The 144,179-nt window shown below is 45.7% G+C and overlaps 1 protein-coding gene across 1 annotated transcript; it reads left to right on the plus strand.

Moving 5' to 3' along the window:
* Positions 1-35,941: 35,941 nt before the first annotated feature.
* CYYR1 (cysteine and tyrosine rich 1) lies at positions 35,942-121,011 on the plus strand. Its single transcript, XM_066599087.1, has 4 exons — positions 35,942-36,348; positions 78,724-78,826; positions 118,615-118,772; positions 119,932-121,011. Exons 1-4 carry the CDS (start codon positions 36,279-36,281, stop codon positions 120,063-120,065), a joined length of 465 nt encoding a protein of 154 aa, XP_066455184.1. The 5' UTR covers positions 35,942-36,278; the 3' UTR covers positions 120,066-121,011.
* The last annotated feature ends 23,168 nt before the right edge of the window (positions 121,012-144,179 follow it).

Here is a 144,179-nt window from a genome sequence, read left to right on the forward strand (position 1 = left end):
CTCTATGTGTATATACTGAAGAGAATCCACCTTACCTCTGTGTGTATATACTGAGGAGAATCTACCTCCCCTCTATGTGTATATACTGAGGAACTTCTACCTCCCACTACGTGTATATACTAAGGAGAATCTACCTCACCTCTATGTGTATATACTCAGGAGAATCTACCACACCTCTATGTGTATATACTGAGGAGAATCTACCTCCCCTCTATGTGTATATACTGAGGAGCTTCTACCTCCCCCTACGTGTATATACTGAGGAGAATCTACCTCACCTCTATGTGTATATACTCAGGAGAATCTACCACACCTCTATGTGTATATACTGAGGAGAATCTACTTCCACTCTATGTGTATATACTGAGGAGAATCTACCTCCACTCTATGTGTATATACTGAGGAGAATCTACCTCACCTCTATGTGTATATACTGAGGAGAATCTACCTCATCTCTATGTGTATATACTGAGGAGAATCTACCTCAACTCTACAAGTATATACTGAGGAGAAGCTACCTCACCTCTATGTGTATATACCGAGGAGAATCTACCTCCCCTCTATGTGTATATACTGAAGAGAATCCACCTTACCTCTGTGTGTATATACTGAGGAGAATCTACCTCCCCTCTATGTGTATATACTGAGGAGCTTCTACCTCCCACTACGTGTATATACTAACGAGAATCTACCTCACCTCTATGTGTATATACTCAGGAGAATCTACCACACCTCTATGTGTATATACTGAGGAGAATCTACTTCCACTCTATGAGTATATACTGAGGAGAATCTACCTCACCTCTATGTGTATATACTGAGGAGAATCTACCTCATCTCTATGTGTATATACAGAGGAGAATCTACCTCACCTCTACGTGTATATACTGAGGAGAATCTACCTCACCTCTATGTGTATATACTGAGGAGAATCTACCTCACCTCTATGTGTATATACTGAGGAGAATCTACCTTACCTCTATGTGTATATACTGAGAGGAATCTACCTCACCTCTATGTGTATATACTGAGGAGAATTTACCTCACCTCTATGTGTATATACTGAGGAGAATCTACCACACCTCTATGTGTATATACTGAGGAGACTCTACCTCCCCTCTATGTGTATATACCGAGGAGAATCTACCTCACCTCTATGTGTATATACTAAAAAGAATCCACCTCACCTCTGTGTGTATATACTGAGGAGCATCTACCTCCCCTCTATGTGTATATACTGAGGAGCATCTACATCAACTCTATGTGTATATACTGAGGAGCATCTACATCAACTCTATGTGTATATACTGAGGAGCATCTACATCAACTCTATGTGTATATACTGAGGAGAATCTACCTCCCCCTACGTGTATATACTGAGGAGAATCTACTTCACCTCTGTGTGTATATACTGAGGAGAATCTACCTCACCTCTATGTGTTTATACTGAGGAGCATCTACCACAACTCTATGTGTATATACCGAGAAGAATCTACCTCACTTCTATGTGTATATTCTGAGGAGAATCTACCTCACCTCTCTGTGTATATACTGAGGAGAATCTACCTTACTTCTATGTATATATACTGAGGAGAATCTACCTCACTTCTATGTGTAAATACCGAGGAGAATCTACCTCACCTCTCTGTGTATATACTGACAAGAATCTATCTCACCTCTATGTGTATATACTGAGGAGAATCTACCTCACCTCCGTCTGTGTATATACTGAGAATCTACCTCACCTCTCTGTGTATATACTGAGGAGAATCTACCTCACTTCTATGTGTATATACTGAGGAGAATCTACCTCACCTCTATGTGTATATACTGAGGAGAATCTACCTCACCTCTATGTGTATATACTGAGGAGAATCTACCTCACCTCTATGTGTTTACTATGGAGAATCTACCTCACCTCTATGTGTATATACTGAGGAGAATCTACCTCACCTCTCTGTGTATATACTGAGGAGAATCTACTTTACTTCTATTTATATATACTGAGGAGAATCTTCCTCACTTCTATGTGTATATACTGAGGAGAATCTTCCTCACTTCTATGTGTATATACTGAGGAGAATCTACCTCACCTCTATGTGTATATACTGAGGAGAATCTACCTTACCTCTATGTGTATATACTGAGGAGAATCTACCTCACCTCTATGTGTATATACTGAGGAGAATCTACCTCACCTCTATGTGTATATACTGAGGAGAATCTACCTTACCTCTATGTGTATATACTGAGGAGAATCTACCTTACCTCTATGTGTATATACTGAAGAGAATCCACCTCACCTCTAGGTGTATATACTGAGGAGAATCTACCTCACCTCTATGTGTTTACTATGGAGAATCTACCTCACCTCTATGTGTATATACTGAGGAGAATCTACCTCCCCTCTATGTGTATATACTGAGGAAAATCTACCTCTCCTCTATGTGTATATACTGAGGAGCTTCTACCTCCCCCTACGTGTATATACTGAGGAGAATCTACCTCACCTCTATGTGTATATACTGAGGAGAATCTACCTCACCTCTATGTCTATATACTGAGGAGAATCTACCTCACCTCTATGTGTATATACTGAGGAGAATCTACCTCAACTCTATGTGTATACACTGAGAAGAATCTACCTCACCTCTCTGTGTGTATATACTGAGGAGAATTTACCTCACCTCTATGTGTATATACTGAGGAGAATCTACCTCACCTCTATGTGTATATACCGAGGAGAATCTACCTCCCCTCTATGTGTATATACTGAAGAGAATCCACCTTACCTCTGTGTGTATATACTGAGGAGAATCTACCTCCCCTCTATGTGTATATACTGAGGAGCTTCTACCTCCCCCTACGTGTATATACTGAGGAGAATCTACCTCACCTCTATGTGTATATACTCAGGAGAATCTACCACACCTCTATGTGTATATACTGAGGAGAATCTACTTCCACTCTATGTTTATATACTGAGGAGAATCTACCTCCACTCTATGTGTATATACTGAGGAGAATCTACCTCACCTCTATGTGTATATACTGAGGAGAATCTACCTCATCTCTATGTGTATATACTGAGGAGAATCTACCTCAACTCTACAAGTATATACTGAGGAGAAGCTACCTCACCTCTATGTGTATATACTGAGGAGAATCTACCTCACCTCTATGTGTATATACTGAGGAGAATCTACCTTACCTCTATGTGTATATACTGAGAGGAATCTACCTCACCTCTATGTGTATATACTGAGGATAATTTACCTCACCTCTATGTGTATATACTGAGGATAATCTACCACACCTCTATGTGTATATACTGAGGAGACTCCACCTTCCCTCTATGTGTATATACCGAGGAGAATCTACCTCACCTCTATGTGTATATACTGAAGAGAATCCACCTCACCTCTGTGTGTATATACTGAGGAGCATCTACCTCCCCTCTATGTGTATATACTGAGGAGCATCTACATCAACTCTATGTGTATATACTGAGGAGCATCTACATCAACTCTATGTGTATATACTGAGGAGCATCTACATCAACTCTATGTGTATATACTGAGGAGCATCTACATCAACTCTATGTGTATATACTGAGGAGAATCTACCTCCCCCTACGTGTATATACTGAGGATAATCTACTTCACCTCTGTGTGTATATACTGAGGAGAATCTACCTCACCTCTATGTGTTTATACTGAGGAGCATCTACCACAACTCTATGTGTATATACTGAGGAGCTTCTACCTCCCCCTACGTGTATATACTGAGGAGAATCTACCTCACCTCTATGTGTATATACTCAGGAGAATCTACCACACCTCTATGTGTATATACTGAGGAGAATCTACTTCCACTCTATGTTTATATACTGAGGAGAATCTACCTCCACTCTATGTGTATATACTGAGGAGAATCTACCTCACCTCTATGTGTATATACTGAGGAGAATCTACCTCATCTCTATGTGTATATACTGAGGAGAATCTACCTCAACTCTACAAGTATATACTGAGGAGAAGCTACCTCACCTCTATGTGTATATACTGAGGAGAATCTACCTCACCTCTATGTGTATATACTGAGGAGAATCTACCTTACCTCTATGTGTATATACTGAGAGGAATCTACCTCACCTCTATGTGTATATACTGAGGATAATTTACCTCACCTCTATGTGTATATACTGAGGAGAATCTACCACACCTCTATGTGTATATACTGAGGAGACTCCACCTCCCCTCTATGTGTATATACCGAGGAGAATCTACCTCACCTCTATGTGTATATACTGAAGAGAATCCACCTCACCTCTGTGTGTATATACTGAGGAGCATCTACCTCCCCTCTATGTGTATATACTGAGGAGCATCTACATATATATACTGAGGAGCATCTACATCAACTCCGAGAAGAATCTACCTCACTTCTATGTGTATATTCTGAGGAGAATCTACCTCACCTCTCTGTGTAGATACTGAGGAGAATCTACCTTACTTCTATGTATATATACTGAGGAGAATCTATCTCACTTCTATGTGTATATACCGAGGAGAATCTACCTCACCTCTCTGTGTATATACTGACAAGAATCTATCTCACCTCTATGTGTATATACTGAGGAGAATCTACCTCACCTCCGTCTGTTTATATACTGAGAATCTACCTCACCTCTCTGTGTATATACTGAGGAGAATCTACCTCACTTCTATGTGTATATACTGAGGAGAATCTACCTCACCTCTATGTGTATATACTGAGGAGAATCTACCTCACCTCTAGGTGTATATACTGAGGAGAATCTACCTCACCTCTATGTGTTTACTATGGAGAATCTACCTCACCTCTATGTGTATATACTGAGGAGAATCTACCTCACCTCTCTGTGTATATACTGAGGAGAATCTACTTTACTTCTATTTATATATACTGAGGAGAATCTTCCTCACTTCTATGTGTATATACTGAGGAGAATCTTCCTCACTTCTATGTGTATATACTCAGGAGAATCTACCTCACCTCTATGTGTATATACTGAGGAGAATCTACCTTACCTCTATGTGTATATACTGAGGAGAATCTACCTCACCTCTATGTGTATATACTGAGGAGAATCTACCTCACCTCTATGTGTATATACTGAGGAGAATCTACCTCACCTCTATGTGTATATACTGAGGAGAATCTACCTTACCTCTCTGTGTATATACTGAGGAGAATCTACCTTACTTTTATGTATATATACTGAGGAGAATCTTCCTCACTTCTATGTGTATATACTGAGGAGAATCTTCCTCACTTCTATGTGTATATACTGAGGAGAATCTACCTTACCTCTATGTGTATATACTGAAGAGAATCCACCTCACCTCTGTGTGTATATACTGAGGAGCATCTACCTCCCCTCTATGTGTATATACTGAGGAGCATCTACATCAACTCTATGTGTATATACTGAGGAGCATCTACATCAACTCTATGTGTATATACTGAGGAGCATCTACATCAAACCTATGTGTATATACTGAGGAGCATCTACCTCCCCCTACGTGTATATACTGAGGAGAATCTACTTCATCTCTGTGTGTATATACTGAGGAGAATCTACCTCACCTCTATGTGTTTATACTGAGGAGCATCTACCACAACTCTATGTGTATATACCGAGAAGAATCTACCTCACTTCTATGTGTATATTCTGAGGAGAATCTACCTCACCTCTCTGTGTATATACTGAGGAGAATCTACCTTACATCTATGTATATATACTGAGGAGAATCTACCTCACTTCTATGTGTATATACCGAGGAGAATCTACCTCACCTCTCTGTGTATATACTGACAAGAATCTATCTCACCTCTATGTGTATATACTGAGGAGAATCTAGCTCACCTCCGTCTGTGTATATACTGAGAATCTACCTCACCTCTCTGTGTATATACTGAGGAGAATCTACCTCACTTCTATGTGTATATACTGAGGAGAATCTACCTCACCTCTATGTGTATATACTGAGGAGAATCTACCTCACCTCTATGTGTATATACTGAGGAGAATCTACCTCACCTCTATGTGTTTACTATGGAGAATCTACCTCCACTCTATGTGGTATATACTGAGGAGAATCTACCTCATCTCTCTGTGTATATACTGAGGAGAATCTACCTAACCTCTATGTGTATATACTGAGGAGAATCTACCTCACCTCTATGTGTATATACTGAGGAGAATCTACCTCACCTCCGTCTTTGTATATACTGAGAATCTACCTCACCGCTGTGTGTATATACTGAGGAGAATCTACCTCACCTCTATGTGTATATACTGAGGAGAATCTACCTCACTTCTAAATTTTCCATGCGAACAACAGGTAAACACCTGCACCAAATTAACTCAGGTGAAGCCGGGTGTATTAGCTGGTTAATTAATATAAGGTCACATTCACACATAGTGGAAATGGTGGACATTTTCTACTGCAGAAAATCCTCACCAAAATCCTTGTTAAATTCCGCATTGCACTATTGGTACAGTTTTTGGCGCAGATTTGGTTGTGTATCTGCAGCGCCCTTCCCCGCTTCATTCGAAAGGCTGAAACAGCTGTGCATTCACATCAAAATCTGCACCAAATACCCCCTTAATATACTGGCCTTAAAGAAGTTATCCTACTGAAGACATTTATTACCTATCCACAGGATCAGTGATTAATGTATGATCGCTGGGGGTCCAACTATTGGAGCCCCAAGAAAACGGAAAGAAGGGGCACCCCAACTTACCTCGGTTAATGGAATGGCAGTGTGTATGCAAGACTGATGTACTCGACTATCTCCCATGGAAGTGAATGAAAGGGTGATCACGCTGTTGCTCAGTTCACCTGGGGGACTCGGGGGGCACCATTCTCACGTTCCCTGAGAGTCGCAGCAACTGGACCTTTTGCAGTCAGACATCTAATCCCCTATGCCACTGGTAGAGGGGAAACATTTTTGGTTCGATAACCCTTTAAAGCGAGTGACGGATCTAATGATGGAATTACATTCGTCAGGGATGCGCTGAACATCCTGCCATCTACATAGCTGTGCCAATCAATACCATGGAGCGGCGGACTGGACTATTATAAAGCTCCATGTCCGCTGGGGGTCATCTGTATAAACTGATATAAAGGAGGCCGAGTGCCAGAATGTATGAACTACACTTCTCTGTGCACTTTGGTAAATGACCCCTTGTGTCTGCTGACTTCCAGCTTGGCAGCGCTCTGCAGATTATCGCGGCTATAAAGAACTGTCCGTTATCCTAGATTGATGTTCTAAACAAGCCCGTTTGGTGCCATTATCCGTCCCCTGGCACTTGTAGGAGTTGTGGTTAGATAGTTACCTTGTTTTATTAATGCGGAATGGAAATGGTGTCAGTTTTATAGGAGGTTCTTGAATGAATCATGTTTTATATGGGCCGGCGGTCCTCGGAGCATTGTGCTCTTATCATAATTAAATGGATATTGTGTTGAAATAATAAACTAAAATTGTAGGCGGATGATACATCGATGCCGCTGGCAGGTTCTCCTCGTAATTCTGCCTCTTTTCACTAATGTAACTGCCTTCTTCTGGCGGAAATCGTCCGCAGAAAAGTGTATAATATAGTAACTGTCATGGCCGGTCGTACATGGCGCCATATACTGTAGCGCCTAATTATAAGCATCTTACAAGATGATGCACAAATAACAGCGCCAAACACTGTTGAAATAACGCTGCTATCTACTGTACAATTGTCAACCAAAACCATACAGAACACAGGGCTGCTTCCACTATGCAATGCCGCCACCATGCACCTTATAGTGAAGCTACCACTATACAATATACAGTGCCACTACCACCATACACCATACAGTACGGATACCACCATATACTATACAGTGCCACCACAACCATTTACTATACAGTGTCACTATACACCTTACAGTATAGCAACCACTACACATTTTACAGTGCTGCCACCATACAGTGTTGCCACCTCCATATGTCTCATCACCATGCACCATACAGTGCCGCCATAACCATACACTGCATAGTGCTGCTACTGCTATACAGATATACTACTACTATACAGTATATAGTATGCCACAACAACCAGACATTATATAGTGCCACCACCCCCATACACTTCACAGGGCTGCTACCACTATACACTGCTGCCATCACTATGCAGTCACGTCCGAACCGTACACTACATAGTGCCACTATCACTATACAGTGCTGCCACAAGCATACACTACACATTACAACCACCACTACACACTATATAGTGCCACCACCTCATACACTACACAGTGCCACTACCACTACATACTATACAGTGCACCACCCAAAACCATACACTGGGCAGTGCCACTACCACTATACACCACCATACACTACTCAGTGTTGCCACCACCATACTGAGCTATTTTTATTCATGTTATCACCCCCCACATCACTCAAAGACTATATTTACTCCCTGATTGTCACACATGGGGTTTTAAACAGAAAAGGAGTAAATGATGAGAACTTGCTCATCTAATCACTCCTTTACATCATTTAGTACTGCAGATCCTGCAGTCATTGATGACCATGGCATCTAAATGGTTTTACAGAAAAAAAAAGTTTTTCCTCTTACACAAAACTTTAAGCATTGAAAAAAAAAGATAAAAAGAACAAAAAAACTGCACATAACTAGTATTGCCACATCCATAACAACCCGTACTATAAAACATTAAATCATTTCAAAACCGTATATACCTTGTAATGGTACCAAAAAAAACCTGGAATGTGGCGCCACACAAATTTTTATATAAATACAGTATATTATTATATATACTTTTATTATATATATATATATATATATATATATATATATATATATATATATATATATAGTGCAAAAAGGGTTAAACCCAATAGAACCTCTATACATTTGGTGTTGTCATACCGACCCGTAGAATAAAGGTAATATTTATACCGTACTGTGAAATCCGTAAAAATACATTTTAAAAAAAACAACCGTGAAATTGCTTTTTTTGCACTGCACCCCCGCAAAAAAACAAAAACAAAAGTTATTTAATACATTGTATGTACCCAAAATTGGTTCCTATAAAAACCAGAACTCGTCCCATAAAATACAAGATGTCATACAGCCGCACTGAGGACAACATTAGAGAGTTATGACCGCTGGAACACAAAAGGGGAAACTATTTACTGGCTCTCAAGACTACAATTAGTTCTGTCAGTAAGGGGTTAAAAATACACTTAAGGCGACTGAGTTCTGCGCAGAATATATTTACACGAAACATAAATCCAAAATCTACAATAAAAGAAGGGACATTTTCAGGAAGGTTTTTCCAATTTTAACGTGACTGTTGGGGCAAAATAAGCGGTAAAGTATAATAAAGAGAGAACTAAGAGTTTCCCTTTTCCGGACCGACGATTCCCTTTTCTTATTAGACGCTGAACCTTCTATCCATCTGCTCAAATGAAATGAGTCCTTTTCAGCTGGCAAATAACACGAAAACCAATTCCGCGGTGGGAATCCTGCTGGATCATGTGACCCGCCTCCGTTACATGATGATCAATATTCATGCTGCTGGACGGATCCTCCACTCAGTATCGATCCCACTTTGCTGGAGCTCCCAAATTTTGTGTTGTAGATGTTGCCAACTTTCAAACTTCTGACTCTAGATTCATTGACATGCACGGACCACGCCGAATGAAATCACGTGGGACCCCCAGAGCTAAACGCCGTGTACAACCCTGCTGCTCCTTCTTTAACTGTAGAAATAGAGGATAGCAGAGATAAATCAGGGTAACCGCACTGCCATACAGTGCCAACTACCTCTACCGTTAAGTAGTGCCCTAAACGCCTGCTGTACATTGCCCAAGTAACATACCTCTCAGCTTTTGAGCAGTGAAAGGAGGGACAAACGTATTGGCGGGCATTGCTCATCACAGCAAATTTGTATGTCAGGCCACGCCCCTTTTACTCTAAGCCGCGTCCCCTCCGTATCCCATAACACTGCCTTTCAGTGACCGTCTTGCACACCGCACAGAGGATTTCAAGCACAACTCGCTATTGGCCATGTCACTATGGCCTTAGTGGCTCAAATAGTAATAGTGTCCCCCGTTAGCGGCCCCGGTAGTAATAGTGCTCCTGTTACCGGCTACAGTAGTAATAGTGATCCCAGTAGTATTAGTGCTCCTGCCAAGGGCGAAAGTAGTAATAGTGACCCCAGTAGTAATAGTGTTGCTGTTAGTGACTAAAGTTGTAAAAGTGACCTCAGTGGTAATAGTGCTCCTGTTAGCGACCCCAGTAGTAATAGTGCCCCTGTTAGTGGCCCCAGTAGTAATAGTGCTGCTATTAGTGACTAAAGTTGTAAAAGTGACCCCAGCAGTAATAGTGCTCCTGTTAGTGGCCCCAGTAGTAATAGTGCCCCAGTTAGTGGCCCCAGTAGTAATAGTGCTGCTATTAGTGACTAAAGTTGTAAAAGTGACCCCAGCAGTAATAGTGCTCCTGTTAGTGGCCCCAGTAGTAATAGTGCTGCTATTAGTGACTAAAGTTGTAAAAGTGACCCCAGCAGTAATAGTGCTCCTGTTAGTGGCCCCAGTAGTAATAGTGCCCCTGTTAGTGGCCCCAGTAGTAATAGTGCTGCTATTAGTGACTAAAGTTGTAAAAGTGACCCCAGCAGTAATAGTGCCCCTGTTAGCGACCCCAGTAGTAATAGTGCTGCTATTAGTGACTAAAGTTGTAAAAGTGACCCCAGCAGTAATAGTGCTCCTGTTAGTGGCCCCAGTAGTAATAGTGACCCTCATTACCAGTCCCAGTAGTAATAGTGCCCCTAGTAATGATAGTGACCTCCATTAGCAGCCCCAGTAGTAATAAAGCCCCTGTTTGTGGCCCCAATAGTAATAGTGACTGTTAATATTGATCCGTTAGTGGCCCAATAGTATTAGTGACCCCCGTTATTGGCCCAAGTAATAATATTGACCTCTGTTAGCGGCCTCAGTGGTAATAGTAACGCACATTAGAAGCCCCAGTCACCTCACCTTCTCCGTTGCCTCCCCACTTGCTGCCCCTCCAGATTCTGCTAATCTCTCCTGTTCTCAGTCCCGACAGCCGCTCACATGCTTGATGGCACATGACTGCTGGAGCCAATCACTAGCCTCAATCATCTAATGCAGAGGCCAGTGATTGCAGTAGTGCCCTGCAGCATCTGAGGAGCGAACCCACAGCGAGGAGATGTCGTGGACAGAGTTGTCACGGTGGCTCTACCATCCCCTCCCCTGAAGGTGGCATGGGACCCGTCAAAGTTACTGCTAAGGGGAGCTCGAAGGGAAAACCGTGGAACAGTTGTCACTTATTGTTCTTTGTCACGCCACCGTTCTATCCTTTGTGGTGATACTCCATCAAGGTGAATAAAATAGTCCACACACAGGACAGAACCAGGAATGGTGGGTAAAGCCTATTTACTGGAGAATAACTTGTAACAGCCCAGCACAAGTTTACATCCACCAGGAATCAGATATTGCAACCCAAGATGTGGTGTGACAGGGAGGCAAGGAAAACCACAGTCCCGTTATCTGTGGGGTCCCGGCGACATCCAACACTCCGACTCTCTGCCGCTACACACTCACGATATCCGTTGCATTCTGTTCCATCCAATCTCACTCCTTAGAAATGGTGTTGGTGCAACCTAGGCCAAGCTGAGGTGTATCGCTCCGCTTCCTCCATATTCCACGCACAGACCGATCATTGTCTGTGGGGGTCCCATTGTACTCCTCTCTCAGACTTCACCCAGGCTTAATGGGTCTGTACGGCCCTGACACACGCATTTATACACTTCTGTATGGTCATTACAAAGCACTTTGTGATATGCTGTGTGCATTGTAAATGAGCCATAGGCCGCCTGCACACGGGCAGAAATCCCGCGGCAGTATTTCCCGCGGGATTTCCGCCACTGAAAGCCTGCATAGGAGTACATTACAATACGCACTCCTATGCAGATGGCCGCGGTTTGGCCGCATAAAATCTCGCGCGGCAAACAAACGTCACTCACCCGGCCGCCGGCTCATGAAAGAGCCGGGGGCGCCAGGCGCGGGTGAGTATGCGCTCTTCCCTGCAGGCTCTCGGGCCGGGTCCCGCGGCGAGAATTCTCACCGCTGGATCCGACCCGCTCGTCTGCAGGCGGCCATAGAGAAGATATGTACTTACCTGAACCCCCTCAGGTTTTATGAATCTGTCATCCTTGGATACGACAGATCCAGCCGGCTCCATTCTTCTTTTGTCGTGCAGGCGCATAAGCTCTTGTCAGCTTCTCTGGAACGCGCGTCTCCTCCTTTGCACATGAGCAGTCCAGTCACTTCCTCGTTGCAGCTTCATCGTTGTCTGCCTGCTCCCGCTGACAGCCCTGAGCTGATCCACAGCTGCATGCACCGGCCGACTGTCCTCAGCTAAAGTGTAAGTGGGGTTGAGGTGGGTGGTGTGGGGTCTCACTATTACTACTGGGGCAACTATTAGGGGTCACTCTTACTGCTGGAGCAACTATTGAGAGTCACTATTGTAATATACAGACTGTGTCCCAGCCTTATGGCAATAGGAGTGCTGCTTCTGTGCATATACTTGTCCTAATATACAGCCCAATGATGGGCCAAGTTCCATTTGTTTAAACTGTGTTAAAGTTGAGTGTATATGTGTTTCTGTGATTCTGGTCAGCAGCCCCTGCACTGGGAATGTGATGCTGGAGGGACACACCCCTATGAGGTCAGCCTGCCTGTCTGCAGACCCAGTATGAGAAGGAAGCAGGATGTGACGACACACAGAGAGCAGCAGCCATCTTTGCAGAGAGAGAACCAAGTGTCTGTGCTGCATGGAGAGTGTGTGGAGATCTTAGAGGACTTTCCTGTGCAGCTAGCCTGTGTGTAATTCAGTCCAGAGGCAGACGGAGTATAAAGAGACAGTATGTTCAGTGCAGCCATGCTGAAAGGATTGTGCCCAGTGGCTAACCTGTAATACTGACATTGTGGCTGTGGACATTGCCACCAAAGCTAAAGACTGGCAGTGCTGTTGAGTACCGGACGGTAACTGCACAACCCTGGCTTATATCACACCGGGGTGTATGGATTCTGCAGGACTGTCAGGGTGCTGAGCTACTTGCTGTTGGATTTCATTGCCTCCATTTTGTTTTCCTGCCTGCTGAGAAGAATCTTATTGCCTCGGATGTTGTGATAACCGTGAGGAGAGGACGCTTCGCTATACAAGAAAGGGACGACATTGGGCCCCTACGTGCGCTTCTACAAACTGTAAGCAGTCCACCCGGACCACTGGTAAGAGGGGTGCGCACCCAAATGTGAAGTTAGGGTCAGTTAGGGATAGTTTTGGGACTATTGTTCTTTCAGTGTCCGTGCTGTGGAGGTGGACATAGTAAACGTGGAATATATTGTGAAATCCTACTTGAATTGTTCCAACTATACTGTGTATTGTGCTTGTCCTTATTCCTGTTCTTTTACCATTAACTTGCCTTTATTAACCTGTAGTAAATACATTTTTCTTAACTTGACCACCCCGTGTGCGTCCTTTCTGGTTGTGGAGACCAAACCACCTGCCTTGCTCTCGGTTCACACTATTACTATTGAGGCAACTGTTGGGTGTCACCATTACTACTGGGGCAACTGTTGGGGGTCACTATTACTACTGGGGCAGCTATTGGGGTTACTATTACTACTCGGGTGACTATTGGGGGTCACTATTATTACTAGGGGAACTGTTGGGGGTCTGTATTACTACTGGGGCAACTGTTAGGGGTCACTCTTACTGCTGGGGCAACTATTGGGAGTACTGGGGCAACTGTTGGGTGTCACCATTACGACTGGGGCAGCTGTTGAGGGTCACTATTACTACTGGGGCAACTATTTGGGGTTACCAATCCTTTTGGAACGACTATTTGGGGTCACTGTTACTACTGGGGCAACTGTTGGGGGCCACTATTACTGCTTGGGCAACTATTGGGGGTCACTATTACTGTTACTGGATGTTATAATGCTTTTACTTTACAGGTCATTAGTGGGGGAAAAATCACTCTGGGTGGCCGGATAACTCCTTTATCTTACTTGCAGACACATTTAAAAAGCATGGTCATGTGACCACAAACTCACAACACAATACGATACATTTCCAGACAGGGCGGGACATATCAGACAGTAACCCTTTCAATCCTGCAGAGATGCAACACACATAGTTTTGCAGATGCACACCTCATTCAAAGACAGTATACAGGACACGTTGTGCTCCTGGGACCTGTAGTTCGATGGGTTTCCAGGAGCACATTGCAGCCTGTGTGGTTGATTTGGCTGGCTGATGGTGTGGTGTTCTCCAGCCAGCCAATCACCATGCATCTGTATATATAAGCACCAGTCCCTATTACTAGAGGGTGCCGGTCATTATACCAAACGAAAAAAAGGTTTGGTACCGTGTTAGCCAGTAGAGCAATGTGTGATTGTTCTCAGTGAGAGAAACCAAGTAATCTTGTAGATATGATAGCTTTTAATGGCTAACAAAAATACATGATGTTACAGCAAGCTTTCGGGGACATCTCGCCCCCTTCGTCAGGCTAATGAATGAAACTAGTTTGGATGGCACATAATTATATCATACAGATGCAGACGGGAGGAGAACACATTCCTCTTGAGCTAAATAAATGTTCACACACAGAAATTTGAGACTGTTTTGCACTCAAAACCTAAAACAACAGACAAACAGAGCTGAGACATACATCATCAATCAGTCCACTGAGCTCAGGACAGTTTTATGATGTGTCTTATCTCTGCTTAAACCTGCACATGGAAGGAGATGCAGCACCACCTATTGGGTGCCCACATTATTACAAGTCAAGTTCTGAATTTTTATGAAGTTTTAAAGTTTACAACTCCGGATGTTAGGATGCATGCTGTGTAGATCTTTGTTCCATTTGTGTCTTGTTCTGTCCGTCTGGTTTGTGGTCAGCATGCATGCAGTTTTCTTTCATTTTTGCCGGATGTCCCGTGTCTGAACTACGTCCCATGTTTGATCCGTTTGGTAGTCAGATGCCCGGTCTGTGTTTGTTTGTCCTCCCCGTCCATTGATGGATGGATACCGGAGCCTTGTCCTGTTTATTCGCCTTCGTCCATTGGTGGCAGACATGCCTAGTCTTATCTGTCTGTTGATTTGCAGATGTCTTTTGTTTTGTGATCTTGGTTCCCAATCATGTGTGTTTACCTTCTCTTCCAGCCCTAATTAGATTACATATGTGTAGTCTGTTCTCATGAATGTAACATGGAGAAAGGGAGCATAATATGTTTTTTTTACATGTTGGACCTGAGGGTTTGGATATGCTTCCTGCTGCCCTGGACTTCGAGACAACGTCTCAAATTCGAGTCTGTCCAACCTCTAATATAAATAAGCCTCCATGCTTCTCCTTGCCCCGCACTTTGTCCCCTTTGCTGTAACTTTGGTGCATGATGTTGGTGTCATTAGATGACACATTCTCACCGCTGCAGTAAAATCATCAAATGTGAGCTTAAAACATTCAGGGACTGTCAGGCGGGTTGAAAGTTACAATGTTAAATCTATGGGTGGCGCTGCTGTGCTTCAGGCATGCGCTGGAATGAGTGAAGCATTGCTAAGCAACACAGCATGCACTGCTGAGCTGCACCATACACTGCCCAACCAAGAGCGATAGAGACACAGCGATAGAGAGACAGACAGAAAGAGAGAGCAATATAGAGACAGAGAGCAATAGAGACAAAGAGAGCGATAGAGAGACAGAGAGAGAGTGATAGAGAGAGAGACAGTGAGCGAAAGCAATAGACAGAGACAACAATAGAGAGACAGAGTGATAGAGACAGAGAGAGAGACAGTGAGAGAAAGAGTGATAGAAACACAGAGCGAAAGCGATAGAGAGACAGAGCAATAGACAGAAAGAGAGATAGTGAGACAGACAGAGAGAGCAATAGAAAGACAAACAGTGATAGAGAGACAGACAGATAGAGAGAGCAATAGGGAGACAGACAGATAGAGAGAGCAATAGAGAGACAGACAGAAAGAGAGCAATAGAGACAGACAGAAAGAGAGAATGATAGAGTGACAGATATAGCAATAGAGAGACAGAGAAACAGACAGAGAAAGAGCAATAGACAGACAGAGAGAGCGATAGACAGACAGAGAGAGCGATAGACAGACAGAGAGAGAGATAGACAGACAGAGAGAGCAGTAGAAAGACAGAGAGCAATAGAGAGATCCAGAGAAAGCGATAGAGAGACAAAGAGAGAGAGCATTAGAGACAGAAAGAGAGAGCGATAGAGAAAGAGAGCGAGAGACAGACAGAGAGGGACAGACAGAAACAGAAAGAGAATTAAAGAGACAGAGAGACAAAGCAATACTGAGTCAGAAAGAGAGAGAGACAATGAAAGTGACAGAGAGGCAGACAGAGAGAGACAAACAGACAGACAATGAGAGAGAGAGACAAACAGAGAGAGACCTGTAGGCTTTTATATATTAGATATCTGCTCCAAATACAAAGTGACCCTCTAAATAATCACCTAACCAAGCTGATTTAGAAGTTCACAACAACCACTTTTGAAACATTTTATGTTCGCGTAGCGAACATTGGGTCAATCTAGTAATACAAGTAATACCACCATACTGTACCATATACCAGTGTCATATACAGTACCTTACTAATACTACACTACGCAAAAAAATTAAGTGAACACTTAAATCAAACATCAGATCTCAATGAACAAAATATTCAAGTTGACTTCCCCATCTGTCACATGTGCTCAGTGTGAACCTGCTCTTATCTATGAATGGAACAGGGTGCCAAGACCGAACCGGCCAATTTTGGTATTCTCTGGCAAATGCCAATTGAGCTGCCCGATGCTGGGCTGTGATCACTGGTCCCACTACGGCAGGTGTGCACAACTCGAGTCCTAAAGGGAGCCCAATAAGTCATGTTTTCTGGATTCCCTCAGTACTGTACAGGTGATGTAATTATTGTCGGCCCTCAGACATTGCCATAGGTGTTCTTACTATAGGATATCCTGAAAACATGACCTGTTGTGGCCCTTGAGGACTGGAGTTGGAAAACATTGCACTACAGGACGTTGAGTCCTCATGTTGCCCTCCTGGATGAAAATGGATCCTCCTGTCATGTAGTCCCGGATCCACCTTTGACCCACAGACGTATCGTAGTGAGTGACTACCCCATGGTGCCTCAAGTTTTTATGCTGTTTTTCCATGTAGTAATGTAGGTTGTGTTGAGCTTGAGCCTCCGACTTCTCTCTTTCCTGCCAGTGTGTAGGGCCATGAAACTCGGTGACTTTGGGGAGAACAGGGTGACTTGACATCTCTGCATTTGTTGGACGATTTTCCACACATTTATATAGGTGGTGTAGGGGTGCGCTACAGTAAAGCTGTAGGGGGTAACAGACAATCAGTCTGATGCCTGAAGCAAGAGGGAAAACACCCACAGGTGTGGGCAGTGCTATAAAAAAGGGTTGTTCCTACTGCAGTAAGAGAGAGAGAGTCTGGCTGAGAAGGCCAGGGAGACAGCTTAGTGGAGCTGTAGGGCTGCCAGGCCCAGTGTGTGGATAAGAAGGCCAGATGTGGACAGGGATACGCCCCTCACCTCAACACCTAGGAGAAGTGTGTGTGCCTGGAAGATTCAGGCTGCAAGTACTCTGTGACTTCCAGTGTGAGCAGAGAGGTGCTGTGGATGAGGCGCTACATGGTTCCAGCAGGACCCCTGGGGTACGCCTGCCCTTGGACTAGAGCCTGAAGAGATTGAAGGCATAAGAACCAGCTGTGCTCTGGACATCCACAGGTCTGTGCAACCCTATGGACTTGTTCTGTATCCTCAGCTGAGGATTTACCTGCTTACCCTACGGACTGTGGAGGGTTAAACTTGAACAGAGACTTTGGTTGTTGCAATCATTTATTATTTATCTGGAGATCCAGTCGTCTATGTTTCTGTTAAAGACTGTATAAATAAACCAAACAAGAAGAAAAGTGACCGTTTGGCGTGATATGTAACCCCCATGTTGTCACAGTGGATTATCGAGGAGACGAATGTTTGTGCCCAATAATTGGCTTGTGTAAAGGCTAAGAAGTGGAAGAATGGAAGAAGCAGATCTGGCACATGCCAGACCCAAATGGCGCTGGACAGGTCCCAACGACTAAGTGCAGTCCATCCAGCACCCCAGCATTTTCCTGGATGAAATAGTGCAGCATATTGTGCTACTTTGTCAGGGATTTCATACCGGAGCTGTGCCGTAAGCGCCAAACAAGCCCTTCAGAATGATTTTGAGCCATCTACAGGAAGCTGATCTCACTTTCCTCTTACATCATTGAATGGTGTCTCTTTACATATATAACAGTCCTTTCGTATGAGATGCAATAAATTAGTCATCTGTATGTAGAGTACATTTCGGAAGCGCTGGCGCGGTCTCCAATAATCTCCGGGTTGCTCCTGGACGCCCTCGTTAAATTAGGTCATAAATGGATTGAACTCTATTTAATTAAAGCAGCATGAAGGATATGCTGTCATTCCTCAGCAGCGTCGGATCCTATCGACGCCGCTCTATTTATTGCTTTCAGTGCTGTTGTGAAGCTAATATCCCACTCGATAGCTGCGAGATGAATAGTGGGTAATCATATTTACAATGACTTTCATTCTCGTTCTCAAGTGTATTATCCTCATTTTTAATGCAGACTCAAACAATTTACACTTGATCAAATTTTGCAGAGTTCACAATATTTTCTGACCGGAGCACCTCGCATGTGTGTGAAGCGATGATATGTAATAAGCCGCAAATCAGCATATTTGTATAGAGATGGGGGTTTGTACATTGACTGTGAGAATGTGCATTGTGTAGAGAATGGAATACAAAGTAGGACCCTCCTCCGATCAACAGCTCTATCCAATGCCCACACAATAGGCTAAAAAATAATGTCACCCAATACTTAAATAATACCGTTATACAGTGTTCACACATAGGGCTGGCTCCAGGCCCACGTGGACCCTTCATAAATAATGTCTTTTAGGTCCCATTTAATCCAACAAGTTGGTACTGGCCCTTTAAATTGTGCTGTTCTTCCCTCCTCCTTCATTGCTTGTGTCAGTTTGCTCCTTGTGTATGTTTTCCTAAGATATCATTGGTCAGGGGTAGACGTGTCAAGTCACCTAGATTTCCCAGGAGACACCTGGGTCTAAGGCCCCCTCTACCAATCACCCAGTCCGCTACCACTGTCACCTGGTTTCCTACCTACTCTCCGGCTAGTTGCCAACAGCATAAAAAGATACTCATGTTCCTCTTATGCCACCTGCTTCAGTCGTTGTCCTTCTAGTCCTCTGATCACTTCCTGGTACTGCAGTCACATGATCTGACTATGCAACTGCTGCAGATTGACGGTAGTGGTCACATGGTCAAATCATGTGACTGGCTGCCAGGAGGAGAGCAGAGACTGGCAGGACAGTGACAACCGGGATGGGGAGCCAAGAAGTGAGTATATTAATATTTTGTTTTATTGCACTGCGGCCACAGAAGAAGGTACATTTATTACTGAGGGGGCAATATAAAGGGAACTAGTTAGTGTAAAAGCCACAAATGGGCATTATTATTTTGTGAAGGGCGCAATGTGGAAACTGTTACTGTTGAAGGAAGCAGCAGCATGGGGAATGTGAGTAGACATGAGTTGTGGCTAGAAGAAGTCGTCATGATGGTCTGGGCCTGGATAGAGAAGAAAGGAAGATCATTTATTTCTGGGATACAGTGTATAATATTTTATGTCTGGGGGTTCTATGATGTATGAGATACAGTGCAATATAATGAGTATAATTTATGTCAGGAGGTGCAATGTTGTATAATTTATGTCAGGGGCACTGAGTGTAGTAGAATTTATTGCTGGGTGAACACTGTAAATTATTTTTATTGGGGTCACAGTGTCTATTATATTTAATATTAGGGCACAGTGTATTATAATTTTTTTCTAAGGTCACAGTGTATTATTTCTGGGGCACAGTGTATTATTTCTGGGGCACAGTGTAGCATAATTTGTTTCTGAAGGCACAATGTAGATTATTATTTATTTCCGGCAGCGCAGTGTATTATAATGTATTCTTGGGGCACAGTGAGTAGCGCTATTTTTACGTGATAGTGTATGGTATTATTGTTTTCAGAAAAGCCGCAGTTGTCTGGACTACAAACTTCACGGAGACAAGAATTAGCTGGAGAGGTGGTCCTAGAGGTCTGGAGCAGACGGAGAAGGAAAGGAAGGAGTCCAGAGGCTGTCACCTATAAGTCATTCCATGTCATTATGTGTTCTGTCTTTGACTGTGTCACATCAGTGTTTGCATTCACATTTAAGGAGACTCAAAAACATCTAAAAATGTAAAAAAGTTCACAAATAGAGATGAGCGAGCACACTCGCTAAGGCAAACTACTCTAGCGAGTAGTGCCTTATTCAAGTACCTGCCCGCTCGTCTCTAAAGATTCAACAGGAATCAGAGGGGAGATCTTTTTTTTCTTAAAGCATTTTTTTTCTTAACAGGGCCTTTTAATTTTCTTTAAAGTAGTAAAGCATAAAACGTCTGTAACTGTAGAGCCCGGAGTTGGTGCTGCCGCACCTCTGTGGTGTTTGTAAGGTTCAAAGTGTATTTAATATTATGTATGTTAAATATGTCGTTTCATTTTATTTACTGTGTTTTTCCATGTTTCCATGCACCACTGGTTTACTGGCAATGTTATCCAGCCCTTAGGCCTAATTCCCACGGACGGATTTCTGCACATACGGCTTCCATTGTAGTCAATGGAAGCTGTCCATCACGCTATACTTCCGCTGTGAGCACAGCGGAAGTATCGCGTGATTACGCGTCACCGTCCTCCGCTGGCGCGTCACTTGCTGTACTGCACATGTGTGCCGGCTCGCTGGACGGGACTTTCGCAGCGGATCCGGAGGGGTGTGTATAGGGTCTTTGGGGGCGCCGCCTTAGACTCCGCTGCGATATTCCACTGGCGGACTCTGTCACGGCCGTGGGCAGGAGGCCTTCGTGAGTTCTGCCATCTAGCAACAGCCAGGGGAGTGATTAGCCAGGTTCAATTATGAAAGTAAGCCTGTGATTGGTAGATATAGATTCCTGTGAGGAGCAGGGCAGTGAGTTAGAGGAGTTGGAGAGTAGCAGCTGAAGGGAGAGGACACAAGACCAGAGCAGGAGAGGGAGACATACAGTGCTGTGGGAAGGAGAAGGTGTAGTGAGTAACAGGAAAGATTGTAATGAAAAGATATAGAAAGACAGCATAACGAAGAAGGATATAGAAAGCTGGATTGTATTAAGAGAAGAAAGTTATAAAGACAAGGATTATAATTATATTCGGAAGGCTAGAGACTGAAGATTACAAGCAGAAGGAAAGAGAAAGATAAATTAATAAATAAAGAAAGAGACAACAGTAAAATGAGATCTACATAAACCAAGGGAAGAAATATAGATGTAAAGTAGGGAGGACAGATGAGTTGCCTGTTCCTGCCTATAACATGAGAGAAATACAGAAGTCGTGCGTGGAGGAATACCAGAGTACTGAACTGCCTAAAATATAACTAAATGTTGGCATCTCCCAGAAAATAAATTAGTGCCATTGGTTTTACCGTTTACCTGACTCCTGGAGTTCCCTTCTCACCAACCAACATCTGCACTGAAGTACTACACCACCCTCCTGGGGAAGGGACTACATCGCTCATTTTATTTTATGTTTTCCTTTTTTCATTTATTTTTGCCTGTATCACGTTTCAGCCTGACTATAAGCTGGCGTCACGAACAACGTAATTATTTTTACCACCCTACCCTTCCGACTGGCGGGTAGCCGACGCTGTTACACACCATACAAAGACTGTGCAAGATTGTATTCTGCTGGTTGCTGTTGTTGGAGCCACCGCCACTGCCATCATTAACATTGATGCCTCACATCCGGGTGCGCACCGCATAACTACAGGACCGCCATAATGGTACTGATCTGCGGAATGAAGTTATCATGTCATTTTTACCGCATCATGAACGTGACAAAAGCAAAGCTCCTCGTACCGAAAAGTGATGCATTTGTTTTATTTTTTTCCATTTAACACTTTTTGAACAAATGTTTTCCGATACAGTATATAGTGCAGGGGTGTAATTATAGGGGATGCGGTTGCACCCGGGCCCAGGAGCCTTGGGGGGCCCATAATGCCTCTCTTCTCCATATAGGGAGCCCAGTACTAAGAATAAAGCATTGTAGTTGGGGGCCCTGTTACAGGTTTTGCATCGGGGCCCAAAAGCTTCAAGTTACGCCTCTGATATAGTGCATTAAATTGTAGCATTATACGGCTACACTGATGAGAGAATAAAAAAGTTAGAGCTCTTGGGAATGAAAAAAAATTAAAATCAAAACCTGAAAAATGTCTGGCAGTAAAAGGGTTAAGTGACAATTTCTAAAGCTGCTTTTTGTATTTTTAAGACACTGGAGCAATTAATTTTTTTTTTCAAATTGGTTGTGAAAGTTCACACGTTTGTAGTCTGTAACCATGGAGATGCCCAAACCATAAAAGGCTATTTTTAGTCAAGATTATATGAAAATCTGCTTCAAATTTCATTTCAGATGCATTGCCTCAGTTCAAAAAAATGGTTGCAAAAGTATACACACCCTTTAGTTGCTGTGAGTGCTGGCTGACCCTGAGACACAGGACCTCAGGGGGGCGACAAGTTGCCACCCGGCTGCTAGTTAGTGTTTACTGGCCAGTAATGGCTAGTGGAAAATAATTCACTGCTGCAAGCTAGTTGGGCAGCAACCCAACAGGCATTTCATTCACCCAACCTGCAGCTCCACTCCGGCGGCAGTAGTCGCTGCCGAGTCTGTGGCCATTGACCTCTTTCCCTGATGTAATACCCCAGAGTTGGCTACTCCAGCACTTTCTATGATGGTCACAGTGTTAAATCAGGTTTAATATGATGTATGATATGTGTACAATGTAATGATGTTATGGTGTGCATATTCCTCACTGATGTATGTATACTGGTAATATCCTCCAGCCCCAAGTGAGTACTAGTCACCTAGCAACAGTCAGGGGAGTGTTTAGCCAGGTTCAGAGGGCCTGTGATTAGTAGATACACTTAATAGGCTGGGTTGGAATGACAGTATAAGAATAGAGAGTTGGTGGAGTTAAGAGAGTCTTCTAAGTCTAGAGCTAAGCTTGAGCTTGGGAGAGGCCGAGGAGGAACAAGGAGAAAGACAGGGAGGTGGGAAGGAGAACATCTAAAGTGTGAGTACTCAAGAGCTGTACAGTAGAAGAAGAAAGAGAGAAAAGAAGAGGAGTATGAGATGTAAGTTAGCCATTAGAGATGAGCGAACGTGCTCGTCCGAGCTTGATACTCGTTCGAGTATTAGCGTGTTTGGGATGCTCGTTACTCGTAACGAGTACCACGCGATGTTCGGGTTACTATCACTTTCATCTCTGAGACGTTAGCGCGCTTTTCTGGCCAATTGAAAGAAAGGGAAGTCATTACAACTTCCCCCTGCGACGTTCAAGCCCTATACCACCCCCCTGCAGTGAGTGGCTGGCGAGATCAGGTGTCACCCGAGTATAAAAATCGGCCCCTCCCGCGGCTCGCCACAGATGCGTTCTGACATAGCTGAGGGAAAGTGGTATCGTGTTGGAGCTGCTATAGGGAGAGTGTTAGGAGTTATTGTAGGCTTCAAGAACCCCAACGGTCCTTCTTAGGGCCACATCTAACCGTGTGCAGTAGTGTGGAGGCTTCTTTTTGCAGTGTTGCACTTTTTTTTTTTTGGTATATCGGCCGTGCAGAGCATTGCGCCCTGCAGTAATACTCCAGGGACAGAAGTGTGGAGGCAGGGACAGAAGACATATATTATTGATTGAATCTAGGCAGTGGGCCTTTTCTAAAAAATATTGGGCAAAAAATCTATTTGGCCTGCCTGTCACTGTGCTCAGTGTTCTGGGTCTGTGTGTGCTGGGTGTAGTAGTTCTACAAAATCATACGCAGCCAGCTAAGTGTTACAGCAGGCTTGCGCAAAATTATTTCCTGGCGTTCCGTAAGCGAAGTCAGCCTCCAACCACAGGCCAATAAGCGGCACATTTAATTACAGCGTTCTGTTTCTGCATTACTGGTAATACAGCATGCTGAGGGGTAGGGGTAGGCCTAGAGGACGTGGATGCGGCCGAGGACGCGGAGGCCCAAGTCAGGGTGTGGGCACAGGCCGAGCCAGTGCGGTGGCCAGGGGTAGAGGCAGGGCCAGACCGAATAATCCACCAACTGTTTCCCAAAGCGCCCCCTCACGCCATGCCACCCTGCAGAGGTCAAGGTGGTCTACAGTGTGGCAGTTTTTCACAGAGACGCCTGAAGACCGACGAACAGTGGTGTGCAACCTTTGTCGCGCCAAGATCAGCTGGGGAGGCACCACCACCAGCATGCGCAGGCATATGATGGCCAAGCACCCCACAAGGTGGGACGATGCCCGTTCACCGCCTCCGGTTTGCACCACTGCCTCTCCCCCTGTGCCCCAACCTGCCACTGACATCCAACCCCCTCTCAGGGCACAGGCACTACCGTCTCCTGGCCTGCACCCATACCCTCACCTCCGCTGTCCTCGGCCCCATCCAGCAATGTCTCTCAGTGCAGCGTCCAGACGTCGCTACCGCCACTGTTTGAGTGCGAGCGCAAGTACGCCGCCACGCACCCGCGCGCTCAAGCGTTAAACGTGCACATTGCCAAATTGATCAGCCTGGAGATGCTGCCGTATAGGCTTGTGGAAATGGAGGCTTTCAAAAGCATGATGGCGGCGGCGGCCCCGCGCTACTCAGTTCCCAGTCGCCACTACTTTTCCCAATGTGCCGTCCCAGGCCTGCACGACCACGTCTCCCGAAACATTGTACGCGCCCTCACCAACGCGGTTACTGCCAAGGTCCACTTAACAACAGACACGTGGACAAGCACAGGCGGGCAGGGCCACTATATCTCCCTGACGGCACATTGGGTGAATTTAGTGGAGGCTGGGACAGAGTCAGAGCCTGGGACCGCTCACGTCCTACCCACCCCCCAAATTGCGTGCCCCAGCTCGGTGCTGGTATCTGCGGCGGTGTATGCTTCCTCCACTAAACCACCCTCCTCCTCCTTCTCCTCCTCCTACGCAACCTCTGTCTCGCAATCAAGATGTGTCAACAGCAGCACGTCGCCAGCAGTCGGTGTCACGCGGCGTGGCAGCATAGCGGTGGGCAAGCGTCAGCAGGCCGTGCTGAAACTACTCAGCTTAGGAGAGAAGAGTCAGACGGCCCACGAACTGCTGCAGGGTCTGACAGAGCAGACCGACCGCTGGCTTGCGCCGCTGAGCCTCCAACCGGGCATGGTCGTGTGTGACAACGGCCGTAACCTAGTGGCGGCTCTGCAGCTCGGCAGCCTCACGCACGTGCCATGCCTGGCCCATGTCTTTAATTTGGTGGTTCAGCGCTTTCTGAAAAGCTACCCACACTTGTCATACCTGCTTGGAAAGGTGCGCCAGCTCTGCGCACATTTCCGCAAGTCCCACACGCACGCTGCCACCCTGCGGACACTGCAACATCGGTTTCATCTGCCAGTGCACCGACTGCTGTGCGACGTGCCCACACAGTGGAACTCTACGCTCCACATGTTGGCCAGGCTCTATGAGCAGCGTAGAGCTATAGTGGAATACCAACTCCAACATGGGTGGCGCAGTGGGAGTCAGCCTCCTCAATTATTTACAGAAGAGTGGGCCTGGTTGGCAGCCATCTGCCAGGTCCTTGGAAACTTTGAGGAGTCTACCCAGATGGTGAGCGGCGATGCTGCAATCATTAGCGTCACCATTCCTCTGCTATGCCTCTTGAGAAGTTCCCTGCAAAGCATAAAGGCAGACGCTTTGGAATCGGAAACGGAGGCGGGGGAAGACAGTATGTCGCTGGATAGTCAGAGCACCCTCATGTCTATATCTCAGCGCGTTGAGGAGGAGGGGGAGGAGCATGAGGAGGAGGGGGAAGAGACAGCTTGGCCCACTGCTGAGGGGACAGATGCTGCTTGCCTGTCATCCTTTCAGCGTCTATGGCCAGAGGAGGAGGAGGGGGAGGAGCATGAGGAGGAGGGGGAAGAGACAGCTTGGCCCACTGCTGAGGGTACAGATGCAGCTTGCCTATCATCCTTTCAGCGTGTATGGCCAGAGGAGGAGGAGGAGGAGGATCCTGAAAGTGATCTTCCGAGTGAGGACAGCCATGTGTTGCGTACAGGTACCCTGGCACACATGGCTGACTTTATGTTAGGATGCCTTTCTCGTGACCCTCGCGTTACACGCATTCTGGCCACTACGGTTTACTGGGTGTACACACTGCTCGACCCACGGTATAAGGAGAGCCTTTCCACTCTCATTCCCGAAGAGGAAAGGGGTTCGAGAATGATGCTATACCACAGCGCGCTGGGGGACAAACTGATGGTAAACTTCCCATCCGACAGCGCTAGTGGCCGAAGGCGCATTTCCGCGGCCCAGGTAGCAGGGGAGGCGCAGAGATCAGGCAGCATGTACAGCGCAGGCAGGGGAACACTCTCTAAGGCCTTTGACAGCTTTCTGGCTCCCCAGCAAGACTGTGTCACCGCTCCCCAGTCAAGGCTGAGTCGGCGGGAGCACTGTAAAAGGATGGTGAGGGAGTACGTAGCCGATCGCACGACCGTCCTCCGTGACGCCTCTGCTCCCTACAACTACTGGGTGTCGGAGCTGGACACGTGGCCTGAACTCGCGCTGTATGCCCTGGAGGTGCTTGCTTGTCCTGCGGCTAGCGTCTTGTCAGAGAGGGTGTTTAGTGCGGCTGGGGGAATCATCACAGATAAGCGTACACGCCTGTCAACCGACAGTGCCGACAGGCTTACACTCATCAAGATGAACAAAGCCTGGATTTCCCCAGACTTCTCTTCTCCACCAGCGGACAGCAGCGGTACCTAAACAATACGTAGGCTGCACCCGCGGATGGAAGCATCGTTCTCTATCACCATCCAAAACGGGGACCTTTTCGCTTCATCAATCTGTGTATAATATTCCTCCTCCTCCTGCTCCTCCTCCTGAAACCTCACGTAATCACGCCGAACGGGCAATTTTTCTTAGGGCCACAAGGCTCACTCATATAATTTTTGTAAACAATTTTTATACGTTTCAATGCTCATTAAAGCGTTGAAACTTTCACCTCAACCAACTTTTATTTTTACTGGGCTGCCTCCAGGCCTAGTTACCAATTAAGCCACATTAACCAAAGCGATTAATGGGTTTCACCTGCCCTCTTGGTTGGGCATGGGCAATTTTTCTCAGGTACATTAGTACTGTTGGTACACCAATTTTTGGGGGCCCTTGCCTACAGTGTAATCCAATTAATTTTTTGCCCACCTGCATTACAGCTGACATAACATCAGCTGTGATGGGCACTGCAATGGGATATATTTATGTACCGCCGGTGGCTTCCTGGCACCCACCCATGCTGTCGGTCCACAGGGAGTTGTAACTACATGTGTCCACTTCTAAAGAACCCCAGTCTGACTGGGGCATGCAGTGTGGGCCGAAGCCCACCTGCATTAAACATGAATTTATTACCTCAGCTGTGATGGGCAATGCAATGGGATATATTTATGTACAGCCGGTGGGTTCCAGGGAGCCACCCATGCTGTGGGTGCACACGGAATTCCCATTGCGGAGTTGTACCTGCCTGTGACTATTTATAAAAAAAACGCGGTCTGACTGGGGCATGCAGACACCTTGACACAATGAATAGTGTGTGGCACATAGGTTCCCCATTGCTAAGCCCACGTGTGCAGCTCCAGATGGAGGTGGCACAGGATTGGATTTCTCATTGCTTATGTACAGCATTGTGGACTATCGCCCCGCCACTTTTAAAGAGGGTCGCTGCCTAGCCGTGCCAACCCTCTGCAGTGTGTGCCTGCAGTTCCGCCTCATGGCAGACGCACTTATAAATAGACATGAGTGTGGCATGGCATGAGGGCAGCTGAAGGCTGGGCAGGGACAGTTTGGTGTGCGCTGTGGACACTGGGTCGTGGGGGGGGGGGGGGGGGGTTGGTCAGCATGTAACCCAGGAGAAGTGGCAGCGGAGTGTCATGCAGGCAGTGATTGTGCTTTGTTGGAGGTAGTGTGGTGCTTAGCTAAGGTATGCATTGCTAATGAGGGCTTTTCAGAAGTAAAAGTTGTTGGGAGGGGAGGCACTCTTGCCGCTATTGTGGCTTAATAGTGGGACCTGGGAACTTGAGATGCAGCCCAACATGTAGCCCCACGCCTGCCCTATCCGTTTGTGTCGTTCCCATCACTTTCTTGAATTGCCCAGATTTTCACACATGAAAACCTTAGCGAGCATCGGCGAAATACAAAAATGCTCGGGTCGCCCATTGACTTCAATGGGGTTCGTTACTCGAAACGAACCCTCGAGCATCGCGAAAAGTTCGTCTCGAGTAACGAGCACCCGAGCATTTTGGTGATCGCTCATCTCTATTAGCCATACATAGGCACAGCAAGAAAGGAAACCAAGTCGGCCAGACATAGGCACAGCCAGGGAGCAAAGCTAGGAGAAAAGCACAGTTCCTTTTGTCAAGTCTCTGAGCAACTGCAGAAGTAATGAATTCTTTTCTTCTAAAGTCATCTAATGTGATCTGTCTGCAACAAGTCAAGTTTCTTCCTTTGCTGCTCTTGAAGAATAGGGCCCAATGAGGCGGATTTGAATTGGGGAATCCACCCGGAACACCGTGTGGGCGATACGCAATTCAAGACGCTCATAGGGAAACATGGGCGTCCGCAGCTGAATTAAAGCATGCAGATTTAATTTGCAGATCTTTGGATGCAGAAGTCAAATCGCAGCATGCTCCATTTCAGTGTGGTTCCATTGAAGCCAAAAGAAAGGCGTCTGATCCACAGCCCGGGCCACGGATTTCGCTAGAAAGCAGGAGTTTGAAAACAAAAACTCTACTGCGCATGTGCACCGGTGTGCTGGCCGGCGCTTTTGCACACATCCACAGTAAAGAAGTCCCGGACAGGTACTCACTGTCCTCGACCACAGGCAGGGTTGGATTCTGCTGTGGGATCCCGCATGCGGAATCCGGCCTGCCCGTGGACAGGAGGACTCCCACTGTTTTTGGTTTACTTCCGACTCCTAGGGTCCCTTTCCACCATCTATTTTATCTATAATATCTGCACTGAGGTACCATACTAAGCACGCCAGTGAGGACAGAGTTTTTACCCCCATTTTTGTTTAGTTCTCCACCTTTGGTATTTTATTGTTTTGCTTGGAACGGGTCCCTACTTGTACACGAGTTGGGGTCACGACAGACCAACAACTTCCACTACCCGACTCCGCGGGTAGCGCCCCACTGTGGTATTAGCATCTTACCCTGCCTGATGCTGGCTATAACAACTGCCAATTTACCACTGTGTGCAACCGCACTAGACCGTGATCTACTTTCCAGGAGGATCAGCAGGGCCACCGTGACTACCATCTCATCTCCCTGCTGCTACCCCCCTCCTAGGTCTGCGCTTAGTTGCTGCACTGACGTCTGCATGTGACATCCTGTATGCAGTGCAGACACTGTAGGGAGAGGTCAGCGCTCACAGGCTGAGCAGCACTGCCACCACCAAATTGCACCTGTAGGATGAATGATTGAAATGCCTGTTGGGTTGCTGCCAATTGGGGTCACTATTACTACTGGGGCCACAATGAGGGTCACTATTGCTATTGGAGCCACCATGGGGGACACTATTACTACTAGGGTCACTATAGGAGTCACTATTACAACTGGGTCACTATTACTACTGAGACCGCTATGGGGGTCACCATTACTATTGGAGCTGCTATGGTGGTCACTATTTCTATTGAAGCTGCTATGGGGGACACTATTACTAATAGGCCCATTATAGGGTCACTATTACAACTATGGGGCCACTATACGGGTTACTGTTACTATTGGCACCCCTAGGGGAGTCACTATTGCTACTTGGGCCACTAACGGGGTCATTATAACTACGGGGACCATTAACCCCTTAATGTCCCTAGATGAACGTTTACATTCTGGCAGGGTGGTAGTTAACGCAACAGCACATAAACATGTCCTGTGGATTTCATGGGCTCAGAAGCCTGCACCATCCTGAAACGGGAGCTGGCTGTGACTGACAGCAGGACTCCAGCTGCAACAGCAGGGATCGGTGAGAACACAGATCCCCACTGTTAACCCCTTACATGACACAATTAATGTCACGGCATATAAAAGGTTCACTGCGACATCATAGGCCCTCCGCTATGTAACTGCTGGTGTCCGGGCCTGTCACGGCCTGTTATCCCTATTGTGAGCAATAATGCATCGCTGTGCAGGGGAACTGCAGTACATTGTCATAGCAAACAGAGCTTTTGTGGTTCAAGTCCCTTACAGGGACATAAAAAATGCAAAACAAATGCAGTGTACAAAAAAAAAAAAAAAATTAAAAAACCTTCCCCTTTTTACATTAACCCTTTAAGGGCTCATTCAGACGAGCGTGCTTATGTGCGTACAAGCATTGGTTCCCTATGGTGTGTTCACATGTCTGTGTTTTACAAGCATGCAAACGCGCGCACCTGCAAAACATAGGACATGCGTGCACCATAGGTCCATGGTGTGTGTCAATATTCCCCGCGGAGAGTCCGTTTGTCACTGACTAAAATAGGCTGTGTCACTAAGGGGTTAAAGGGACTACTATGGGGGACGGACAATCTGTCACTTCAGTGAAAATGGTTCAAATATGGGTGCATTTATTTCTTTTTTGGGGGGGGGGGGGGGCTATTTCCCACTTGGCTTCAGGCAGCATGGAGGCGCGGGGCAGGGCTGACCTCAGCATTATATCTCAGGCTGATGGATACAAGGATACAATTATGGCCATAAACAGCCATCATTTCTTCTCTCGCCGCCATCTGTGCTCCGCATGTTAACGCGCTCCGGCATTGTAGCGGCGCTGCGAGCAATCACTTGTTGAGAAATGATGATGGTAACGCGCGGCCATATCTCAGCCTGAGCGGCGCATTCATTTTCATACTAAAACCGCTTTGGGAAATCTAAACTAATTTTTATTCCTGTTCCCAACCTGGGAGCCGCTGCAAGTCATAAAGCCCCAAACACATTTGTGGCTGACACGGCGCCTGCCAAATCCACGGTGATTGAAATTTCCTCTGTTGTGAAGGAAAGAGCGCCGTAGATCAGCTACGCCCAGAGGCGTCCCCCTAACCCGGTCCGTGCGGGGTGATAGATGGGACCTCTCAGGTACAGGCAGATTTACACTACAGCTACTAGTAGGACGAAAGGAAAGCCGTAGCGGAATGGATCCAGGGGCTGCGAAAACTGAGAAATGGTTTGTTTTCAAAAATTGGATAGCCACGAGTTGCAGACATTTACAGTAGAACAGGGGTGGCCAAACTTTAGGGCATCTCCGGGTCACGTTGGAAGAAGAACAGTTTTCTTGGGCGACACATTAAACACTAATGATGCAGGGCATCATCCTTCAAAGTCCTCCACACAACCCCCATCGTCCTGCGGAGGCCTTCAAGTAAAACCCATCATCCTCAGGTCGGTTTCACACGGGCAAGAAAATCGCGCAATTTTAGCACCATGCGAGAGCGAGTGAAAAGGCAGAATTATGAAAATAATCATTTTCAATGGTTTCCTTTACATTTGCGATGTTTTTGCTCATGCGATGTTGTGAGAGCAAAAAATCACGGCATCTTCTATGTTTTTGCGGAATTGCCCATTGAGAGCAACGAGATAACTCCGTGATCCTTTGCCGCGGCTGTGAAAGACACAGCATGGAAATCCCTTCAGCAGTGACCAGTGAAATCCCTTCAGCAGCGGCTGTGAAATCCCTTCAGCAGCGGCTGGGGGAATCCTTTGAACGGCGGCTGGGGGAATCCCTTCATCCTCGTGGGGATGAAGGGATTCCCCATAGTGATGAGAGGCTGTTTTCACATGAAAATGCCTCGCATCCATGGGGCTCTCACATGGTGGAAAGTGCGATATCAAGCCGTGAATCACAGCCCGATATTGCCCTCACCCCTGTATGAAACTAGCCTTAAAATAAACCCTACCACCAGGCCACATGGACTCCATGGGCCCATTTCTGACACCAGGGGAGGCACACACAGCCTCAGCTGACTAACATCTCTCATTCTCACCTCCATACTGGATGGGAGCAATCAGGACTCTGGAGAACAGGAAGGAGAATCACCGCCGCCTGGACCCAAAATGATTGAGTTAGTCAGATAGTCACAGAGCAGCAAGTGCCGCTGCAGGGGCCCAGAGGGTACTACAGGGTAGTCAAATAGTCAGAAAGTCCTTGATACCTGGCAATGAGCTCCTGCAGAGACATAGAGGGTATCTTGCAGGAGAGAGACCCTGTCTTTCCTCTGAAGCATGGGCTAAAGCTAGTCTGCTCGGCAACGGCGCACTTCGGATTGGCTGTTCGCTAATAAATTTCTGAGTGGTAGGAGGGGGAGTAGTTAAGGCAAGCCCGGGATAAGCAGAGCGAGGCAGGTTGGGAGTTAGGGAAAAAGAGAAAAGTGCGGGAAAGACTACAGGAAATGAAGGAGGAGTCAGAGAGTTGGTGGTATGGAGGTGATCGGGAGAAGAGGTAGTCTGCAGAGCTGCAGCAGACTCTTACCTTAATAGGGGTTAAAAGCAGGAGGAGAACCCCAGGAGCAAGCCACAGTGAGCAGGAGAAAGGGCTGAACAAAGTCTTCACAACTGTGAGTGCAACTTACCTCTGTAAATTGTCAAGAAACAGAGGAAGTTCAGTTGAGTTGGCCTACTTTAGTCACCCCCATACTTCTGCGGATAACTCTTTGAAGGAAAACCCCCAAATAACTGAGACTGACGGCTTATCCTTACTAACAGTGAGAGAGAGTAAGGATGGCTGCACACGGCCGTGACGGGCTCCGCCGCGGAATTCAGCGTCACGGCGCTCCCCAGAGACCCCATACTTACCTGCGGATCCGGGGTCCTAGGTCTGGCATGACGCTTTGGCGTGACGCGCGCAGCGTCATGTGACACGCCGGCCACATCACATGACACGCCTACAGCGTCACATGGCCGACCGTGTCATATGATGCGCCGGCAGCTACAGCGGACGATAGCATGACAGACAGCTTCCATTGACTGCAATGGAAGCCGTTCACGCGTACACCCACGGCAAATAGAGCATGCCGCGGGTGAGGACGGGTGAATTCACGGTGCGGAATTCCGCGGTGGAATTCCACACCGTGAGCACTGAGCTATTAGGTTCAATAGAATTCCGTCCGTGGGAAAAAGCCCTAAGAGGAAGTTTTTGTGATATTCTTACCCTCAGGATTACTGTGGAAGATAATACTTGACTAAAATCTGCCGTGTGAACTGTGTATTGTACTACCCTTACCAGCGTTGAGTAAACTGTGTACCTTCGGTTTACCACAAAAGCTATGTGGACTCGTCTCATTATTTCATCCTCAGACAACACAAGTTCCCCCTCAAAGGTACTGATGTCACGTGACACTACACCCGCATACCCCAATACCGCTATCTTTTATTACCACTCTACGACCATTGCAGTAGGACAGGCTACAGAGCCACCATTGACAATACCATGTTACCCTCCAAGGCCTTCACTTGCAATGGCTAGGCATGGCTCGGCCGCCGCACTGCCCAGCGCCTCATCATCAGTATGAGCCTGTCTGTGAGCAGAAGCTCCCAGCCTGCCACGGCCAGTTACCGCCTGCGGCCTCACCTCCTCCAGATTTAGCTTGCGCAGAATTCCCACCCCTGTGAGCAACATTCATAGCTATCATATGCTGCGGGTTGGTTACCCCTATGTTAAATGCTATATCATTGTGTATTGGAGGGGGACATAGTTACTGTGGTTATACAACAAACAGACACTTCATTAGAAACTAGTATGGAGTGAGCTTTTGAAAAGTTCAGTTCAAAGCAAACTGGAACTTTGCCAATAACCCTAACAGAAGGTGGTGTAGATGTTGCCTTGCAGCACTGGGGTTCTAGGTCCAAATCTGACCGAGTACAACATCTGCATGGAGTTTGTATGTTCTCGCTGTGTTTGTTTGGGTTTTTTCTTCATAATAATCACCTTTATAATGCATATGTTTATTGAGGAGTAGGAAGATGAAGCATGGTGGCTCAGTGGTAAGCAGGTTAGCACTGTTGTCTTGTAGCACTGAAGTCCTAGGTTCAAATCTGGTCAAGGACAACATTTGCATGTTCTCGCCGTGTTTCATGATCACTTTTATTTATATAATACACAGCACTTTACATCACTTGAGTCCCATTGGAACTCACAATCTATAATCACCTATTAGTGCACTTGCAGCTCTGTGACTGTCTGACTCACTTAGTCATTCTGAGTCCAGGCGGGTGGCGTTGATTCTCCTTCCAGTTCTCCACAGTCCTGATGGCTCCTATGTGGTACCAAAGTGAGGATGAGGGACGTTGGAGAGCGATAGAAGTTGTGTGTATGGCTGGAAGACAATGAGGGACTGTTTGGAGGACTGTGAATGACAATGCAGGCTGTGTGGATGAATGGAGGATGATGGAAGTTTTATGGATGATTGGAGGACGATGGAGGATTGTTTAGATGACTGTGGATGATGATGGAGGTTGTGTGGATGAGTGGAGGACAATGGGGGATTGTTTAGAGGACTGTGGATGATGATTGAGGTTGTGTAGATGAATGGATGGCGATCGGAGTTGTGTGGATGACTAGAATATGATGAAAGTTGTGTGGATGAATGGAGGATGATTGAAGTTGTGTGGATGACTGGAGGATTATTTAGAGGACTGTGGATGATGATGAAGGTTGGCTGGATGACTGGAATACATTGGAAATTGTGTGGATGACTGGGGGACGATCGAAGTTGTGTGGATGACTGAAGGATGATGGGGGATTGTTTAGAGGACTGTGGATGATGATGAAGGTTGGCTGGATGACTGGAATACATTGGAAATTGTGTGGATGACTGGGGGACGATCGAAGTTGTGTGGATGACTGAAGGATAATGGGGGATTGTTTAGAGGACTGTGGATGATGATGGAGGTTGGGTAGATGACTGGAATATGATGGAAGTTGTGTGAATGACTGGAGGACGATCGAAGTTGCGTGGATGACTGGATGATGATGGAAGTTGTGTGCATGAATGGAGGACGATGGAAATTGTGTGCATGAATGGAGGACGATGGAAATTGTGTGGATGACTGGAGGATGATGGAAGTTGTGTGGATGAATGGAGGACGATGGAAATTGTGTGCATGAATGGAGGACGATGGAAATTGTGTGCATGAATGGGGGATGATGGAGTATTGTTTTGTAAACTGTGGAGGACAATGGGGTAATGTGGAGGACAGTGGATGATTATGGAAGTTGTGTGGATGAATGGAGGATGATGAGGTATTGTTTGGAGGACTGTGGAGGACAATACAGGTAGTGTGGAGGACGATGGGGGTTGTTGGGAGGATGATGAAGGTTGTATGGATGACTGTGGAGGACAATGACCTGCATCATTACTGTTTGTGCATTTATTATGTAGCCCAGGAAAACTCTTCCAATGTGGCCCTGAGATGTCAAAAGATTAAAACATTTTTTTCCAAAATGTAAATATTTAATTTAAAAAAAACAAAAAAAAAAAATGCTGTCAATAATTTCAAAAACTTTATATATAAAACATTTAAAAATCAGTTCTCTATTTTTTCCCCCCCCTTCGGTTAAAGATCAGATAAAGTTGAATCAGTGATGCAATCTATTGATCGGTGTGCAATCTATTTCCAGGGGATGCGGACATGTTGGTAGGTGGAGGCGCTGCAGGATATCACACACAGAGCTGTATCTTTAAAGGGAAAAGCCCCCCTTTGCCACCCACCAAGCAGAAATGTGAAATCTGAGAATGGAGGCATCAGGAAAAGCTATTGGAATAGAAGAGGAAGGAGCAGGAATTCTCAGACACACAAAGAGAACCTGCGGGGGACACAGCGCTGCACAGCTCAGGGTCCAGGGGCGGCCGGTGACCAGGACACAATCCCATCCAGCCAACACATATAGGTGACTGGCCATTATATGACGCTGACCCCCGACCGCATTCGCCCGCCGCGTCCCCATCCCCAAAGAAACTCGCTGCCTCGAAAGTTTGAATGGACATAACTAGGGCATCCAGCCACACGAGCCTGCGGACGGTGCTGCTGCTCTCTGCTATCAGTACAGGTAAGTCCTTACTTTACTTATTAACTTTGTTAGTGTCCTTACAGGCGTAGCAGAGCTGAATTTGTCATCGCAGCCGCTGTGCATTGGGATAAGTCTCCTATAATGTACTGGGTTTATATAACACAAATCAGATATTGTCGGAATGGAAGAACGTAGCACTTTGGTCTTGGACAAACTCAGCTCAGCTACATCTGTGGTTTACGCTTTCGCAATCCAGCGGCCTCATGGAGTTTGATTAACTTTGCATGTTGACTAAACATCTGCTAACAATGTGGAGAGTTTGTTCCTTAGTAGACTTTGAAGTCCGCAGCAGATGAGGGCAGGCGTGGGGATGGAGATAGAAGTTTGTCATTTGGCACGAGTCTCCGCGGTTTTACATACAGTAGCAGTGAAAGTAAAGCAGCTCCATTATATCAACTTACGGAACGCAAAACAGAGTAAGTCTCTGACTATTCAGCGACAGCTGCTGTACGACCAAAACCGCTATCTGGCGCAGCGATTTCGCACTGCCATTGAATCCAGTGAAGTCGCAGGTTACTGCAAGCGTGACATCGGCGTTGCAAAAACTCCAGACTGGATGCTGTGGCCATTGCAACCTGCGACTCGCATCGCAGCGTCAGTGGCAGCGCGATATTCCTGGGCTACCCAGTCGTTTTGGTCCCACGACACACGCCGTCCTAGCGTAAAACCCATAGAGTTCAATGACAAATTCAGCTCTGCTATATCTGTATGTGAAGTAGTACATTGGAGCCATTGGACACTGTGGCAATTTGGTGTAGTTGTGGGTCACTGCGCATGTTCCTATAGGATATGCATTGGGTTTAGATAACACTTGGGGTTTGGAGAGTTAAAGGCGTCACAACCCAGCAGTAAAGTCTGGCAAAGTTACATCTGTATAAGCGCCATAAAGTGTCATATGTTGGCCAGATAAGCCTTCCAAAGCGTATTTAAATAACAATGCTATAGTGTGCCGCCACCACTGCAAAAATAATATACTGTACTGTGCTTAAGTAGTAGCGCTGGGAAATGTCTAATACCATCATACTGTTCTCATATAATACCACCATACCTTTCTCATATAATACCAGCATACAGTGCTCATATAATACCACCATACTGCGCTTATATAATACCATCATACTGCGCTTATATACCATCATACTGTTCTCATATAATACCACCATACTGTGCTTATATAATACCACCATACAGTGCTCATATACCATCATACTGTTCTCATATAATACCACCATACAGTGCTCATATACCATCATACTGTTCTCATATAATACCACCATACTGTGCTTACATAATACCACCATACAGTGCTCATATACCATCATACTGTTCTCATATAATACCACCATACAGTGCTCATATAATACCACCATACTGCGCTTATATACCATCATACTGTTCTCATATAATACCACCATACTGTGCTTACATAATACCACCATACAGTGCTCATATACCATCATACTGTTCTCATATAATACCACCATACTGTGCTTATATAATACCACCATACAGTGCTCATATACCATCATACTGTTCTCATATAATACCACCATACTGTGCTTACATAATACCACCATACAGTGCTCATATACCATCATACTGTTCTCATATAATACCACCATACTGTGCTTATATAATACCACCATACAGTGCTCATATACCATCATACTGTTCTCATATAATACCACCATACTGTGCTTACATAATACCACCATACAGTGCTCATATACCATCATACTGTTCTCATATAATACCACCATACGGTGCCTATATAACACCACCATACAGTGCTCATATACCATCATACTGTTCTCATATAATACCACCATACAGTGCTCATATACCATCATACTGTTCTCATATAATACCACCATACAGTGCTCATATACTTGCATAATACAGTACAGATAATATTACCCATCGGTACTCATAAAATACCATCATGCAATGCTCATAGACTGTAATACTGTCATACGGTGCTTATGTAATACCACCACACAGTGCACAGTGTGGGGTAATACTATCATATTAATGATCATATAATGCCACCATACAGTTCTCAACCAATACTATCGTTCATGTAGTGCCATCATATAGTCCTCATATAATACCATCATGCAGTGCTTATATAATGCTCATATTCCAGCTTTTTTTATAATAGTCCGGCTATCCTCTTGTTTGTGAAATTTACATTCTGCTATTATAGAGCAATAATTATAGTTTAGAAAACTGGAGAACGCGATTAAAAATTTGCTACAATTTCACAAAAACGCAGCATTCAAAACAACCTGGTAGTCGGACTATTATAAAAAGGGGGAGCAATACTATCATACAGTGCTCATATAATGCTACCATATCGTGCTCAGGTAACGCTATCATGTAGTGATCATATAATACCATCATATAGTTCTGATACAGTATTATCATATAATACCGCACTATTATAAAAAGGGGTAGTAATACTATTATATAGTTTTTAATTTAATACCATCATACCGTTCTTATACTATCATACAATGCTTATACAAACCCCCCAGAGTTCTCATTTAATACCACCATACAGTTCTCATATACCATACAGGAGACATATAATACCATCATGAAGTGCTCATATATCATCATACAGCTCTCATATAATACTATCATACAGTGCTCATATAATACCACCATACAGTGCTCATATATAACCATACAGCACACATATTATACCATCATACGATGACCATATATCATCATACAGTTCTCATATAATACCACCATGCAGTGCTCATATATAACCATACAGCACACATATTATACCATCATATAGTGACCATATATCATCATATAGTTCTCATATAATAACACCATACAGTGCTCATAAATCATCATACAGCTGTCATATATTTCCATCATACAGTGACCATATATCATCATACAGTTCTCATATAATACCACCATATACTCCTCATATATCATAAAGTACACATATACAGCACACATATAATACCATTGTACATACAGTTCTTATATAATACCATCATACAGTCCTCATATATCATCATACAGTGCCCAAATATCATCATACAGCACACATATAATAACACTATACAGTGTTCATATATCCTCATACAGTTCTCATATAATACCGCCATATAGTCCTCATATATCATCAGACAGCACACATATAATACCACCATACAGTTCTCATATAATACCATCATACAGTGTTCATATATCCCCATACAATTCTAATATAATACCGCCATATAGTCCTCATATATCATCATACAGCACACATATTATACCATCATAAAATGATGGTTTCTATAAAGTCATCTAATAGCAGCGCTACACAATGGCTACATACTGGTACTGTATGGTAGCTGTGTGTTGGTATGTGAGAACATGAGAGTATTTGGTGACCTGGATCACGCAGTCTCCTCTACAGCAGAACAGCTGATGGACCCGACATGTTCTCATCAGATCCTCAGTAGTGCTGTCTCATTACTGCAGCCCCAGTAGTGTAGCCTCGGTAGTGCAGCCTCAGTAGTGCAGTCTCAGTAGTACAGTCTTGGTAGTGCAGTCTCAGTAGTGCAGTCTTTGTAGTGAAGCCACAGTAGTGCAGCTTCGGTAGTGCAGTCTCGTTACTGCAGCCTCAGTAGTGCAGTCTCAGTAGTACAGTATCGGTAGTGCAGTCTCAGTAGTGCAGCCTCAGTAGTACAGTCTCGTTACTGCAGTCTCAGTAGTGCAGTCTCAGTAGTACAGTCTCGTTACTGCAGCCTCAGTAGTGCAGTCTCAGTAGTACAGTCTCGGTAGTGCAGTCTCAGTAGTGCAGCCTCAGTAGTACAGTCTCGTTACTGCAGTATCAGTAGTGCAGTCTCAGTAGTACAGTCTCGTTACTGCAGCCTCAGTAGTGCAGTCTCGGTAGTGCAGCCTCGGTAGTGCAGCCTCAGTAGTGCAGTCTCAGGATTTGAACCTACAATTTAAAGCAATGAAATCTAGAGCTGTTTGCTTTTGGCAGCGGACGTTGTGAACAGTGGAGGGGCGGGGCTTCTGAGGGGCGCACCTTCGACTTTTCTAATAACACTTCATCTATAATAAAGTCCAAGAGAACCCCATTAAAAAGAAAACCCAGGTGTGAACGGCGCCAGAGATGTACGCAGCCGCTGCAAACTGTACACTGGCGCGTAACACAAGAAACGACTTTGGAAAAGTCAAGTTACAGTTTGCTGCGTCCGTGTGCGCACCTCGTTAAACGTCAAGTCTGTTTCCTCCGTCCATAAATGTGTTTTCATGTTAAATGCTTCTACTCATACTTCTACCGCACAAGGCCGCATAACGAGGCGGAACGACACGGGGGCACAGGGAGGCCGCGGTGGCATCACACTACTCTGATCTACTTGCCCGGCATACGGAGAAAAATAAAACAAGGACTGAATATGGATACCACACAGAGCCGCGCACGTAGGAAAAACATCCGTGTAAACCTGGCCTTACCGGGGTAAATCTACTCTAGTAAACGGGCACCGATCACTGAGACTGGCACTCGCCTGCAAGACCTTTGGGACGCTCTTACACTCGCGTGTGCCCACACCTGCCAGGCGCGTATCTCCCGCGTGGCGAACACGCAGAAGTGCGCAGTACACTGCATACAGCTGCACACTGACAGATCCACATATACTATCTCGGCACGTAATTTGCGCCAAGTGGTGTGAAAGGCACCATTGCGGTAATGTTAGTTAGTGTGAGTGCGGCCGTACACCGGCCGGTTCAGGCTGCATCAGGGATGAGCAGTTCTTAAAGGGGTGATCCCAAAACTGACTTTTGTCAGCTGTCCATAGGATAGGTGATATACCTCTAACCAGTTGGGGTCTCCCTGCTGAGATTCAGAGAACAGGGGTCACATCCCCCCTCTACTCCTTGCTGCAGGCTCATTAATCCCCCGCAGTGAGGAGGGGGTTGGATGTGTGACGCCTCTCCATTCATCTTCAGTGGGGCTGCCGGAGATAGCCGGGCGCTTGTACTCAGCTATTTCTATCAGCCCCATTGATATGAATGTGTATGACCGCCACTCACTTCAATCTCCTCCTCGCTGCTGAGTCTGTAGCGGAGGGGGGACATGAGACCCCCATTCTCAGGATTGCTGGTGAGACCCGGCTGATCAGACTTTTATCATCTTCCCTATGGACAGATGACAAAAGCCAATTTTAGGAATACCCCTTTAATGCAATCATCTGTCCCCATGAAGCTGCACATCTTCCCGCTTCCATGAAGAAGTATACAGGGCGGCCGACCAGCAAACATCTTATGCTCACATAAACGAGACGGTCAGCCAGCAAACGAGTGCTTGCTCATTAGTCAGCGGATCTTTGCACGTTCACAAGACCCAATGAGAAGGCCAAAGAATGTTAAGGTGAACGTTCTTGGCCGATTGTCAGGTGGTGTACAAGGCCTGTAGGAGCGTGTCTGCAGCCCTTGGACATTTTGTTACATTGTTTCCACTGTGTCTTTAAATGCTGTTCTTTTAGCAATATTTATTTTAAGACTGTACCCCCTGGGCGCTGGGATGGGCAACCAGGCGCAACGTGACAAAGATCACCGTCACTCTGATAGCAACAATATGGTATGAATTGTTAGGTGGCGCCCGCCCCCTGGCAGAGAGAGAGTTAGTCAGGTCAGAGGTGGAGAGAGTCTACAGAGAGTGTCTCCATGTGCGCCAAGCCTAAGGCCATGCAGTTAGTAAACAGAGACGATCAACTGATTGTGCCAACCCAGCGCCCAGAGAGAAACTAACCAGACCGTAATAAATTCAGTTAAGTTGGCTACGGATGGGGGCTTCGTTGCTTCTCACGGTGATGAGACCAAGCCAGGTAACCGGAAGGAGTACCATTTGTGAGCTGGGTGGATGATTTAGACATCAGGTTCCCCTTGGAGGAGTCTACAATCCAGCCTACCAGTAGGCCTCTAGCCCCCCAGAGACTACAACACCAGCCGATGCCAATCCTGGGAAGGAGGACTCTGCCCCTGGGCCACCATTTCAGGCCGCATAGATGTTTAAACATCGCACCTACACTGCAGTGAGGAGCAACATTTCGAGGCCATTTCCATGGTTTTTACTTTGTGTTTCCAATGAGAATTTGGCAGATGGTAGAAGTGAAATTTTCCTCTGCAACAAGTTATTATTTCATGAGGTTGGAGGAAGCCGGCGCTGATGGATGGACACAGTATTTCCTGGATTATGAGCCGTGCTTCCCATGGAAAATCAATCCGACTCCGGGAAGTATTGAGTGTTGGTGTGAAATATTTGCATTTTCAAGGCTGATAAAACAGCAAAGACAGCGATTGTGACATTTATGGCCTTTGACCGAGGACATGTGTGAATGATAGGTCTTGTATTATCTGGGCGCTATAAGGTTCACCATAGGGGGGCATCAACAGAAGGTACTATACAGGCCACAATCCAACGTGTCAGTGAATGGATGGACTGGGGTGAAGAACAAAGTGTTTCACGTTTACTGGGCCGTTGGGCAAATCTTAAGTCTATGGATTTCCCGTTTGCTGGGGTTATTCGCTAATAAGTCTCTTTCTCACTAGCCATTCTTTGGGTCGGTATGGGTCAGCTAAGGTACATATCTGATAGGCTTGATGAATTGAGTAGAGCAGTAAAACGGGTCATGGTTGTATGTTCCTCTGTGCCTCCTGCTGTGATCACTGATGGCTTAGGTTTCTCATCCAGGACCTCTATGCCCGTAGGGCCGCAGTCATCCACATGGGACTGCTCTGGGGAGTATCCCCTGCTCCAGGACCAGCAGCATTGCTGCGCTCCCTCCTCCTTGCTCCCACACACTCTGCCTCACTTCCTGTTCCTTCCTGTTCTTAAAGTAACAGACACTAATATATCAGTCTGACTGTCAAATTTAAAAAAATCAAGAAACAATTGGCAACGGCAGTACAGCAGTACCCTGCTTACATCAAAACCAGTCGTTTTTTAGTACCATAGACAGAACAATTGTCATTAAAGGGGTTGTCTCGGATAGTTAACATTTTGGTAAGCGTATAGAGATCCTACACTAATAAAGAAGATACCAAAATGCGTGATGTGACAACGGCCAGCATTGCTCTTCCTTAATTTATTTACAAAAATGTAATTTTCAAAATGTCATGAAATCACATAACTTCAAACTCAAAAATTAAAGTGATCCACCGCTTTCAGGACAAAATGTTGTCCTGGGACCAGAGGAGGAGTATATTGTTCTCTGACGTCCCTTCAGTCCTGTTTTCAGGCCTCCAAGATGGCCCATATAATCTTCAGATTACCTAATCCCCACAGTCCATTGGTAGCGTTAGACTACCACTGCAGTATACCTGATCTCTGATTGGCCACAGCCGATCATGTGATCCTTGCTTGGTGTGTTTCTTTGAGTGGAGAAGGAAGTAATGGGAACACATCACACAAGAATCTCCGCTACGGCTCTGCCCTCCTCCAGGACTCACTGAAGAAGCGTCAGATCCCTCAAATAAGTTTGGAATGCCTTACAGAAAAGTTGGGTTCTATGTTGTGATGGCCCCTTTAACATGTCAGGCAAGATGCGCCAAATCCACAGCGTGCGCTGCTGTCATAACTTTGGGGCATGTCCTGCCTGCCTGGTCCAGTTTTAGGATGTCTAAGTGAGTAACGGGACGAATCCACGTGCGGATTTTCCGGTACAGATTATGCATGATTTCCAAGCAGAATACGCTCAAGCATTGGTCTGTCGATTGCGACGCAGATTGAAAATCCTTGCGCAAAAATATCCTTGCCGTAAGAACTGCACTTCCTGTTGAACTTAATGGGATAGTAAAAGATGCGGATTCCAAAGCAGGTGTCAACTGGAATGCATGGGGAAGAAAAACTCAGTGTGAACGGGGTCAAACGTTTGCCCCGGTAGGTCATGAGGTTTGCAGTATGTAGTCACATTGCAGTCGCAGTTAGAGAAGAAACTATCCTAATGGTGGCAGTCAGCGGTGTGGCGGATCACATTAGTCCCTGCAGCGCTGTCCTTTGCCGCTGCCTCTAGAGCGCTGTGTATACAGAGATGAGAAGCCAGAAAAGACTTCTCTACTGCACCGTCTCTACTGTCAAAGACCGCCGGAAACCCGACCGTAGGCTGCGTGTTTCGTGCATTGAGATGCGATAAAATGGAGGCTCCATAGGGAAACATGGGCGATAAAAAAAATCGCACATCGCAGAAAGATAGGGCATGCCGCTAATGTGAAGGAATCCATTGCAAATCATTGGTTTCATAATTCTGCTTATTTACTCACTTTGCATCGCGTGACAATCGCGTTATTTTTCGACCCGGGTGAAACCGGCTTTAAGTGCATTTTTACCCCCTTGATGACAGAACTAATTTTAGCCTTAAGATCCAGTAAGTTGTTTCCACTTTTGTGTTCCAGCTGCCATAACATGTTTTCGTCCGTGTAGCTGTATGACATCTCGTATGTTGTGGGACGAGTTCTAGTTTTTACAGAAACCAATTTCGGTTACATATAATGTATTTAAAAAAACTTTTAGAAATTTGTTTGCAGTGGAAAAAAAGCTATTTTACAAAAAAAGCAGAAAAAAGCTATTTTACAAAAAAAAACGGAAAAAAGCTATTTTACAATAATTTTCTTCAATGTGTTTTATGGTGTTCACAATGCGCTTTAAATGTTATGTTACCTTTATTCCACGGGTCGGTACAATTATGGCAACAGCAAATTTATAGAGGGTTTATCCTGTTTCATGACTTTTGCACAATATAAATACTTTTTTTAGCACAATGGCTATTAATGGTATAATGTTTTATAGTACGGGTTGTTGAGGATGTCGCGATACCAATTATGTGCAGCTTGTTTACTCTTTATATTTTTTCAATATTTAAAGCCTCGTGTAAGGGAAAAAAAGTTTCTGTAAAAACGTTAGGCTGTCAGGGTCAGCAATGACTGCAGCATCTGTGAGCTTAAACAGTGTAGATAAGTCATCATCATTTCACTCCTTTTCTGTGAAAAAACCCATATGAGACAATCAGAGAACAAATATGCTCTCTGATTGATGGGGGATGATAACATGAACAAAAATTCATCCCCTGGGACAGGGAGATATACAGGAGAATCACAGATTTTTTTCTGCTGCTGGTCCTCCCTCTTCCTCCCTCTCTTTTCTGTAGACAGACTGACAGCTGTCTGTATTCAGTATTCCCGACCCCACTTCAAACAGCTGTAGCTCCGTTTCTGTAAGGACTATCGATAATCTTAGCTTTTAAATGACATTCACAGCGTGTTAATAGCCCTTACAAAACCACAGATACAGCTGTTTGAAGTAGGAGGAGCCCTGTTCATTCTAAACTGTAATGTCCTTTTCCTTCAGAATCCTTCAGAACGAACAGAGGTCGACCTAAACTGCTGTGGGGGGGGGGGGGGGGGGGGGGAGATAATGGTCACCGTCAAAAGATGAACGAATGGACATTAAGGGGTTAGCAATGCATACATCTCATGTGCACACAGGGAGACATGACACTAACATTAAAACACCCAAGCTTTTCTTCTTACCAGGACATATACGGTCCACTTTCCATAATGCTGAGCTGTCCCTATAGCCTGAGATGGGGAATGTCTTCCATCTGGTTATTAGGATTATTAGGGGATTACTTTCATAGATCTTACACAGGAAACAGCCTGGAAGGTCATTACTCGCGGTCACATCTGTTGTGGATGGCAAGGTCAAGGGTCATTTCCTATGAAAAGTCAGTATCCGCTCAACATATTGATACGCATCTAAACTCTTATTTCCTCCAGTTCCTGCCAGGTGAGTTTAGGTTTACAGTTAGTCAAAAAGGGCAATTGCCTGGAGGCCTCCACCAACGAGGGGCTTCAGACACACATTAGAGTGTTGGTTGATCCATTCGACATCTTCGGAATCTGCTTATGTTTATGTTTATGTCCATTGTAAGCAGCCACGCTCTACAAGACACTGATACAAGGGAGGGGGCCCCCAAAAACTTTACTCCCAGGAGCCTATACCCAGTCAGGCTCAAAAAGTAATGCAAAAGAAAAGTGTTGTTATGGGCTAGTTGGGTTTTCTACTTTTTATGATAACAGTCAACAACCTGCTGTTCTCCTGCTATTGCAAAACTGCAACTTCCAGCAAGTCCTAAGCGCTGCGGAATATGTTGGCGCTATACAAATAAAGATTATTATTATTATTATTATTATTAAGTCCTGGAAGAGCATGCTGGGAATTATAGTTTTTCCTCAGCTGCAGAGTCTCAAGGTGGGGACCATTGGTGTATCGGCATCTTAGGCCATGTACAGATCTTTCCTGGATCCTCTGTTCCAAGTCTCCGGCACCAAATCCCTGCTGTGTTATTTTATCCGGGAAAATCTCAGGCAGCATACCAGAAGCCGTTATAGTCAGCAATGGGGTTGGTCTGGTGCCATTGTGGACTGGCGTGTGCCATTATTACTGAGAGGGACATGTAGTGGCATTATTACTGAGGAGGGTATGCAAGGTCATTATTACTGGAGGGGAGGCTAGGAGAGGGGTGAAGCAAACCCAATTGTATCAGAGGCTTCTCTCATTGTCCCCAGCTCCACCACTTGTACCACCAGCACTTTTGGGACCTCTATCCCTGCAGTCTCAGAAATGATGTCAAACCCAACTTGATTGAAGAAGGAGTTCACCCCGAAATGCGTATCTTATACTGGTTTTAATATTTCTAATGAAAGATAAGTTGGATATTACATCCTACCGTCCACGATCCTTTCCTTTAGATTATTAATAAAAAGGCATGAAGAGCCATTATTAATGAGGAAGAAACAAGCGATACCACAATGCGAAATTAAACTGAAGCAATAGAAAATTGGTACCTGGGGCCACATAAAAATGGCAATTCAGCAGGGTCCTTCTAACAGCGAGCTACCCGATAGCTGGGCGATCCTCCGGTAAGAACAGCAGAAGAGAAACCACGGGTGTTTGGTGCACTCCGACAGAATTAAGAGACCGGGAGAGTCAGCGGCAACGCGTTTCAGCACCGGACCAGCTCCTTCATATGGTCTTTACCTTTAAAATCTTGGAGTCCAGAATATTATCAACTTCATATTCTTAGAAGATCTGCGATATGGAGCACTCAGAATGAGTGGAGAAGTGCAGCAGGAGGAGCCCAGTGCCGCCGACTCTACCGGTCTCTTAATTGTGTCCGAGCGCACACGGACAACCGCCACTTCTCATCTCTTCTGCTTATAGGAGGGCTTTATTACTGAGGAGGGCAGGGAGGGGAGTTATTACTGAAGGGGGAATGAGGGGGCATCATTACTGAGCAGGAGTAATAATACTATAGGATGGCATGCGGAGGCACTATTACTGAAGGAGGGCATTACTATTGAACAGAGGCACTATGAATGTGAGGGGGTCACTGAGGAGAACTATTACTGTGAGCAGACACAGAGTGTGGCTTATTGTAAAAGGGGCAAGGTCTGATGTAATTCATTTACCTCAGTGCCCTATGTGTGCCACAGAATTTGTCCCTCCTTTTGTTGCTTAAAAGTTGTGATGTATGTCTTTAAGGAAGTAGTACTAGAAATACAAGTTGTGCCCTATTCACAGGATATCCACACAATGGGGGATAACTAGCTGATCGGTGAGGTCTGCTGAGTCCCCCACCGATCTCAGAATTGGGACTCCCGTATCCTGCTCTGACTATCACTATGGGGGTCACTTCTCCCCCCGCAGTGATGTCACTATGGATGGAGCATTGGCAGAGCATGTGTGGTCAGGTCTTCATTCATTTTAATGGGGCTGACATAAATACCTGAGAGGGGCCGCTTGGGACATCTTTGGTGTCCCATTAAAAGTGAATGGGGAGCTATTGCTCTTGTGCAACTTGTGCTCCATTTAATCTCCTCCTTACTGTGTGGGGTGTAGTAACCCCACTCTGAGGAGAACGGGGGACATTGGAACACCGTTCTCGGGATCAGTAGTGAGATCCTCACTAGAGATGAGCGAACACCAAAATGTTCGGGTGTTCGTTATTCGGAACGAACTTCCCGCGATGTTCGAGGGTTCGTTTCGAACAACGAACCCCATTGAAGTCAATGGGCGACCAGAGCATTTTTGTATTTCGCCGATGCTCGCTAAGGTTTTCATGTGTGAAAATCTGGGCAATTCAAGAAAGTGATGGGAATGACACAGAAACAGATAGGGCAGGCGAGGGGCTACATGTTGGGCTGCATCTCAAGTTCACAGGTCCCACTATTAAGCCACAATACCGGCAAGAGTGCCCCCCCCCTCCCAACAACTTTTACTTCTGAAAAGCCCTCATTAGCATGGCATACCTTTGCTAAGCACCACACTAGCTACAACAAAGCACAATCACTGCCTGGATGACACTCCGCTGCCACTTCTCCTGGGTTACATGCTGACCAACCGCCCCCCCCTCCCCCCCACAGCGCACACCAAAGTGTCCCTGCGCAGCCTTCAGCTGCCCTCATGCCACGCCACACTCATGTCTATTTAGAAGTGCATCTGCCATGAGGAGGAACCGCAGGCACACACTGCAGAGGGTTGGCATGGCTAGGCAGCGGCCCTCTTTAAAAGGGGCGGGGCGATAGCCCACAATGCTGTACAGAAGCAATGAGAAATAGAATCCTGTGCCACCGCCATCAGGAGCTGCACACGTAGGCATAGCAATGGGGAGCCTATGTGCCACACACTATTCATTCTGTCAAGGTGTCTGCATGCCCCAGTTAGACCGGGCTTTTTAATTCATAGACACAGGCAGGTACAACTCCCTATTGTGAAGTCCCTGTCGACCCACAGCATGGGTGGGTGCCAGGAAGCCACCGGCGGTACATAGAAATATCCCATTGCATTGCCCAACACAGCTGAGGTAGTAATGTCGTGCGTAATACAGGTGGGCTTCGGCCCACACTGCATGCCCCAGTCTGACCGGGGTTCTTTACAAGTGGACACATGTAGGTTACACTCCGTGTGCACCTACAGCATGGGTGGCTCCCTGGAACCCACCGGCGGTACATAAAAATATCCCATTGCATTGCCCAACACAGCTGAGGTAGTAATGTCGTGCTTAATGCAGGTGGGCTTCGGCCCACACTGCATGCCCCAGTCAGACTGGGGTTCTTTAGAAGTGGACACATGTAGGTTAAACTCCCTGTGGACCCACTGCCTGGGTGGGTGCCAGGAAGCCACCGGCGGTACATAGAAATATCCCATTGCATTGCCCAACACAGCTGAGGTAGTAATGTCGTGCGTAATACAGGTGGGCTTCGGCCCACACTGCATGCCCCAGTCTGACTGGGGTTCTTTAGAAGTGTACAGATGTATTAAAAACTCCGTGTGCACCTACAGCATGGGTGGCTCCCTGGAACCCACCGGCGGTACACAAAAATATCCCATTGCATTGCCCAACACAGCTGAGGTAGTAATGTCGTGCGTAATACAGGTGGGCTTCGGCCCACACTGCATGCCCCAGTCTGACCGGGGTTCTTTACAAGTGGACACATGTAGGTTACACTCCGTGTGCACCTACAGCATGGGTGGCTCCCTGGAACCCACCGGCGGTACACAAAAATATCCCATTGCATTGCCCAACACAGCTGAGGTAACGTCAGCTGTAATGCAGGTGGGCTAAAAATTTATTTGATTACACTGTAGGCGAGGGCCCACAAAAATTGCTGTATCAACAGTACTAATGTACATCCCAAAAATTGGCCATGGCCAGCCAAGAGGGCAGGTGAAACCCATTAATCGCTTTGGTTAATGTGGCTTAAGTGGTAACTAGGCCTGGAGGCAGCCCAGTGTAACGAAAAATTGGTTCAAGTTAAAGTTCCAACGCTTTTAAGCGCATTGAAACTTATAAAAATTGTTCAGAAAAATTATTTGAGTGAGCCTTGTGGCCCTAAGAAAAATTGCCCGTTCAGCGTGATTACGTGAGGTTTCAGGAGGAGTAGCAGGAGGAGGAGGAGGAGGAGGAATATTAGACACAGATTGATGAAGCAGAAATGTCCCCGTTTTGGATGGTGAGAGAGAACGTAGCTTCCATCCGCGGGTGCAGCCTACGTATTGCTTACGTATCGCTGCTGTCCGCTGGTGGAGAAGAGAAGTCTGGGGAAATCCAGCCTTTGTTCATCTTGATGAGTGTTAGCCTGTCGGCACTGTCGGTTGACAAGCGGCTACGCTTATCTGTGATGATTCCCCCAGCCGCACTAAACACCCTCTCCGACAAGACGCTAGCCGCAGGACAAGCAAGCACCTCCAGGGCATACAGCGCTAGTTCAGGCCACATGTCCAGCTTCGACACCCAGTAGTTGTAGGGGGCAGAGGCGTCACCAAGGATGGTCGTGCGATCCGCTACGTACTCCCTCACCATCCTTTTACAGTGCTCCCGCCGACTCAGCCGTGACTGGGGAGCGGTGACACAGTCTTGGTGGGGAGCCATAAAGCTGGCCAGGCCCTTAAAGACTGTTGCACTGCCTGGGATGTACATGCTGCTCGATCTACGCACATCCCCTGCTACCTTGCCCTCGGTACTGCGCCTTCTGCCACTAGCGCTGTCGGCTGGGAATTTTACCATCAGCTTGTCCGCAAGGGTCCTGTGGTATAGCAACACTCTCGAACCCCTTTCCTCTTCGGGAATCAGAGTGGGCAGGTTCTCCTTATACCGTGGATCGAGCAGTGTGTACACCCAGTAATCCGTCGTGGCCAGAATGCGTGCAACGCGAGGGTCACGAGAAAGGCATCCTAACATGAAGTCAGCCATGTGTGCCAGGGTACCTGTACGCAACACATGGCTGTCTTCACTAGGAAGATCACTTTCAGGATCCTCCTCCTCCTCCTCCTCCTCCTCAGGCCATACACGCTGAAAGGATGACAGGCAATCAGCCGGTGTACCGTCAGCAGCGGCCCAAGCTGTCTCTTCCCCCTCCTCCTCATCCTCCTCATCCTCCTCCTCCTCCTGAGCGCGCTGAGATATAGACAGGAGGGTGCTCTGACTATCCAGCGGCATACTGTCTTCCCCCGCCCCCGTTTCCGAGCGCAAAGCAGCTGCCTTTATGGTTTGCAGGGAATTTCTCAAGATGCATAGCAGAGGAATGGTGACGCTAATGATTGTAGCATCGTCGCTCACCACCTGGGTAGACTCCTCAAAATTACCAAGGACATGGCAGATGTCTGCCAACCAGGCCCACTCTTCTGAAAGGAATTGAGGAGGCTGACTCCCACTGCGCCGCCCATGTTGGAGTTGGTATTCGACTATAGCTCTACGTTGTTCATAGAGCCTGGCCAACATGTGGAGCGTAGAGTTCCACCGTGTGGGCACGTCGCACAGCAGTCGGTGCACTGGCAGCTTAAAGTGATGTTGCAGGGTGCGCAGGGTGGCAGCGTCCGTGTGGGACTTGCGAAAATGTGCGCAGAGCCGGCGCGCCTTTACGAGCAGGTCTGACAAGCGTGGGTAGCTTTTCAGAAAGCGCTGAACCACCAAATTAAAGACGTGGGCCAGGCATGGCACGTGCGTGAGGCTGCCGAGCTGCAGAGCCGCCACCAGGAAACGGCCGTTGCCACACACGACCATGCCCGGTTGGAGGCTCAGCGGCGCAAGCCAGCGGTCGGTCTGCTGTGTCAGACCCTGCAGCAGTTCGTGGGCCGTTGCCTCTTATCGCCTAAGCTGAGTAGTTTCAGCACGGCCTGCTGACGCTTGCCCACCGCTGTGCTGCCACACCGCGCGACACCGACTGCTGGCGACATGCTGCTGCTCACACATCTTGATTGCGAGACAGAGGAGGAGGAGGAGGAGGAGGGTGCTTTAGTGGAGGAAGCATACACCTCCGCAGATACCACCACCGAGCTGGGGCCCGCAATTCTGGGGGTGGGTAGGACATGAGCGGTCCCAGGCTCTGACTCTGTCCCAGCCTCCACTAAATTCACCCAATGTGCCGTCAGGGAGATGTAGTGGCCCTGCCCGCCTGTGCTTGTCCACGTGTCCGTAGTTAAGTGGACCGTGGCAGTAACCGCGTTGGTGAGGGCGCGTACAATGTTGCGGGAGACGTGGTCGTGCAGGGCTGGGACGGCACATCGGGAAAAGTAGTGGCGACTGGGAACTGAGTAGCGCGGGGCCGCCGCCTCCATGATACTTTTGAAGGACTCTGTTTCCACAACCCTATACGGCAGCATCTCAAGGCTGATGAATTTTGCTATGCGGACGGTTAACGTTTGAGCGTGCGGGTGCGTGGCGGCGTACTTGCGCTTGCGCTCCAACAGTTGCGCAAGCGACGGCTGGACGGTGCGCTGAACTACACTGCTGGATGGGGCCGAGGACAGCGGAGGTGAGGGTGTGGGTGCAGGCCAGGAGACGGTAGTGCCTGTGTCCTGAGAGGGGGGTTGCATCTCAGTGGCAGGTTGGGGCACAGGGGGAGAGGCAGGGGTGCAAACCGGAGGCGCTGAACGGCCTTCGTCCCACCTTGCGGGGTGCTTGGCCATCATATGTCTGCGCATGGTGGTGGTGGTGAGGCTGTTGGTGTTGGCTCCCCGGCTGAGCTTTGCGCGACAAAGGTTGCACACCGCTGTTCGTCGGTCGTCAGGCGTCTCTGTGAAAAACTGCCAGACCTTAGAGCACCTCGGCCTCTGCAGGGTGGCATGGCGCGAGGGGGCGCTTTGGGAAACACTTGGTTGATTATTCGGTCTGGCCCTGCCTCTACCCCTGGCCACCGCACTGCCTCTTGCAACCTGCCCTGCTGATGCCCTTGACTCCCCCTCTGAAGACCTGTCCTCCTGAGTAAGCGTTGCACACCAGGTGGGGTCAGTCACCTCATCGTCCTGCTGCTCTTCCTCCGAATCCTCTGTGCGCTGCTCCCTCGGACTTACTGCCCTTACTACTACCTCACTGCAAGACAACTGTGTCTGATCGTCATCGTCCTCCTCACCCACAGAAAGTTGTTGAGACAGTTGGCGGAAGTCCCCAGCCTCTTCCCCCGGACCCCGGGAACTTTCGAATGGTTGGGCATCAGTGACGATAAACTCCTCTGGTGGGAGAGGAACCACTGTTGCCCAATCTGAGCAGGGGCCCGAGAACAGTTCCTGGGAGTGTTCCCGCTCCTGAGCAGGTGTTATTGTAGTGGAGTGAGGAGGCTGGGAGGAAGGAGGAGCAGCAGACAGAGGATTCGGATTGGCAGCAGTGGACGGCGCAGAACTGCGGGTAGACGATAGGTTGCTCGAAGCACTTTCTGCCATCCAGGACAGGACCTGCTCACACTGCTCATTTTCTAATAACCGTCTCCCGCGTGGACCCATTAATTGGGCGATGAATGTGGGGACGCCAGAAACGTGCCTCTCTCCTAATCGCGCAGCAGTCGGCTGCGACACACCTGAATCAGGAGCTCGGCCTGTGCCCACACCCTGACTTGGCCCTCCGCGTCCTCGTCCGCATCCACGTCCTCTAGGCCTACCCCTACCCCTCAGCATGCTGTATTACCAGTGATTTGATTTCACAGGCAGCTAATAAATTGGCGCAAGACTGCAGGCCAAATATAATTTTTTCCCTTTTTTGAAAACGAAAGGCCCCACTGCCTCTAGTGAATGTATAATCTAAGTTTAATAACTGTGCTGTGTCCCTGCTAATGTGTCACAGAACGTGAGGGTAGCAGAGTTATTAACTGTGGCAGAGCAGGTATTTTTTTTCCCAATTAAGGAAAGCAAATGGCGAAGCCAGGAGTAAAACGTAGCTGGGTGCGTCTGATTTTTACAGGTTGCACACGCAGCCGACACGTGTCCACCGCCCTTAGGACGGACAGAGGCAGGACAAATAGAATTATTTTCCGTTTTTTTGCACCAAAAGGCAGCACTGCGTATATTCTATGAACATGAGAAGTTTAATAACTGTGCTGTTTTCCTGCTAATGTGTCACAGAACGTGAGGGTAGCAGAGTTAATAACTGTGGCAGAGCAGGTATTTTTTTTCCCAATTAAAGAAAGCAAATGGCGAAGCCAGGAGTAAAACGTAGCTGGGTGCGTCTGATTTTTACAGGTTGCACACGCAGCCGACACGTGTCCACCGCCCTTAGGACGGACAGAGGCAGGACAAATAGAATTATTTTCCGTTTTTTTGCACCAAAAGGCAGCACTGCGTATATTCTATGAACATGAGAAGTTTAATAACTGTGCTGTTTTCCTGCTAATGTGTCACAGAACGTGAGGGTAGCAGAGTTATTAACTGTGGCAGAGCAGGTATTTTTTTTCCCAATTAAGGAAAGCAAATGGCGAAGCCAGGAGTAAAACGTAGCTGGGTGCGTCTGATTTTTACAGGTTGCACACGCAGCCGACACGTGTCCACCGCCCTTAGGACGGACAGAGGCAGGACAAATAGAATTATTTTCACTTGTTTTACAAGCAAAAGGCAGCACTGCGTATATTCAATGAATAATAACTGTGTTGTGGCCCTGCCTACACAATTCTTTCCCTGCAGTATCAATGGAGGGTGCAATGCTCTGCAGAGGCGATTTTGAGAAGCAAAAAAAAATGCAGCACAGCTAACAGCAGCCTGGACAGTACTGCACACGGATAAATATGGCCCTAGAAAGGACCGTTGAGGTTCTTGAAGGCTACACTCACTCCTAACACTCTCCCTGCCTATGCAGCACTTCTGTCCCTAATGCCGGGTGCAACGCTCTGCAGAGCCGATTTTGAGAGGAAAAAAAATTGCCACTGCTAACAGCAGCCAACACACAGCTATCAGTGGCCCTAATAAGGACCTTTGGGGGGTCTTGAAGCCTACACTAACTACCAATTCTTTCCCTACAGCAGCTCCGGTACAAACAGCACTGTCCCTCATCTAACTCACACGGCATCTGAGCCGAACCGCGGGAGGGGCCGACTTTTATGTTCGGGTGACACCTGATCTTCCCAGCCACTCACTGCAGGGGGGTGGTATAGGGCTTGAACGTCACAGGGGGAAGTTGTAATGCCTTCCCTGTCTTTCAATTGGCCAGAAAAGCGCGCTAACGTCTCAGGGAAGGAAGTGAAAGTAACCAGAACACCGCATGGTGTTCGTTACGTATAACGAACATCCCGAACACCCTAATATTCGCACGAATATCAAGCTCGGAAGAACACGTTCGCTCATCTCTAATCCTCACTGATCAGCAGGTCATCCCCGATGCTGTGGCTATCCTGTGGATAGGGGAAAACTTGAAATTCTGGTACAAGAAAACCCCTTTAACTCTGATTCTCATCTGCTTTCCTTACTTTCTTGGGTCTGACGATATACGGCGTCCCGAACAGTAAATCCAAGGTCCCGTAGAAGACCTTTCGAGATCACATCAATGAGTTTGGTCTTAGTAACTTGTAGTCTTCGGCTATTCATATTATCCATGTAATCGCATCTCACAAGTCCCACCAGCCTTTGTGGTCACTCATTTACACTTGACAGAACATTTTGTATCACATTTAGCAAACTAATTGGCTCTCTTAATATGTAAATGTACAGAGAGTAATGGAAATGCAAATGGAGAGCGGCTTTGTTTCCTTATAAATCAAGTGCAAATTAAGGTCAGTGGGATTGAGGGGGTGCGGGTCGGGACATCTCTATTTGTCACGCAATCTTTCATCAACTCCAAGTATAACATTTTCGTTCTTTATTACGCAGGGCTTTGAGCTATTTTAATAGCAAAGGCATTTTTTCCTTTTTTTTTTAAAGTTTCTTCAATGTAAAAAATAGCCGGTCTCCGTCTCCAATTACTACCGATTTCTTCCTTCAGCCTTGTTGATGTCTGTAGTTTCTGACCATAATTAAATGGACATCCTGGTAATTAAGAGGAGGGTCTGGTAAAAAGGTAAATGTTCTTAATTATTCATGGGGTGGTCCTCCACCAGTTCTAGAGACGTCATGGCTCAAATACATTGAGGCCATTGTCTAAAAATCTAATCTTAAAGGGGTTGTACCAAGATTACATGTTATCCCCTATCCATAGGATATCCACAAGATAGGAGATAACTTGCTGATTGCCGGGGGTCTCACCACTGAGACCTTGCCAATCTTTACTGCACCCTCTGAAGTGAGGTGGAGACTGAATGGAGTGATGGCTGAGCATGCAGAGTCGGTGCTCCATTCACTTTATTAGGGGCTGATGGGAAAATCCAAGAGCTTGCCACTCGGGTATCTCCACAGTCCCATTGAAAGTGAATGGAGCATCAGTGTGCTTGCAAGACCAGCGTTCCATTCAGTCTCGTCCTCACTGCAGGGCATGCAGTAAACCCCTATTGAGGAGGTTGGATGACATGGGATTGGTTTAAGATTGGCAGCGATCTCAGCAGTGAGACCACCACCAATCAGCAAGTTATCCCCTATCCTCTGGATTTCTGATGCACCACAGATGGAGCCGTGCAGAGACTGTGTTAATGAGAGGACAAGCTGCTGCTGGAGTGGAAAAGGCAGCAGGACCCTGAGTTCATGTATGTGAGAGGGGCTGTTCAAGTTGCTGCTGCTGTATGGCCTTAGTGAATGGCAGAGTTCAGGGAGAAGAGGCGTCTGAAGGACAGAGACAATGCAGGACTGTGCTGCAGAGCAAAGGGAAAAAGGACATCAAGGAGTTTGTTGTCATCAGCTTGTAAGTGAGGCTGGCCTCAGTAAAAAAAAAAAAAGCTAGGTGTTCACACAGTAAGGCTGCATACAGTTAAACAACAGGCCTGTTGTATAAGACTTGGACTATGCTAGTGCTTGCAGGTATGAACTGAGATAGTGTCACAAGGATGTGAGCCTACTGGATAGAGACATATGAGTGGATGTTTGAACGCTATGTCTTAGGAGGACTGTATTGCTAGTAGCAAAGTGTTAACCCCTTAAAGTATGGACCATGTAGTTTATGTTTCTATTTAACAGGACTGATCTCTTTACAGCCTTCTTAATACTGTCCTCCGCATCACTGTTATTCCGCATTGTGCATACAATATAATTGATCCTAAAATTTAGTTAGCCGTAGTTAGCGTCAGGTAAATCTAATGTACAAGTTAATCTGCCTACTTGCTATTACAACATTTTATTTCCTTTGTTCTTGTGTAAATATTGCATATATTTGTAACTCCTTCTGCTGCATCATATCCTGAATCTGCATCGTGATACTCCCCACGACCAGGGCATCAGTCTGAGTTGGCCATAGACACGCATAATACTTTGCTGTATCCGTGTGCATGCATATGCAAGACATTCTTGGAATATCATATAAAACTCTCCAGATTGTGAAGGTGTTTCATTCTAAAAGATATTTAAACCTTTCTGCATCCCTGAACTCTGTGAGGTTTACTCATCACTGGTATCTCCCTTTTGTACTTCCTCCTTAACTCCTCTAAAAGTAAAGATAGATCTAAGGAGTTCTCCTGGCAACAGAGTCAGTATTTCCAGCTTCGAGTTTTATTCTGGAAGAGGTGACAAGTACTCAGACTTAACACCTTGGATGTGCAATTGACACATATGACAGAAAACAACACGTTCTGAGTATTTTACTACAATAATGTACATGGAGGTATTATACAAAGAATCTAATGCTTATCTCCTGCAAGAACAAAGCCAACACACCCAGTCCTTATCATCTATTGGCAGGAAGAGTTGGTGGACCCCATTGATATTATCAGATCCTGCTGAAATTGGTGGTCTCTACTAACATTTATCTAATGTCTTGGACCAGTGAGGAACTGCTGGGGATGGCAGGAATGGGGTTCTGAAGGTTCAAGATAGGCACAGGTGGGGCAACCACAGACGCGGTGAGGCTGTTACCCACATCTGGTCAGTTGGGCACTGGAGCTACCTCAGCTACTGCTCTTCCATAGTTCTAGTACTGACTGGACCCTCGTTGAGTGAAGTTGGTCTTGTCATAACATGGCATGGTCTTCATTAAGAGAAATCACCCTGCCTTTGCACGGCAGCAAGCTTTAATCACAGAAAGGTCTTCTCAGGCCGTAGGTGGCCAGTTTGGACTCTCACTCTCACAATTAGAGATCAGATCCAGACTAGCTAGAGGAGTTGCCACTTGGTGTAGATATTTGCGTGCTATTCATTTTAATAATTTGTAACATTGGAAGCGGTCAGGAGACTCTTTCTCTAGGTTAAGACCTATTTTCTACGCTTCTTCCCTCACAGCACCGGTCTGTAAGTGTCAATGGCATATACAACTGCTCTCAGGGTAGGCGCTATTTATTACGTCATAATCAGGGTACATTTCATCATGTATCCTAGAGTACTTTCGTGGGCAAAGTGAGCCTTGTAGACCCCCAATACACCAGATTCAGTCAAGAAGGGACTGTAGCCGTTGGGCAATAGAGTCAGAAGCAAGATTTGTAGATATGGAAAAGCATCTACAAAAACACAATGTTTAAGAGCCCACATGGTAATCTTGGACTAGTCAGGCTCTGTGAATAGGCTCTCTTATCTTCCTGTACTCACTGTCACAGCTGACTCTCCTCTGTTTCTCTCTTTTTCTCTGTTTCTCTCCCTGTTTCTCCTATTCTCCTCCTGTTTCCCCCTTTCTTCACTTTTTTCCTCGGCTTCTCACTCACTTCTCCCTCCTGCGCTCGTTGTGTCTGGTTATTTATCGCCTCTGTCACCTGACCAGTCTGTATGCAACCAATCACAACCTATTTGGTTGCTAGGCTACCTGCATCATCTGAGTCTCAAGGCATTTTTTTCTTTCCAGTGCTGGTTGTTAGGTTACCTGCATCCCTTGTGCAAAATGACTCAGATTGAACCCCTAGGGTCGGTTATTATATTCCGGGTCCTCACATCTAAACAGCGCTATGTAGGGCCCTTTTTCAGGTACTATATCAACACCCCAGCAGTGAATTCACAGCGGCTCCTGTGATGGTGCTTGGAGCGTCGTTCTTAGACTGTAAATGAGTGGGAGCCAGTGTTGTGGACAGCTGGATCACATTACACCAGATTCCGATCGGATGGTCACACTTGGGTGTGGTGGTTGCCTGGAGAGCAGTTTCTACATGACTGCATCATCCCAACAGTGAAGTCTGGAGGAGCCTCTGTTATGGTGTGGAAGGGTTTCTGCTGGGAAGGACTAGGGCCATTGGTTATAGTGAAGTCCACCCTCACGCCAACAGGTACAGAGACATCCTGGACAATGTGGGATCGCCTCCCCTGTGGTAATACTTTGGTATAGCTCCGTGTCTCTATCAACATGACCGAGCACCATGTTATACGGCACACAGTGTTGAGGAGCGGAACATCTGCCAACTTCATTGGCCAGCGCAAAGTTCGGATCTCAATCCTATTGAGCATCTTTGGGATGAACTAGAAGACCGTATCCATGCATACAAAAGACGCTCAACATCCCCCACATCACTATCTGAAGCTTACCTCAGGGATTGGAGTCAAATACCTCTATACAAATATTGGAATTTGGTAGAAAGTACCCGCAGAGGGTTACTGCAGTTATTGAGGCCAAAGGCATCCCAACAGCCTATTGACAAATGTGAATAAAATCGAATTTCATCACCGTCTACATGTGTCCTAATACTGTCAACATGGTGTATCTGGCCGCCCATTTTCGGCCCTACCTATTCCCCCTCCCCACCCCGTGAAGTCACGCTACTGCCTCCAGAAATATGGCCACTGACTTAAAGAAAACACCCAACATGCTAATTAAAGCCATTGGGTATATATTCACCCCTGTTATATTAATGGCCAGCCTTAGCCATGATTCTTACGTCTCCTGTCTTTTAAGCTGAGCCAGGGTGAGCTGCGCAGAAAGATAACGGCGTGATATATAATGCATAAGAGAAAATCACACAAATTAAAAGTTAGATCCATTAAAGAAAACCGATCTGCTGCTCCCAGCCTCCCGAAGCGCCATCTTCCATCTCATGATACGGACATTTCAATTAACCTTTTTTGCTTCGTGTAACTAAATGGTGAAATAATTAACAAGCTTTCCGCATTCGAACACAATGGAAAGAAAGTTGAAACTCTCTGCCGTTTTTTGCACGGGCCACCGGAGAAGTCGGCGTCCGCGTTCCGTCATCCTCTGCTTCAAGGGCAGTTATGAGGATTGGCTTTTCACTCAGCGGTTCTGAGACATTAACCCACTTTATGGACGATTTGATTATCCACCTGATTTAATGAATCCGTTTTTACCTTGTAATTGGTTAACATCTAGTGTTCTACAAAGCAAGACCCGCTATTTCCTACCCGCAACCGCACGCAATTAGCTACAGAAGATTAGGCTTCATTATTAGACATTTTAATTGAAGTTAGTAACTACTAATGAAAGTTGATCTTTGTCTCTTGGCCCAGAGCTGGACTGTGAGTGCAATAATCTCATCTTGTCTCTGGCATGGCAGCTTTCTATAGGGAATGGGCCTTTAAAAAAAAAAGTACAAAACTGGGAAATGGCTCTAAAGCTGTTTATCCAAATGTAATTATTCCAAAAGCAAACATTTGGCTGCACGGAAAACCCGAGAATTGAGATTAATTACGGTGGCCTTTTAACAAGGAGTTTTGTAAGGCAATGGGCGCCGGAAAATAATACATTCTAAAAAGTAGATTTTACTTGCTTTGTGGCCGAAAATATGGATTGTTGAGTTATTGAGTTGAGTTTCAAGGGAAATTGGAAGTAATTAACTTAATTGCATTCAGTGGGCACATGTATACATAAAGGAGAGAGGGCTGAAGGGGTGCCCCATCTATTAGGTGGTGGAGGAGCTTACATGCTCCCTCCACTCAGTGATGGTCATTCACGAACAAGCTGGCGCCTTTAGGTGGACCAGAAGAGCCGGGATTTGTCACTGAGCCAGAGGCGGCTCTTTAAACCCGATTTATATGTGGCTTTAATGGCCGGTCACTCAGGCTGGTCTGCCGTCCTTTGATCAGAGAGGGTAGAACAGCGATTAGGCAGCAACTCCCCCTTTCATGGTACAGCTTGGGGCTCATTCACATCAGATTTTCCATTTGGAGACTCCGGTACAGAAAATCCCATGTAATGGACCCCATTATAGTTAACAGAGTTCGTTCATCGGCGTTTGGCTCTGGTATGTGCCGGATCCAACGGGTTTTGAAATTTTAATTGTTCAGCTCGGAGGAAGGAATCCCAGATGTGAATGGGGCCACATCCATAGCACAAAGTGTAAGTGGGAGAGAAGGGGCTGCCTGCCAACTCTTCTGGCCTCCTGTCATCTCTGTAGACTCTGAAGAGTCCGTTTGGAGTTCATAGACTGGAAGAGGGCAGTACAGTCTATATTATATAATTAATACCCATTGAGGGGCCAAATGATCCAGCTCATGAAAAAGAGCCAGAATACTCATCACTACCTCCACTGACGTATGAGCAGCGACTCGCCGCTCTGACGAGCTCTCAGCCCATTGTAGTTGTTCGGGACGGTTGCAAAGGTGGACGTGCTTGCGCCCTCCTATGGAGACAGAGGATGTATATGAGTGCACAGAAGTAAAAGTTTTTGCTGCACCCTATTTCCTCCACCTCCTTACTGCTGTGCCATTCACAATATCTCCTCCTGCTGTCAGGACCAGCGGCTCTTGGGGTCTCCACGCCCGCACCGCCGGTCCTATCACCCAGGCTGCAGGGGTGCGGCGCAGGGGAGCCCCGGTCTTGGTGACCTTCCCTGGCCGCCGCGCTCCCGTACTCAAGGGGCGGGCACCCAGGTAGCCGGGTTGCTTGGACGCGGCGAGGGCTGTGCTGCGCCGCATCCTCGGTGCCATGACTCCAGGGCACGCTTGCTCTGTCCTTTTGTCTTTTGCAGGCTCAGGGGGCTGTTCTCCTAGCCTCCTGTAATTTGGTCCTGCTGCTGTCAGGCTCCCCACCCCAATAAGCTGCCGGGCGGGAGTTCTGACAGCATTTAAACAGCTCAGTTTCCTTCAGGTTTGCCAGTGTATGTTTGGTCTCCAGCTACACCCGCGTATCCCTGATTTGATGCTCTGTTTTGACTTCCTGCTTGGACCCTGACTTCGCCTTCGGCTGACCCCTTGTACTGCGGTCTCTCTTGTTGTCTGACGTGCTTCTGTGTTTGTTTCCCAGTATTTGTCTGTTAGTCTGACCCCCTGCCCCGAATCCCTAGCTAGCCTAGGGACTGTCGCCCAGTTGTAGCCCTAGGGCCTAGCCCAGGGGAGCAGGTAGGTAGGGACAGGGGTTGCGGGTAGTTTCAGGGACTTCCAGTTACCCGGACCCCAGCTCCCTGCATTACACATCCACAGATCAAGTAGAACGCTTAAAGGGGTTCTGACACGAAAAATGTTTTTATGCTTTAACAGCCATTGTTCCCTGGTCTGCCTAATGGAGACAGGGAACCCACGATTTTTGGCCTGTTAAAGCATAAAAACGAATCCTTACCTTGTGTTCCGTTGTTGTTGTGCTGTGGGGGTCGTCTCCCAGCAGACAGTCTTCTTCCCCCGACGAGCGGGGTTGCGCGCAGGCGCAGAAGAGAGGTGCCCACTGACAGGAGTCAGGACGGGCCGCCTCTCCACTGCGCATGCGTAGCACTCGGGAGTTCAGCCAGGACGGACGGGCTGCCCACAGCAAGCACTGCTCGTGACGTGGCGCCCGTCCGTTCACCTCGGAAGTGGCTGACGGACAGAGCAGGAAACGGTCATTTTGACGGCTCCCGCTCTGCTTCAAGAAGCCACAGAAGAGGATGCCGGATGGAGGGCACATGCCTGGCGATTGGTCCTGGCCAGGCAAGGTAAGTAAAAAAGTTTTTTTTTCATGTCAGAACCCCTTTAAAGGAAACCTGCAATCACCTAAACCACCAGCATAGCATTATACAGGATAACAGGTTTTACAAAGATGCCTCTGTCTGAAATGTGCTTTAAAGCATACAAGTATAAAATAAAGCTATAAAGTAGCAGTCCCTGTGAAGAGTCCTGTGGGCGGTCCTGGTCTCCCGAAGAGTCGTGCAGTCAGCTCTGGAGGCATCTGACACATGCACGAATGAATCTAAGACCAGTACACCTACACTGTGCATGGACAGGTTACCACTGGGACCTATGCCAACTTGTGGCACATTTATCAGACCAGGACTGCAGAAGGAGGGCACTGCTCACGAGACTTTTCACAGGTGGTGCTACTTTATAACTTCATTTTTTATTTTATACTGCAAGGAGCATTTAAGATACTTGCATCTTTATAACCGCATTACCACTGTGTATGGCGCTATGGTGGCAGTTTAGGTGCTCAAAATAGAAGGTGGTTCACTTCCCTGAGTGCAACGGGCAGCATCTTTACTGATATTCATACCATCGCAGCAATGAATCATAGACTACCTTTGCGAGAGTGATCAGTGATACAGTGTCTGTGCATCACAGGAAGTTTCATGCTACAGTATTGCAGCATCCGAGGAGGCGGCCCACATCCGAGAAGATGGCGGGGTAGATAAGGGCCTTGTCATGGGGCTCTACCATCACCTCCCCTGGGGGTAGCTCTGGACCTGACCACGTTACTGACAGGGAGAGATCACAGGGAATGTAACCGGAGGTTATCTGTAGTCTTCTTGTCGCACGTGACGCCCCCGTTCCATCCTCTGCAGTGAACTCCAACATCTTGAATAAAAATAGTCCACACACAGGGAAAACATTCTGGGCAAATCAGGAACGATCCGTAATGTCCGCTTACTTCAACTTTAGTACAATCCATCTTGTAACAGCAAACTGGCTCAAATACAACATTTGGCAGGTGGTGAGACAGGGAGGTGATACAGGTGCAATATGTCTCCACCAGCAAAATGGGTGGAGACATAGGTTGTGCAGCCTCAGTGACAGGGAACAGCTTGGTCACGCCACCAGTGGCTGATTGGCTTACCTGCTTCTTCTTTGAATCTCTGGCATGCATCCCCGAACAGCCGTTCACTATCTGCTTCTACTGTGGATCCCCGACACGTAACCGTGGACCATTACTGGAGAATAGAAATAGTGTTCCTCTTGGCCCGGGGGACGCAAGGCAGCAGTGACCAGAGGATAGGCAAGCAGACTTTGTTGAGGTGTTGGAGGCAGCATAGCAGGTGCCGGAGAAGTGGCTTCCCTAGAAGCCTCTAAAACAGCTTGTGGGGCCGGAGGAGCGGATTACCTACAACCTCCGGTCAGCTGCACTGAGTCCAGGAAGAAGCTGGCCGACATAAGTGCTGAGGAGCAGAGACCACTTTCATTGTACAGCATGCAGCCACAGCCGAGAACAAAACACACACAATGACGGAGGAAGACTGGCAGGACGGGTAAAACAGTCGGCACCTGAGATGCTGACAGCCGTGACCTAACATGCTGTTTGCGGGAAGTAGCCAATCCACAGCTGGGGCTGTGACCTGCCCATTCCCTGTCATTGAGCTATAACAACCTGGTGGAGACATATTGGAGCAGTACCCAGGGAGGCTTCTCGGGGTAGTCCAGACAATCAACAGTCACAGCTATCTGTACGATCCTGCTCTTGGTGACTCTCTCTAACTCTCTACTGGCCATCACTCACTCCTCCGTTGTCCTTCTCTCTCACTCTCAGTGCAGATAGCAGCACTGGCACATCCTGGGTAGTGTACACCCAGGCCAATCTGCGGACTATCTCTCAGACTCTTCCACACTGGACTGCACAGACCGCCTCAGGCAACAAAAAGTTTACATACATCCGGGAGAGCCTAAGAGCAAAAAGTTAAAATGCTCTCCATGCTTGTTGGTAGTACACCCCATTCTGTGACATTAGGACTAGTCTGCATTTGCCTTGCCCATTTAGCCATCATCAAGAGAAGGGTGTCGCAATCCTTGTGTTGGTTCCATTTTATTTATTTGTTCATGTATTGGTGCCACAGAAAAACGATGTCCTACAAAAGTTTTCATTACACACTGAGAAGGGAGTGGGCCAGTCTGTGTTGGTGCTCCACTTCTCCACATGTGCCATAGTGATCACATAAACTGCTTCTCATCTCTTTCTTATTAACTTGTTGTTCGGGTAGTTGCTATACATCTGTTCCTGCTGATGATTCATTGTAGTATGTCAGCTGACCTCACTGCTTAGTCAGCCTCATTTAGGGAGGAGACCACATTGGTTAGCCTCCCTTTAGGTATTCCTTGCTTCCGCAGTATGGTTGCTGGTGATAGTAGTAATAATGTGCATTTGTGCCAATATTCCTTAAGTTCTTGTCCCTTGCTCTAATGTCTCCTTGACAGTTTAGTCTTGTCCCTATGGTTGTATAGTCCAGTCTTGTTTCCTTGCCTCTGGTTTTTGCCTGCTCCTTCCCTGTTTGTATCTGCATGGTGTCATGCCTGTCCAAGTCTGTCAACATAACGGTGGCGAATCCTAGGGAGCTAGATATTGGAACAGACTGTGTGATGTGTGTCGGAGATCTTATAGTAGCTAGACAAAGGGAATGACATCGTGACAGGGGTAAAAAAACAAATATATTCGTTAACTCTCATTCAACAACCCTGATTGGACCTGCTTCTAAGCAGAGCACCCTGCATGAAAGAGGCAGGGTTCAAAACCAAGGGGGAAATCCAGGGAAACAAACTACAGAGTACACCTAGTTGTATGAGTATAACCAGTACTTTTGTAATCTCAGGGCTCGTTTATAAACCCCACCGAAACACCCGGCTGGAATACCAGGCTGCCCAGCCGGTCTATCAAAGAACTACACAACTGAGGAGATGTTCCTCCCACAGTGTAACAAATATTCAGCACCTGCACCCCCAGGTTCATTATGTGGTCCAGCGCTGACATTGTGATGTCATGCCGGTCCCATGCAACTCCTAAATGGCACTTCAAGTGCTGTGACACTTAACTTTGGCTCATCATTCAGTTTGCTTTTTTGGCTTTTGCCTGGGTCCTATTTCCCTACTTTTCTCAGGGACAGTATTTCAGTTAGGGTTATCAGTAAGAATATCTGAGGACTACTTAGGGACAGTGGTGTTTCATGTTAAAGTCAGTGTCATGGAGCGATTAGAGAAAGTTGTATGGAGAGATAGGATTTCTCCAGCGGTTATTTCTGTCAGTCACTTCATCATTTTCATCCAGTTACTGTCTTGTTTTGCCCCATCATCTAATTTAGTATTACCATGTTTCTCCAAAGATAAGAGACTGTCTTATATTAAAGGGTTGTCCCGCGAAAGCAAGTGGGGTTATACACTTCTGTATGGCCATATTAATGCACTTTGTAATGTACATCGTGCATTAATTATGAGCCATACAGAAGTTATCAGAAGTTATTCACTTACCTGTTCCATTGCTGGAGTCCTCATCTCCATGGTGCCGTCTAATTTTCAGCGTCTAATCGCCGGATTAGACGCGCTTGCGCAGTCCTGTCTTCTTCTTTTCTGAATGGGGCCGCTCGTGCCGGAGAGCGGCTCCTTGTAGCTCCGCCCCGTCACGTGCCGATTCCAGCCAATCAGGAGGCTGGAATCGGCAATGGACCGCACAGAAGACCTGCGGTCCACCGAGGGAGAAGATCCCGGCGGCCATCTTCACCAGGTAAGTAAGAAGTCACCGGAGCGCGGGGATTCAGGTAAGCACTATCCCGTTTTCTTTTTTAACCCCTGCATCGGGTTTGTCTCGCGCCGAACGGGGGGGCTATTGAAAAAAAAAAACCCGTTTCGGCGCGGGACAACCCCTTTAATTTTTGCCCCAAAAGAGGCACAGTGTCTTATTTTCGGGAGGTGTCTTAATACTCACCTAGCAGGCGCCGTCCGGCAGCCTTTCGCGTTGGGCTGCAGCGCTCTGGCAGTCTTCCGTGTAGTCCTCAGTGCTGAAGAGAGCATTCTCTTCCTAGTAACGGGGCTTGAATACCCCGCCTCCCACAAGAAATTGGTATGATTGGTTAATGAATACCGTCTCAGCCAATCAGAGTTGGCGCTCTATGAACCAATCACAGCCATTCAATGATGTCATTCACTGAATGGCTGTAATTGGTTCATCGACTGTCGGCTCTGATTGGCTGAGGCAGTGTTCCTTAACCAATCACAGCAATCTCTTGCTGGAGGCGGGGTATTCAAGCTCTGTTACCAGGAAGAGAATGCTGTCTCAGCACTGAGGACTACACGGAAGCCTTCGGAGCGCTGGACACCAGTAAGGGGGACCCGAACACCGCCTGCTAGGGAAGGATTGTTATTTTTCCTGTAGTGTAGCTAGGGCTTATTTTCGGGGGAGGGCTTATATTTCAACCTACAGTTGTTACACTTTTTGCCTGTACTGTAAGTCCTGGTTGTATCCAAGTCCTGGGAGACAGAGTTAGTACCCAGGATAGGTGACTGCTAAAGATGAAGTCAAGTCCTGTGGTTTAGTGTCCAAGCAGTGTTGTTATAGTATGTAATATGGAGTTATAGCAAATTTCCATTCTTTTCAATGGACAATGATGAATCAATGATAAAAATGGCCACCTGTGCACAAGTCAACTCTTATTCCACAAATGTTAAGTCCTGTCCCATTCCTGGGATTGTTGGGTCTCCCAGTACATGGACGCCCATGAATTAAATGACCACTGTATATTAAAAAAATATATATATTTTTGGGACAACTTCTTTAAAGAAGCCATCCCAAATAAGTGCCGTTTTATTGGATAACAGGGGTGTCACATTACTTTCCATACATAGGACTCTATAGAGAGCTGCTGTGTAACACTGTTAGGCGACAAGTTGATTGAATCTGGCACTCAGAGGAATTGGGATAGTGGCGATTTTTTTTATTATCATTCATAATGCCGTATTTATAGACGGCTGCTGATTGCATTTATGTATGAAGACTTTATATTTGGAAAGGCACTGGCTCAGTAGTCAAGTGTCCTAAAATGCTTCAGAAATATTGGCGATGATTTGATGTCCCAGTATGACAGCTCTGAACAATGGATCAGTGATTACCTCTTTCTCATGCGGCCGCAGTTTTCCAGAAGCGCAATATTTTCTCATTGTAATCATAAGGTATTGTGGAAACCATCTGGTAGTCGGTAAAACAAACCAACCTGATCAGCGGCTACGAGGAGGTAAGTTAGACCGGACCGAGGAGTCACTAGATCTCGTGTATCTGGAGTTTTCCAAAGTGTTTAATACTGTGTAACATAAAAGGTTGGTAGATATAATGAGAATGCTTGGTGTGAGAATGTGTGTAAGGGGGGAAGTAACTGGTCAGTGATAGGAAGCAGGGGTGTTATAAGTGGTACATACTCTGATTGGGTCACCATTACTAGTGGGGCACCACAGGGGTCAGTATTGGAGGGATCACCGTTACTAATGGGGTACCACAGGGGTCAGTATTGGAGGGATCACCATTACTAATGGGGCACCCCAATGGGCAGTATTGGAGGGGTTACTAGTGGGGTACTACAGGGGGCAGTATTGGAGGAGTCACTGTTACTAGTAGGGAATCACATGGGGCAGTATTGGAGGGGTTACCAGTGGGGTACCACAATGGGCAGTATTAGAGGGGTTACTAGTGGGGCACCACAAGGGGCAGTATTGGAGGGGTTACTAGTGTGGTACCACAATGGGCAGTATTGGAGAGGTTTCTAGTGGGGTACTACAGGGGGCAGTATTGGAGGAGTCACTGTTACTAGTGGGGAATCACATGGGGCAGTATTGGAGGGGTTACTAGTGGGGTACCACAATGGGCAGTATTGGAGGGGTTACTAGTGGGGCACCACAGGGGGCAGTATTGGAGGGGTTACTAGTGGGGTACCACAATGGGCAGTATTGGAGGGGTTACTAGTGGGGTACCACAATGGGCAGTATTGGAGGGGTTACTAGTGAGGTACTACAGGGGGCAGTATTGGAGGGGTCACTGTTACTAGTGGGGAATCACATGGGGCAGTATTGGAGGGGTTACTAGTGGGGCACCACAGGGGGCAGTATTGGAGGGGTTACTAGTGGGGTACCACAATGGGCAGTATTGGAGGGGTTACTAGTGGGGTACCACAATGGGCAGTATTGGAGGGGTTACTAGTGGGGCACCACAAGGGGCAGTATTGGAGGGGTTACTAGTGTGGTACCACAATGGGCAGTATTGGAGGGGTTTCTAGTGGGGTACTACAGGGGGCAGTATTGGAGGAGTCACTGTTACTAGTGGGGAATCACATGGGGCATTATTGGAGGGGTTACTAGTGGGGTACCACAATGGGCAGTATTAGAGGGGTTACTAGTGGGGTACCACAATGGGCAGTATTGGAGGGGTTGCTAGTGGGGTACCACAATGGGCAGTATTGGAGGGGTTACTAGTGAGGTACTACAGGGGGCAGTATTGGAGGGGTCACTGTTACTAGTGGGGAACCACATGGGGCAGTATTGGAGGGGTTACTAGTGGGGTACCACAATGGGCAGTATTGGAGGGGTTACTAGTGGGGTACCACAATGGGCAGTATTGGAGGGGTTACTAGTGGGGTACCACAATGGGCAGTATTGGAGGGGTTGCAAGTGGAGTACCACAATGGGCAGTATTGGAGGGGTTACTAGTGGGGTACCACAATGGGCAGTATTGGAGGGGTTACTAGTGAGGTACTACAGGGGGCAGTATTGGGCTCTTTTTAATATATTTATTACAATGTTGTAGAAGGATTGTGCAGTAAAATATCAATATTTACAGATGATACAAAACTATGTAAAGTAATGAACACAAGAGAGGAGGCAAGGGGATTGCAAGAGGATCTGGATAAGTTGGGGCAGAAAAGGGGAAAATTAGGTGTAACACAGATAAATGTAAGGTTTTGCACACGGGCAGGAAATACGTGTCACCGTTACACACTAAATGGGGAACGACTGTGGAACACTGACATGGGAAAGGACTTGGGGATTTTAGTTAACTGTAAGCTTGAAGGTTTTTTTAGAGAGAATACTATAGATGACCTATCCTTAGGATAGGTCATCAATAGTTAATCGTCTGAAGTCCGTCGCTTGGGACCCCGACCAGCCAGCTGAGCGGGCGTATGTTGTCAGCACTGCAAATAAACGGAGGTCAGAGCTGAAGCACAAAAGTCTCTGCACCGACCTCTGTGTAGTGGCCGGCGCTTGTAACTGCAGGCACAGCCCTCATTAAAATCAATGCAAGCTGTGCCTGCAGTTACAAGTACCGGCCACTACACAGAGATCGGCGCGGAGCCTTCCGCTGCTTCAGCTCCGACCTCTGTGTATTTGCGGCGCTGACAGCATGCATCCGCTCAGCTAATCGGTCAGGGTCCCAAACGACGGACCCCAGCCAATTAACTATTCATCAGTAGTATTCTCCCTGGTAAACCCTTTAACTGGAGCCATCAGTGTCAGGCAGCTGCTGTCAAGGCAAATAGGATCATTGGGGGCATCAGAAAAGGTCTAGGGGCGCATGATGAGAACATTGTTCTTCCTCTTTACAAGTCACTGGTCAGACCACACATGGAATATTGTGGACAGTTTTCGTCATCGGTACTCAAGAAGGACATATCAGGGCTTGAGCGGGTACAAAGGAGGCAACTAAAGAAATAGGCGGACTACAATACCCAGAGAGGTGATCAAAAATGGCCGTTATTTAGTTTAGAAAAAAGACGACTGAGGGGCAACCTAATAACTATGTATAATAAATCAGGGGTCAATGCAGAGATCTCTCCCATCATCTATTTATACCCAGGACTGTAACAAGGGGGCGCTCTAATAACTATGTATAGATATATCAGGAATCAGTACAGAGATCTCTCCATCATCTATTATATCCAGGACTGTAACAAGGGGGCGCTCTAATAACTATGTATAGATATATAAAGGGTCAGTACAGAGATCTCTCCCATCATCCATTATGCCCAGGACTGTAACAAGGGGGCGCTCTAATAACTATGTATAGATATATCAGGGGTCAGTACAGAGATCTCTCCCATCATCTATATACCCAGGACTGTAACAAGGGGGCGCGCTAATAACTATGTATAATATATCAGGGGTCAGTACAGAGATCTCTCCCACCATCTATTATACCCAGGACTGTAACAAGGGGGCGCTCTTATAACTATGTATAGATATATCAGGGGACGATACAGAGATTTCTCCCACCATCTATTTATACGCAGGACTGTAACAAGGGGGCGCTCTAATAACTATGTATAATATATCAGGGGTCAGTACAGAGATCTCTCCCACCATCTATTTATACGCAAGACTGTAACAAGAGGGTGCTCTAATAGGTATGTATAGATATATCAGGGGTCAGTACAGAGATCTCTCCTGTCAGCTATTTATACCCAAGACTGTAACCGGGGGCGCTCTAATAACTATGTGTAAATGTATCAATGGACAATACAGAGATCTCTGCCACCATCTATTATACCCAGGACTGTAAGAAGGGGGTGCTCTAATAACTATGTATAAATATATCAGGGGTCAGTACAGAGATCTCTCCCACCATCTATTATACCCAGGACTGTAACAAGGGGGCGCTCTAATAACTATGTATAGATATATCAAGGGTCAGGGGCGTAACTATAGGGGGTGCAGGGGATGCGGTTGCACCCGGGCCCAGAAGCCTTAGGGGGCCCCTAAGGCCTCTCTTCTCCATATTGGGAGCCAAGTACTGTGAATAAAGCATTATAGTTTGGGGTCCTGTTACAGATTTTGCATCGGGGCCCAGAAGCTTCAAGTTATGCCTCTGTCAAGGGTCAATACAGAGATCTCCCATCATGTATTATACTCAGAACTGTAACAAGGGGGCACTCTAATAACTATCTATAAATATATCAGTGGACCATACAGAGATCTCTGCCACCATCTATTATACCCAGGACTGTAAGAAGGGGGCGCTCTAATAACTATGTATAGATATATCAGGGGTCAGTACAGAGATCTCTTCCATCATCTATTATACCCAGGACTGTAACAAGGGGGCGCTGTAATAACTATGTATATATTTAAAGGGTCAGTACAGAGATGTCTCCCATCATCTATCCTTTACGCCTAGAGCAGGCCTGCACAACTTGGCAGTAGGTAGGGGACAAAATTAAAGTCATGAAACCTCTTGGACCGCAGATAGGTTTTTAGCGTCTCAGTTTGTAAGTAAGCCACTCAATTCTATAGCTACTACTTATATAATAAGTAAGTATAAGTTGCTTACTACAGCAGTAAGATCAGGCCTCCAGAAAAACGTTTAACATTGGGCAGAATTCAATTCAGGGAAGGCCCCGGCAGTGCGCAAAATCATGATATATATATAATTACTAAATTAGAACCTGTATAAGAGCTCACATACACAGCAAAGCCCTTCTAGTGCTGTCAGTGGACTCAATCTGCTTCTTGTATTCTGAGTACACATTATTTAGCAATTCTCTGCTGCAGGATAGCATTCACAATCTGAGTTTAGGCGAGGCGCCCGCCCTCCTATCCTGGCATTTGGCTCCTGCCTTACTCAGCGCCTCCTGTATCTCTGTCGTATTTAGTGCCTCTGCTAATGACCCAATTCCAGGATAGGTCTTCCAACCCCCTAATTATTTCTGGTCACATATCATTGTGGTGCGCAGAGCTGGATAAGCAGCTTTCTACACCTGGGAGCCCTCCGAGGACTTGCAGAGTAGTATGAAAATAGGTGAGACGTTGCTTTCACCTCTTTCCTCTTGGGAGCTGGTGGCAGATGAAGTGACTACAACAGCTGCTGCGTCGCCTCATGATGTGCCAGGTGTTCTGCTCAATGCTGGAAGTAACGCATCGCAAAACCACGTAAGAGAAAGCAAGCGTCTCGCTTGCGCCCAGGTGCCTCCATCTACTGGGTCATCATCAGACTGGCCAACAAGGGTATTGTCCTATGGGTCAGGCTCCCACATGATTATGGCCCTGAGCGGCCACAGAGGACAACCCTGTTTGTGTTCGAAGGTGACTTTGGAGTCAATAAATAAATAAATCTTGTTACTTGTATAGCGCCAACTTATTCCGCAGCACTTTCAGGTAATTTATTACCATCCACCAAGCTGGGTACTCATTCTACTGACCTCGGAAGGATGAAAGGCTGAGTCAGCCTTGAGCAGGCTGCCTGAACTATGCGGGATTGAACTTGCAACCTTCAGGTCGTGAGCGAGAGCTTGAGACTAATTTGGTATTAGAGTCTATTTCCTGAATTATAATTCACAAATAATCCATTACCTGGTGGATGTGTTCATGTTCTGTTTGGATGGAAGCTGGACCTCAGAATCATGTCCTCTGGTGGTTCCAAGGAACCAGTATCCAATGCTGTGTTGAGCAACCATAAGGGTGTAATGAGGTGCCTCTAATGAGGTTTTATAATGCTTGACTACTGTTGGTAACTGTTTTTATTAGGTTTATGCATCCCAGGTGTCGGTGCTTTGATGGATGGAGGGTGCTGAACAGGGAGATGGAAGATGGTCAGGCTATGCTTCGTGATGAGGGGTATACAAAAAGCACATCCCAGAAATAGGAGGTCTGATGCAGAAGTTTTGGAGTAGCCGATGGAGCGGGCAGGAGCCCACCATTTTGCTCAGTGTAAAGTTACGCAATGGAGCGTAATGTCTGAGATAGGGCAAGAAAGTGACTGGTTCACCCTGCAGCACTATGCTGAAATCAAGCCCGTCACTGGGAGAGAGGCTTCCTGTGTTTGAAATCAATATAACAGGCTATTTGTTGCTGAAACCATGTGGTCGCCTCCAAATGATGACAAACAGCCGGCCTCGGGAGTGGGAAAGCCATGTGACAGGAACTTTGCTCACTGGTCCTGTGACTCCCACCGAGGTGGCGGGTAATTCTGTAGTCCATCAGCCATGGTGAGTTGAGGCTGCTGAGATACCCCTGGCTGGAGGTCCTCTTTAGGGGCTCCGGGTAAGTCAGGTTCCTGTCTATATGGGGGTGTTCCTCCTCACAGGAGAGTTATAGACGAAACACACATTGCAGCAAGTTATAACAATCTTTACTTGGATACTGAATAGAGTTGCACTTTATGTTGCACACAAGAATTAAAGGGGTTGTCCCGCGAAACAAAGTTGGGTATACACTTCTGTATGGCCATATTAATGCACTTTGTAATGTACATTGTGCATTAATTATGAGCCATACAGAAGTTATTCACTTACCTGCTCCGTTGCTAGCGTCCTCGTCTCCATGGTGCCGTCTAATTTTCAGCGTCTAATCGCCCGATTAGACGCGCTTGCGCAGTCCGGTCTTCTCCGTGTTGAATGGGGCTGCTCGTGCTGGAGAGCTGCTCCTCGTAGCTCCGCCCCGTCACGTGTGCCGATTCCAGCCAATCAGGAGGCTGGAATCGGCAATGGACCGCACAGAAGACCTGCGGTCCACCGAGGGTGAAGATCCCGGCGGCCATCTTCGCAAGGTAAGTAAGAAGTCACCGGAGCGCGGGGATTCGGGTAAGTACTATCCGGTTTTTTTTTCAACACATGTATCGGGTTTGTCTCACGCCGAACGGGGGAGCTATTGAAAAAAAACAAACCCGTTTCGGCGCGGGACAACCCCTTTAAGAGTTTGGCCATTTTAAGCAATAGATGGGACCAATGGCTCAGACACTTCAGTTGGCTTTTGGGTTTCTACAGTAAGCAGTTCATATAACATATAGGTCCCTGACCGTTGTAACACAGTTTCAAATACCCTGGCAATATAATTCAGAACACAAAACAGACTTGGAAGCCGTTGTAACCCTGTATCAGCTTGCCAGTCATGGCAGAATCAAGTACAGTCTCCTAACTACGTGCCATCACAGTCCTGTTAGATGTACGTATCAACACTATCTTTGGGGCTTGTGATATATTCTTGACCTCACTGACCACGCGGGATACAAAGGGATACAACACGTTCGCTTTGTATGTTCAGTCGCTCAATCTTCCCAGAACGTTGTATACTCCCCCTGTTTACAATCTAAGTCTCTTTTGATGCTTATCTGGCCTTGCGCAGTCTATGGTCAGTCAGCTTCGCTCTCGGTCCTTGCAACACTAGCCTCTTTCTCTTCCATGGACTCAGCAGTTCAACAGGTCCATGACCGAAGCTACAATGGTGCAAGACGATCCAGCCTCTCTTCCAGACAGGAGGCTCCTGGGAATTTCCTTAGCTCATTCTCTCAAACTGCTGCCAGAATCTTCCTCAGCAGGCATCCAAGGCTCATCTTGTGCCACAAAACTACAGTCCACACCTCACCTCTGCTTATCATAGAATCCTAGACTGGTAGAGTTGGAAGGGACCTCCAGGGTCATCGGGTCTGACCCCCTGCTCAGTGCAGGATTCACTAAATCATCCCAGACAGATACTTGTCCAGCCTTTGTTTGAACACTTCCATTGAAGGAGAACTCACCACCTCCCATGGCAACCTGTTCCACTCACTGTCAGAAAGTTTTTTCTAATTTCTAATTCTTGATATCTAATGCTTGAACAGGCTTACACTCTTTACAAATGTAGAAAACACAACCTCCATTTGTGCACCATACCCGACTTCATATACCTCCACAAGCACCACCATGCGGGGCTAAACTTGCCTCCTGACTCGTCAATCAGACACAATCACCAAAACACAAAAAATGTGCCTGCCATGACTAGGTTCAGGGCTAATGAATGACACAACATCCACACAGACCACAACAAAGACTATCACACTTCCCTGACCAACTGCCTAGTTACAAACTATCATCAGTCTTCGTAGTAGCCATCCGTCTTAATCACATCTCTAATAAGCATCATCAACTATATTAGTCAGATACGTAACACACATTTCTACAAAAAGCAGGAGCATTATATACAGAACATTCACAATAGCCCATATACTCATGCAATAAAAAACATAGCATTTCCAAGGCTAAACCTCCATATCTTCGCATTAATCAGCTATCAGCAGCATTACCTCTAATGAACCCTGCAATACTCATTATCACTATTGATTTAGCACTTCAAACATCATCTCTATAGCATCTCCCACACTTAGCATAATATTAGTATCACTTTTGTGTATTATCATTTATATCACTCCCCTCGCCGAACATTAGCCTTTACTAACTAGCTAAACTCAATGTATTCAGTCCCTACAACTACATTCTATCACGGATCACATTTCACTATCAGTCCTTCCAATCTGCTAGTTTCAGGCCCAATTTTCGACTGTCCAATTCTCTAACTAATGCACACTCTGCACTGCTCTCTGATTGGCCAGTGCTGATCACGTGAGCAGCTCTGGCCAATCAGAGAGCAGGTATAGTGTATTAGTACTACCAATACTCTGTGGGAATTAGGGAGTCTGAAGATTGCGTCTACCATCTTGAATGGCCAAAAACAGGAACCAAGGCTGATGGGTCAGAGGGTGCATGTATTCATTGTTTTTTAGCATTTCAATGTAACTTATGGCTAGATAGGGGTTTACCATACATCTTCTTGCCTTATGACATTTCACAGTATTGTGGGAGTAGTGGAGGTAAACTTGGCACGTGTCTGGGTTTCCTCAATAGTGCTTGAGAATAAAATGAACTGTGGATGGACATTAAAGAAGTTTATAGAACTTTACAGAAGGTGTTTTTCCACCACGGACCTTTTGATCTGATCAGTGGTCCCACATCCAACCCCAAGAAGTGTGGCATCTGATCACTTTTCCTAGTGCGGAAGTGGCTGCTTGTTTGTAGAAGCGCCAGTGGCAGGTAGATCCGTGATCACAGGCCTGCTGAACTGGGTCAGACCAACCATTCCTTGCTTGGACTTACCTCTGCTGGCTGGCGTGACTCTTTTGTCCATAACAGGTAATGCTGCCATGTATCGATCAGGCCCAGGTCTAATTGGAAGCCTAGTTAGGAACAGGGTTCTACTGCAAGTGGTGCACTGGAGGGTAGGAGAAAATGTTGTCACGAGTGGTGGTATGCGACACAGGTTCCAGGATACGAAGAGGACGACGGAGTAACAAAAAGAAAGACATTTTATTATACCTAATGAACTCCAAAGGGAAATGGTTATGCAAGTTTAGAGAACCCTTGAGAAAATATGTAACTTCCATGGATCCATTACACAACCCCGGCTAGAGAGAACAAACAGTAATTTGTAAATTGCAAGCAAAATCCCTGAAAATCCCAGGCTCTGTTACAGTAACGTCTCATTCCTTGTTCCGGGTGTTCAAGACAGACTTCAATGGTCAGTGTCATGTGACTAGCAGACCTGCACAGTCACCACACGTGTACACATGCTTGCTTTTTACCGAGGGCCGACCTCACTTACAATCTGTCGAAAAATCCGCTGTCCTGCTTTGAATCTTAGTCCAGGGTCTCTGCTGTGCAGATCCAGTCTCACTTGCCCTCTGGTGTGCTGCAGTCAGTTGTTGCAGCAGTCTCGGTGCCCATCCCATTGCAAACGTAGCCTCACAGGTCACAATGCAGCAGCCTTTCCTTTTCAGACTACAATATCTGTGCTGCCTCACTGGTCCTAGTACTGGCAGAGTAGCCCCTGAGCGGCTCATACATGTCCCGGCTCTGTCTTCCGTAGCTGCTGTGTCTCATAGCACCTCCGCTCACAGAGACCCCAGAGTCTCTGTACTGACACCCTCAGCTCTGCTGCACCACTAGGTACTGTGGCGCAGCTGCAAACTTTTTATAGGCCAGCAGGTCTCACAGTAACTTCTAGGACCTTTAGAGGGGTGGGATTAGCTCCTGTGAGCGTCTCAAAGCAACTGCAGACTGTAAGGAGGAAAGCAAACAGTGCCTGCCCCCACTTACAATGTTCTATACATCAGTCATGAAGCCATGTTGAAAACCAGTAAATTTTTTTTTGCAACCAATCAGAACAGTTCTTGATAAGACGGAATACAAACTTGTTGCACCCGGTAGGCGTGGGACCGGAGGATCCAATATTGCTAGTAATGTTTCAGCTGGTCATATGGAATAGTACTTCTGTCTCTGTGGCAAAACGACTCGTGACCACCAAATATTTACTAGCTGCACACCATGGTTCTGGGGAGAAACTCCAACTCGCTACTCCCATCCCACCCACTTCCTACTTCTTTGCGCCCCCAAAAAACACACTTTTCTGATCCTGCCCTTATACATGTCTATGGTAACAATCACAGTATCAAACAATGTCAGCTCCCCCATCTCTTACATGTTCACAGTCATTCATCAGCGTCAATGAGAGCGGGGCCGGAGCGAGACCGATGGAAGACCCTTGGGCAAAAAACCCTTAGCTTCTATAATTACCCTGGCATAAACATTATACATTTCTGGGGGTGGAGGCTTCTGGGAAATAGCCCCATTACCATGTCTATAGTCTGACCCTGGATGAGAGATGTTGGGCATAGTCTGGATGAATAGGGTTTGGGTAAGGGTGGTAAGATAAGTATGATGGCTGAAAAAACAATACTTTTGAAATAAAAAACTTTTGGAACATTACAAAAAAAAAATAATATGGCAAAACTGCTAAAAATATATACTACAGACAGTAATGCAGATTCTGCTTCCTTCATCTAGATTCCTGCCTTGCACACTGCGGAACCGACTGTAAGTCCTACTGCTGTGATGGGACCCCCCCTTACTGCTGCTCCTACTACGCCTACATTGGAAATGTCCTCTCGTAAGTTTGGTCTTCTATCATCCTTCGCTTCTATTATCGTACTTTATTGTGTTTATTGATAGTAGAACATTTTAAAGTGGTGTTCCAGGACTTTTACCCGTTGTTAAATGATGACCTATTCTCAGGATAGGTCATGGACAGTTGATCAGCAGCGGTCCGGCTCTTGAGACCCCCCCCCCCCCTAGCGATCAGGTGATCTCAGCCCCCACACTCACTGCAGCCAAGCAATATATTCTGCTAAGTCCTTATTGTGGTCTGTGCAGGAAGTGTAATAGAAGGCATAGCTCTCATGGATTTCAATGGGAGCTATGCCTTCTGCTACACTTCTGGCTCCAACTGCAATATTGACAGAGCTGTGAACATCTAGCTTGAAGGTGATAAGTACGGGAGATAAGACTAGCTGATCATCGGCAGTTCCGGGCGGTGGCCCCTGCCAATAAACTATTCATGACCTATCCTAAGTATAGGCTATCAGTAGTGCCGGGGGTAAAAGTCCTGGAACACCGCTTTAAGGTTAGATTTCTTTGAAGAGGACCTGTCATGGGATAAAGTCAGCAGGGCTGGCTCTGCAGCTGTTACTCCTATGGGAGCCATCCAAAAAAAAGCGAGGGGGAGGGAGTTTAACAATGGCTAGCGCTGCAAAACGCTGACAGGTGCCTCTAGTAAGGCAATTAAGGGGATTTAAGCAGTTCTGCCGACCAAGGCATTTTGGGGCTGCGGCATCAGTCCACTGCAGGACACTGCAGCCCGCCGTAAAAAATCATGAATAATAGCTGCAACTTTCAAACGCTTATGTGAAAGAGGCCTGATACTGGCACTGAAGCCTGTCCCACAATGCACCTGGAGCCAGAAAGTACTTCCGTCTGTCAGCAAACCGCCTATCAAACCATCTTCCTTAAACCCCCTGCATCCACGTGCATAAACGCATTCCCCCGGCTGGGAAGCAGTTCTACTCCCAGGGTGTACACTTAAGTTCTATAGATGGCGCGAACTCTGAGCCCTATGCCATCTGAAGTAAGAGCTAGCTGTGAATGACAGACAGCTCTCTCTGCAACATTGGTGAGAACACAGATCTCTGCTGTTAACCCCGTAAATGCTGCAATCAATGTTGAGGATGCTCCTTCTGTGACCATCATGGCCTACGATTGCTATTCTCAGCATTACTACATTGCAGTACAGAAGTTCTGCAGTGTATTATCACAGCAATCATAGCATCACAGAGGGAAAAAAAAAAAAAGAGAGACAGCTGAGTGCTGCCTCTGATTGGTTACAGTGCTCAGCCAATCAAAGGAAGCCCTTCAGCAGGCAGGGATTTTAAATCCCTGCCTGCTGAAAGCACTTCAGAGCAGTTCAGGAGAAGATGTGGCTGGATGCGCCTGAGCCCCGGTAGCTGCGTACAGGTGAGTATAAATATATATTTTAATTTTTTACACATTTTAGTGATGATTTTCAGGGAAGTGCTTATATTTACAGCCTTTCCCCGAAAATCACTGCAGGGCTGGCAGCAGCCCATTGCATTCAATGGAGCTGTCTGTAGCGCCAACGCCATTGAATTCAATGGGAGAACATTGTGCTCCTGTGTCAAAGCTGTCACCGCTGTGCCAGAGGATTGCGATCTTCACTGTATGTTCTCAATGGGGTGGGCGCTGCTGCCGCCAGCCCCCTTGAGCACAAGATGAAACCCCTGGATGTGACAGCATCCAGGGGTTTCACATTTAAAAAAGTCGGATGCCGCAGTTACCTACATTTTAAAATCCGCTGCCCTATATTTACCGCTGCGCATTTTTGTACACAGGTAAATATTGAGCATATGACTGCTGCCATTGAAAAACATTGGTTCTTAATACATGCTATCGCAAACGCAAGTAACATGCGCAGCAAACAAACGCCTGTCTGACTGAGCCGTTATAAAAGCAAAAAAACTGAGCCAAAATGTATTTTTTTTTATTGACTTCATCTCTCCCTAAAAAATAAGCAATAAAGGGGATAAAAAAAGTCATATGTATCCCAAAATAGTACCAATAAAAATAAGTTTGAGCTCCGCCCATGGGAAAATGAAAAGTTATAGGACTCTTAATGCAGCGGTGCAAAAAAAATGTTTTCCTAAAACAAGGGTTTTTATTGAGTCAGGGCGAGCACCCACTGGCGTTTTTTTACCTGCGTTTTGCGTTTTGCGTTTTTCCTGCACAGGCATAGAGATAACATGTGTTCCTGTCCACTGGCGTTTTTTTTGCGTTGCGTTTGCGTTTTTAACATAGGAACTGTCAGTTGCATATGTGTCCCTATTTTTCTCCTAATGCACCCATGAATGTCAATGGAAATTAACGGAAAACGCCGCGAAAAACGCGCGGAAAAACGCGAAAACGCGGCGTTTTTTCCCCGCGGAGAACGCAAACGCCAGTGGGTGCTCGCCCTCAAAGTAGAAAAACGTAAGAAAATATATACTGTAATTTTGGTTACATCATGATTAGAGATGAGCGAGCTTGTTTAAGGCTGATGCTCTTGTCAAGTAACTGATTACTCGACCGAGCACCATGTGGTGCTCTCTCTCTCTCCCCCTCGCTCACCCCCCCCCCCCCCCCCCCATGGTGCTCGCTCGAGCATCAGCCTTAAACGAGCGTGCTCGCTCATCTCTAGTCATAATGGAACCAACCTGCAGAAAAAATGTATCATGTCATTTATGCTGCATTATTAGGGGCTTATTCACATGAATGCATTTCTGAAGCGTATTATGCGCGCAAAACGCAGTGAATAGCTTTTCCCGTTTTCAAGTGGTTCGTTCACATGAGCGTATGTTGCGTGTGAATTTTTTTTAGCACATATTAAACTAACTTCACCTAATCACCCATTAAAATCAATGGAAGTGTGTTTGCGTGTTTTTCTGTGTGTGAAAATACGTACGCACAGAATGCAGTAAAGCACGCATCAAGCAAGCACAAAAACACTACAGCCATTGCGCAAATGTGCCAGTAAATGCATCTACACCCATGTGAAGCTAGTCATAGGCCGGGCTCGAATGACCATATGTTTGCTGCGTATTATGCGGCCTCTGTACGCCCGTGGGATACGCGGTGACTCGCAGGCAATTAATTACATTGCCTTACACAGCTCCGCTCGCCTTAGCCTGTTCGAATTGCGTGATACGTGAGCGCAAAAAAGAAAGCAGCATGTTCTATTTCGCCACATATATCCGCGAAATAGAGCCCATTGTACTCAATGGGCGTGTTCATACGCGCGCCCGTACGCAATTACAATGCATATGGGTGGCGTGCATACCCGCTGTCACTTGGCGACAGTGCTGGAAATATAAACAAAATAAACAGGCGTATTGCGCAGGTGTGAGTATGCGGTCAGGCACAGTACAATTTTGCCGCCATACACTGCTGTACGCAGAATCATGGCCGCCTCCACAGCTGTACAACGCTGCGGAGCTCCTGCAGCAATTTACGCTTGTGGCCGTGTGAGCCCGGCCTCACTGTAAAAAAAAAGACTCTAAAGAAAATGCCAGAATCATGTGTTTTCTTTCGCTGCCCTCCGAAAAATCAGTTTAGGTATCAGGCACCCACTCAGCTCTGCTGCATCGCTATCACACATGAAGAATCTGTCCGCCGCCGCCGTCTCGCCGAATGCAATGGACAAATCCGTCTTTGTTTTACTAATGCCAGTAACACTCTCCAGAGTTAAACGCGAGCTTCGCACAGCGGGGATGGGTGACATAACGCCGGCGCCGCGCTTGATGTTCACTGAACTTTACTTCAAATGAAATATCCTATTAGAAGAGATGGTGCGTGCAGCCGAGCCGGAGCGGTGGTGGCGGCGGCGGCGGCGTATCTCAAGACAGCAGACAGCCTGCACCGGAGGAAATCCCTGAAGACATCATTATTGTGCGGGCATCACAGGGCATGAAATCAGTCTGCCATCGGCCGCACGGCTCCGCTGTCTCTTGTTTCGGGGTCCATTCATTAGTATGACAACGTTCTCCTCTCTATGGCGCTAGCGGTGCGCGGCTGCGGGCGCGTTTTAGCAGAGGAGCTTTATAGCTTTCCACAGCCCTCAAGTCACAGGGATTTGCAGAAATTTATACACAGGCTGAAAAAAAACAACGAATCTGCCATGAGAAGACATATATATCTGTAAGGGGTTCGTATAGGCAGCCACCATGCCTAGGGGTAGTGGATGGGTGTGAGCCGCTCCTTCACAGGCCCTACAGTCACCAGAGCTCGGCAGGACGCGGCGTGAGCCTAGAGAGAGAGGCACTGGTGTGTAGGGAGGAAATGGCGCTGCCAAGACTTAACCCTTTCCAATCCAATTTGTATCCTGGTTTTCCTAGGGGGCTTACTCTTTTTCTGCTGTTATACAACAGCGCTATATGCTGGCTAAAGCCAGTACTGCATGAGGTGACACGTTGGATAGGCTCCGACAGCAGAGAGGCTGGCAATATACAGTAAGAGAGCCCCGACGGACGTCTTCCAATATCAGAGCTGTACAGCCTTAAATCATAATGTCTTTTACAGGTCAGACAGTGGATTGGAAAGGGTTAAGGGGGGATTCCCGTTATAGGATGTTTTTTCTAATTTTCACCCATCCAACCATTGGCACCCCAACGGATCCCGATAGCATTGCACTCGGCTATCTGTCTGCCCCGCAGAAATGAATGGAGCCGCAACTTTTTGTTTTGTGGAACGAGTTTATTTTTCAGTGGTGATATTTTTTTTAAATAGTATAATGTGCTGAAAAACTTTCAGAATTTCTAAGTGGAGTAAAGTAAAAAAAAAAAAAAAGCAAGGCTTTCGCTGTTTTTGGGCGCAAGCGGGGGCGGGGTCTTGTCTTCACTGTGGCAGCTTTATTCTGTGGGTCGGTACGATTACAACGATACTGAATTTATCTAGTTTTACTTTTGCTGTACTACTTTTAAAAAATATGAAATATCTTTGGGAAAAAATCTAATTATTATTTTCTGCTGCCGTCTGCTGGCCGCCATGACGTCTTTAGTTTTCCGTTGACCTAGTTGCGCTTGAGGTCATTTTTTGTGGGACGTCCTGTAGTTTTGATTTGTACTCATTTGGGGTAGATGCGACTTTCTGATCGCTTTTTATTAAATCCTTTCTTGGAGGAAAACAAAAAAAAGCGCAATTCTGACATCGTATTTTCTGTGTATTTTTTTATTCTGACGGCGTTCACCGTGCGGGATAAATAATGTGTTACCTCGATAGATCAGACTTTCACGGATGCAGCGATAACAAATATGTTTTGGGGGGTTTTTTTGTTTTGATATTTAATTCTAAATTTGGGGAAAGGTTTTAGCGTTTAATACATTTTATAATAATCAAGAAAACTTTTTCAAACTAATTTTTACAGTTTTAGTCCCCACAGAGGACGCGAACTTGTGGTCATTTATAGAGTACAATGCAATAACATAGTATTGCATTGTACCGCATTCTAACAGGAAGGCTATGAAGCCACAGGCATGGCTTCATAGGCAATCAGGCATGGCAGCCCTGGGGGCCTTCAGTAGGCCCGAGGCGGCCATGATGACTGAATGGCACCTCACGATCTCATCACGGGGGTGGGGCTTTTGGGATCCCGGAATACTGATCAGAGTGTTTACATGCCTTTGTCTGAACTAACAGCGGTGATCACCATTCATGCTGTTCAGGGCCGCGGTGGGCGGGTGCCGGCTGTCTTTGATAGGCTTCAGATCCCGTTTCATACAAACCCGCAACCCCGCAGGATGTAACTTATGCCCTGTGGCGTTAAGCGGTTAAAGAGACAGCGCTCCCTGGTTACGAACAGAGCGCTGTGATTAGTTCTGGCGCTTCATAGTAGTGCAGTAATAACCTTGGATGCCACTGCCAACCGCAGGGGGTTTTCTCATGTAACGGTGTGGAGAGTATACCGAGAATGGCGCGATCAAGGAAGACATCCAGCGTAAGGGGATCCTGTGGATGGAAACAGCTAAAAACTGAAAGGGGTCGGGGGAGGATGTCAGGGATTGTTGTGAACGGTAGTCAAGCAGCTGAATACAACTCTGGTGCTCCAACTAAGGCCACTTTCACCCGGCCGAGAAAATCGTGCGAGATTTCTGCATTGCAAGACGCACAAATATGAACTCCATTCTTTTGATTGGAATGCGGATACACGAGCGATGCGGTGCGGGAGCAAATTGTGGCCTGTTCTAACTTTTTGCGTTCCTCCGAATGCGTCAGCCATTGTTTTCAATGCAAATGTAAAAACACATCGCACGGCGTAGGATGTGCCCGCGAGCGCGATGCGAGGAGACCCGTTGAAAACAGTGGGAAACAGTTGCCGATCCTCTAACCCGACTGAAAGCCGCGCCGGAGGTTCGTTACTCCACAGAAGTAGTGGGGGGTGATTTTGTCATAAAGACGTCTCACATCCGCAAGTATCTCGCACATTCACGAACGCAATGCCGCGCCGAGTTTCGCTGCCTGATATGGCGCTCTGCCATGTACAGGACGCCTGGGACCGGATTCACGGGTTCATATTTGTGCTCACAAAATCTACCAGCGGGACATGCAGTGAATAGAAACCACTGATCTGCATGGGTCGGTTCACAAGCGTTTTTTTGCTCACGCTATTCCTCTGCGCAAAAAAGTGCAGCATGTTCTATTTTCCTACACAACTCGCCGTTCCTCCGCACGGATGGTATAACAGCAGGCGACCGGTTCCGGCGCCATTTTGAGTAACAAAAACAGAAATGTCAGACTCCAGCGGGCAAAAGAGCGCAAAACTTGTATCACTGAGCAGCAATAAAACATCTCCTTGTCAGATGAGTCAAGATTTCTGCTGCTGATGGGAGGTCAGAATTTGGCGCAAGCAGCGTGAATCGCTGACCCCTTCCTGTCAGCCGGTCAGAACATGTCAGCACCGCCATCTAATCTGTGGCAACTACAGGGGGGTCACACACCGCACTGCTATGGGACCTGTCTGAAAGAAAGCCTGTCTCTGTTGCCCCTAGCAACGAATCACAGTGCAGCTTTCATTTTCCCTCAGGAGTATCAGAAATGAAAGCTGCGCTGTGATTGGTTGCTAGGGGCAACAGCGACAGACTTTCTTTCAGACAGCTATTATATGAGTACGGCTGCGGCCTACTCATCTTCGGCGCTAACACACGGCCGTAGACGTCAGCGATCTGTGATGGGTCACCCGTAGTAGTTTATGGGGTGGTCCTGTGCGCAGTCTGATGATGAACGGTGTGAGTGGGTTCTGTCGGACGCTCCGCGCTCCACTAGAGGCATTCATTGCCTCCAGGAGAGACTGTACTGCACAGGGTGCCTCGGAGGCGCCATAAAGAGACCGCGAGCGTCCGTACGGGCACCGTGCGTATAACCACAGAGCGATAAACTACAGCGCCGCTCCATCCTGCGTCGGCGATTAGACGCATCCAGCCGAGCAGAAGACTTTCACTTCCGGCCCTGTGAGAGCATATTAAAAATAAATTGCATTAAGCTGTATAAGAGCGGTTGAGAGAGCGCGCACCGTCGCGGCGAGAGAGGCTTTTATTCACCTGCACCGCCGTAATGTTCTGCCTTTTAAACTTTAATAACGCTGAGTGCGCACTAAGACGGGGAAATGCCTTCCTAATGGAGGGTCCGAAAAGATTACGTGATTTGTTACTAATGGCAGCGAGGAAAGCGACGACATGAACTGCTGTATACATAAACGGACCGCCCCTCCCTCCCCCCCCCAGGTCTCCATTTTAATTTGTTACCATAAACGGTTTCTGATCTTTAAATAAAACGTAAATCTCACCCCAAGCAGCCATATTTACCCGCAGCAGGTATACGGCGCGTCCCGCAGAATACAGAGGCGGATCGCTATACGAAGGAGCGATCAGGAATATACTGATGACCAACCACTCCCACACCGACCGCATACTGAGGGCTGCTTGGGGCTTATTCACACGAGCGATATTCCCGCAATGCGCACAAAACTCGCGCGCATATGAAATCCATTCTTTTGATTATATTCAGCCAAGATGGCAGCATGATACACGTTAGGCCGCTTTCACACGGCCGTGAAACTTGGGCGGGATTTGTGTGTTGCAAGACTCACGAATATGAACCTCATTCCTTTGGGTGAAGTCCTATACACGAGCGATGCTCCAGCTTATTGCGTTCCTTGGAATGCATCGCCCATTGATTTCAATGGGACCTTAAATACGTTGCATGGCTCTCGCATGCCGCGCATTGTGCATGCGTGTGCGATGCGAGGTTTCTCATTGAAGTCAATACGAAACATTTCTGATCCTCTATTACACGGGAAACTCGCTCAAAAGGATAGGAACTTCACAGATGCCAAGCAGTCAGTGGAGTGGAGGAGCATGGGGAACGCCCTCCATCCCACACAAAGGGATGTTGCTTATGCCAAATTCCAACCCTCCAATCAGCACAGTGCAACAGGAATCTGACCAGTGATACAATTTCTGCGCTCTTTTGCCCCCCAGAGTCTCATATTTCTGTTTCTCTTAGACACAATGGCGCTGGAACTGGTTGTCTGCTGTTATAGCCCATCCATACTAGGAAACAGTGAATTGAGAGTTAGTTGGAGCGTTGTATTTGGCTGCTCCTGACATCCTCCTCTGACCCCTTTCAGTGACAAGTTATTTCCATCTACAGGATCTACTTTCGCAGGATGTTTTCCTTGATCACGCCATTCTCAATATACTCTCCACACCGTTACATGAGAAAACCCCACACACTTGGCAGTAAAACTGGTCCCAGCTAGTTTAGCATTGATGACCGGCCTTGTTGGGAGTCACTGAGATTGCAAAATTTTCTAATATGGATTCACACTGAAACTGAACCACGGAAAACTTGCCATGTCATTTTATGCTGCACTCCGGGGTCACAAGGAGAGCTTCCATTCAAAAAAGTGCAAATCGTGAAAGGACCGAGTCTCTAATTAAGGTAAAGGAACTCTAATAAAGGGCCGGTGGCTCTAATAAAGGACCGAGTCTCTAATAAAGGGCTGGTGGCTCTAATAAAGTACTAAGTCTCTAATAAAGGGCCGGTGGCACTAATAAAGGACTGAGTCTCTAATAAAGGGCTGGTGGCTCTAATAAAGGACCGAGTCTCTAATAAAGGGTCGGTGGCTCTAATAAAGGACCGAGCCTCTAATAAAGGGCCAATGGCTCTAATAAAGAACTGAGTCTCTAATAAAGGGTCGGTGGCTCTAATAAAGGAACCGTTCAATGTAAATCCTTCATAAAAAATATTTTAAAAAATGGGCTTTCTCTACCAGACAATGTCTGCCGCTGGGTCAGGTTGATACATGTGATCTGCTACTCCATTAATGTTATCATGAAGTTTCTCCACCACCCACATTCCTACTGAGAGTGATGACGGACAGCTCCAGGGTTCGGCTGCTGCATATCCTGTTGTGACACGGACCATCAATCTGCATCCCGTCAGGAGAGATGACAGAGGGTCCACGCCCGGCCGTCCATCTACTCTTCTCGGAATTCTTTCCTCTTTGATACACTTGGATATTCGGATGGATTTGTAGCCGTCCAAACTAAGAAAAACACAACATTTAGCTGGTAATTTTCCGCTTTGGATGCGCCTCGTTCTTTATTTGCACAGTTGGGCCGGGCGATCCACAGCTGCCGTGAGGAACTTAACTCAATGGAAATTAAATGAGATTCCAAACTTTCCCTTTAATGGCCACCAAATAACAATTGTAGAAGCAAGTAAAACGCTTGTTGTAGCAGCTGCTGTTTGCTAAATTGAGTCTGCCACGAAGTCTGACCAGCTCTTTGTCATCCGCTTCCTCTGTGCTGCATTATAACCACTTCTCGAATGTTATACTAATAGGAAAGCAGTAGATAGAGGACAAATGGGGCAAATGTCCAGAGGGCTTCACCATCTGGGTGCCATCACCACCCCTGAGCACCCGAGAACTGAGCGGTGTGATCTGGGCATTAGTGAAATCAAGTCCAGGAATGGGTCAGACAAACATGGGTGAAAGTGGGGGCAACAAGTGGCAGGGCATGGGCACCACATCAATACCATGAACATAAAACACTATTAGAAGAAAAGCCTATAAACCAAGAGCCCCATAGCCTTCACATGGTCTGCCTCCATGGTACCTTCAGCACCACCGTTAAAGGGTTGTGCCAAGATATACAGTCCCTCTCTGAATGCAGGTAGGTTTCTGGCTTGGCTGGTAAGAGGCCTGTGTCACCCCTCTTGACCCATGTCACAGGTCTTCCACCCATAAACCAACTGCACACTGATGAGGGGCAAACACCCCGAAACAGCTGTCTGTGGATGGATTCTGGCTTGGTTCCCTATTCCCATCCATTGTTATAAAGACTTGTATATTGGGTCTGACATTGATTTGCAGGAATGCTGTCATCCAATAGGTGGCGCTGCAGAGGTATTGTCCATCTTCCTTGTTTGCCTGCTTAGTTATGTACGGCAGGTCCGATCTAGCTTGCACTTCTGGTTTAATATGCACCTGTTTCTGGAGTGAAGTATACATTAATGTGTCGGTCTGGTGCAGCAACACCTAACAAATCCCGCTATAATTCCCATGGCGGTGTCATTGCAAATAACTTATTGGAGGGTGTTTTATGTTTTTACTTTAATCTTGACCTACATTGTTTCTTATATTTAGAAACTCATCCAATTATGACTTTCTAGAATCTGCTTATACTTTGCAGACCCGGCGTGGTACCTCCCCTCCGGTAGTGCTTGCATTAGCGGAGCAGATACCCCATCTAGCATGAAGTATAGGAGGGGGTGTAAACTCTGCGCCCTTTTAGTCTTATTTGAAGATTTCACTTTCCAATTATACAGATAAAACTTGTGTTATTATCAAACTGTTCAGCGAGGGGGCGGATGTATCACTAAAACAAAAAAGCCTGATAATCACAAGAGATACGCGATCAGCAGATAACCGATAAGCTCAACATTTATTTTATAGCCAGAGGCACGTATTACAGAACGTTAAATAACTTTCTGTACTCGTATTACATATTCGGGAAGAATCTGGGTTCATTTCTCCACTTGCAGCCCCTTATTAATGTATTCTGCGGGTTGGAGAACTTCCGGCTGTTTAATAACCGCTTGTCTTCCTATCTTGGTGACCATCATCTGAGTACATGTGCTACTCCCATAAGGTAAAAAAAAAACAAAAGAACGGGGTGAAATCTCCACCATGATTGTTATATGAACTTTTTGTCAAAAACAATCAAGCACTTAGAAGGAGGTGTTTTGCTGCAAAACCCGGCATGTAGTTACATGGAAGAGATTTTGCACAGTCAACAGTCTGAGAGGAGGCGTATTATTGAAATCCGAAAAACTGTAAGGTTGTATCGTTGAACTGACCTCCACATGAGCCGTTCTGATGAGACTGTTAGGGGGTGTTGGGACCAGGAGATATGTGAGGGCACACAAGGTGACCGGGCTCAGGACCCCCCGACAGACCATCAGTAGAGAGGAGCGTCTGACCGGACTGTTAGGAGGTGTTGGGACCAGTGGATGTGTGAGGGCACACAAGGTGACCGGGCTCAGGACCTCCCCTACAGACTACCAATAGAGAGGAGCGTCTGACCAGATTGTTAGGAGGTGTTGGGACCAGTGGATGTGTGCGGGCACACAAGGTGACCGGGCTCAGGACCTCCCCTACAGACCACCAGTAGAGAGGAGCGTCTGACCATACTGTTAGGAGGTGTTGGGACCATTGGATGTGTGAGGACACACAAGGTGACCGGGCTCAGGACCCCTGACAGACCACCAGTAGAGAGGACCATCTGATCGTCCGATGTTTTGTTGTCCACCATCTGGAGACAGGTGGAGCCATTATTACACCCCCTTGTCTGTTGGAACCATTTCCAGGCGCTTGGCTAAAGGACATTTGGTCTGACGGTGCCCATTGCATGTACGGCTTCTGACACCCACCCACCATCGCCTCCATTTTCAGTGGTGTCGTGATTGACAAAACTGAACTGCTGCAGAGTGGAACCGGGTTGTCTTCAAAAACTTATCCATGTTTTGTTTGGGTGCTGACGACAGCCATGCTCGTGTCTGGAGACCTCGGGGTGAGCACCTCAATCCTGCCTTTGCTGTGGAGGTGTACACTTTTTCCTGCTGGTGTGATGGCTATGGTGGCCAGTGCATACAACAGTCGGTCCCCCCTAGTAGTGGTACAAGGGACAATGACAGCTCAACGATATGTTAATAACATCCTGCAGCCACATGTGTTCCTCTCATGGCGGCTTCCAGTAGGATAATACCTGGCTGCACACACAAAGGGGTCACAGGAAGCCCCCACAACATTGCCACACTTCCGTGGCCTGCAGTGGTGACACCTTCATTGATCTGGCTTTTATCACCTATCCATAGCTTTTTATCTTTGGATAACCCCTCTAAGTTTTTTATCCTTCTATTTTCAAATGTAGACATTGGATTGTTGGTTGTTCCCTCCAAAAATGTTAGGACGCTGTGTAAAATGTAGATAAGTGTTAGGAAAAAAGATTGCAGGGATTTGGAAGTCTCATATAACCATATTTTATTCACAGTAGACCATCAAACACATCAGAAGGGGAAAGGGTGAAATGTTTCAACTTCATAAAAAAAATGAAGTCATTTATAAATTGATGGCAGCAACACATCTCAAAAAGTTGGGACAAAAGGCTGGAAAAGTAACTGGTACTAATGAAAAGCAGCTGGAGGATGATCAATTTTCTCCATGACTGTGTATAAAAAGAGCATGTTAGAGAGGCAGAGTCTCTTAGAAGCAAAATGGTAAGAGGCTCACCAATCTGTGAAAAACTGCAGCTACAACTTGTGGAGTAAATTCAGAAAAATGTGAAGACTTTGAATATCCCACCATATACAGTACATAGTATCATAAAAGACTTAGCGAATATGGAGAAATTCATGTGCATAAGGGACAAGGCTAATAGTCAATATTGGATGCTGGAGATCTATGGGCTCTCAGGCTTCACTGCATTAAAAACAGGCGTAATTCTGTAATGCAAATCACTGCATTGGCTCAGGAATACTTCCAGAAATCATTGTCTGGGAACACAGTTTACCGTACAATCCACAAACACAAGTTAAAGCTGCATTATGCAAAAAAGTAGCCATATATCAACACAATCCAAAAATACCGGCGTCTTCTTTGGGCCAAAGCTCATTTAAAATGGACTGAGGAATAATGGAAAACTGTTCTGTATTTAGGTGAATCAAAATGTCAAATTCTTTTTCGAAACCAGGCACTCTGTGTGGGTTTGCGAGGGTTTGCATTAGTGCCTATGGCACAGGCAGCTTACACATTCTGACAGGCACTATCAATGCTGAGCAGTATATAGAGGTTGTAGAACAACATATGCTCCATCCAGACAACGTTGCTTTCAGGGAATGTCTTGCTTATTTCAGCAAGACGATGCTAAACCGCATACTGCATCCATCACAACAGCATGGCTTCACTGAAGAAGAGTCTGGATGGTGAACCGGCCGCCTGCAGTCCAGACCGTCCACCAAGAGAAACATTTGGCACTTTATGAAACAAAAAATCCAGCAAAAACGACGAGGACTGATGAGCAGCGAGAATCCGATATCAGACAAGAATGGGATGACATTCCTCTCCCAAACCTTCAGCAGTTGGTCTCCTTACGTCCCAGAACAGTGGATGCTACACAATGGCAGACGTGGCCCTGCTTACTTTTTGTGAGATGTGTTGCTGCCATCAATTTCTAACTGAGCAATTTTTTTTAATGAAATGCAAAAATTTCTGACTTTCCCCCTTCTGATGTGTTCCGTGTTCCACAATGAATAAGATCGTTAGACGAGATTTCCAAATCATTGCATCCCTTTTTCTTAACACTTATCTGCATTTTACACAGCGTCCTAACTTTTTGGGAATTGGGGTTGTAATATTAATGCCGAGTGAATCGGTCTTCGGCATTCTGAAATTTACCTTGCCTTTTGTTCCTTGCTGAAGACATCTTCTGTGTTTCCTTACTCACGAGTGTGAGAAGGATGTAGTGTTGCCATGATGCACCCGGTTATCCTTATGAAGAGGTATTCCCAGGAGGGCAGGTGATGACCCCACCTCTGGGGGAAAAATAAGGTTTTGGCCAGAGTTTATACTTTACCCAGTACAATGTTTGTTGAAAAACCTGTGAAATGAAGACAAATTTCCGCAGCGTTCAATTTAACCTCAGCTGAAGTCTACCGGCGGCAAAGATGTTTTTGTAAAGATTGATTGACAAATGTTCTTTCATGGATGATAGATTTAATTGTACATGTTTTTGTGGAAGGAGAAAACATTTTAATGATTCGGAATGCGGCACTTTGGAGACTCCCATTACTTTATTTTTCACAATTGATTTTTCTCTCTTCCCGTTTGAGGTGGTTATATTATTCAGGCGTGTTCGAGTTCCCATGAAGAAGTCAGTTTCTCTACATGTCACTTCAATATGATATTTTTTCACTACAGTAGAAAATGCACTAAGAATAATTATTTTGGATGTCATCCTGTCCATTACAGAGGTAAATGGCAGCTCGGGGTTTGTTTTTTTTTTTGCTCGTTTCCATTACACAAATGAAATGTCTACGCTAAAAATGTGATGGAAGAATGGAAACAGCAAGTGCCAAAAGCTACGGATAAAATACATTATTCTGTTCCTAATAGGAGCATACATTGAAGAGAAGAGACACCAAGGTCAAAAAGGGTTCTCCTCTTGTTGCTTCAGGCTACTATTCCTCTTTGGTCATACATTCCCTTCTTGTCCCCTTCAACGATGGCCATACACTTGGGAAAAAAGGCATACAAAATGGCCGATTTTAGTCATTTTGTACAACCATAATCCACAAAATTAAACATCATGTCGGAAAATTTCCAACCAACCAGACTGAAGTTGCAAGTGTTTGGCACGATTGTTCGAATCCAGACGATCGTACCATTTTTTGCAATGGTCTTCTTTAAGCTTCACCTTAAAGGGGTTGTCCCGAGAAAGCAAGTGGGGTTATACACTTCTGTATGGCCATATTAATGCACTTTGTAATATACATCGTGCATTAAATATGAGCCATACAGCAGTTATTCACTTACCTGTTCCGTTGCTGGCGTCCCCGTCTCCATGGTGCCGTCTAATTTCAGTGTCTAATCTCCCGATTAGACGCGCTTGCGCAGAAGGGTCTTCTCCCTTCTCTTGGGTCTCGGCACGAGCGGAGTTATGGCTCCGCCCCCTTCTACGCGTCATCGCGTAGCACCGCCCCGTCACGTGTGCCGATTCCAGCCAATCAGAAGGCTGGAATCAGCAATGGACCGCACAGAGCCCACGGTGCACCATGGGAGAAGACCCGCGGTGCATCGTGGGTGAAGATCCCGGCAGCCATCTTAGTAAGGTAAGTAAGAAGTCGCCGCAGCGCGGGGATTCGGGTAAGTACTAAACGTTTGTTTTTTTTTAACACATGCATCGGGTTTGTCTCGCGCCGAACGGGGGGCCTATTGAATTTAAAAAAAAACCGTTTCGGCGCGGGACAACCCCTTTAAGTTTTTCATATCAACTTTGGAGGTTCAGTTCGGAACCTGTGTTGCTGATTTTTGTAAGAAATGGCGCTAGACTCTGCACTATTCTATCCAAGAAAATACCAGAGTGCATAACGGTACCAAACAGAACCTATTATAGTCAATAGGCTCCGTTCAGCCATTGGGGTCCTGCGTGTGCCAGATCCAGCACTTCATTCGGTGACTAGAAGGAAGTGAAACAGCAGAAGTGTCAAACAGGAGTGTGAATAAGCCCTTATTTGTGGGTCCATAACAGTAACAGAATGCATAAGGATGCCAGGCAGAACCCATTATAGCCTGTGGGGTCAGTTTCGGTCTGATATGCCACGGATCTGTCACTTCTGCATTTGCCATTGTTTGGCTTCCAAGACAGAGCCGAACAACGGAACTGTCAAATGCAAGTGTGAACAAGCCCTTATGTGTGTCCGTGAAAATGCAGAATGCATAACGCCACCAAACAGAATCCATTACAGTCAACGGGTTCCATTTGTCGCCAACCGGGTCTGGCATGAGACAGATCTGGCTCTTCCGCATTGGCCTTTTTTTGGTTCCTATGATGGAGCTGTCTAATGTGAGTGTGAACTAGTCCTTATCTGTATGTGTGGATACGTGTGTGTTGATGTGTATGATTACATACATACCGCACGTCTCTGCGTGTGCGCTGACCTCGCCTATTACCTCTTGCTCTATCCGGAGCATTATTGTAGAGCCGCCTGGTCTTTTCATTAGCGCTCTGAGACATCTCTGTCAGTAAAAGCATTGACAAGTACCTGTTGAAAAGAATCTTTTTAAGTGTAATATCTGTAATCATGATCCTCTCACCCGACTTTAAAATGACTTTCCTTTCTCAGGCGCAGCCGACCGCGACATCCCATTAAGAAATGCTAAGCCTGAATTCTGCTTCAAAAGTTAAGGCATTTGGGTCTAAATGTGCGAACCAGTGAAGTGTATATTGAATCGTACATGATAGATTAATTTGGCAGGAACTGGGAAAGGCAGACGGTTCTTAGTTTATTATATAGAACGTTTACGAGCAGAGCTTTATATATATAATGAGAGTGCCGCAATGTAATTACATTGTAGTTTATGGTGCCGACTGTGGAGCACACCCTAAAACCAGGGGCTGCTTGGCAAATCTTAGCCTAGGGGGCAGAAACCTATCAATAGTCCATGAGAAGCGGATCATCTATAAGCTGTTTACCTCCACCTTCCATAACATAAATACAGCACCAGAACTAACCTCAGAACATAAATACAGCACCAGAACCAAGCTTACTACATGACTACAGCCACAAAATAAATACAATCCCACAATCAAACTCAGTTTATAAATATGGCACCAAAACCAAGCTCATGACATAAATAAGGCTCCATAGCCAAGCTGATAGCATAAATGCAGCACCAGAACCAAGCTCAGTATGGAGAGCAATTGTAAAGTCGGTAAGGGTTTGCTAGTAGTTATTGTTTGTGTGTTTTGCCTGCACTCTCACAAAAAAGTATATATATAATGTATTAAATATATATTTCTTTGTTCTAAGAGCATATATATATATATATATATATATATATATACATACATACAGCGGCTCAGCTCTAGTATACCTCTAAACACTGTCGTCAACATAACGGTCAGATAACAGTTCTTCACAGTGATAGAACAGTGCAGTCACATCCCAATGATCACATGACATCTCCTGTGATTGTAGTTGTCCATTTTCCCTTTTCTTCTCTAGCCTGCCTCAGACCACCATGGCAACTTCTTTCAGCCACAAGTCGTCTCGGGGTACTCTCCCTATCTTGCCACTGTCCTTGATACCCACATAGTACTAATTCCCCTTTTTGTGCCCCATAAAGAAATAATTCCCCCACAGTGACCATCAAAAGAAATAATGCCTACTTTGTGACCCTCATTAATAATGCCCTCTACAATAATACCCCATATGCCCCCAGGTAGCACGAATTCTCCATTTTTGCCTCCTTCCCACGGGAATAATAGCCCATCTGTTGCCTCCCACAAAGTAATAGTAGCCTCACAAAGTAATTATAGTCCCTCCATAACCCCCTACAAAGCAATTGTGCCCCTTCTGTGGCCCCTTATAAAGTAACTGTGTCCATTATTTTATCACCCAAGTAATGAGCCCCTTTATGCTCCCATGCTAAGTATTTGGGCCCCAGGGCTAAATAACTGTATTTACTCAATATGCCCTCCTCACAGCTGTTGGCCCACAAACCTAAGTGGATCAGTGCAGCTTGCCTCCTGGATCCTCTCACATGGCAGGACCACTCGGGTGAAGCAAGTATTTTGTGTGTTTAGGGCCACCTGGGTGCTCCGTGTATCACTACAACTTGTCTCGCTATCACAGACCCCGCACGTCCGCACTGCGCACAAACCAAGACTTCTCCTCCTGGTTTCCTTACTTGTCTGCTGCGAAGCGACGGGCCAACAACTGTCAGCGACTTTTTAACTAAAATGGTTTTTTTGTCATAAATGGCAAACGCCTTGTCTGATGTGGCTGTTTTTCGAATTTTATCTTATTTGGAGCAGCAGAGCGCCCTCCAGAGGCCTCTTAGTTGGGGAAGTTTAATTTTGCTAACACTGTCTATAGATATAAAGGGTCTTGTATAGAGCAGAGTGTTAAGGCAGCAGAAATGCAGTCCTAAATTCTCGCTCACAACTTGCAGGTTGTGGGTTCAATCCCCACAGGGTTCAGGTACCCAGGTGGTCTTGCCATGTGAGAGGATCCAGGAGACAAGTTGCACTGATTCACATAGTTTTGTAGGCCTTCCATCCTTCCGAGGTAAAAGATGACTGGGGAAGACAATGGCAAACCACCCTGCAAAAACAGTCTGCCAAGAAAATGTCACAATGTGACGTCACCCTAGGAGTCGGTCATGACTCGGTGCTTCACCAGGGGACTTTACCTACCTATAGATATAGATGCATATATATTATATATGTACTGTAACTGGACTGTGTTACGAAAAACGTATTGAGAGACTGTCCTTGTTACAAAGATTGCAGAGTCTATGTTGCCGGATTGTATTGCCAATATTTATTCAAAACTGTGTTATAACGTTCTTCAAGCCGTAAACTGAACAGCTGACGCCATTGAAACATGTTTGCGGTTCAAAGTGGCCGTACTGTTAAAGGGGTTGTCCCGCGAAAGCAAGTGGGGTTATACACTTCTGTATGCCAAATTAACGCACTTTGTAATGTACATCGTGCATTAATTATGAGCCATACAGAAGTTATTTACTTACCTGCTCCGTTGCTGGCGTCCCTGTCTCCATGGTGCCGTCTAATTTCAGCGTCTAATCGCCCGATTAGACGCGCTTGCGCAGTCCTGTCTTCTCCCTGGTGAATGGGACCGCTCGTGCTGGAGAGCTGCTCCTCGTAGCTCCGCCCCGTCACGTGTGCCGATTCCAGCCAATCAGGAGGCTGGAATCGGCAATGGACCGCACAGAGCCCACGGTGCACCATGGGAGAAGACCCGCGGTGCATCGTGGGTGAAGATCCCGGCGGCCATCTTAGTAAGGTAAGTAAGAAGTCGCCGTAGCGTGGGGATTCGGGTAAGTACTAAACGGTTTGTTTTTTTTAACACATGCATCGGGGTTGTCTCGCGCCGAACGGGGGGCCTATTGAATAAAAAAAAAAAAACAGTTTCGGCGCGGGACAACCCCTTTAATTCCTGTCTACAACTTACAGCGGCTGCACTGCTATTCAACTGCCAAGCGAAGGTGGTTAAAACTTGCTCCCATGTATAAGCCATCTCTTCATTCTGCACAAATGTGAAAGCTTTGGATAGAATTCATGAGCTCATTCAAACGAACATGGAGACTCCACTCTTGGAATTGGTGCAAGTTCCCACGGTTGAGAGAGAGGACGACGATGGTGTGACTGCCTGAGTGGAGAGGCAGCTGAGTGACTGAGTGGGCTGTATACTGCTGCCTGCACTCAGTAGTCCTTCCTATATCAGGAAGGACTACTGAGAGAAAGTTCTGCTACAGAAGTCTGTGTTGCAGATTCACAAAGCTTAGGCCTCATGTCCACTAGCTAATTATATTTATGAAATCAGCGTGGGTGTCCCGCACGCGTGATCCGCGCCCATAGGGATGCATTGGACACCTGCAGGTAAGTAAATACCTGCGGATATCATTTTTCTCTGCCGCGCGGATTGCATGTGCGGGAAATCACCCGCAGCATGCTCCATATTCTGCGGGTTTCCCACACGGACAGCTCCCGCAGGTTTCCATTGAAGCCTATAGAAGCCGTCTGTATCCGCAGCACACCCGCAGCTTGAATTCTGTTCTGCTGTAGGGCGGCGGGAAAGCAGGGATTCAAAAAAAAAAAGGAGTGCACGGCACATTCGCGCAGCATGCTGCCAGCGTGCCGAGCACATCCGCCGGGCAGAAGAAAAAAAAGATCTGGCCATGACAGATGGGAACCCTCAGAGTCCAGACAGGTGAGTATTATCAATTTATAGGCCTCATGTCTGCGGGAAAGGAGAGACCCCCTGCAGGATTCTGCATGGAGAATCCGCGTGGGCCCGAATTTCCAAGTGGACATGAGGCCTTACAGCTCGAGGGATCAGGTCTGAAACTGCCACGCAGGAGAACATATCATTGAACAGTTACCCGGATCAGAGACCACTGAGGAACTTTGAAGTTCTCATCACTCCGACTATGGAACAGAAGACACCATGGATTGTGAGTGAGGATGAAACTCAATAAAAATGAACAACTGGTGTTAGATAGGAAGCAGGCCTGCTAGCCAGGGACATACTGTGTTATTCAATGGGACATCCGCAGTTCTGTTAGCTTGTTCACATAGTAACATACTTCCACAGAACTAAAGACAAGCCGGGCCTGTGTGTTAAACTCCTCATCTTATTTGTGAAGCCTCTTTGTTAGCAAAAGACTTTGTATGTGGCATTTCGCCATAGTTGAGTTCAAACCGAGACATTAATTGCCCATTTCACAGAGCACTTCGTTATACTCATTCGTACCAATAGTAGAGTGGGAAATCTATTTCTAGGTTCCGTGATTGTAACAGTCAGGATTGACTTTCCAGAAATAAGAGTCATAATATCTTCTTCTGTTCCTCTTTCCTTACCTGCATAACCAATTTGCTTCTACAGTCCACAGTTATACAGGTACTCCAGTTCCTGTGGCGCCTGCCTCTACCGCAACAGCATGACCCCCCCCCCCAACTCCGCCAGTGCATGACAATATTTATTCACTTTGCATCTTGCTCTTCATGTGATTCCAAGACCTGCACTTAAATGATAATGTATTCCTACCAAACACAGCCAAGATCTGCTGCGCTCCACCCCCCACCCCGCCGAGATCACACATACATCTTTGCATGTCTGCCCTGTGATATGAAATCTGAAATGAAATTGCCCTTGGGGCTATACTGTAATTGCCGTGTGCTCTCTGTGGGCCGTGGACGCTGTGATGTTCCTGCAGATGAAATGAGCTTGGATTGTAAAGCACAAAATATTGTATAGTAACCCTTTATTTGCTGCACGCAAAGCTTAAACCTTAATCAAAATGACAGTGATAATGACATGATGGGGAGAAAACTGTGATAGTGATGTTTGACAATGATAATGATGTTTGATGACAATGATATCATGATGATGAGTCGGAGGATGCTGATGGAGAGGAAGAATAGACTGATAATGATAATGGGTAGCAGTGATGACAATACCGGGTTATTACAAATGATCTTCCCAATGGGAAACCCTCATAATTCACTCCGATACATAAATTTGATATCAATGGAAACAGAAACTCAAAAAGTTTTGTTGCACAATTTCAAAAATATTTTCCCCATTAGAGGTGTGAATGTGAGCCCTTTGTCATTGGACACACATGGAGCTTGTAGTCAAATTCCTGCCATACCCGTTGTAGCAGATCCTGACTAACGGATGCAATGGCTTCTAGGATGTGGAGGCCCAGTAAGAAGTTCACTATTATCACCAACTGCACGGCCAATCCAACTCTTTGGTAGTCACTGCTCAATTCTGACTTTATTGAGAAAATGGGAGTGGGGGAGGTGCCCCATCCTGTTGCAAGATGAACTCTGTGGTTTCCAGTTCCAGCTGCGGCAGAAGCCATATCTGTAGCGTCCAAGTACGGAATCTCCGGGATTGTTTCCTCATTGTAAAAGAAGTGGCCGTATACTTTCCTACAGGTTATAGAGCAAAATACATTCACCTTGGGGGGAGTTGCCCAAATGCTCCACGTAGACAGGTGGGTTTCCCCTCCCCTCGATTCTGACCTTACGTTTGCTAACTGTGCCCAAAATGTGGAAGGTGATTTCATCAATAAACACTAAAGACTCCACATATCCAGCACTTTTGTTTACAGTGTGCAGACTCTCAGAGAAAGATCATCGCTACACTTTGTCGTCCGGTTACGGGGCCAGTAACGATTGCAATCAGTAGGGATAAGATCACAAACGTTTGCACACAATCGGTGGCCATACATCCGTTTCTCTGCTCACTCTGCCATTGGATTTCTGAGGACTTTGTGTGAAACTTGCATGAATGCGCTCTGCTGTTTCCCCGCTTACTGGTGGCGGACTGGATCATTTTCACTTACAGATGCAACCTTTTTACTTAAAATTGGAGTACCACTTGCGAATTGTGCACCCACTGGGCGGAGCTTCACCAAACTCTGTTCTAAAATTATGTTGACACGCTGCTAAACTCCCTCCCTTCTCCGGCAGCTCCCATAGGAGTCTATGGGAGCCGCCGCCGTATTCTGGCAGAAAGATAGTTCCTGAACTATCTTTTCTGGCCGGCGTAAAAACGCATTATCTTTGCCGGCCAGACATTTTTACACTGCAAAAAAACGCCCTCTGAACTGATGCATTGTAAATAGAGATGAGCGAGTAGTGCCTTAGCCGAGTATCTCCTCGCTCATCTCTAAAGATTCGGGGACCGGCGCGGGTGACAGGTGAGTTGCGGCGGGGAGCAGGGGGGGGGGGGGGAGAGGGAGAGAGAGATCTCCCCTCCGTTCCTCCCCGCCGCTCCCCCGCCACCCACCGGCCCCCGAATCTTTAGAGACGAGCGGAGAGATACTCGGCTAAGGCACTACTCGCTCATCTCTAATTGTAAACCAATACACCAGAAGGACATGAAAAAGGACTTGGGGGTTTTAGTTAAGCTTAGCTGGAGCAACCAGTGTCAGGCAGCTGCTGCCAAGGCAAATAAGATCATTGGGGGCATCACAAGAGGTCTAGGGGCACATGATGAGAACATTGTTCTTCCTCTTTACATGTCACTGGTCAGACCACACATGGAATATTGTGGACAGTTTTGGGCACCGGTACTCAAGAAGGACATATCAGAGCTTGAGCGGGTACAAAGGCAGGAAACTAAAGTAATAAATGGAATGGGCGGACTACAATACCCAGAGAGGTTATCAAAAATCGGTTTATTTAGTTTAGAAAAAAAGACGACTAAGGGGCAACCTAATAACTATGTATAATAAATGAGGGGTCAATACAGAGATCTCTCCCATCATCTGTTTATACCCAGGACTGTAACAAGGGGGCGCTCTAATAACTATGCATAATAATTGAGGGGTCAGTACAGAGATCTCTACCATCATCTATTATACCCAGGATTGTAACAAGGGGGCGCTCTAATAACTATGTATAGATATATCAGGAATCAGTACAGAGATCTCTCCCATCATCTGTTTATACCCAGGACTGTAACAAGGGGGCGCTCTAAGAACTATGCATAATAATTCAGGGATCAGTATAGAGATCTCTCCCATCATCTATTATACCCAGAACTGTAACAAGGGGGCGCTCTAATAACTATGTATAAATATATCAGTGGACAATACAGAGATCTCTCCTGTCAGCTATTTATACCCAGGACTCTAACAAGGGGGCGCTCTAATAACTATGTATAGATATATCCGGGGTCAGTACAGAGATCTCTCCCATCATCTATTATACCCAGGACTATAACAAGGGGGCGCTCTAATAACTATGTATAAATATATCAGGAATTAGTACAGAGATCTCTCCCATTATCAGTTTAACCCTTTCCAATCCACTGTCTGATGTCTGAAAACATTCTGAGTAAAGGCTGTACAGCTCCAATGTCGGAAGACGTCTGGCAGGGTATTCTTACTGTATGTTGCCGGCGGCCTCTCCAGCATGTCATATACCGCAGTACTGGTTCTAGCCAGCAGATGGTGCCATTGTATAATGGCAGAAAGTGAAAGCCCCCTAGGAAACCCTGAATCCAAAATTGGATTGCAAAGGGTTAATCCCAGGTATGTGACTGTAATAAGGGGGTGCCCTCTATGTCTAAAATAAAGGTTTCTACACCAAGAATGATGAGACTATGGAACTCTCTGCCTAAGGGCTCTTTCCCATAAGCGTCTATCGGCCGCAGTTTTCACAGCCGGACGATATACGCAACGATCTGATGCGTAAAAATGCGTGTGCAGGCAGCATGGGCCCCAGTGGATATACACCGAGGCTGCCATGCTGTTGCCCCTTCCCTCCACCCTCGCAGCCAGCAATGGGTGGAGGCGGGATGGGGCGTTGCTTAGCTCCGCCCACTAACATTGCAAATAGCCGAAGCAATGGAAGCCCATGCAGCAGCTGACGTATTCCGGCTGGAAAGATAGTTCCAAGACTATCTTTTTGGCCCTGCGTAAAAGTGCCAGGTGCTATATTGGCCCGGCGCTTTTATGCTGCAGGAATATGGCCATGTGATCTGATGCGCTAGAATCCAATGCAACAGATCGTGTAAAAGAGCCCTGAGGATGTGGTGATGGCAAATTGGAATAAAGAGTACAAGAGGGGCCCGGATGCCTTTCTTGAGTGATACAATATTACATGTTATAATCATTAATAACTTCAGAAGGGTCGGTGACCCGGGATTATTCTGATCGCCAGATTGGAGTCAGGAAGGAATTTTTTTCCCCTTAAATGGGGAAAATTGGCTTCTACCTCATTGTGTTCTTTTTTGCCTTCCTCTGGATCAACATTGGGGGTTAATAGGCTGAACTGGATGGGTAGATGTCTTTTTTCGGCCTTACATCCTATGTTACTATGATATTAACTGGAGCAGCACACTGAAAATGATAGTTGATAACCATGACATCATAATGATGACTGCGAGGAGGAGCACACGGACTGATAACGATAGCGAAGATGACATCTATGTAGACAATAATAATAATACCGACTGATGAGCAGGAGTGCTGTGATAATATGTGATAACAGCCGTGGTGGGGATGATAATGACATAATCACCCGAGGAGGACAATAATCTGATACTTGACAATGCCATAATGATGCGGAGGAGGGGGAGGAGGAGTGCTGTGATAATGATGTCCGATGATGATCTGATGATCTCATTAATGATATTTGATAACAATGACATCACTGATAATGATATCTGATGACGGTGACTGCACTGATATAGACCCCTGAGGACCATATAATAATTATGCAGGGGTGCAGGGATAGTAATAGGTGATAATGGTGCTGATGATGATAATGATCTTTGACGTGAGTGACGGGATTAGAAGGACAAAGGACATTTCTAATTATATTTTATAACGATGACATGATGATAACTGACATGAGGAGGAGGAGGAGGAGGAGGAGGAGGAGGAGGATGGTGCTGATGATGAGGAGGAGAGGGATATCTATAATGATATTTGATAATGATGATTCTTATGATGATACTTGACAAGGATGACTCGGAGTAGCACACCGATAATAAAGTTTCCTAATGATGATGATATCTGACAACGGCACAATTAGAAGAAGAGGGGTGACAATGGGTTAAGGGGTTTTCCGAGTTAAAGGGGTAGGTCAATAACTTAAAATTGCCTTCCAACCACTCTGTACTTCCTGGTTGCTGCTGACCAGGACATGTGACTGCTGCAGCCAATCACTGGCTATAGGCGATCACTGCTGTGGCCAGTGATTGGCTGCAGCAGTCACATGTCCTGTCAGCAGCAACCAGGAAGGGCAGAGTGGATGTGATGCAATGTTAAGTTGTAGGACAGACCCTTTAAGAACACATTGGTGGCAGTGAGGGAGTTAATCATATATAAAATAGTAGCAGGACTCACCTCCCTCTCCTCGTCGCGCTGCCACTCCACTGCAGTCCTCTTTATACTATGGCTGCAGCTGTCACACCATTGCTTACCCATGTGACTGTTGCAGCCAATGGGAGGCCCTGACAGGGGACGTCATCAGGCCAGAAGACTCAAAAACGGCACTCTGGTGCCACGGTAAATATATATAAGTTAACCAATTCCTTTAAGGCCTTATTCACAGCTTTGGCTTCCAATGTATTCATTCGGATAAGCAATTTTTAGCCGCATAAGAACATTGCGTCAGAAATAATAGGACATTGGCGACCGAAAACGGCAACCGATTTTATACTCTGCACCAAAAGATAGGTCTTGCCCTATCTTTTGCCGAGATACACCAGAAGCTCCCATAGACTTCTATGTGAGTGGAAAAAAAAGGGAGGGGGAGGGAGTTACTCCGGGTACAACACTGGGGAAAGAAGACAGCTGCCTCTATTTAAGCATTAATAGTCATTCTGAGGACTTCTGGTGACCAAGGGATTTTCGGCGTCCGACGGATTTCCGCACAGCAGCGTATTTTTTTGGCCAATACGCCGCAGACGCTCGTGTGAATGGATGAGAAAACGCAGCTAAAGCTCAGGACTTGATCGCGGCTGTTCTTCATTCACGCGATTCCACCTGCGATGCGGACAGCGTAAAAAAGCACTGAAAGACATCTAATAGTAATCACAATGATATTTGGCAATGGCTAAATGGGTTGTACCAAATTACAAGTTATCGCCTATTCACAGGATATGGGACTACTTGTTGAGACACCCACTGATACCAAGAATGGGGGTTCTGTGTCCACCTCTTTCATCACTGCAGGATCGCTTCTCCCCGCTCCAGTGACGTCAGAGCGAATGGAGCGCTAGCCGACCATGCGTAGCCGCGGCTCTATTCTTTCAAGGCCTCTTTCACATGCCCATAATCGTTTTACGTTCACCATACGCGCCGTAATATCGAATGAATGAAGAATTGTCGCGATCGAGTCCTGATCTTTAGCCATGTATTTTCGGCAAAAAATACGCTGCAGCGCAGAAATGTGCTATTTTTTCCCGGAGCGATTTTTTATGTGTCCCAAAATCGTTCATCTGAATGAATATAATGAAATTCAATGTTGCAGATGGTTGTGATTTTTTTTGGCGCGGCGTATATACGTTCGTGTGAATAAGGCCTCAATAGGGCTGATGGAAAGATCCAAGCGCTGGTCGCTCAGCTATCTCCGCAGTCCTGTGCGTTTGTGCAAACAGCGCCCCATTCATCTGCTTCTTGCAGGTGGCTACAGTAAGCCCATAGTGAGGAGGGCGAAGGATACAAGATTGGTGAGACCTCCACCAATAAACAAGTAGATATCCTGTAGATATGGAACAACTTGTAATAATGGCACCGCCCCTTTAAATAATAATGCGGTGAACAATACAGTTTCTAAGGCAGCAAAAAAAGCCTTCCGTCACTTGGGATCCCCGCCGATCAGCTGATGGAAGTGACAGTGGTGCTCTTGTGAGCGTGGAGGCCACTTCAGTCCACATCATGCCCGCTGCCATACATTGTATAGTGGCTGTGCCTGGTATTGCAGCTCAGGTCATGTGACCAATGAAAAGAGGCCGCAGCACTCCCTTGAGTATCATGATCTCTTCAATCAGATGATCAGTGGGGATCCCAAGCGGTGGACCCCACCAATCAACTATTGATGACCTATCCTGATTATAGATGATTAACATTGCAGCTAATTAAAGGGGTGGGTGCCACTTGGCCACATGTGGCTTCCCCCCTACCACCAATAATGAGCAAATCGCTTCGGGGACCCCCAGTGATAACGTATTCTGACTACTCCCGTGCCTCCTCTTTGCTTTTTGGAGGGTTTGGGGCGTCTATTATAAAGCTGGCATCCTGTTCTGCAGGCCTTCATTCCGCCCCGTATAAAATCGCAGACAAAGATGTCTCCGGATGGAATTACCTTATCTCCATTGTGTTGATGAATTCTCCTCCGCGGCTCTACACAATCAACGCTCCTGAGATACGGCCGGCTCCGAAATAATGTTCTTCCAGCAGATGTATTGATATTTGCATTCATTTCCAATTGCGCTGTCGGTGACGACGCCATTTATCAATCGCGCGAGCCATATGCTATTTTTATAAGCCCCGGCATGCTAGAATGGTTGAAGTCCCGCTAGGCCGTACGGACGCCCTTCCCGCAGGTTCCTAGGCAACTATTCTAACACTCGGGCCGGATTGTGAAGAGGGGTTGAAATAAGGATAAAGAAGCCGTGCAGAAACAGCGGCAATGAGATGGGAAATGAGAGCGAGCTGCTGTGAGATGACACGCGGCGTAGGGACTGTTTAACCCCTTCCTGCTGCAGCCATGCTGCTTGTTACATTGTTACTCTTTCCTCCTCACTTGCAACAAATCATAACTTGTTTTTGTTTTTCCGGTCACACGGCTGCATGAGGTTTATGTTCGTGGGGAGAGTTTTATCTTACAATGTACCATGTAACACATCGGAAAACTTCATAGGAAATTTCTAGGACCGGCGGAATGGAAAAGAGTGCAATTGCGCCATTTTTTTGGAGGGGGATGTTGCAGTCAAACGACATGTTGTGTTTATTCTGTGAGTCAGTAAGATTACGGCAATACCAGAGTTTTTTCTGTAGTACTGCTTAAAAAACTAATGAGCCTTTAGAAAAAAAAATGTTTTGACCAGCATAACTTTTTTATTTTTTCGTTGATGCGGCCTTTTGGGGGCTCATTTGTTTGCAAGGTGACCTGCAGTTTTTTTATTGATACCATTTTGCACTAGACACAACTTTTTGATGACTTTTTTATCCAGTTTTTTTTTTTTGCAGATGGGGGTGACCAAAAAGCTCAGTTCTGACATTGAGTATTTTTTATTTCTGAAAGCATTCATCATGCAAGGATAACAGATGGGATATTTTAATAACTTGGACATTTACAGATGTAGCTACACCAATTTTTTCTTTTTTTTTAAGATATGATGGCTGAGAGTCTTTTTTAACCTTTTTATAATTATTAGAAAGAACAGATCTTTATGTTACTTATTTTTTAGTCCCCATAGGGGTCTTGAACTTTCAGTTTTTTGATCTTGTATGCATTATAATGCAATACTATGGTATTGCGTTATATTCTAATCTGGCGGTCACTCTATTAGGACATGATCCTCTTCACTGTCCACCCTACATTAGACCTCATGGAATCGGTTTTGACTGTTGCCTTTCTTATGTCAGCACCTAGATCCAACCCTAGCCAGCACTCAAAGGACTCAGCCCAAAGGTTTTCTATGGATATTATCTTCTGACAAGGCTCAATGTCAAGTCATATTAAAGGTGGGGCCACTGTTATCATGGCCGGCCATAGCTACGTCTCACCCATGTGTTCGCACAAGGTGCCAGCCACCAGCTAGTAGGCAGGGGCACCAGGCCAATGTAGGCTAGGGGAAGTCTTCCTCCTTAACTCCACCCAGCCAGATGATCTTCTTCCTGCATGTGACAGTGTCTTGTGAAGTTTCATGAATATTCCCCTTACTGACGGGCTCATCTCCTCTGATGTTCCAAGGCTCCGCTGTCAGCCCATCAGCACCCCTGCAACACAATTGCTTAGTTCTGCTACTGCATTTTGTTACGAGCTTGGTTCTGTGACTGTATTTATGTTGTCCTACTTCTAGCTGTATTGTTGCAGGAAGTACACAGCTCCATACATCGCATAGTGGTCTGGGCTAGTACTGCAGGTTAAGTCACATTCCCATGTTTTAGTTCTGGTGTTGCACCTATGTACTGAGGTTGGTTACAGCTCATTTATGTTGAGACCTTGGTTTGGTGCTGTATTTATGTACTAAGTTTGGTTCTAGTTCTGTATCACACACTGAGATTGGTTATGGTACTGTATTTATATTATGAGCTTGGTTCTGCTGCTGTATTTATGTACTCGGCTTGGTTATGGTATTGTATATGTGTTGAGGTTGGCTTGTGCTGCATTTATGTACTGAGCTTGGTTTTGGTGCTGTATTAACGTACTGAACTTTGGTGTACTGGTTCTGGTGCTGTATGTGTGTAGTGAGCTTTGTTTTGGCACTGTATTTATGTTATAAGCTTGGTTATAACATAACTTATAACATATGTTATAAGTGCAGTATTCATATACTTAACTTGGTTCTGGTGCTGTATTTAGATGCAGAACTTGGATGTACTGAGCTTGGTTCTTGTGCTGTATTTATGTTATGAGTTTTGTTCTAATGTTGTATTTATATTATAAACCTCTGTTATAGTACCGTATGTATTCACTGAGGTGTTCGCGTGCAGTGTTTATGTTATGAATTTCATTCTGGTGCTGTATTTATGCACTGTGTTTGATTCTGTTATTGTATATGTATTGAGGTTGTTTGTGCTGTAATTATGTACTGAGCTTGGTTTTGGAGCTGTATTTATGAAATGATTCTGGTTTGTGTGTTGTATTTATGTACTGTGCGTGCTTCTAGTATCATATGTGTATTGATATCTGTGTGTGGTGTATTTATGTACTGAGCTTGGTTCTGTGCTGTATTTATGTACTGAGTTTGGATGTACTGAATGTGGTTGTGATGCTGTATTTGTGTAGTGATCTTGCTTCTGGTGCTGTATATATGTAATGAACTTGGTTTTGGTGCTTTATTTATTTACTAAGGTTGATTCTGGTGCGGTATTTGTGTAATGAGCTTGGGTTTGGTGCTGTATTTATGTACCATACGTGGTTATAGTAACATATGTGTTGATGTATACTATATTTATGCACCGAACATGATTCTGGTGCTGTATGTTATGAACTTGGTTCTGGTGCTGTATTTATGTAGTGAGCTTGCATGCACTAAGTTTGGTTTTGTTGCTGTATTTGTGTAGTGAGTTTGCTTCTGGTGCTGTATATAGGTACTGAGCTTGGATGTAGTGAGCTTGGTTCTGCTGCTGTATTTATGTACTGAGTTTGGATGTACTGAATGTGGTTGTGATGCTGTATTTGTGTAGTGATCTTGCTTCTGGTGCTTTATATATGTAATGAGCTTGCTTTTGGTGCTTTATTTATATACTAAGGTTGATTCTGGTGCTGTATTTATGTACCATATGCGGTTATAGTACCATATATGTTTTGATGTTGTTGATGTGTACTATATTTATGCACTAAACATGGTTCTGGTGCTGTATTTATGTACTGAGCTTGGATGTGCTAAGTTTGGTTTTGTTGCTGTATTTGTGTAGCGATCTTGCTTATGGTGCGGTATATAGGTACTGAGCTTAGTTCTGGTGCTGTATTTATGTACTAAGCTCGGATGTAGTGAGCTTGGTTCTGCTGTTGAAATTGTTATGAGCTTGGTTCTGCTGCTGTATTTATGTTATGAGCTTGGCTCTGGTACAGTATAGTATTGATTCACTGAGCTGTTCTGGTGTAGGCAGGCTACAAGCAAATACAGGCAGACCGTCTATCAGTACAATACAGATTGTCTTTTTCTTATAACGGGGTAGGGCTCTAAAAGAAATTCCGCACGGGCCGCCATCTAAACTACGGCCGCCAATCACCGCTCTAGTAACCAGATAACCAGCAGCAGGTTTTATTTTATTCTGAATGATTCCGGAAAATGAATTTGATAAGTTCAGGAAATTAATTTGTTGAATATGAGCAGCTCGTTTATTGCGGGTTTCTTGGCAGGATGACACCGTTAGTGTGTAGATGGTGTTTCTGGTCGAGCATTAAGCACAGAGCATAAAGGTCAGGTAAGCAATGACTTCCAGCGCTGTCTGACATGCTCGCTGCCGCACAGCACTAAGTGACTCCAATCCCATTCTGTTTACCAGAAATTGCTGTAAATTACAACAAGAACGCTGTTATTTAGTGCCAGAAAAATACAGAGCGGGAGCGGTGAGCGCTTACCTGTACAGAGTATGACAAGCATAATGTAAGCAGGTCGGGGAAAACTGCAGCATCACATTATAGGTGAGCAGCGGGCAGCATTTCAGGATTATTATTCTACTTTTTCCATTTTTTTTTAACGTTTTATAACATTTTATTTTGTGTTTTTTTTAGGTTTTTATTTTAGTCACTTTACTTTTGTAATTACTCAAATTTGCAGAAAAATTGTGTAGAATTGGATATCTGGTTATTGTAAAAATGCATTCATGGGCGTAAGTTAAAATACCTCAGGGTGCTTTCACAAACAGCCTTTTTTGGAACCAGAGCCAAGAGTGGTTTCGATAGGAGAGAGAAAAATAAGTCCTCCCTTTACATTTCCCATTTCTTTGGAATCAACTTTTGTGTTTGGTCAAAAAATGACATGAAACACTACCACAAAACCTGCTGCATTTTTTTTTAATGCTATGTGTCAAAGCACCTTAGGTTACGGCTCCATGACCCCTTCCACGATTTGTGGTAAACCTGCTGTAGAAGGGCAATGCACAGAATGGTCTGTAGGGGGCTGTAGACAGGCATTCTTGTACCAGAAATGAGAGAGAGCTCCTGTGGGTGCGGCAGGAAATAAAATAAAAGTATCAGTTCCTGCCACACTCAATGGGAAGCTGGCTGAAAGCCAGAGAGAGAGGCTATGGTAGCTGCGTCAGGAACTAGGAGCGTGAGGTTCGGTGCGGACCAGACTATGGCCCGTCATGTGTCTGACAGAGGAGGACGACCTCTAGATACCCTGGGTGGGGAATTGTGACGGGAACCTTGTGGGTTGGAAACCCTGAAATCGTAGTATGTTCCAGTACTATCATATTATTTTCCAGTACATGTTTGCTGTGTGTGAAATAAAACTGGTGGAAACCAGAATTTGAAATGATTCGGAGCTCCTGAGCCTTTATGCTTGTAGTGCCAACCCTCTTGAATGGGCTAGCAACATGACAAAGGATATGAGGCAAAGCAGGGTCTTCCGTGAAAGGAAAACGCACCCAACTACAGACAACTTTGCCGGGTTCTTGCCTTGTGCAGAGTAGAGTTCTGGTTAGCCTGTGATCAGGGTCATGAGGGTTCCTGTTTCTACTTCTGGAGAGTGCCATGAAGGCATAGGAAGATTTATTTACCATGCAATGCTTCCTGGGAAATAAGGTTTGCAAATGGCAGAAGGTATAACATCTTTGTAGCACCACCAACTTCCCTGCAAGTCAATACCCAATTTTTTAAACCGACCTTGCCACATACCTAAGGCTCCATGCACATTAGTGTGAATCTTGTGCGGGTTTTGTCCGTTACGAGATGCACCAAACTTGTGTGAATACGAACTCCAAGGAGTCGTTCACATGAGCGATGCGTTCCCTCCCAGCGATGCGACGAGGTAAAATATTGCAGCATGTCCTATTTTTTGTGGTCCAGCGAAACGCGTCACCCATTGTTTTCAATAAGACCTTCAAAGACATTGCATGGCTCTTGCATACCATGTGATGTGCATGCGAGTGTGATGCGATGTTTCCCATTGGAATCAGTTGGACACACGCAATGAGTAGAACGTGCGTTGACTAATGCAATATTGGGCTGGGCTTCTCGGCCCGATATCATGCTCACCTGTGTGAATGTACGATGTTGAGCTCAGCTAGACTCTCCTCCATAAGGACAATATAGCCATCCTCAGACAGGATGTTAAGGGGTTTTTGCCTCCCAGTAGTGCAGAGCCGGTTTCTGGTTAGCGGAGTAAGAAGTCTTCGATGTGGGTTTGGAGGTCTCTCACCCAGAAACCTATTCCATACTTATTTGCACATCTTATTTCCCAAGGAAGCATGGCATGGCCTATAAGTCTCCCTACACCAACTTGGTCTCTACCCTTCCAGACTCCAGAATTACCCTGTTTCCCTGAAAATAAGACAAACCCTGAAAATAAGACATAGCATGATTTTCCAGAATTTTTGAGGATGCAAAATGATTTTTCAGGCTTTTTGAGGATGCTTGAAATACAAGCCCTACTCCAAAATTAAGCCCTGCTAACAGCTAATTTAAACAAAAGTCAATTTAAATAGTGTCCAGGCAGCTATACATGTAAAAAAGTTTAACCTTTTTGAACAAAAATTAATATAAGACACTGTCTCATTTAGGGGGAAACACGGTACATGTCTGTATTATCTGCTCCTCCAACTTAAAGGGGTTGAACCACAATCAACTTTTATCATCTATCCATGGGATCGGTGATAAAGGTCTGATTTGCGGGGGTCTCATGACCTCCACTGATCCCGAGAACAGAGGTTTTGTAACCCCCCCTCCACACACACACGTCCTCTTCTCAGGTATGCTGCCCCCACCTGCAGTGAGGAGTAGATTGAATTGCGTTCTCCATTCATTTCAATAGGACTTATGGAAATAGAGTACAGTCCCACTGAAAATGAATGGAGCGGCACCGCACATGCATGACCACCACTCCAACCAATCTCCTCCTCACTGCAGGTGGCTGCAGCAAGTCCACAGTGACCAAAAGAGGGAGACATGGGACCCCTGTTCTTGGGATCTGTGGGGGTCGCAGCTGTGAGACCACCACCAATCAGACTTATATTACCTATCCTATTGATAGGCCGCTTCTGCCCCCGCAGTGACATCACTGTGAATGGAGCACTGGCAGATCATGTGCCGTCTGTGCTCCATTCATTTTAGTGGGGCTCACAGAAATTACCGAGGGGTACCCGCTTGGATGTCTCTGCAGTCCCAATGTAAGTGAATGCAGTAAAGGTGGGCTTGCACAACCAGCACTCCATTCAGTCTCCTCCTTACTGCAGGGGTCTCAGCCGCGAGACCCCACGATCAGCAAGTTATTCTCAATCTTGTGGATATCCTGTGGATAGGCAATAACTTGTGGTCCAACCCCTTTAATGTCAGGGGACCTTTTAAGAAAAAAAAAGGACTTTCCAAAGCAGTCAACATGATACCCTCTTGGTCCTCCTATGGGAAGCCTGAGCATGTCATAGTCATTGTATATAAGGCCGAAAAAAGACATATGTGCATCCAGTTCAGCCTATTAACCCCCAATCACTTGTGTAACCATAGGGGATGGAGGGGATGTGGTTGCACCCGTATCCATAAGGCCTCTCCTCTATATAGGGGGCCAAGTACTATGAATATAGCATTATAGTTGGGGGTCCTGTTACAGGTCTTGCATTAGGGCCCGGGAGCTTCAAGTTATGCCTCTGCGTTAAGGGGTTAAGAGAAGTTGGGGAGCCCCAAGATAAACTTTTGCACCTAGGCCCATGAGCCTTTAGATATGCCCCTGCCCCCAATGTTGATCCAGAGGAAGGCAAAAAAAAACCAATGAGGTAGAAGCCTACCTGACTCCAATCTGGCAATCGGAATAATCCCCGGATCACCGACCCTTGTGGACTAAATTTGCCCCCTTTGTAACTTGCAATAAAATTGAACCTCAGAGCAGCTTCTGTCATCAAAAGCTCTGATGACTGGTTTCTGTGGTTTGCTTGATATGTTGGTGGTCCGCCACACCCTAATTAGTGGTTTCTCAGGAAGGAAGTCCTGCTCCCTGTCATTTGCCTGAGAACACAAGGATTCACAGCGGGGAGCTCCAGTCTAATTAATAACTACCATGTGTCTATGTACCTTGCTACAGAGAATTCTGCCTTCACCCGCATCCAATAATCGTTACTGCTGGAGATAATGCACAATGAGAATTAAGATGCTTTCATTCTTACCTGCAATCTATAATATTCAGCTCCAGTCATTACCGCCGGCCATTGATGATTGCTAAGACTTCTATTCTAAGACGTTTTGTGCATCACTGTCCTACAGCAATAAACAAGCACAACGCGGCACACATACCTACAGACCTACTGTATACTGTACCTCCATAGGCTTTCAATAGGATCCCACATACCTACAGACCTACTGTATACTGTACCTCCATAGGCTTTCAATAGGATCCCACATACCTACAGACCTACTGTATACTGTACCTCCATAGGCTTTCAATAGGATCCCAGGAACCTACACACCTACTGTATACTGTACCTCCATAGGCTTTCAATAGGATCCCACATACCTACAGACCTACTGTATACTGTACCTCCATAGGCTTTCAATAGGATCCCACATATCTACAGACCTACTGTATACTGTACCTCCATAGGCTTTCAATAGGATCCCACATGCCTACAGACCTACTGTATACTGTACCTCCATAGGCTTTCAATAGGATCCCACAGACCTACTGTATACTGTACCTCCATAGGCTTTCAATAGGATCCTACATGCCTACAGACCTACTGTATACTGTACCTCCATAGGCTTTCAATAGGATCCCACATACCTACAGACCTACTGTATACTGTACCTCCATAGGCTTTCAATAGGATCCCACATACCTACAGACCTACTGTATACTGTACCTCCATAGGCTTTCAATAGGATCCCATACAACCCCCCTCCCCCCAGCAAACAAACCCACTCATTTTACAGGCATTGGAAGTGCCAATACACAAGATACCCAACACATATATTTGAAGTAATGAGCCTTGTCTTAAGTGACAGATTAACGTTGCCCCCAGTAGTGGCTCCAATAGTCATAGTAACCCCCTTAATGGCACCTGTAGTCATTGTGACCCTGTTAGTGGTCTCAGTAATAATACTGACCCCAGTAGGGACCCCAGAAGTAAAAGTGTCCCACTTAGTGGCCCCAGTAGTAGTAGCAACCCCCAAAGTGTCCCCAGTAGTAATAGTGCCCATAGTGGCCTCAGTAGTAATAGTAGCCCCAGTATTAATAGTGTCTTCCATAGTGGCCTGTTCTCAGAATAGACCATCAATAGTAGACTGCCGGTGGTTTGCTACCCGGTATCCCCGTTGATCAGCTGCTCTCTGAGCTGATGTGCCCATTCTCTGAGCTGATTTCTGCAGGAAGCTGACAGTTCTGTTCTTTCTGCAGTGGCCAGGCTTGGTATTACAAGCTAAATTCCCACTGAAGTGAATGTCAACTTGCCTGCAATACCAAGCCTGGCCACTGAAGTGAGAATGGAGTTGTTTGCTTCCTGCAGAAGTCAGCTCAGAGAACAGCTGATTGATGGGGGTCCCTCGTGACACACCCCTACTGATCTACTTTTAATGACCTCTCGTGAGGATAGGCCTCCAATGGTTTACAGATGGACAATCCCTTTAAAGTGGGTTTGACTTATCAGGAGTAGGTGTGGCTGTCTGAATGACAAAATTAAATATAATTAACTGTTGAAAATTATACCCCCAAACTTCTGCATCTTATTTATTAGTTATGCATAGAGACTTCTTAAGATGTTCCTAATTCATTAAGTGCGCCTCTTAATACATTAGGCACATCTTGTTTCTGTGGGGATCATTTTAAGATCTGCATGTGAAACACAAGTCTTAACAAATTACCCTTTATGGCTCTCCACACAACAAGCTATTCTCAATATACTCTTCAAACCATTAGATGAGAAACCCCCCCGCGGTTGGCAGGGAGACCCCGGCTAGTCTAGTATTGATGACTGATCTCGTTGGAAGTCCCTCCGATCGCTGGGTTTTCCCGTCTAATGTGGATTCACACTGAAACTGATCAACAGAAAACTTGCCACCTGATTTTATGCTGCACTTCGGGGTCACAGGGAGAATTACCATCCAGGGAAGCTCCAATCGTAAAAGGGCCAGCTCTCTAATAAAGGGCCAAGGCTATAATAAAGGTCTGGGCCTCCAATAAAGGATCATTCAGTGTATTTTAAATTCCTGGAGATAAAAGTTGAAAAAGCAGAAGGGTTCTCAGTCCCGTCATTGTCAAGATTAGCGGAAGTCCCAGACTTTGGACCCCACTAATCATAATGTAACCTACCCCTTTAAGAAGAGTGCAGCACTCCGCTCCACTAGAATAAAATTTTACTTAATTGTTGACTTACGACAAAGAAAATCTGCACAAGCCCCAAATCAACTTTTTAAGAGCAGAATGACAAGAAACGTCTGTTTTACCACAGAAAGAATTAGAATAATGCTGGTAGCAGCAAAACGGCAGCGTATACTAGCGAGTAATTATCACTGGAGTCGGATGTCTGTCGCCCGCGGGCGACATTCAGAAGCTGTTTGCTTTCCTCTGTTCCTCATGATATTAGGCAGTTGTTCTCATCAACATATAAATGGTCCAATTCTTGGATTGTACTTACTGAACTAATGGAGGAGACATTACAGTAACGATGCTTTAGTAAGTTCCTTCGCTCTTGGAGCGGCTCTGTCACCTACACATGCCGTCCTCTGTAAGGATGCCTGTCCACGGGCGTGATTTCGCCAGCGGTCACGCCGGCCGACGTTTTCCATAGCATTTCTATGGAAAGCGCCGTCATCTGTCCACAAGGGAGAATCATTGAGATTCTCCGCTCGCTGACTGGCGGAGAATCAGCGGCGGCTCCTGCTCCCGGGCGGCAGCTCCTGCGGCGGAGATCTGCCACTGGACTTCGCATCGCCCGTGGACAGGGGGCCTAAGGGCGGGGCAGTATGGGTACCGAGCCTCCAGTGTATCTATGATGGGGGCGCTCCACCCCAGCTCGCCCTTCTCAGAGGTGATTGACAGGATACTGTGTATATTCTAAATGTACAGCCCTCCATTTAGTAGCGTTGGACTCCTTTAGCCTTCAGAACCGCAGAAGTTCGTTGTGGTGTAGATTCCACTAGGTGATGAAATCAGTCTGCAGGAATATTGGCCAGGAAGCTTCTTGTAGTCGCCGCAGATTAGATGAAGGTGCCGACATGTTCTGACCAGCTGACAGGAAGGGGTCAGCGATTCATGCTGCTTGTGCCAAATTCTCATCCTCCTCAGGATTCATCTGACCAGGTGATACTTTTCCACCTCTTGATACAATTTTTGTGTTTTTTGCCCTCTGGAGTCTCACCTTTCCGTTTCTCTTAGACACAATGGTGCTGGAACTGGTCATCAGCTGTTATAGACAATGTGTGCTAAGGAACGGCGAGTTGTGCACTCAGACACATTAGCTGGAGCACTCGTGATGTATTTGACTGCGCAGCGCCTGTTCATCAGAACAATTCTTGACATCCTCCTCTGACCCCTTCTGTCCATGAGTTGTTTCCATCCACAGGATCCCCTTCGCTGGATAATTTTCTCGATCACACCATTCTCTGTATACTCTCCAAACCATTACATGAGAAACCCCCCCATGGTTGGCAGTGAGACCTCGGCTAGTCTAGCACCAACAAGCGGGCCTTGCTGGAAGTCGCTCCGATTGCTGGATTTTATCATCTAATGTGGATTCACACTGAAACTGATCCACGGAAAACTTATGATGTGATCTTATGCTCTACTCCATGCAGGAAAGCTCCAATCATCGAAAGGCCGGAGCTCTAATACAGGAGCCATTCGGTGTAGATCAAGAGGGGCCTGGACGATACAATATTATTACATGTTATAATCATTAATAACTTCAAGAGGGTCGGTGATCCGGGGATTATCCCGATTGCCAGATTGGAGTCGAGAAGGATTTTTTTTTTCTCCTTTAAATGGGGAAAGTTGGCTTCTACCTCATTGTTTTTTTTTTGCCTTCCTCTGGATCAACATTGGGGGTAATAGGCTGAACTGGATGGGCATATGTATTTTGTGGTGGTCTTACATACTATGATACTATACCACTAAGATGGCTAGGCAGGTGTGGTTGGGGTGCTCCCCTCATTAATACATGGGGCTCATCAGATTCCAGTCGTCACCCCTACACAATATTTGTGCTAACTTGGCTAATAGGACAGCGGTGCCATCCACCCCGCTTACATAGTGCAGCCAACTTAGATAAGAGGTCCACTTTAATGAGGCAAATTAGCCCTCTGCCATCTGAAGCCCACCATGTGACAAACGGACGTCCCTGATGATGTGACATTTTTGTGCCAATTTAATGACATCATCAGGACTTTGGTTTAGACCAATTTAATACAGAAAATTGAATGTTCTTTTCTAGCGTTGGGAATAAGAACCTTCTGCACCGTCTCCCTGCTGGCACCGCCAGCAGCAAACAGGAGTCATTTGTGCCAGCCTGTATTCTGCGCATGCTGCTCCCGTTGCGGGTGATTCGCGCTGTAGGTTCGGGATCGGGGCTTTATTTGTGTTACTATGGGATGTGTTTTGTCTCCCTTATATAACTTGATGCCTTATTTCCCTTCTCAGGGGAACGGCGATAGCAGGAATAGTCTTCGGAATCGTCTTCATCATGGGAGTGATCGCAGGAATCGCTATATGTATCTGCATGTGCATGAAGAGCAGCCGAGGGACCCGCGTGGGGGTCATTAGGGCGACACATATCAACGCCATCAGTTCTTACTCAGGTAAGGGGGGATAATACAGATTATTGGCTCTTAGAGCGTTAAAGTCACCCTCTACTTTCGCAACAAAATACTGTCATGAGACCGGAGGGGGGGAGGGGGTATGTTACCGGTACTTTACTTTCTACTCATGACCCTTCATTCCACCGACTCGGCTTCCATTTTCAGGCAAGGCAGCTAAAATAGGTATCGACATTTTTTGACTACCAGAACATTTATAGTGCATTGCTAGTGTTAGGACCACCAACGCACTGTAGCTACTCTGTGATTGGCCACCACTGCTTGTATAATCAGCGGTGGCAGATTACAGAGCACTGGAAAATAGCAGCGGCTATCATGGCCGCCAAACCTGTGAAACAGAGAGGCCACCTATGATCCCCACAACATTAGTGGGGATCATAGGTTTAGATTAGAATATCCCTCAGTATGCAGCGGCTGGGTGGCCCGGAGTACGTAAACAGCATAGCATAGTCCACTTGGCTGTATCCATACTCCCAACCACCCGCGGCTACCACATTCAGCCGGTACAAGGGTGGTTGAGCTCCAATCTCGAGATAGGTGTGGATCCCAGAGGTGGTGCCTCCAGGGGTGGGGGTAGTCTAGGAGTTGGTACCCATCTACATCCTGTGGATATGCCCTAATAGTCCCAGATGGGAATACTCATTATCATTGAGAGATCCTATAGCCACCTCTTGTCCCCTATAGATGACATATGGGTATTGCTATAAAGTCATCAATACCCTTTCTACACGGGAGCTCTTCTTGCCAAGGGAAATCATTCTGATTTCTGCAAGCAATATGGCGACTAGAAACAAAGTAAGTCCCCAATCACTCCTGCGCCTGGAGCTCCGGCATATTTCCATTGTTTGGCTTTATTCTCTAAGTCGAATAATAAAAATGCCAGAACCGCCAGGTCCGGCACATGCTGGAGCTAAGAGGCGCTGAAAAGACCCCATTGACTATTTTGGGGTCTGTGCAGCTTCCAGCATTCCAACTGGAATTCCAACTGCTGGCTGCGCTATTTCTTTCAGGATTCTCTGTCGGAGTTATGCCACAGGCTCTGATCAGACTCTGACCTGGATGTGAAAAATCAAATAATCCGTTTTACATTTGTTTTGTGGGCGAAAAAGACACATTTTTACATTTTTCTCTCTTTCTTTAGTTTCACCGCCACCTTACAGCTACGAATATGAGATGGAGTATCCTATGGACCTACCTCCTCCATATACTCCAGCTCCCCCAGTGCCTCGACAATATCCCGCACCTCCTCCATATCCTGGACCACCAAGAAAATAACACGCCAAGGATGGGATGTCATTACAGAACTTTTTTAAAATTAGGGGGATAGTCCAGAACTAGAAAAATGGTACATCTTTTCCATAAACAGCGACACTCTTGTCCGTTGGCTGTGTCTGGTATTGCAGTGTTCTAGTGATGGAGGCATAATCTTAAAAAAAAAAAGGGTGGCGCTAGTTGTAGAAGAAACATTTTTCAAAGCTTTGACAACCCCTATAAAGAGGACCTGTCTTGTCTTCCGGTCAGCGAGGCACTGAGCAGGGGGTCGGACCCGATGACCCTGGAGGTCCCTTCCAACTCTACCATTCTATGAGGCTGGTGCAGAGCTTGTAGCCGTGGCCTGCAGCTTGGCTTGTGTCACTACTCCACCCTGTTCTCCTGCACCAACGTCCTTTAGATGTGGCTGCTGGCATTTTGATTGTTCCAAGTGGGTGGTCTCTACTGATCACTGTCAATCAAGTCTGATGTTATCCATTGATGCAGACCGCCCACTTGACAGATTCAAAGTGTCAGGAGACAAATTTAATAGAGGCCGTGCAGGAGAACAGAGGTGGGTAGAGACACGACAAGCTGTGATAAGCTATGCAGCCGGCCCGCTGACCCAAGGACATGATGGGTCTTCTTTAAGGACTGGTAGAAAAATGCACAGGAACAGAACGGGTGATTGTCAGGCCTGTGCTCTACCTGAAATGACCCCCAAACTTCCCAGCCTTATATCCTGAAGTGCTTGAACTCTGCTCTTACAGACCATCGGCAATATCTGCTCCATATTTTAAGTACATTATTTATTTTTCTGTGCGTTGTATTTGTGAGAATTTTTAAGAATTTGATAAGGAAAAAGCAGAAAAGAAAAAGTGCCAAAGTTTTCTTACAGTATTACCATATGTGGACGGTGCGCTACCAAGGTCCATCGAGGGCAAATATACCATTTTTAATAAAAGGATTAAAATACAGAAAGGCTGTCTTGTATATTGGTGTCTAATTATTATCCGTGCCGGTATTCGATGACACTCTGTATGGAATTTATTGTGGTGGACCCCCCTAGTCATAAGAAAAAAAATAATATATATATATATATTGCACTGATAGCGAGTCTACCTGTATTCTGCTTGTGCAGAAAGTAGCAAGATAGCAGCGTACCCACACCAGAACAGCCTAGGGAATAGATATAGTACCAGAACAAGGCTCATAACATAAATACAGCCCCAGAGCCGAGCTCAGTAAATAGACACAGTACCAGAACAAAGATCAGTAAACAGATACAATACCAGAACCAAGCTCATGACATCATTGCAGCACTGGAACTAAGTTCCTAACAAACACAACTACAGAACCATGCTCATAACATAAATACAGCACCAGGACCAAGCTCCGTACATAAATACAGTAGCAGAACTAAGCTACCATGTTGCGGGGTACCAATGGACTAACGGCAGCGCCTTGAAACATCAGAAAGGAGAAGACAGAGCCAGGAGGGTCAGTCATGTATTTCAACAAGATGGTGCATGGCTGAAGAAGACCATCCATCTGGACAGGCGCAGCTAAGGGGAAGATTGCTCCCAGTCTAAGGCTGGCCAAGATTATTATTTAAAAAGGACGTGTCCCATTGTAAAGTGAGACAGATTGGTTCCATAACTCTGCCGCCACAGCTTTTCTCTCTACTCACCCCGTATCGAGCCCCATTAGATTTGGCTTCTGGCGCTTTCAATCCCAGAAAGTTCATGCACAGAAGAAAAGCAGAACAGCTCACCAAGTAGAGGTACTCATCAAGTGCAATTTTATTGAATGCATCTAAATCCTTTAATTCATACACAACGTTTCGGCTAGTAATACCCTTCATCAGGCATATTTAGGTTTCTGGTGCCATGCACAGTATTATCTGCAAGAAAAGTCATCCTCAACATGTTTCGAGTCTTGGCTAGGCCTTTTTCATCTGGACTCTAACATCACTTTATGCCTCATGAAGACTATTGCTACTTGAAATGTCAAAAACTCTTACAAATCAGAGGCTATTCACCAGCGATATTGGTTTTTTTGGGGGGTTTAATAAAAATGCACTGAAGGGGTAGCTCTATTTAATGTGGTATCACTCTTTTCTTTGTGACTGCTGGGCTGTATCACGGGGTGATTGGCTGCAGCGGTTACATTTACATGTCAACAGGGACCAGGGAGTACAGAGGTGTAAGAGGTTAATGCTGCCATGCACCCGCCAAGGAAGGGGAGCAGGGCGCCATATTAAAGGAGGCTCCACCTCCCTTGTGATGTAGGCAGTGACGTGAATAGCGTGTTACACCCCGAAGACCTGGCCACAGTAGTAAAAGTGAATAGGGCTATTCTGTGCCTAGGCCCCACCTACCAGTGACGCAGCCGGTGGCCATCTTGGCCCTATAAATGGTATTTTAGCTGTGTCACAGCTCAGTCGGAGTGGATACAGCTGCAAGAGATGCAGGAGGGAGCAGAAGCTTTCAGTCTGGAGCCAGAGAGGCCACGTTAGAATTGGCCAAAGATGTGGCTGTTGCTATATATGATGAGCCACATCAGCTGCACTTTCCCCAGGCTGGGGAGCAATGAAGGAAGAGGCCTCAAGGATTCCTGATGACTGTGGTGACAAATGGAGATACTGAAGAGTCCTGATGACCTGGGGCTAAAGAGTACAGAAGCAAGCCGCGTGGAACAAGAGGGAAAGAGAGAGGCTCCCTTCGCTGGTCCTTGAAGAAGATGATGACCAAGGATATGGGAGAAGAACAGAGGAAACTGCAGGACATGTAAGACCTGTCCAATGAGACATTAGTATATGAACACTAGGCACTATGATGGACAAGTATGGACTGGGGGAGTATCTCCCCGAGGACACTGTATTAAATTGGGAAGTGTGACATTATGAGAGTTTGAGTGATGTGTAAACTGATGTGATGGGGGACAAGACATCATGGGCATCAGTGCTACGAGCCGATAAAAGTGTATGTGAGACAAAAAGGTACTGGAATGCTGTTTTGCATCTCCGCTGCTTCGGGTCCGCAGTCATGCAGAGCTCCTAAATCAGTGATGTACACCTACAATGCACAGGTCCGCGATGTTGTGATACCACAAGCTTCGAGAATGTAATCTGGAGTATGACTATGAGTAAGGAGTACTACGATGAAGAGGTTTAGTTATCAGGGAGTTGAAGTACCTTGTCCCACCAACATCTTCCCCAGACATGGATATGAGGATACATGTTACAAGTGCGAATTTTTTGGTTGATACATACATATCAACATCAGCCTACTTCACCGGTAAGCGTCAGATCGGGGGGGGGGGGGGGGGGGAGTTGGGATGGTGGTTATTATTATGTGAAAATGTAGGATGTCATCCATGTAGAGAAGAGGTAAAATGAGTGGAATCAGGAGGTGGACGAGAACTTGGTCCTTTTTGTTGTCAGCACCAACATGCTTGGAAACTCCCCCTTAAGAATTCTGCGTTTGCCGCGTCAGTCGTCGGCCATTTTGACTTAATCCCGCAACAGCAGGGTGAAATCTACTGATAATGTGATGAGCCGATTCTAGGACTGATCTTTGAACGTGTTATTACGTTTTAGAACAAGAAGCCGAATTCGCTCTCATAACTGGCATTTTCAGTTTTTTTTGCACACTACAAAAATGAGATTCAGGTGAGCCATATGTCGGCGCACCTCAGGCATCGCATAATGGAATATTTCTGACCTACTTTCCGTCTTGCTAAGAATATTATTGTGTAGTATTCGAGAATCTGCTGCGCCGATGTCTGTGTCACAACAAACAATGCGCCAGAAAATTGTCACAGGAGTTGATCACTTCACAGTTTTCTGTTCCCGGTACGTGGGAGCGCAGAGTACAAAGCATGAAAAACAAACAAAGCACCAAGCAAAAGCTTGTTAAGACCCAGAATGATATAAGACAAGATAATCCTTTATACTCTATATGAAAGGCAGGCGTACCGGCAGCGGCGCACTTATTAAGTCTGCAGCGGAAAAATCCGATTTGCACTGAAATCTGCCGTCTGCAGGAAAACCGATCCAGGTTCCACACGAAATGTAAGTCAAGAAATGGCGCCTCACTTCTTTTTTTTTCCGCATGTGAATTTCAAATCTGTAAACCCGTGCCGTGTAGACAAAGGCGTGGATTGTTATTAAAGCGAATGCTGCACTCTCAGGACGTGGATTTGCCGAAGAAGAAGAGGAGGAGCAACGCGACCTGTATAATTGATACAATGTTGCACAGTAAGATGTTGGACATGGTATGGAGGGAAGCGATATCTTTTACTAGGGTACCTTTAGATGCTGCAACCTAGTAATGAACAAACCAAGACAGTCAAACTCTACTTCTTGTCAAACATTGCAAAAATCTTCTTCTACTCTTCTTCTTATTTTATATTTCCTTATCATCCTTTTCTTCTCCTTATTATTCTTCTTCTCCCTGTACTCATTCTTCTCATTTCCATTTTCTTCTGTCAATCTTATTCTTTTTCTTCCTTTACCTCAATATACATCTTCTTCTCTTCCTTCTTCTCCTCCTCATATTTATCTTCCTCCTCTTTCTCCTTCTTCTGCTCCTCTTTCTTATCCTTCTCTTTCTCATCATCCTTATCCTTTTCTTCCTTCTCCTCCTTCTGTGCCTTCTTCTCTTCATTCTCCTCCTCCTCATATTTCTCTTCCTCTTCTTTCTCCTCCTCCTCTTACTCCTCCTCCTCTTTCTCCCTCTTCTCCACCTTCTCCCCTCCTTCTTTACCTACATCTCCTTTCCCTCCTTTTTCTCCTCCTACTACTCTCTTCTTCTCCATCTCCTTCTCTTCTTTTTTGTTTATATTCTTCTTCCTCATCCTCGTCTTCGCCCTCTTCCTCCCTGGTGAAGTTCTGGTTTAGTTCCAACTAATTCAGACCAAACCAAACTTTTCGCACAAATTTAGTAAACTAACTGAACTTTTGAAAAGTTCCCTCATCTCTACTCCAATCCACAAACATCTACATTGACACGCTTCCGACACGGCATGTAAATGACAGGTGGACCATCCGATGGTCCATTCTAGTCTGGGCTTTCTTCTACCTACTGATTATAAACATGCCCAGCGGAGTCTTGACTGACATCTTTAGCTCAGGCCACTGGAGGCCATCAGATGTCTGTGATCAGACTCAGGAGTCTAGCCCGCTTCATGCATGACAGCTGTCAGAAATTTTCGACAGCTGACCGCAACATCCGTAATTCGAAGTACCTCATATCGCGGCTCTCAACCCTTTAGATGCCGGTATCGATTCTGTCAGCAGGATTTACATGCCCCAATCAGAACGGTCATGTGTTCCCCACCACCACTTTGCTATAAGATCACAGGGTGCCAACTGGGCATCATGGCTGCCAGCGGTCTTCTGCAGGCCACCAGGACTGCCATGATTGATTGCCTACAGTAGGTCTTAATGGAATGCGAGTATAACTACAGTGTAATGCAATATTATTATAAGTGATCAGACAATCGCAAGTTCAAGTCCCTTATGGAGACAAAAAAAAGAAGCAGAAATAAGTAAAATCAAGATTTTTTTTTAATTAGTAGAAAAAATAAAAATATAAAAAGTTTAATCCCTCCACCCCCCTTTACCAGTCATTGTGTCAAAAATTAAAATAACATTTTGAAATTGCTGTAACCATAAAAGTACAAATTATTAAAATATCACATTATCAATTCCGCACGATGAACACCATAAAAAAAAAATACACAATGCCAGAATTGCACTTTTTTGGCCACCCCATCTCCAAGAAAAAATGGAATAAAAGCTTTAAAAAGTCATATGCAGCCCAGAGTGGTACCAAAAAAACAGCAGATAACCTCGTAATGCACAATCCCTCACACAGCCGCATCAACAGAAAAATTAAAAAAATGATGGAGGGGTTCAAAATTAGTAGCAGTCAGAAAACTTTTTTCAAAAGGTTTTTTTTTTAAGTAGTACTACATAAAAAAACAATATAAATGTGCTATCACTATAATTTTACTGCACCATGAGTGCCGTCAAAACACCCCTTCCCTCCAAATAAATGGTGTAATTGCTTTATGTTAACCGTTTCACCCCTCTTCAAAATGTTTAAAAGTTTTCCCAATACATCATACGATACTTTAAATGGTACCATTAAAAAATACAATCCATCGCCAGCCGCCAGCCCTCGTGTAGATATGTCACCGCAAAAATAAACATTTTGATGATTTTTTGAAAAGTGGGGAGAAAAAAAATGATAAAAAAAACTAAAAATGGCTGCAGCGGGAAGGGGTTAATATTCCTTTTTGCCTTCAGTAATAAGATTATTGTAGAAGCCGATTTAAAAAACTTCAAAAACTTTTGTGCTCACACACACAGAACTACTCTATCTCACTAATGATCTCAACTTACCGCAAAGCTGCATCCAGCGACGACTTGAAGAACGAATTCTATCGCTCCAACAAACTAGTAAAAGGTCACCATATTTGTAGAAGAACACTTAGACGCCTGACTTCTACCAACAGGGAGGTAACCCAACCATGAACAAGCCTATACAGTCAGCTAATCGTCAGACCTGCTTTGACACATTACTAAATGAGGGGGAAGATTTCCCCTACTGTTCCCGACAGCCGTGTTTAGTGAGGCAATAAGACTGAGATAAAGTCATTTAAAGCTTATGGCGGATGACTGTGGGGAAGATCGGCCTTAATTCTCTCTGACAGTCCCTTTCTACAGCCAGTCTCGACAGGACGCTTGTTGCAGCGCGAGACGCACAACCATTTCCCAAATCCAGCTATATCGGCTGAAAAAGCAAATGTTCAAAGCCTGAAGTCTAAGCAGAAGCTGCAGAAAGATATCAGGGAACTAGTATCATAGAAAGGTCATGAATGTAATGGCAAGGAGTAAGCGCCATCCCTGATCATTAAGGGCAGGTGGACGTCATAGGGGTCGTTCCCTACTGTCTAGAAGCCAGAACAGAGGGCTGGAGGTGCAGTGTAAGGGGTTAAATACCCATGCATATATATATCTATATATTATTGCTGGACTTTATAGATGTTCCTTCAAGAACCTTCATAGATGTCACAAGTCTTTGCTGCTGTCAATTAAAAGGGAATGAGCTGCCCACTGATTGGCTGGGTATAAAAGGAAGGTGTTGTTTCCTGGCTCTGATGTTACTCTGATGTCATTTTTGCAGAGAGCCTTATGAGGAGTGAGCTGCCCTAGTGTTTCTAAAGAGCTGCGTTTTCCTATACCAGTGTCACGGTGGATGGTGGGCGACACAGGTACCAGCATACAAAGTGGACAATAGAGTCCATATAAATTGTTTTTATAACTAATAAATTGCAAAAGTGGAATGCTTATTCAATTTATAGCAAGCAGTTGAGAAAATGTGTAAATCATGAACTTGGTTCTGGTATCGTACCTAAGTACTGAGCTTGGTTATGGTGCTATATTTATGTTATGAGCTTGGTTTTGGTGCTGTATTTAGGAGCTTGGTCCTGGTGCTGTACTGTATTTATGTTATGTGCTTAGCTAGGAGGTTGTATTTGTTATGAGCTTAATTCTGGTACTGTATTTGTGTCAGGAGCTTAGTTCTAGGGGTGTATTTATGTATTGAGTTTGGTTATGATGCTGTATCCATGTTAAATTAACTATCACGTTCGCCCTGAATGCAAAACGCACCACATCCAGGATGAACGTGAGGCTGTGTTTACACAGGCTGCGGCCCGGAGGAAGAAAGAATAGAGTCAAAACCAAAGAAGGAAGGGATAACCTCAGCCTGACTTCTAGGAAGGAAATAGCCCTGCTTAAAAGCGAGGTTATCGCCTCGATAAAGGTGGTCCATGTCCCGTGCCTCAGCCACTAACTCTTACTCCTAACAGAAAGAAAACACAAACAGACAACAAACCACCACTTTGCATTAAAGCATAAATAAACAACAAGAATATTACTTCGCTCCAGGACACAACCTCACTCAACTACAGCTGAGATCCGGACAAAGACTTAAATAATGACCGATGCAATGTCATTGGACAGACAGGGCTCTACAAAGGTCATGGTAGCACCCACATGAAAATTCAGTGATAGAGGGAATACAGACAAATGACCTAAGGACACCTAAAGAAATGAGAAAGCACAGAAACATAAACCTTAACCTCTCGGACTAACTGGAACAAAGCGGTCAGTCCATTTACGTGAAGAGGCAACTGCACCACGAACCCGTCGCAGTCCACAGACCATGACATTAACAAGCTACCACAGTGTGGCTGGCCGCTTGCAGGCCGACCACACCAACCTGCGGAGCTCAATAGCCATACATTGTTACCAGTGATTTGTGTGGCCGGTGTTTGGCTGTGCCAGTCACTCTGTATGTTTCCGCCCTTGGTGTGTGTTCACATGTCTCTGATTTGCTGCAGATTTCAACCTTTCTACTGAATTTAAATTAAAGGGTTGCAATTCTGCACCAAAATCCGCAGCAAATCAGCGATGCCTGAACAAATCCCTGGGGTATACTCACATGGTGGAATCTGGTTCTGCCCCTAAAACCACTGCAGAAATCTACAACTATTCTGCCATGGATTCCGCTGTGTGAACATACTCTAAAGGCGGGCGCTACTTATGAGCCAGTGCTGGGTGCTTGCCCCCAAATCACTGCATCCAATATACCCCAATAAAACACAGGGTAACATTTACCAGCCAATGACGTGTTCCATGCTGGGCTGGAGGTATACAGGACTCCTGGGGACATGCTGATGTCTGTCACCAACTCCGTGCTGGATGGTGTACAACTCCATTGGTCCCATTCTTAGCCACAACAAACCATACGGAGCCCAAAACAGCAGATCACAAGTCTGTCCTCAGAATAATTTAAGACACCAGAATGGAACATTTCTGATTCCACATTTCTGCTGCTAATTACCTTTATTCGAACAATCATATAGCGACCCAGAAATGTCACCACATGACGGCACCGATCCTTCTGGGAAACTGCACCAATGTGGCTTCAAATGAGCCTTCAATATCTTGTGAAATGTATCATCCTGAAAATGTTGGCTAGCACATAGTTTAGATTAGAGACGGACAGAACAGTCTAATGACACAGCTTCCCACCATCAGCCAATCAGCATTGAGCAGGTGGGAGGAGAGAAGATTATATAAGTTCTTGTAATGCTCCAGAAGTTTCAAGAAGAGAGCAAACAGCTGTGTTGCACAAAGTGAGCGAGTCAGCTGGTTCAGGGTACAGAGTCTCATACTTTCTAACAATCTTCTCTGAATCTGACTTCTGGAGGAGGAGAAAGGCTGCAAAGTGCTGGAAAACCCTGCTGTGAGAGGGGAAAGGGAGCATCAAGGGGAGGCAGCTGATTGGTCACATCTCTCCACACCTGGAAGAGCCGCCCTCTTAGAGCTATTATGGTTACAAATGTACATTTTACTACTTCACACAAAGCAACACAGACAAGAATCACACAATATGCAGGTTACAGGCAACAATCCCTACTATTACACATCTAGAGCTGCCTGAAGAGGGACTTTTAGCGTTTTTTTGTTTTCTTTTCAAACCATAGAAATTTTGAGCAAACATTCATTTTATTTGGGGAGCATGTGCTTAAAATGTGTTTTATGGGGCTTTTATTTCCATGCAGAATTGTAGACCAGATACATTTTATAGCAATTTCATGTGGCCACTTTATTAGCCCCCATCTAGTAGCAGTTGGACTTCCTTAACCTTCAGAATCGCAGCAGTTCGTTGTGGTGTAGATTCCACTAATTGATAAAATGGTTCTGCAGGAATATCGGCCCCTGTGGACAGGAAGCTTCTTGTAGTTGCTGCAGATTACATGTCGGTGCTGACATGTTCTGTCCAGCTGACAGGAAGGGGTCAGCGATTCATGCTGCTTGTGCCAAATTCTGACCTCCTACCAGCAACAGAAATCTGGATCCATCTGACCAGGGGATGTTTTTCGGCTGCTCAGTGATACATTTTTGCTCTCTTTTGCCCGCTGGAGTCTCATCTTTCTGTTCCTCTTAGACGCAATGGCGCTGGAACTGGTCGTCTGCTGTTATAGCCCATCCGTGTTAGGAACGACGAGCTATTTGGACACATTAGTTGCAACTGGAATTTGCTAGACTGGGCAACTCCTGTTGATCAGAAGGACTCTTAACATCCTCCTTTGACCCCTTTCAGGGATGAGTTGTTTCTGTCTGCAGGATCCCCTCTCGCTGGATGCTTTCCCTCGATCACACCAATTTCAATATACTCTCCACACCGCTGCACAAGAGAACCCCATATGGTTGGCAGTGACACCCCGGCTCCGGCTAGTCTAGCACCGATGACCGGCCTTGTTGGAAGTCGCTCCGATCGCTGGATCTTCCCATCCAATGTGGATTCACACTGAAACTGATCCACGGAAAACTGGTCATGTGATTTTATGCTGCACTCCAGGGTCACGGGGAGAATGTCCATACAGAGAAGCACCAATCGTTAACAGCGTTTAGAGGTGCTTCACACCAGCCTCATGAGTCATTCATACAATAGACAGGAGGGGCCCACTGACTGGGAGATTTTTGTAGGCATGCTCTGTGACCTGTGCAGGGAGGGGGAGGAGGTGAACTGTGACATCACCTATTGAGAATGGTGAATCCTGTGTTATTTATATATAAATTGTAATCCTGCCTGTGATGACGGCTGGGATGACAATAATCTTATCCCGCAGGACATTATAGAACAGTTCTTCGCTTTCTGACAGTATGGATGACATGAATCAGTGCTCAAATGGCGCCATACCTACTCGTTCCCTGCCTATTCTCTATACAGCTGGCCTTTATTAAAGATTATGTTCGGATGCGGTGGGAGAGTAAACCTTGGCCCCCGGGGGCCGTTCTGTGCCTCCGTGATTATTCCAGGTACGGATCTTTATGACTCATCTCCACGGTGTAAATACGTCAACTGAAAAGCTTCCACCTGGTGTAAATGTCCTTTTAAGCTGAGCGGCCCGCGCCGGGGCTCATTACGGGCCTTTACTTATGTACGAACGGCTCATTTGGAGCTGTAATGGAGCATTACGCTAAATGATACCACCGAGACGCCACTCGGAAACTAATCCCAACAAATGCCATCAAAAGTAGAACGCTCCATCTGAGGCCACTGCATCTGATAATCCATTACTTAGAACCCCCCATAACCCCCACCGGCCCCCCATCAGACCACTTATATGATATGACTTTCGCATCCCTCAGATACTACATCAGCATTTACATTTATTTTCCAATTTGCATTTAAAGAGACAGTGTCACCTATAATTTTACTAATTAAAACCAGATAGTGAAACATTTTACATTTTCTAATCTGTTTTTGTTTTCTGATTGTAGATTTTGTATTCTGTTGTCTGCACACGACTATAGGATGCTCTGTATCCTATACAGGGAGGGAGAGGAGGTGAGCTGTGTCCATCACCTACTGTATGCTGTGTTATCTATGTAGGTGTAACATTTTGTTGTAATCCTGCCCATGATGATGAGATGACTGTAAACATTTTTCTCTGTAGATAAATAGAAAGATACATACATATGATATAGGCCGCCTGCAGACAGCCGGGTCGGATCCAGTTGCGAGAATTCTTGCAGCAGGATGCGGACCCGTGCCCGTGCAGAGCCCTGCAGCTCACCCGCTCCTGGGGTCTCAGCCGGAGCGTGCGCAGAGCGGAGCCGGCCCGTCACTAGTGATGTTTCTGTGCGGGCCTCTGCAAGACCCACACATAAATAGAACATGCCGCAATTTGTTTTCCGCGCGTGTTTTGACGCGGACAACTCGTGGCTGTGTGCATAGCATTGCATTATCTAATGCAATCCTATGGCAGCGGGCATGGGCGGAAATTCTGCGGGAAATCCCGCTGCGGAATTTCCGCCCATGTACAGGGGGCGATAGATAGATAGATAGATAGATAGATAGATAGATAGATAGATAGATAGATAGATAGATAGATAGATAGATAGATATGAGATAGATAGATAGATAGATAGATAGATAGATAGATAGATAGATAGATAGATAGATAGATAGATAGATAGATAGATAGATATTGGATAGATAGATATGAGATAGATAGATAGATAGATAATTGGATAGATAGAAAGATGGATAGATAGATATGAGATAGATAGACATTGGATAGATAAATAGATAGATATGAGCTAGATAGATAGGAGATGGACAGATAGATAGGAGATAGATAGATAGATAGATAGATAGATAGATAGATAGATAGATAGATAGATAGATAGATAGATAGATATTGGATAGATAGATAGATAAATAGATAGGAGATAGATAGGAGATGGACAGATAGATAGGAGATAGATAGATAGATAGATAGATAGATAGATAGATAGATAGATAGATAGATAGATAGATAGATAGATAGATATGAGATAGATAGATATGAGATAGATAGATAGATATGAGATAGATAGATAGATAGATAGATAGATAGATAGATAGATAGATAGATATTGGATAGATAAATAGATAGATATGAGATAGATAGATAGATAGATAGATAGATAGGTAGATAATTGGATAGACAGATAGAAAGATGGATAGATAGATAAATAGATAGATAGATATGAGATAGATAGATAGATAGATAGACATTGGATAGATAAATAGATAGATATGAGATAGATAGATAGATAGATAGATAGATAGATAGATAGATAGATAGATAGATAGATAGATAGGAGATGGACAGATAGATAGGAGATAGATAGATAGATAGATAGATAGATAGATAGATAGATAGATAGATAGATAGATAGATAGATAGATATTGGATAGATAGATAAATAGATAGGAGATAGATAGGAGATGGACAGATAGATATGAGATAGATAGATAGATAGATAGATAGATATGAGATAGATAGATAGATATGAGATAGATAGATATGAGATAGATATGAGATAGATAGATAGATAGATAGATAGATAGATAGATAGATAGATAGATAGATAGATAGATAGATAGATAGATATGAGATAGATAGATATGAGAAAGATAGATAGGAGATAGATAGATAGATAGATAGATAGATAGATAGATAGACATTGGATAGATAAATAGATAGATATGAGATAGATAGATAGGAGATGGACAGATAGATAGGAGATAGATAGATAGATAGATAAATATTGGATAGATAGATAAATAGATAGGAGATAGATAGGAGATGGACAGATAGATATGAGATAGATAGATAGATAGATAGATAGATATGAGATAGATAGATAGATAGATATTGGATAGATAGATAGATAGATAGATAGATAGATAGATAGATAGATAGATAGATAGATAGATGGATATGAGATAGACAGACAGATAGATAGATAGATAGATAGATAGATAGATAGATAGATAGATAGATAGATAGATAGATAGATAGATAGATAGATAGATAGATAGACAGATAGATCTCCAGGTGATTCTTGCATGGAGAGTATTTGCTCTATTTCCCTGGATTCTGGATGGTTTCCCTGATACATTGTATTCTCTTGCTGGCGGATTATAGTGACACGCGGACATAATAAATAGAGTTTGTTCTTTTTCTTTATATTAGTGTTTTTGTCGCTGGGGTTTGTTCTGCTCTCAGATAGTCCAGTGATGCAGATAACACTCCGCTGGATCACGGCTCCCCGTGGAGGCTTTCATGTGCGCCATTTTTGGGGACACTTTCATGTTACAGGTCTCGTGTTTAGCAGGAGGCAAGCAGTATTGTAAATGTCATTACCAATCGAGCGCAGCGGTGGAGATGAGGACGGTGATTGCGGTGGGTGAAACACAGTTTACAAATGTCATTCACTCATGTAGGAATACTATTCTAGAATATTCTCATTTCACAGACATGCGCTTAGTCACGGAGATGATGAAACCTTCTAGCGAAGCAACAAATGTTGGCTTGTGCACCGCAGTTGTGACAAATGTACAAGACATTTAAAAAAGGAGCATTGGACTTCTTATAAATATGTCATTATTAGTTGAGCACTGTGTGGCAGTTTTTTATGGGTCCTTTATGGCAGTATTATGTGGGCACTGTATGGCACCGTTCAATGAGCACCGTACAACCATATTCCAGGGGCCCTGTATGGCACTGTGAATAAAGCCCTGTATGACAGTATTAATTGTGCGCTGTATGGCAGTATTAGGGGGGCCTTTTTGCAGGTATTAATTGAGCACAGTATGACTGTACTATGTGAGCTCTGTACAGCAGGCAGTATTAATTGGACACTATATAACTGTATTAATTGTACGCTGTATGGAAGCATTATGTGTGCAATATATGCCAATATTAATTGAACACTGTATAACACTATAAATTGAGCACTGGATGGCAATAATAAATGAACACTGTGTGTGAATAATAAGAGGGCTAAATATGTCAGTATTAATTTTATAAGACTGTATGGCAGTATTATATAAGCCCTGTATGACAGTATTAATAGAGCACTGCGTGACTAGTAATTTAGCATAGTATGGCAGTATTATGTGAGCAATATATGGCAATATTAATTGAGCATTGTATAGCAGCATTATGTGTGCACTGTTTGGCAGTACTAATTGAGCAATGTATGCCTATGATTGTGGGCCTGTATGGCATTATTAATTGAGAACTTTCTGACAATAGGTGAGCCCTGTATGGCAGTATTAATTGTGCACTGTACAACAGTATTAGCTGGCCCTTGTATAGCAATATTTGTTGATAACGGAGTGGCAGTAATATGTGTGCCCTGAATGGAAATATTAATTGAACACTGTATGGCAGTATTATGCACACCTTGTATGGCACTATGGAGTACTGTATGGCAATATTATGTGGACCCGTATGGCAGTATTGAGTACTGTATGGCAGTATTATGTGGACCCTGTATGGTATCATTAATGGAGCACTATATGGCAGTATTATGCACACCCTGTATGGCAGTATTGAGTACTGTATGGCAGTATTATGCACACCCTGTATGGCAGTATTGAGTACTGTATGGTAGTATTATGCACACCCTGTATGGCAGTATTGAGTACTGTATGGCAGTATTATGCACACCCTGTAGGGCAGTATTGAGTACTGTATGGCAGTATTATGCACACCCTGTATGGCAGTATTGAGTACTGTATGGCAGTATTATGCACACCCTGTATGGCAGTATTGAGTACTGTATGGTAGTATTATGCACACCCTGTATGGCAGTATTGAGTACTGTATGGCAGTATTATGCACACCCTGTAGGGCAGTATTGAGTACTGTATGGCAGTATTATGCACACCCTGTATGGCAGTATTGAGTACTGTATGGCAGTATTATGCACACCCTGTATGGCAGTATGGAGTACTGTATGGCAGTATTATGTGGACCCTGTATGGTATCATTATTGGAGCACTGTATGGCAGCATTTTTGGGGCACTATTTATTTATTTAGTTTTTCTAGCAATTTCTACTGAGATGCGACAATAATCCATTTGTCTTGGACAGAGGCGCAGCGGAGGGTTTTGTAGGCCGTACGGCCCATATCTGTAAACCTGAGGGTGAGGAATGTCCTTAATATCCATCTTGTAATCTAGAACTCTGAGATGAAATACGTGCCGCTTCTTGAGGTTTAGTATTCCTCCTGGTTAGTTATTACCGAGGCATAAGCGCTCGGCTTGGTGTCTGGAGCTGACGCCGCGCTGAAGAAGCACTTTCATCTTCTACTCTCTCAATTAAGAAGAATATAAACAAAACCTAAGCTAAACATAATTATAATTAGAGCTTCGCGGGCGCTGTGCTGCAACAAACTGCTCATCCAGGGGGTCCGAAAATTAAAGAGGAGGAAGATGCGCTATCCTTATTTCTGAGCCGCTTCTAGTACCGCCACACAGTGCTGCAGCATTATTACCCCCCTCGAGGCTGAGGGGTTGCATATAGGGGGCCTCTGGGGAGTGAACACAACACTGCACCCAAATGACTCGTTCCCCGACGGGGTATTTGCATCAAACATAAGCTACTTTTTTTTTACACTTCTTGCATATAAGGCGCTTACAACGAGGATAAGAGCAGAATAAAACCTGTTTTGGAAATACAAGTTTGTATAAAAGTTTCCTCAAGTTTTCAAGATCTCTGCTTGCTGTCATTTAATAGAATCTTTTAGTTCTCTTACATCCAGGATATATTAATCTCTTCTGGTCATTATTGTTCGTTTGCATGAAAAAAATAGTGCCGCCGAAAAAGTGGAGAAGATATGTCAGCTTATCTCCCAATTATTGGTGAGCAAACTTTTGGAAAGTTTGGTTCAGTTTTAACAAAAAGTTTTGGTGAGTCCAAATTAGTTTGAACTGAACAGAAACTTCACCAAAACCCCTATGACTGGTGTATAACACTGTCCAAGAGCCATTAAAGCCCCGTATAACAGTCATAGGTCACCTAGCAGGGTACCTCAGCATCTTTGAGCTGTTTTTAAAGGCAAAGGGAAGAATAAAAAAGAAGGAAGAAAAAAAGGAGAAGCCGAAGGAAAAATCCAAAGAAGAAGGGGGAAGAAGGAGAAGGAAGAAGAGAAGGAAGAGGAAGAAGGAAAAGGAAGAATGAAGAAGATGGAGGAAGAAGGGGTAGGAAGGAGAGGGAAGAAGGATTAGGAAGAAGAAGAAGTAGGAAGAAGAAGAAGGAGAAGGAAGAAGGAGTAGGAAGAAGAAGGAGAAGGAAGAAGGAGTAGGAAGAAGAAGAAGGAGAAGGAAGAAGGAGTAGGAAGTAGAAGAAGGAGAAGGAAGAAGGAGTAGGAAGAAGAAGAGGAAGAATAAGAAGAGAAGGAGGAGGAAAAAGAAGGAAGAAGAAAAGTGAAAAAGCTGGAGGAAGAAGGTAGAAGAAGGAGGAAGCAGAAAGAAGAAGAATTGAACATATTTCTGGTGGGTGAGAATGGGAGGATCAGGGGACATTTGTCTTCCCTGATCTGGAATATGATTTCTCCAGCAGGCTTTGGGGTATTTTGTCGCTTTCCGAATTGAGTGTCGTGTGCACACATCGACCAGAATCAGACACAAATGCTGGTCTAAAACCGGGAGAGAGTCTCTACCATGTGTAGAGGCTCAGGCTTTTTATTATAACACATGACAACCGCCCTTCAATGGGCGTGCAACAGATTACATCAGTAACATATAAGATTCTCATTTGTCGGATCATACAGAATCCCCCACCTCTCTGCCCACCCCCTCCAAATGTTGAGGTGGTATGGACTTCGTCCTCTAGCTGAAGTCATCTCCGTGTAGTGATGACTCATTGTTTACCTAGCTTCAGGATGAGGAGTGGAAGGGGGCTAGACAAACACTCAGTATTAAACACAGGATATAAGGATATACACGACTCTATGGCCCTTAACTCTTAGAAGCTGGTTGTGCAACTTGTGTAACTTCTATGTACTTAACTAACATTAGATCAGACATCCATTGTCTAGCAAATACTATGATTAGATTGTGTGTGTGTCCTTTAAACTCCTGAGCTAAAAGTCATTACAATAGCAAAATACATTTGGGTTATATTAAACGATAGACATTTTATAAATAATCATCATGTCTATCACAATCCCCCCTTAAAATGTCTATCCTCTAATTTTCTATCTAATTTTCACAGTTTTCTGCGCATGAGCCTATAACCGGAGCGCGTTGAAGGTTCGTTTTAGGGTCTTCAAGGGGGTGTAGGACTTGTCCACTCCTTCTGGGGATGCATCCAGCAAACTCATGGTGGGAGCGGCTTTTCCAGCATCAGTTTCACAGGTCTCTCTGACACAGGGGATAACACAGCAGACTAGAACAGAAAAGATAATCAGTTCACATACAACAGCGACGCCCGTCTGTGCCAGGATCCTTTACCACCCGCTCATCCATGGCGAGGGCTGGTCCCAAAAGTTAGCTCTTTTTAGTTAGTGCGGTCAGCTTCTTAATAGCAACTGCGTCTTTACCCGCGGGTCACGTGTCGTCTAGGTTGTAGGTACAACAAGTCTCCCCTATCACCTTACAGACACTCCCCTTTTTAGCTAAAGTCATATCTAAGGTCACTCTATTTTAAAAAAAGTCATAGTCGAGGTAGGTCCTATTGGTCGACTAGTCCCTATAAGGCGTCTCTAGTATAATTTATAAACCGCTGCTAATTATAATAAACATAATTAATCCAGTCAACGTTTATTTACCATAATGATCAGGAAAATGGACTCGAATCTAGTTTTAACTTGGTCTCTAATTTTTAAAACTCGTCAGGTACCCCCCTTGGCTATCCTATGACGTCAATGTATACGTGTAGATCAAAACTACCACCAGGGGTCTCTCTTCTCGCTCTAGCATAATGTTACAATACTAGTAGCGTGCACAGGTACGCACGGTGTGGGACTCCCTAATCTTCACCCACACCAATGTCCCTCCTGGAGATAGTCCTAATGGTGAACACGTCCAAGTCGCCTCACCCTTGCGTCAGGGTTTTCCCACTGCCCATAAGTCCCTACTCCTAGGAGGGGGGGGATCCCTACCTCACCTCAGAGGGAGGCCATGGATTCCCTGGGCTCATTTCCGGGCATCCATACCCTCTATCTGTACAAGTTAACACCCCACAGGGTGTGCCCTCGCCGGAACCTAAGGTCTTCTGCACTATCCCTAGGCAAATGGGAATTCCACTGACAATCCATCTTAGGAGATCGGGGCAGGCACAGTACTAGTACATTTCTCCTTTTTCTTTGGTAGCGTATGTGTTTGGCATTATCGGAACTGGCTCTTCATCTTTTTCAAACAAGGGAAACGTTGGTGTCTGACAGGATGTGGAGGAGCATAAGGGCTTTACTAAGGCACACTCCCCTGTCCAATTACCCTCCAGGCGGGTCCTCTACCTCATGTCTCCACAAAGCCAGTAAACGTCTCCTAAGGACTGGACCTGATTCTGCATCTATTCCCCTCCTATCATACTGTAGGAGGAGCAATACCCATTGGTGAGTTCCCCAAAAATCTCCCTCCACCCTGCCTAATTGCCTGGCAGGTGTGGTTTCCAGGGTAGTCAGTAATACTCTCTCCGGTGCAAAACACTTAAGTAGTTATAGAGTATTCCTTCTTCCATTTCTCACGGACAGTGTAATTAGCGGAAATGTTCGTGAAGAGACTAATAAACCACTCTTCAGCATCTACAGGGAGATTTCGGGGGACCATCCCCGAGTGTAGTCGGGCACTACCGCACACGCAACAGTTAGACTTGTTGCTCCTGTTAGCATTGTACCTCATCAACTCCAACCAGAGATTCTGGTCAGAGTAGCCAGTCGCTACTGTCAAGGTGTCCTCAAAAGGTAGGGTCGGCTATGATCATCATGTTCGTCAAGGTCTTTATCTTACGGCGGAGGGGGTTAATTATGGGCACGGGACTAAGTGAAGGCTTCCATTCGGCTGCATCTACCATATCCCTTATTTTAAACTTCCCTAAGGGATCTGTCCTCCCGTACCGGTATGTCCCCAGACTATAAGTCTCCCCGTCCCCCGGGCTTGGATCTCCCATGGTTAATGGAAAAACCGTATTAAAACCAAGCAACATACTAAGTTCAGCCTTCCAATACCTGCTGTCCTTATTATTCTCAAGGAGGGTTATACGACTAATTAGGGATTTCCCGCTCTTATTTTTCTTATTTAAGGCACTTCGCGGTTTATAGGACCAGTCTGTTCCTGTGTTCCATCCCACTGATCCCCAATAACGGCAGTCTTCTCCCCAGACGTTATCAGTGGCGCAAACATATTGTATTCCCCGGGTATATAAGTCATATAACCAGCTGGACTGAGCTAAATCTGGCCTGCGGTGGGATCTTGCGCCTAGACACGGGACCACAGTACAATAGTCGAAGGAATATGCGGCTACTTAAGCATTGGACGAGTTATACTAGAAGGTAACCATACCCTCATATTCTTCCGACTAAGGATTCCAGTTGCCACCCTCCTCTCTCACTAGCCTTAACCAGAGTAATGTCTTTGGCACAACTAAGACTGGTCTCCCGGATCTGAAGCTTTCTTACAGTATGAAGCATGGATCCATGTAAGTCTTTCGGCTAGTTTCACAGCTGTGGCAGTAGTCAGAAGCACCTGGTAGGGGCCATCAAATCGGGGCTCAAGAGGGTGCTTCCTGAGGAACTTCTTGATGCACACCCAATCCCCAGGCTGCAAGATATGTGTCCCAGTGTCTGCCTCTGAGTCTGGAAGAGAACACCTGTGCATAGGCTTTGGTTAGTTCTTTAACAACGGAAATCACATACTCAGTCAACACATCAGATTGTAATTGTAACTACTGAGGATAGTAACGCCCTAGCCTTGGGGCTAGCCCAAACAATCTCGTAGGGAGATAATGTATAATCCCCCCTGGGTTCATATCTAACACTGTATAAGGCTATTGGATGACAGTCTTTCCAAAGTGGCGTCATTTTTAAGTATCTTACTTTTTAGCGTGCCACTACGTCTCTCCACCTTTCCACTACACTAAAGGTGGTACAGTATGTAAAAGGCCTGGGATACACCCAGAGCAGACATGACATGTTACATTCACCTGCGAAGTTTATACCTCTGTCTGACTCTGAATCACCTCTGGTACCCCATATTCACAGTTTACCTCGTTCATGAGCTTCTTTGCGGTTACCTACTTGTTTACCTTGGTAACAGGGTCGGCCTCCAACCTGCAAAGACATCAACAACAACAAGCACGTAGTCATACTTCCCAACAAGTGGGAGCTGAACGTAGTCAATTTGCAATCCCTGAAATGGGTAGAGTGGTCCCGGCAAGTGTGGTGTGGCAAATTTACTTCTGCCCTGACTTACCCATGGCATAGATCATGCTAAACCGGACAAATGATGCAGCAGCTACAGAGAACCTAGAAGTCGCCCAACCTCTTTCAAGCGTCGTCGTCATTACTGCTTTACTAGGTGGGTCTTTGCGTCCATCAGCTGGGCCATCATGGGATACAGGAACTGTGGTGGGCAAGTGCTGTTGACTGTTCACCACACGCTGTCCTGTTTCTGCTGCTCCCATATTAGTCCATTTATTCTTTCCTTCCTTGCTGGCTGGTAACTGTAAAAGTCTTTAGCATATCAAAGTCCAAATTTTTGTCAATGTCCAAAGTTTTTTTTACCACTGACTCATGCTGTCAGTATCTTTCTTCTTTCTTCCACGGCTTGAGGGCCGCTGCCTTTGCTGCGCTGTCAGCGAGTGTGTCGTCTCTCGCCTCTCCAGTGTAGGAATCGGTGCGAACTCTCAACTTTGTCAGGTAGAAGCAGGGCCTCCATGCAACTCTGTACCGCTGCACCATTCTCAATTGGTTGTCCTGCTAAGGTAAAAAACTGTCTGGCCTTCCATATTGGGCCGTAATCATGAGCTATGCCAAATGCATACCAGGAGTCAGTGTAAAGGATTGCCGGTCTTACCTCTCGCCACTCTACTCACCTCAGTGAGGGCCTTCAATTCCGCTTATTGTACTGTGACATGCGGAGGCAGAGCTTCTGCTTCTAGGACATCTTGTTGTGTGACCACTGCATATCCGATGTGGAGTCATCAATCCTCACCCTGGTACCATCTGCAAAAAGCTCAACATATGCATTATCAACAGGGGTTCTGGTAACTGTTTGCATATCTGCAGTTTCTTACTGAATTAGTACTAAATAATCGTGCTGATGTTTTATTTCACATGGCTCGGAATCTTGTAGCACAAAATCATTTATTTATTTTTCAAACCCAATAGCTGATCTACAACACCTAGATCATCTATGACCCAGATCACCTATGCCTCCCCCCTTTTGAACCGCAATACTCAATGGAAAAAGAGTCATTGCGTTCAAACTAGTAAACCAAGAGGCACAAAAACAAGCACTTTGTAGGTCAAGGTGACATTGTATGCAGCGAAGTCTGAGCGAAAATCTCCTTAAAAAAAAAAAAAAATTTTTTTTATTTCAGGTCGCAGTTAGCATTTTTTAACACAAGGGGGCGCAGCACAAGTAAAATTTTACGTCACCCAGTGTAATAGTATTTCAGGGTATGGCCAGCGTTTAGCTTTTACTCTCCTGTCGGAATATAATTATAGCTTCAGTGTAGACTGACACTAGAATATACAAAAGACTTAAAGAAAAACTAAAGAATACGGATGACTTAACATCCTACTCTGGGCAATTCAATCCCTCTTTCTTCACATAAAAAGTTAAATTACTTCACCAAATTGCATGAAAAAGTTTGCTGGGTGACTATAGGGAAATTATTCCATCTGTAGGAGCCTTCCATAACATCATCTGTCTGAGTATCCATTGGAGAAGCGGGCAGTGGAAAACAGAGCCCCTGGGAACATGAGAGAGCGTCCCCTGTCATGTATTCCCGGCCTCTGCCCCCCATGCATCAACTCCAATCTTCCATGCACTATAAACCAGCTTAGTCGTCTACTATGTCCCAAGCTGCATCTCCACAAAGGTTTGTTTCCCTGAACTTATCACACATCCAAAGTGGCCACATCTTGGAGCGTAACAAAGTCTGGTCAAACAAAACCTTTGTTCAGACAATCATGATGTTAGCACTGGATACAGTGGCATTGGGAAATATAGGCCTCCCAAATGCAGCAAAATGGCCGCCAGAGGCAGAAAGGGGCGGGGCTACAAATCTCCCAAGTGAGGCAAAATGGCTGCCGGAGGAACGGGCGGGGCCAGGGGCAGCAGCACTCCCAGGTGAGGCAAAATGGCTGCTGAGTAGCAGCACCTCCAGGTGAGGCAAGATGGCCGCTGGAGGAGGAAGGGGCGGGGCCAGGTCCTGTCCCGGATGGGGAGGGACCGGAAGTAACATCACACACCCTGAAAGTGAGCACATGGGGGGAAATAACTTCAGGGTGGGGGCAGGCCTCACTACATTTACTGCAGAGTCACACTATGTTGGATTGTAAACATTGCAAGCACGGCCGCCATTACAGGGAGGGGCTGTAGTCAACACAAAGACATTACATTGTTCATAAGCAATACACATACCCCACTACATGCTTTCCCCTCTTCAATCTCTTAACTACATTATACCTCCTTCTAGCAATCTAAAAACACATTTCTTTCTGCTAGGCTTCCTGCTCATCTTCTGAAAACTTTCTACAACCTATCTTATCTGTCCATGACCTAACATTTCTTTCTGCAACTTTTCCTGGTCCTTCTCTTTGTATAACATTTCTACATGTTCAGTAAACTCTGCTGCCTTCAGCAACCAGATGACAAGCTCTATGACCTTTGTCCTTGCTCACTTTGCTCAACTCTATGCTACCTGCTTATTCTATTCTATTCAAAGTTTCTGCACACAGTACTGTTTCTCTTGTAAAATCTGCTTTCTTCAAATCCTTTCCATATAACCTCTTTCCCACTCAGAATTATAATGCACATTAATTCTACAAAACACAGGGAACGACAAAGTAAACAGAAAGGGTTAATTGGAAAAAGCTTTCAGCTCACTCTTATCAGCAGCCCTCCCCCCAACAATAAACACTGCACATTCTTTCTATAATACCAGACAGACGGGATTACTGGAGAATACCCACAACGGCTCAAGGTATATATATATATATCTCATCCACCTTTATATCAACCCAAGGTATATATCTCATCTACCTTTATATCAACCCAAGGTCTACTAGCAATCCCGAAGAGCACTTCCTGTACACGTCCTAGACAGGACATTTAGCTATACACAGAGACTGACGATTATTTTCAATGACCAAAACCTCAATAATATTCTGGAGAAATCAGCCGTCACAAAGCACGACTATACTTCACAGTATATACCTTTCCACATATGAGAACATAACACGCTCAATCATAAAGTTAAGTATACGTATCATAAATCTTCCTAACCTCACACTAGTTTTACCTAGGAGCACGTGTCACTGGCGTGTTCCCTCAGACTTAAACAGCCGAGTCCGCCCTCCCGACACATTAACCCTCACAGAATTTATCTCTTGGTCTTGTATACACAATTTTTAACCGTCTCAGACATAACAGACACAGCATACAAAATACCCCTTAAGCAGGTTAAAACGGTGGTCTTTTCCGAGTAAGAAAGAACTATATTACCTGCCTTTCATTGATTTATCACTCTGGATCA

Source organism: Eleutherodactylus coqui, chromosome 4, assembly GCF_035609145.1.
Source record: "Eleutherodactylus coqui strain aEleCoq1 chromosome 4, aEleCoq1.hap1, whole genome shotgun sequence".
Lineage (NCBI taxonomy): Eukaryota > Metazoa > Chordata > Amphibia > Anura > Eleutherodactylidae > Eleutherodactylus > Eleutherodactylus coqui.

Coding starts and splice junctions, on each gene's coding strand:
- CYYR1 (XM_066599087.1), top strand. CDS start 36,279: ATGGACATAACTAGGGCATCCAGCCACACGAGCCTGCGGACGGTGCTG. Junction 36,349..78,723: donor GCTCTCTGCTATCAGTACAG/GTAAGTCCTTAC, acceptor TCCTTCATCTAG/ATTCCTGCCTTGCACACTGC. Junction 118,773..119,931: donor CGCCATCAGTTCTTACTCAG/GTAAGGGGGGAT, acceptor CTCTTTCTTTAG/TTTCACCGCCACCTTACAGC.